Raw genomic sequence first — 144,179 nt, 5'->3', positions numbered from 1 at the left:
GAGATTATCAAGAATCTTTCTAGCAAGAACAGAGAGGAGGAGACCATGCAGCTGGACCTGAATGCCAGTACCTATGAAGAGGAGACAATTACAGATCACTATGTCTTACTAAATACCCTCGGCAAAGGGGCCTTTGCTGAGGTGAAGCTGGCTTGCCACCGCCTCACAAATATGAAAGTCGCAGTTAAAATCCTTGCGAATGGTGAGGAGAGTGACGGTAATAATAGGAAAGAACTGAACTTCATGAAAGAGTTGAACCACCCGTACATAATAAAGCTCTTCCACATCATTGACAGCAAAGACAATACCTATATGGTGTTGGAGTTTGCTGCACATGGCGATCTAGTCACGCTCATTGAGAAGGGTGGCCCTCTTCAGCAGACACAGGCCCAACACATCTTCTGCCAGATTGTGTGTGCAGTGCACTACTGCCACGATAATGACATCGCCCACAGGGACATCAAGCTTGATAACATCCTGCTTGATGGCAAAGGAAACATCAAACTGTGTGACTTTGGCATGGCCGTCAGAGTCAGCTCTGGGCAGAGATGCAAGGGATTCTGTGGCACTATTGAATACTGTGCTCCAGAGCTATTTTATGACACAGAGTATGATGCAAGGGCAGTTGACATCTGGAGCATGGCAGTGGTTTTATATGCAATGGTGACAGCGAGCTTCCCATTCAAAGCAAGAACCTATCCAGACATGAAGGAGAAGATGCTGAATCCCATATACTACATTCCTTACACACTCTCTCAAAACCGTTTGCTTGTGCACCTCATTGCGCACTTGTTCACTGTGAGCCCTGAGCAGAGGCCCACAATATATGACATTAGGCAGCACCAGTGGATCAGAGACAGGGAAGAATTTTGGAAACTCCCATCATCCTCAGAGTCATTCTGTAACAAACCAAATCCCAGCATTGTTCAGGCTATGTGGGGTATGGGCTACCATCCCAAGGCTATTAGTGATTGTCTTCGTGAGAAAAAATTCAATAACATCATGGCCACATACCTCATTTTAAACCATGGATCACCTCAGGACCACACTAAACCTATCACTAATTCCTTGCAGGCCTGTGTGGCTGTGTCATCAGCAGATCCTCTCATGTCCCTTCCTCCTGAGAGGAGAGTGAGTGAGCCTGCCCTTCCCACCCTCGCCCTGCTGGCTGAACTTCAGGGGCATGATGAGAAGTGTTCAAGCAAGCAGGGGAGCAGAAGCCTGAGCATGCCTGCCACCCTGTGCTGCCTGCTGGAGGAAGAAAATCCTCCCCACCCAGTACCCACAAGTCCTTCTGAGGTTACTCCTCTCCTGAGCAGAAGTCTGGCAGTAGGTAGCGTGGTTTGCAATGAGTGGTCCTCAAGAAGCCCAGTCTCTGAGTGCATTTCTTCTGCACAGTGTTTGTCCTGTGAGAAACCCCAGGAAGTGAGCACCCCAAAGAATAGCTCAGATGCTCAGAGTACACCCTCTGTAAGAAAGGAAAGGGATACAACTCAGGGTATGAGCACCACTGAAATTCATGTCACTCAGAGATCTTCCCTTCAGACAACATCCAAGAACAACTTAAGAGGTGTCCTTCCCAAAGATGTAAGTGCAGCCTCTGCCAGCAGTCTGTCCAAAGGCTGGAAAAGGGTTAAGAAGAGAATTGGGAATTGTGTGAGATTTCTGTGTTGCTGTCTGCCACTCTCAAGAAAAAGCTATGTTTCTCAGAAGAAAGAGGCACCACTGGAAGGAGAGAGCAGTGCAGGTGCACACACACAGCTAAATGGGGTGCCCAAGATGCACTTCAATGTTTATTAATCTATATGTTTTCTAATGTCCTTTGCGACCATCGTATGATAGTTAGGGTAGGTAAATTAGGAAATCTTATTTCAAAAGGAATGCTCCAAAACCCCACCACAACCTTTACCCTGAAATGTTTAAGCTAAAGTAGACAATAGTGTATGAGAAGTAGAGGCTTTAGAGGCAGTCAGAAGTAGTGTTATCTAAAGGAAGAAAGAATTGTAGAGCATCAGAGGCTTTGAGGGAAGAAAACTAAAAAGACCACGAAGAGTATAAGAAGAAGAGCCAACGGAAAACAGATGATCCAGAAGGATATACGAATCAAGAGTCTAAAGAATATATTTCAAAGTTCTTAAGACTGTGCCTTCCATAGGTCATTATCATCTTATGTACTGAGTCATTGTAGAAGATGAGGTTCCAGTTCTATTGACTGAGATAGCCAAATTGGGAGCAAATTGGGAGCCATGCAGGAAGTCCAGATGACAGAGTGTCGTGTACTCCAACAGAGAAGTCCAGCACCTACCACAGGCTTTTCCACAGACAACCATTATTAACAGGAGGTATGTCCAATGGCTGGCCTTCAATAGCATCATTCTCCGAGAGCAGCCCTGTGCCAAAATTCTCCCCAAAGATACTCTTGAATTAGAAGTCCCAATGTGCTGGTCTTCCATGACATACAATATCAATATTAATTCATCTGTCTTTCCCTTCAAGGTCAAGGCCAAGAGAGATTTTTTTTTCCACACTGGACAGAAGTGAGTCTCCTCCTCCCTCCCTTCCCCTCCCTATGTTGTGTTTGCAGACAGCCTCTTTTCACGGGAGACACACCCACTGCATGCTGGTTCAGTCTAACTGTTGGTGAAGGGGCCATTACTTATGGGGTGCTTGTCAGAACCATATTTGTCTCCTAACAGGAAAGTGACAGCAAGCAGAAAGGAAATGGTTACCACTATAGAAGGAATTCTGGAATGTTGCTCCAGTTTGCAAGGTGGGTATTGTTTGATTGTCCTGATCCTGGGGAACAGTGAACACACAACTCAGTCTGCAGTCTTGGAACTCCTTTTTGGTTAGATCCCACATCACGGGTCAGAGGGTCAGACCTAGACAGAATCTCGTGACTGTAGAATAGAAGCATTCTGCTAGGATCCTCTTGTGAAAGTTGCACTGGTGTTGTCATGGACACCCTCTGTGCAGAACCAATGATGTAATGAAGAGTATCCACTCAGAAGGGACTGAATACCAGGGCTTATCTGTGAGTCTTATGGCTGAAGGCAACCCTGAGACCACTAATTTTCATCCTGTTGTATTAGAGAGGTATCTGTGATGTGTTTTATCCTTGACACTGATCCACAGAAAGATAAGCGTGAGGCTGCCAGAGTCAACTGTTTTCAACTCCAGGGACATGGTCATTAAGCTCAAGATGCAGAGGAAACAAGGTAAGAGGACAGACAACAGAGTCATGGATTCAGAGTGATCTTGATATAAACTGGGGCAAGTAGCTCATCTTTCCCCTCTGCCCCTAGCTGTTACGGAAGAACAGTTTGTGTATAACGGGTGAACATCATCTTACCCCTGTATGGAAGAACAATCACTGCAACTGGCAAGATGCTTAGTCTGTACTGGGTTGAAGAACCATGAGAATAAGAGTACAAACCGTCTTGCAAGGAAAACCAGACTGGAGTGACAGGCCTTCTTGTTTATGTGGCCATACCTGCTCTGTATCAGTGGGTGATTACTAAGGCAAGTATCATTTGTGATATACTTTACTGAATGCAGTGCATGGGAAAGGAGACTTGGGTGCTGTAGCCAGGTCAGTGAAACCAAGGAGATACAACCAATGAGAATCATGGGATCCAGACTCACATGACAGACTCTCCACAAAGGCAAATCTCAGAATGATCAGTTGTGGTGTTTATTTTGACATTTGCCTTTGGACTAACGAGGACTTTCCCTGATACTAAAGCAAGTATCTATCTTTAGCATTTTATCTGAGAGAACAAAAGTCAGGTGAGTTCTAGACCCCCACTTCCATCACTTCCCTCCTTTACCACCTCCCTGTTGGATGAAGCAGGGGCAGGGTCCATGATTACCAGCCACTTGTAGGAGGAACTCCAGACGCTTCATCCCAAAGCTGTCCACAGGTGTCCTCCTCACAGAGCACAAGACTGAGTCCTTAGATGCTCTTCTGGACATGACATATTTGGTTGGCACAATGATTAAGTATACCCACCGGCCACTTGACACAGCTGTGATGAGCAGTTTGGTACAGGTGGCTCACATGGAGTTTCCCAAGTCAACTCCAGATGTCTTATTGGTCACCCTTTCTCTCCTATTATCTGCAGGTTCTTTGGGACATCATCTTTTGTGGAAGCTCATTTTCACCAAGTATGTATCCTGTCTAATGTAGACAAGAGGAAGTGAGATGAGGTGCAGGAAGCAGAGTGCCTATGTTAAGAAATGTTGGTGGGAAAATGCTTTTCCTCCTTTGTTTCCAGAGCCTGATTCCTGAAAAGTTGCAGGGCTGTAATGAGGAATTATTCCCTGCCTTCTGCTGTCCCTGACGCACCTTAATGATGTTGGCCTAGGGAATGTCACCTTGGACGACAATGAGCATTATATCTGCCTCTTTAGTCCCTGAATTTCATAAAGTAAACCTGCCATTATCTGCCAAGACCACAGATCGTGTGCCTGTGGATGTGGAACTCTCAGCCAGTTTTCTCATTGATCTGCAATATTCCGTCTCTTGTAGGTGCCTGGCCACATCCTGAATCATGTCCCCAAAGGATTCCTAACCTGAGGACTTGCACACTCAACACTGGTGTCAGCAATGAAAAAGGTCATCTCTGAGTTCAGGAAAACTCAGAAGTTCTACACAGCTTCAGGAGGACATTCTGTGCAGGGCAGTGAGACGGCTCACGTTCCAGCATCCAGCTACAGAACCTGCTCCAATTCTCATCAAGATCTGAGGATAACAGAAGGATCCCCTAGGAAAGCCATCCAATGTATGTTACCTTTAAATCTCCAGCATAGATTCATGCTGTGTGTTTTTGGATAGTGTAAAAATGTCACCTATGCCTCTCTTTTTTCAGAGATGACCTGGAAAACTACCTGAGCAGAGAAAGAACATGCCACTACAGAGCCTTGGGATACACGAGTGCATGTGTGCACAGCCTCTAAACTGGAGTTCCTGAAAAGGGCAGTGTCCTTGGACCTTCTCTCTCAGGCCACCAGTCACGTGATGATGGTGCACTTGATGTCAGTCACTTATACTGAGAAAATACACAAACAACAAATATCAAAGTACCAAAGTAGATTTCCGGCTGAATTTACACCAGTTGGCAAATAGAACATTTATTTTTTATCCAAAGAAATATAAACACTCAGAGACCCCTGTTTCTCCACTCTTGTCACTGTTGATAAGCTGACAGATCGTTTCTCAGATAGACTCGAAATTGAAAATCTGCTCCCCAAGCACCAAAACATCCAAACTGGGTCTAATCCTAAAAGTGATGGCAGAGGACAGGAGCGACCCATCCAGACCCTGCACTTCTGGTTCCAGCCCTTCACACAAAGTCTCAGAGATCCACAGAGTTGGACAAAGAAGAAACAGAGATGGAAACATGGATTCAAACACAAATCCCAGCAAGAGACCCACCTACATCGCATCAGCGGATTTTATCAGGCCACCTTTGGAAATCAAGGCAGAGAAAATGATCTGTCCAAAAAAGTCTGCAAATATGCAAAAGTAAACAATAAGGAACCAATTAGAAAACTGAACACAAATTCAATTACTACAGCTGACCCCCATGCAAACACTACAAAATTCACACAAGAGATGCAGAAGAGATCCACATAAGTTTCAGCCTCTTAAGGAAGAAGACAGAGACAGCACAGAAGATAAACTCTGGCCACATGAGCTTTAATGACATTAGCCAAGAAAATACAAAAGCTGAAGCATGGCTGAGGGAGACTGTATCGTAGGATATCTAGAGAAAGCCTGGACACTGTTGTCACAGCCCAGCAGACAACAAATACCTGTTCTATGACAAGATGATGGTTCAGTGCTATGCAGCAGGAAGGAGTGTCCAGGCTGACAACCAATGTGTACTGCTTACTACTCTTACACCCATGGGACCCTCAACGTTACTGCATGAAGATATGATAAGGAAGCAGAATGAAGACTCTCCAAAGCTGGGGGCTCATTCCCCCCTCTGACAGTCAACTATACTCTTGACTCTCAAACACCCCAGCCCAGAAGAAGAGGGATGCTGAGCATAGCACAGATGTAAGACTTGCTTGAGCTCATGAATCTCCATGCTGCTGCTGGAGGCCAGAGAGCCTAGCACTGCACACTCCCCAGCACTGTTCCACTCTCAATGCTAAATGTCAACCCATGCAGACCACACCACCCTTGCTGCCTCACAATGAATACGTGGAGCCAGGCTGTGCTGACAACCACATATATCCCAAAAGAGCTAGCTGTCAGACCCTGATGGGCATTCGCAGCCACCATCCACATATCCATTTAGCTATCATCCCTTACCTGACACTTTTCTTACCCGTACACTCATATATTGTCACCCATATACTTTACTATGGCAGTTCAGGATGTCCCTTCCCCCAATAACTCCCGCACCAGTAGTAGTAAAGATCCTACACAAATGTCCCCTCCCATATACTGGGCTAAACAGCATTGCTAGTAATTGACACTGCTTGACATTGCCTGCCTGCCACCATCTCAATGCATTGGGTGGTATTAGAACCAGCTTAATACCAGCTCTCAAACTGCCCTATGTGAATTCTTTCATATCTGGCCTTGCAGGACCCCAACCATGAAGCCCTAAACATACTGTATATCAAATTCAACTATAACATGCTCCCACCACACCTTCAAATCAGTTTTTAGTGCTACCAGACAAAAAGTGCACCCCCTTGTCACTTGGTCAGAGAGTTTCCTGCATAGTTTTCACATAGCATGAAGGTGATGATAACTTCCAATTCATTGTGGACTACAGGGTAGTTTAGTTTGCAGCAGTGAAAGCGGGGGGAATGGTTAGGAGTTCTTCAGGGACTGAAGTCAAGCAGCACATTTTGAACATGGAATGCAGAGAAGGCACATAAACAGGCTTTATATATAGCAGTGTGTGTAGGAGATATAGACCAACAGGGCCTGATACCTAGAAATTCAAGTGTATTCCATTCTCCCTTGCAAAATCCACACACAATTCTAGGTTTGTGTCAGCGGTAAGCTTCTGCTACCTGCAATACTACATATACTAATTTGTGAATCCCTGCTGCACACCACCATGCTTCCCAACACACACTGCTCAGTATGAGCCCAAGGGGATCATTCCCCACACTTGACACCAGTGAGCATACAGCAAGATCAGGCCAAGCTGTGTCTCTCTTGTTTTCATGAACTTTTGTTCCTATATCCTCTTCTGTCTTTCTCTCTGTCTCTGTCTCTCTGTCTGTCTCTGTCTCTCTCTTTCTCTCTCCTGCATGTGTTTGTGTGTCTAATTTGGATATTCAGGACTGGGGACCCAGCCGGCCTTTAATCTATTTGTCTGTGTGTGGATTTGGCTATAGGGGAGGCTATAACTAGCTGAATCTGGTATCTATCCATGTATATATATAAGGCTTTGCCTATGGAGGGGAAAGTGACAGGAACTGACAGCATGTCTGTCCACATCACTGCACTTACACGGACATTTTATTGTGTTAAGATTCCCCTGTGCCAACATTCTTACTAGGTAAAAGAACATACTACACACACAAACACAAAAAACATGCAAAATATGATATGCTATGATCAGTTCCTGCCTTTTTTTGCCTCTAAAGTCAAAGCTTCACACACACATACATGGATACAGATCAGATTAAGTTAGTTATATCCTCGGCTATATCCAAATCCAACACCCACACAAAGAGATTCAGGACCTGTTGTGTTCCCAATTCTGAAAAGCCAAGTTACACACACAAAAACATGTCAGTGAGAGAGAAAAAGAGGGGTGGGAGAGAAGAGGGGAGAGGAGGGGAGAAGAATAGAGAGGAGGACAGCGGATGGGAGGGGAGGAGAGGAGAGGGGAAGAGAGGGTTGGAGAGGAGAAGAGAGTGAAGGGGAGGAGAGGAGTGTGGAGGGGAAGGGAGGAGAGAAGAGAGGGGAGGGAAGGGGAAGGGAAGAGAGGGGATAAAAATGGAAGAAAAGTGGAGGAGAGGGGGGAAGTAAAAAGGAGAGAGGAGGAGAGAAGAGGGGAGGAGAGGGAAGGACAGGAGTGGAGAAAAAGGGGAGGAGAAGGGAAGAGAGGGGAGTAGAGGAGAAGAGAGATGAAGGGAGGAGAAAGGGGGAAATGTGAATAGAGGAGAGGGGAGGAGAGAAAGGTGAGGGAAGAAGGGAGAAGATTTGAGGAAAGGGAAGGATAGGAGAGGTGAGGAAAGGAGGGGGAAGGAGAGGAGGAGAGGGTTGATGGAGAAGAAGAGAAGAGATGAGAGTAGAAGAGAGGAGAGATGAGGGGAAGAGAGGGGAGGGGAGGAAAGGAGAGAGGAAGAAAAGAGAGGGAAGGAGAGGGGAGGTGAGGAGCAGGTAGTAGTGAAGAGGATAGATGGAGAAGAGAGGAGAGGGAATGAGAGGGGAGGAGATCGGAGGAGAGAGGATGGGAGGAGAGGAAAGGATAGGGCAGAAGAGTAGAGAAGGGGGAGGAGAGGAGGGAAACAAAAACCTTGGAACAAGAGAAAAAGATCTTGGTGTCAGGTACAGTAGGTATGCCCTCACCCATAGTCAAGCCCCACAGACACATGGCAAATCCTGATTACAGGTTCTACTACATTCACCATTTCCTTACAACTAATGTCTTCTACAAGGGCTAAGTGTCATCCCATGAAAGATCTGCCAACTCGTATGTCCACCACCACTCAATACATGATTTGGAACAAGATACTTCTCATAATCCCCTATTCTATAGCCACTGACACAGTAGACACATGGGTGGTGATAGGTAATGTGAGGTATTTCCTACATAAAAACTAAAGCACACATCAACACAATATATGCACCACAGACACAAACACATACACATGGAGACAGACACTTGTTATGCATGCACGCACACACACATGCCTGTAAACACCAGTACATATCAGATTCTTCATGTTAACCCCTCACAGAAAAATCTTGCATACACATCAATCTTACATAATTTAGTATGCTCTCTCTCTCCTCTCTCTCTCTCTCACTCCCTCTCTCCTCTCTCTCTCTCCTCTCTCTCTCTTCCACACACACACACACACACACACACACACAAACTTGCATGCATGCATACAAACACGCATACATCAATACACCAATTCATATCAAGTACTTCATGTTATCCCCTCACAGAGAAATCTTGCATACACATAAATCTTACATAAATTGGTAAGTGGCTATTCCTTCTAAGTATCTCCTACTCTACACTGAATGTCAGCTATGGCTGTATATAAGTTCCTGATAAGTACTCTCAAAACTAAAACCAAACTGAGGGCTGAAGCTGTGAGAATAAAGATAAACACTGGGCTAGATGTCATGGCCTTTATTTCTTCCTGCCATACATCCAAAGCCCCACATAGAGGAACTAAATCTCTTTCTCAATCTCTCTGTCTCTGTCTTTCTGTCTCTGTCTCCTCTCTCTCTCTCTCTCTCTCTCTCTCTCTCTCTCTCTCCTCCCTCTCTCTCTCCTCTCTCTCTCTCCTGAATGTGCTTGTGTGGGTAATTTGAATATTCATGATTGGGGACCCAGCCAGCCCTTAATCTATTTGTCTGTGTTTGGATTTGCCTATATGGGAGGTTATAACTAGCTGAATCTGCTATTTATCCATGTATATTTATATATAAGGCTTTGCCTATGGAGGGGAAAATGGCAGGAACTGACAGCATGTCCGTCCACATCACTGGACTTACACGGACATTTTAATGTGTTAAGATTCTCATGTGCCAACATAACTTACTAGGTAAAAGAACATACTACACTCAGAAACACATACAAAAGATGATGTTATCTGACAGTTCCTGCTTTTTTTGCCTCTAAAGGCAAAGCTTCACACACACACACATGAACACAGATCAGATTAAGTTAGTTATATCCTCTGCTACATCCAAATCCAACACACATGCAAAGAGATTCAGGATCTGTTGTTTTCCCAATTCTGAAGAGCCAAGTTACACACACAAACACATGTTGGAGAGAGGGGGGGGGGGGAGAGAGAGAGAGAGAGAGAGAGAGAGAGAGAGACAGAGACAGAGAGAGAGACAGAGAGGTGGGAGAGGAAAGGAGAGGAGTGGAGAGGGGAGGAGAGGGGAGGAGAGGAGAAGAGAAGGGAGAGGAGGGGAGGGAAGAGAGGAGAGCAGAGTACAGGAGAGAAGAGAAGAGGAGATGAGAGGGGACTGGAGGAGAGGAGAGAAGAGAAGAGAGGAAGAGATGGTATGAGAAGATAGGGGAGCTGAGGAGAAGGGAGGAAAGGATAGGGGAAGAGAGGAAAGTGGAATGGAGAGGAGAAAAGAGGAGAAGAAAGAAGAGGGGAGGGGAGGGAGAGGGTAGATGTAGAAAAGGAGAGGAGAGGGGAGAAGGGGTGAAAAGGAGAGGGGAGGAGAGGAGAGGGGATAGAGGGGAAGAGAGGAGTGGAGGAGAGGAGAGGGGAGTAGAAAGTAGGGGAGAAGAGGAGAGGGGGGAGAGGGGAAGAGAGAAGTGGAGGAAAGGAGAGGGGGGAGAGGGGAAGAGAGAAGTGGAGGAGAGGAGAGGGGAATAGAAAGGAGGGGAGAAGAGGAGAGGGGATAGAGGGGAAGAAAGGGGTGGAGGAGAGGAGAGGGGATAGAGGGGAAGAGAGGAGGGGAGAAGAGGAGAGGGGATAGAGGGGAAGAGAGGAGGGGAGAAGAGGAGAGGGAAAGAGAGGAGTGGAGGAGAGGGGATAGAGGGGAAGAGAGGAGTGGAGGGGAGGAAAGGGGAGTAGAAAGGAGGGGAGAAGAGGAGAGGGGATAGAGGGGAAGAGAGGAGGAGAGAAGAGGAGAGGGGATAGAGGGGAAGAGAGGAGTGGAGGGGAGGAGAGGGGAGTAGAAAAGAGGGGAGAAGAGGAGAGGGGGGAGAGGGGAAGAGAGGAGTGGAGGAGAGGAGAGGGGAGGAGAAAGGAGGGGAAAAGAAGAGAGGGGGGAGAGGGGAAGAGAGGAGTAGAGGAGAGGAGAGGGGAGTAGAAAGGAGGGGAGAAGAGGAGAGGGGGGAGAAAGGAGGAGAAAAGAAGAGAGATGGGAAACAAAAGAACCTTGAAACAATAGAAAAAGATCTTAGTGTCACACCCTGTAGGTAAGCCCTCACCCATAGTCAAGGCCCCCCAGACATACACTAGATCCTGATGTCAGGTTCTGCTACATTTACCATTTCCTTAAAACTAAAGTCTTCCACGCAGGCTAAGTGTCATGCCGTCCAAGATCTGCCAACTCGTATGTCCACCACCACCCAATACATGGTTTGGAACAAGATAATTCTCAGAGTCCCCTCTTCTATAGCCACTGACACAGTAGACAAATGGGTGGTGATAGGTAATGTGAGTTTTTTTTCCTATGTAACAACTAAAGCATACATCACCACAATAGATGCACCACAGATGTACACACACACACACACACACACACACACACACACAGAAACAGAGGCACTTGCATACATGTACGCACACACACATGCATGAAAACACCAGCATATCAGATTCTTCATGTTAACCCCTTACACAGAAATCTTGTATACACATTAATCTTACATAGTTTAGTATTCTCTCTCTCTCTCTCTCTCTCTCTCTCTCTCTCTCACACACACACACACATAAACACAAACACTTCTATGCATACAAATACACATACATGAATACACCAGTCCATATCAAGCACTTCATGATATCCCCTCACAGAGAAATCTTACATACACATAAGTCTTACAGAAATCAGTAAGTGGCTATTCTAAGTATCTCCTGCCCTACACTGAAAGTCAGCTATGGCTGAATATTAGTTCCTGAAAAGTGCACTCAAAAATACAACCAAGCTGAGGGTATAAAGCTCTAAGAATAAACACAGGGCTATATGCCATGGCCTCTTTGTTTCTTCCTGCCATACATCCAAAGCCCCACATATTGGAACTCAATCTCTCTCTCTCTCTCTCTCTCTCTCTCTCTCTCTCTCTCACCAGACACAACACATACACACAGACAGAAACACATAGAGACATACACATCCACACAGATCTCATTATCTCCTCCTGTGAGGTACCACTTCTCATAAACACAAATAACACACATAATCTGGAATCAAGACCAGCTAGGTTTTCCCTGCCTGCCTTATATAGAACTGTCTTACACACTTCAGTTCTCTAATCCTGTTAGGTACACTTTTCTTATAGTGAAAATTCAACATACACATACAAGTCTTTGTATCTAGTCCTAGGACATGACCCTTCCCTACAACCAAAGTCACACCTGATCACAACTAGGTGTTCCACCCTGCTTCATATCTCCATATTCATACAAGGCACATGTCTGGTTCTGTTATCTATCTATCGTCTTACAGGTAAATCTCCACCTACACACACACATGGTTTCATAGCAAGTCCTACATGGTTCACCCTCCCCTACATCCAAGTGACAGGTGCCCCCATGCATCACTTTACGTATATAAAAAGCTTATCATATGGAGATGTGTTCAGGTCCAGCTAGTGTCGGGTTAGCTACAGTACAATGCACATACATGAGCACACACACACACAGAGCATGTACATATAAGGTGTCTGATTTTGCAAATAGTCCTCCCATATAGCAGTACACTATATACATACATATAAACAAAGGCATACACACATACAGACACAAGCATACATACATCCACACAGATGGTTATGTGTCAGGGTATAATAGGTATCCCATTCCTTACAGCTAACGACCCACACTCAGGCTTATGTTTCCAGTCCTGCTAGCTTGCCCTATATCAATATCCCAAACCAAAGACAAAATTCTTACTACTTCACTTTCTCTCTCACACACACATGCACACACGCACACACACACACACACACACACACACACACAGACACACACACTCACACATACACATACCACAAGTCTAGGATTCATAGGCAAAGAATCACAAATATCTGCATGTCTATGTGTCTGGCTCTTTGAATCGATCGATTCATCCCTGCGTGTAAAGCTGCCTACAATGTGGCTACTTGTAATCTCTACTGGATTTAAACTCACCCACAGCTCCTACCTCAGCCCACAGCTTGATGAGAATTTTCAAATGTATCTTCCAAACTAACCAAAGTCCCACCAAGGTATTGAGATGCTGGTCTCCCTGTGTTCCCACTCCTATGCCACAGCCTGTTAAAAAATGTGGCTGTAATGGACTGAGCTCCCAAGGTCCCAATGAGGAGCAGAAGGAGAGAGAACATGAGCAAGGAAGTCAGGACCGCGAGGGGTGCGCCCACCCACTGAGATGATTGGACAGATCTATTGGGAGCTCACCAAGGCCAGCTGGACTGGGACTGAAAGATCATGGGATAAAACCAGACTCTCTGAATATGGTGGACAATGAGGGCTGCTGAGAAGCCAAGGACAATGGCACTGGGCTTTGATCCTACTGCATGTACTGGCTTTGTGGGAGCCTAGCCTGTTTGGATGCTCACCTTCCTAGACCTGGATAGAGAGGGGAGGAACTTGGACTGCCCACAGGGCAGGGAACCCTGACTGCTCTTTGGACTGGAGAGGGAGGGGGAAGGGAGTGGTGCGTGGGGAGTGGGGGGAGGGGAGGGGAGTGGGGTGTGGGGACTGGGGGAGGGGGAGGAAAAAGGGAGGCAGGGAGGAGGCAGAAACTTTTAATTCAAAAAAATAAAATGCTAAATGCTTCTAAAAAAAACATGGCTGTGTTAACAACTACCACATATGTCCACCCACACATCCAAAGCCCTACAAACACGTACATAGTTTGGATTCCGCTCCTACTAAATATCCCTACCACTATAGCAAAATCTTACTTACACATATAGATCAAATTATACAGCCACCCAAGGTAGCTTCTCCCATCTCTTCCTCAATGTTTAATACTCACAACTGAAGAATAGAAGCTAAGAACAGTCTATGCAAAGAACTTTCAGCATTTGTCTCTCTGGATCTGGACTCACTCATTATAATCTATTCCCAGTCTATGCAATTTCCTAGGAAGATGGCTCACTAACAAAAACATCAATATGTTGAGAGGCTTGCAAATTTGAAGTTGGTGACCAGTCACAGGACTCATTTTCTTGTTGAATCATGTGGGAAACTCCAACACCCTGGGTGACTTAACCCCTTCATATTGGTCTGAAGTAGTACAAGTCAGCTGAGCAATGCATGAAGAGCAAGACAGTAGCCAGATTTGTCTGTTTTCTGCCTCAGCTCCTGCTTGAGTTCATGCCCAAACTTGCCTACGTGACAGACATTAATCAGAACATATAAACTCTTTCCTCCACATATTGTTTTTGTCATGATGTCTATCAGCAATGGAAAACATAGTAGGTCAGTGTCCCAAGAGCATCCTCAATCTTAGGATTTTATTGCTGCCACCTCCTGAGTGCTAGGATAAAGGTATATACCACAACTCTACGTGAATAGCATTTCAAAGATGAGATGTCGGCCAAGCGATGGTGGCGCACGCCTTTAATCCCAGCACTCGGGAGGCAGAGGCAGGCGGATCTCTGTGAGTTCAAGACCAGCCTGGTCTACAGAGCTAGCTCCAAAGCCACAGAGAAACCCTGTCTCGAAAAACAACAACAACAACAACAAAAAAAACGATGAGATGTCATGGAGAAAGCAAATCAGTCTCTAAACAAACAGAATTCAATAATCAGAATATTATTAAGGAAGCAGATCAGAGAATGTATTTTCAAGAAGATAAAAGTGAGAGATTTTGGAGAAGGAGTATAGAAAACCAGAAATATGGCACTTGAAAAATAGAGGCCTAGGGGAGGAATTTGACTTTATTTTTCATATATGAAGAAGACCGGTTTTTTCTTTGCCATCAAGGCTAGGTGTCAATCCTTACTGAGAGAGGGTAAACAAGTTTCCTCCAGGGATAAGCTCTGACATGTTCATTCAGTCCCTAGACATATAGGTGCATAAAACAAAGCTATATGGACTCAATAGTTTAGAAATAAATGTGTTTATATATTGCACAAAACCGTACATATGCCTGCATGGAACTCATGTAAGAATATTTTAGGCAGGGTTATATGGGATAACTTGAGGTACAAAGAAAAGGAAGTAAATGGCAGGAGAGATTTAGATGAAGTCTCTATGTGTGTCCTTCTCAAAAAAAAACATGAAGTCTAACATCTTTAGAGAACTGGTTGCAGGTTCAGTAGGAATACTTAGGTCATAGAAAAACTACATCCAGCTCCCTGCTCAGCCTGCTAGGGCGCTGGGACCTAACCCAAACCGGGAGGACAAAGGGGTGGCTGGTAGCTCCTTTGTTCCCATAGCCTGCCTGCAGCGAGCAGGGTGGGCCCTTTGTTCACAAGCTAACCAAGTAGCACGGAGTTTCGATCTGGGTACCTAGTGAAACATCATTGTGGTGAGTGAGTGCTGCGGCAGCTGGGAACATACCTCAGCCCGCCCACACTTCCTGACCATACTACAGGGGCTATACTGCCCATACTGCCTCTCTTTTCCTATGGCATTCAGCTTACATCCAGATCCCCACACCCCCTGTCTCCCTCCCTCCCTCCCTTCTTTGGGGCATAGCGCCTCCCTGCTCAGCCTGCTAGGGCGCTGGGACCGAACCCAAACCGGGACGACAAAGGGGTGGCCGGTAGCTCCTTTGTTCCCATAGCCTGCCCTCAGGGAGCAGGGTGGGCCCTTTGTTCGCGAGCTAACCAAGCAGCGCGGAGTTTCGATCTGGGCACCGAGTGAAACATCATTGTGGAGAAACATCTCTGGGGAGTGACATCACTGGGAAGGTACATCAGTGGGCAAGAAGACCTGATCCTGTAAAAGAAGATCCAAAGGAGAGTATTGGGAGGAAGAGATGGGCAGACGCCAATGCAGGAATTCTCCCAGCAATCTGAAAAACAACACGAAACCACCAGAAGCCAGTGACCCCACAACAGGAGGACATGAACACCTTAATCAAGAAGAAGTAGAAAAAACTGACTTCATGAAAGTGATTGACACCCTTAAACAGCATATAAAAAATGCCCTTATAGAAATGGATGAGAAGTATAACAGAAAGTTCGAGGAATTGAGTAAATCAGTGAATGATACCCTAGGAAACCAAGGAAAAACAATCAAGCAGATAAAGGAAACAGTTCATGACTTGAAAACTGAAATGGAGGCAAAGAAGAAAACACAAACAGAGGGCCGGCTGGACATGGAAAATCTAGGTAAACGAATAGAGACTACAGAATCAAGTATAACCAGCAGAATACAAGAGATAGAAGAAAGAATCTCAGATTCTGAGGATAACATAGAGAAAATAAATGCTCTGATCAAAGAAAACAGCAAGTCCAACAAACTCTCATCACAAAACATTCAGGAAATATGGGACACAATAAAAAGACCAAACCTAAGAATAATTGGGGTAGAAGAAGGAGAAGAAGTGCAGCTCAACGGTACAGAAAATATACTTAATAAAATTATAGAAGAAAACTTTCCCAACCTGAAGACAGATGTACCTATGAAGGTTCAAGAAGCATACAGAACACCAAATAGGCTGGATCAAAAGAAAACATCCCCTCGCCATATAATAATCAAAACACAAAATATGCAGAATAAAGAAAGAATATTAAGAGCCGCAAAGTAAAAAGGCCAAGTTACTTATAAAGGTAAACCTATCAGACTTACACCTGACTTCTCTATGGAAACCATGAAAGCCAGAAGGTCCTGGAGAGATGTACTCCAAAAACGAAGAGAGAACGGATGCAAGCCCAGACTACTATATCCAGCCAAACTTTCATTCACTATAAATGGAGAAAACAAAATTTTCCAGGATAAAAACAAATTTAAACAATACGTAGCCACAAATCCAGCCTTACAGAAAATAATAGAAGGAAAATCACTAACCAAGGAGTCCAACAATGACCACAATAACTCAGACATCTAGAGACTCTTCACCAGCGCAAATCAAAGAAGGAAAACACACAAACCCTACTACTAAAAAAGTGACCGGAGTTAACAACCACTGGTCATTAATATCACTTAATATCAATGGGCTCAACTCACCTATAAAAAGGCACAGGCTAAGAGATTGGATAAGAAAACAGGATCCAACATTCTGCTGTCTACAAGAAACACACCTCAACCACAAAGACAGGCACCTACTCAGAGTAAAGGGCTGGGAAAAGGCTTATCAAGCAAATGGACCTAAGAAACAAGCAGGTGTGGCCATACTAATCTCTAACAAAGTTGACTTCAAACTTAAATCAATCAGAAGAGATGGAGAGGGACATTTTATACTCATAACAGGAACAATTCATCAGGAAGAAGTCTCAATCCTGAATATCTATGCCCCTAATATAAAAGCACCCACGTACGTAAAAGAAACATTACTAAAACTCAAGGCAGCAATCAAACCGCACACACTAATAGTAGGAGACTTCAACACTCCTCTCTCACCAATGGACAGGTCAATCAGACAGAAACCTAACAGAGAAATTAGAGAATTAATGGAGGTAATGAAGCAAATGGACTTAACAGACATCTATAGATTATTCCACCCAAAGAGGAAAGAATATACCTTCTTCTCGGCAGCTCATGGAACCTTCTCAAAAATTGACCACATACTTGGTAACAAAGCTAACTTACACAGTTACAAAAAAATATTAGTAACCACCTGTGTCTTATCAGATCACCATGGATTAAAGTTAGAATTCAACAATAATGCTACCCCCAGAAAGCCTATAAACTCATGGAAACAGTCAACTACTGAACCATACCTGGATTAAGGAAGAAATAAAGAAAGAAATTAAAGTCTTCCTTGAATTCAATGAAAATAAAGAAACAACATACTCGAACTTATGGGACACTATGAAAGCAGTCCTGAGAGGAAAGTTCATAGCACTAAGTGCCCACCTAAAGAAAACAGAGAAAGCACATATTGGAGACTTAACAGCCCACTTGAAAGCTCTAGAAAAAAAAGAGGCAGACTCACCTAGGAGGAGTAGAAGACTGGAAATAATCAAACTGAGGGCTGAAATCAACAAAATAGAAACACAGAAAACAATCCAAAGAATCAATGAAACAAAAAGCTGGTTCCTGGAGAAAATCAACAAGATTGATGAACCCCTATCCAAACTAATCAAACAGCAGAGAGAGAACACGCAAATTAATAAGATCAGAAATGAAAAGGGGGACATAACCACAGACACAGAGGAAATTCAGAGAGTCATTAGATCTTACTACAAAAGCCTGTATGCCACAAAACTGGAAAATGTAAAAGAAATGGACGCTTTTTTAGATAAATATCATTTACCAAAACTAAACCAGGACCAGGTGAACAATCTAAACAGACCTGTCAGTCGCAAAGAATTAGAAGCTGTTATCAAAAACCTCCCTACCAAAAAAAAGCCCAGGACCAGATGGTTTCAATGCAGAATTCTACCAGAACTTCAAAGAAGACCTAATACCTATACTCCTTAATGTATTCCACAATATAGAAACAGAAGGGTCATTACCAAACTCCTTTTATGAAGCCACAATTACTCTGATACCAAAACCACTCAAAGACTCAACCAGGAAAGAGAACTACAGGCCAATCTCACTCATGAATATCGACGCAAAAATCCTCAACAAAATACTGGCAAATCGAATCCAAGAACACATCCAAAAAATTATCCATTATGATCAAGTAGGCTTCATTCCTGAGATGCAGGGCTGGTTCAACATACGAAAATCTATCAATGTAATCCAGCATATAAATAAACTGAAAGAAAAAAAACATATGATCATTTCATTAGATGCTGGAAAAGCATTTGACAAAATTCAACATCCATTTATGTTAAAAGTCTTGGAGAGATTAGGGATACAAGGGTCATACCTAAATATAATAAAAGCTATATACAGCAAGCCGACAGCTAACATCAAATTAAACGGAGAGAAACTCAAAGCCATCCCACTTAAATCAGGAACACGGCAAGGCTGTCCACTCTCGCCATACCTCTTCAATATAGTGCTTGAAGTTCTAGCAATAGCAATAAGACAACATAATGGGATCAAGGGGATTCGAATTGGAAAGGAAGAAGTTAAACTTTCGTTATTTGCAGATGATATGATAGTGTACATAAGCGACCCCCAAAACTCCACCAAAGAACTTTTACAGCTGATAAACAGCTTTAGTAATGTGGCAGGATACAAGATCAACTCCAAAAAATCAGTCGCCCTCTTATACACAAAGGATATGGAAGCAGAGAGGGAAATCAGAGAAGCTTCACCATTCATGATAGCCACAAACAGCATAAAATATCTTGGGCTAAATCTAACCAAGGAAGTGAAAGATCTATTTGACAAGAACTTTAAGGCATTGAAGAAAGAAATTGAAGAGGATACCAAAAAATGAATGGACCTCCCTTGCTCTTGGATTGGGAGGATCAACATAGTAAAAATGGCAATTCTACCAAAGGCAATTTATAGATTCAACGCAATCCCCATCAAGATCCCATCAAAATTCTTCACAGATCTGGAGAGGACAATAATCAACTTTATATGGAAAAACAAAAAACCCAGGATAGCCAAAACAATCCTATACAATAAAGGATCTTCTGGAGGCATTACCATCCCTGACTTCAAACTCTATTACAGAGCTACAGTAATGAAAACAGTGTGGTACTGGCATAAAAACAGAGAAGTCGACCAATGGAATCGTATAGAAGACCCAGATTTTATCCCACAAACCTATGAACACCTCATTTTCGATAAAGGAGCTAAAAGTATACAATGGAAGAAAGAAAGCATCTTCAACAAATGGTGCTGGCACAACTGGATGTCAACCTGTAGAAGAATGAAAATAGACCCATATCTCTCACCGTGCACAAAACTCAAGTCCAAATGGATTAAAGACCTCAATATCAGCCCGAACACACTGAACCTGATAGAAGAGAAAGTGGGAAATACCCTACAACAGATGGGCACAGGAGATCGCTTCCTATGTATAACCCCAGAAGCACAGACATTAAGGGCAACATTGAATAAATGGGACCTACTAAAACTGAGAAGCTTCTGTAAAGCAAAGGACATAGTCACTAAGACACAAAGGCAAACTACTGACTGGGAGAAGATCTTCACCAACCCCGCAACAGACAAAGGTCTGATCTCCAAAATATATAGAGAACTCAAGAAACTAGACTTTAAAATGCTAATTAACCCAATTAAAAAATGGGGCACTGAACTGAACAGAGAATTCTCAACAGAAGAAGTTCAAATGGCCAAAAGACACTTAAGGTCGTGCTCAACTTCCTTAACGATCAGGGAAATGCAAATCAAAACAACTTTGAGATATCATCCTACACCTGTCAGAATGGCTAAAGTCAAAAACACCAACGATAACCTTTGCTGGAGAGGCTGTGGAGGAACGGGTACCCTCATCCATTGCTGGTGGGAATGCAATCTTGTGCAACCACTGTGGAAGTCAGTGTTTTGGTTTCTCAGGAAATTCGGGATCAACTTACCCCTGGACCCAGCAATACCACTCTTGGGAATATACCCAAGAGATGCTCTATCAAATGACAAAAGCATTTGTTCAACTATGTTCATAGCAGTATTATTTGTAATAGCCAGAACCTGGAAACAACCTAGATGCCCTTCAATGGAAGAATGGATGAAGAAAGTATGGAATATATACACGCTAGAGTACTACGCTGCGGTAAAAAACAATGACTTCTCGAATTTTGCATGCAAATGGATGGAAAGAGAAAACACTATCCTGAGTGAGGTGTCCCAGACCCAAAAAGATGAATATGGGATGTACTCACTCATAATTGGTTTCTAGCCATAAATAAGGACCACGGAGTCTACAATAGGTGAACCTAAAGAAGCTAAGTAAGAAGGTGAACCCAAGGAAAAACATATAGTTATCCTCTTGGCTAAGGGAAGTAGACCAAATTGCCGGGGAGAAAATGGGATCTTGGGGGTGGGGTGGGATGGGGGTAAGGGGAGATGGGGAGAGAAAAGGTAGAAGGGAAGGAGGGGGGACCTGGGGAAACAGGAGAATTGGGATAAAGGAAGGGTGGATAGGGGAGCACGGAACCACAATTCTTAGTTAAGGGAGCCACTTTAGGGTGGGCAAGAGACTTGACCCTAGAGGGGCTCCCAAGTGCCCAAGATGAGGTTCCCAGTTAGTTCCCTGGGCAGCTGAGGATTGGGAACGTAAAATGACCCTATCCTAGAGCAATACTGACGAATATCTTGCATATCATCATAGAATCTTCATCTGGTGATGGATGGAGATAGAGACAGAGACCCACACAAGAGCACTGGACTGAGCTCCCAAGGTCCCAAGGAGGAGCAGAAGGAGGGAGAACATGAGCAAAGAAGTCGGGACCACGAGGCGTGCATCCACCCACTGAGACAGTGGAGCTGATCTACTGAGAGCTCACCAAGGCCAGCTGGACTGTGACCGAAAAGGCATGGGATAAAACCGGACTCTCTGAACATGGCGAACAATGAGGGCTGATGAGAAGCCAAGGACAATGGCACGGGGTTTTGATCCTACTTAATGTGCTGGCTTTGTGGGAGCCTAGCCAGTTTGGATGTTTACCTTCCTAGATATGGACGGAGTGGGGAGGACCTAGGACTTACCACAGGGCAGGGAACCCGGACTGCTCATTGGACTGGAGAGGGAGGGGGAGAAGAGTGGGAGGAGGGGGAGAAGGGTAGGAGGAGGGGGAGGGAAATGGGAGGCTGGGAGGAGGTGGAAACTTGTTTTTTGTTTATGTTTTTTTTTCTTCTTTTCGCAATAAAAAAAAAAGAAAAGAAAAACTACATCCAGATATTTGAGATCTGCCTCCAAGTGACTGACAGTGTTTCCCAATGTTTGAGAAAATACATGAATGTAATACATTTTGGAACTTGCTATAACCAAGATACAGAGATTTTTGGATTAAAATGACCCATCAAAAAAGCAGTGCAAGGAATGAGGAAAGACTGAACAAAATAGTGTTTTTGATAGGTTATGTTTTGAATTGTTTTAATTTTAGGCTATTGATGACCAGTATTGGTATACTAGGCCAAGGCAAGCTGATGATGTACTTTCAATTTTACAAAGTTTTTACATATATTTAAGTGCTGACACTCAGGAAGAGAGGGACTTCAGGGAAACATCAGCACACATTCAAGTAGTGAAGCTGGAATTTCAAGTGAGTCTTGCTTTTAGTTTCAGAATCTTAGTTCTTCAAAGGCAGGACTCCTTGGGTCCTATTGATGGTCCATTTATGTGTGTGTACCTGTCGCAATAGAAAATTTAGTACCTAACAGGATATCAGTCTTAGCCATGTGTGAAGAGCTTTTTATATAAAGAAAGGGCTACCTAGCAATACCTTGCACCTCCTCTTGTATGTTCATGATCGCATGTGTTTCTGACAGTGTGAGCCTGTGTATTTTTCTGTGAATATGTGTGTTTGTGTGTAAATACATTTTTTTGTAAATTTTCTATTGCAACAGGTACACACACACTCACAGATACACAGATAATAGGCAACATGTACAAAGGACCCACCCTACTCCCACTAACTGTCAGAAACGCAAGGAATAAGCTCTTATTGTCAAAGGCCCCCATGCATTGCTGTGTGTCAATTCATCCTCAGTAAGACGTTCGCAAATGCAAAGGTCCATGTACAAATGCACGACTAGATGTTACATTATATTAGGTAGACTCTGCTACAGCAAAGGCTACACTTCACCCACGGATGATGTTATGTCATTTTAGGTGTACACAGTCTGTCAAAATGTGTAGAAATAAACACACACACACACACACAAGCAAGTATATGTAATGTCATTTCCTGGCTTTTTTCCCATCCATAGGCAAAGCTGCCCACACATATACATGGAAAGGGATCACATTCAGTTATCACCTCATCTTCAGGCAAATTCAAAAATAGACACACACACACAAATAGATGTGAGAGCCTACTGAGTTCCAAACCATGAATCGTCTAATAACACGCACACAAAAACACACAAGAGGAAGATACACACAGAGAGACACACAGACACATACACACAGAGAGAGAGGGGGGGGGGGAGGGAGGGAGGGAAGGAGGAAGGGAGAGAGAGCGAGAGCGAGAGAGAGCAAGAGCGAGAGCGAGAGAGAGAGAGAGAGAGAGAGAGAGGAGGTAGTAAGAAAATTGCACAAGACCAAGAAAGAGAGAAGTTGGCATTGGGTCCAGAAGGTGTCCACTCACTCAGAGTCAAAGCCCCATAGACACACACAAGACCATGATGCCAGGTACCACTATGTTTCCTATCACTTACAACCAAAGCCTTACAAGTAGGGCTAGGTGTCATGACTTAAAGGTCTTCAGAACCTTATAGCCACAACCACCACATGCATAGTTTGGTGCTAGGTACTGCTCAGAATCTCCTTTTCTATAGCAACTGACACACATACATGGGTGGTGATAGATCATGTGAAGTGCTTCCTCCATAACAACTGAAGCACCTATAAACACACACACACTTACCTGCATGCATGCACACACAGACACATGCACATAAATGCCCTAGTATGTATCATGTTCTGCCTGTTACCCCTTACAGACAAACTTACATAAACATAAATTGGTAGGTGGCAAGACTTTCAATGTATTTCCCCCTTACAATGAAAGTCACCTATGACTAAATGTCTCTTCCTCATAAGTTGCTTTGAATACACAACCAAACCTGTAGTATATAGCCCTGAAAATACATACAGGACTAGGTTCGGGGCCTGTTTTATTTCTGTCCTACATTAAAGGCCCACATATATGAATTCTCTCCCTCTCACTCTCCCTCTGCACCCCCCACACACACAAAGACATAAGCACAGGTACACACATAAACACATACAAATAAACACATACACACATCTAAATATTTTTTCTTAGCACAAAAATGAAGCAAGTTGAAAGGAGAGGATTACATACATGTTTTATGAGTGACATTCTTAAAAACAACACATGAAAACCAACAGTCTTAGAAAACTAGTTTCAAATTGAGCACTAATACTGAAGAAATGTACAAAATGCATCCAGGTTTGAAGACAAGTTCAGCAAGAGATTTACTATATTTCCTCCAAGTACTAGAAAACATACAAATTGTAGAATTTTAGAAGTTGCTACAACTGAGAAATAGAAATGTTGAGTTAAATTGTCCCATAACAAAATGAATGGAAGAAATGAGGAAAATAGTGGTTCAATAAGGTAATGTTTAGCATTACTTTAATTTTAGGCTATTTATGACCAGTGTTGGTATAATAAGCAATGACTAGTTAATTATGTAACTTTTGAGTTTACAAAGTATACGTTTTTACATAGACTGAAACACTGGTATTAAGGAATAAAGGAAGGAATCAAAAAGCTGTTCTTCCTTGTGTTCCCTCTCCTGTAACCACAGGCTCTTACACAAACATGGCGGTGCGAGCAACTATATCCTCCCACACATATGTCCTCCCACACATGCAAAGCCCTACAAATACATACATAGTCCAATTTCAGCTCCTACTAAATATCCCCGCCACTATATCAAAATCTCACTTACACATATAGATTAATTTATCCGTCCACCCCAGGTAGCTTTTCCCCTGTCTCTTCTTCCACGTTTTATACTCACATCTGAAGAATGGAAGCTAAGAACAGTCTATATAAAGAACTTTCAGCATTTGTCTTTCTGGATCTGGGCTCACTCACCCAATATAATCTATTCCTAATCCATGCATTTTCCTAGGAGCGTGGCTCACTAACAAAATACATTAATATGCTGAGCATCTGAAAGTAGGCTTGCGACTTTGCAGTTGGTGACCAGTCACAGGACTCATTTTCTTCTTGAATCATGTGGGGGAACTCCAACCCACTGTGGGTGAATTCACCCCTTCAAATTGGTCTGAAGTAATTAAGACAACTGAGCAAGACAGTAGCCATATTTGTCTATGTTTTCTGCCTCAGCTCCTGCTTGAGTTCGTGCCCAAACTTCCCTAAGTGACAGACATTGATCAGAACATATAAGCCAAATAAACTCTTTCTTCCCCACATTGGTTTTGTCATGATGTCTATCAGCAAGAGAACACATAGTAGGTCAGTATCCCAAGAGCACCCTCAATCTTAGGATCTCATTGCTGCCACCTCCTGAGTGCTGGGATAAAGGTATGTACTACAACACTAATTACGTGAATAGAATTTCAAATATGAGATGTCATGGAGAAAGTGAATCAGTTTCTAGACAAGTAAAATTTAAAGATCAGGATATTATTAAGGAATCTAATTAGAGAAAATATCTTCAAGAACATAGACATGAGAGATTTTGGAGAATGGGATATCAAAAACAAGAAATAAGGCACTTGGTGAACACAGGCCTGCGGGAGAAATTTGACGCTATTTTTCATTGATCAAGAAGTGACGTTTTCTTTTTGCCAACAAGGCCAGGTGTCAATCACTACTGAGAGAGGAACAACCAGTTTTCTTCCAGGACCAGCTCCCAGATAAGTCATTCAGTCCAGTGGTCCATGGGACAAAGCTAAATGGACTCAGCAGTTTAGAAATAAATGTATTCCTAGGTGTACACAAAACCATACACATACATGCATGGAACTCATGTAAAAATTCATATTTGGGGCAAGGATCCATGGGATAAACTGAGGCACAAGGGGAAAAGGAAGTGGCAGGAGAGATTTAGATGAAGTCTCTGTGTGTGTCCTTCTCAAAAACACATATAGTCTAACAGGTCATAAAAGAACTGGTTGCAGGTTGGGTAGGAATACTGAGGAAATAGAAAAATTGCATCCAGAAATTTGAGGACTCTTCTCCAAGTGATTGACAATGTTTTTCAAAGTTCAAGAAAATACACTAATGGGATAAATTTTGGAACTTACTACAACTGAGAGAAAAATATTTTTAGATTAACGTGACCCATCACAAAAGTAGTGCAAGGAATGAGGAATGTCCGTGAGGAAAATAGTAGTTTGATGGGTTTAATTTTGTTTTGTTTTAATTTTAGGCTATTGATGAGCAATGTAGTTATAATAAGCCATGACTAGTTGATGATGTACCTTTCAAGTTTACAAAGTAAAAGTTTTTACGTAGACCCAATACTGACATTCAGGAAGAGAGGGGCCATCTCTGTAAGGTCAGCAGATATTAGGGGCAATGATGCTGGATTTTTTAAGATAGCCTTTATTTTTGTTTCAGAATATTATTTCTTGAAAAATGGTAATTCTGAGGGACTGTAGATGGCCCATTTATGGGTGATTCCCAAGTCAACAGTGCAGAGATATTGCCTGAAAACCCATTCACTCAGGACAGACTAGAAACAGATCAAACACAAATCCAACCTTCAGAAATCAAGCCTTTTATCACAACTGAAAGGAGACACTGGAAGGGAAGAAGTATGGTTTGATATGGCCTATGGGACATGTCTCTGCAGAAAAGCCACAAACAAGCAAAGACTTCTGCATTAATCCTCTTCTCACAGGATCCCATTTGCAGTCTAGGTAAGAGCCAAAGAATTAGGGAATAGACACAAATCACATGACTTCAATCTTACCAATGAGGGCTTCCCAATTGGATACCCAACCTGATTGACTCAGTTCTGTTTATGTCAAGAATCAGGCCATACACAGGATACACAGTGAAGGCAGTTTATTAAGAGATAGTGTCTGTCCTGTGATATTGGAGACAGTGCTTTCACTACAAGGACACCAGTGGCACAGACAGTGCACAAGGACAATGCGTGAAGCTGTAAATTTGGGGGAGGTGTTTCTGATCTGTTCAAGCAACACCAGGTATAGCCTGATTGGTTGCTCTCTTCCTAGACTATTTTGCCTTCAATGAACTCCAAATTCTCTCTTTGTTTCCAAACCACTTTGGAGTTGGGACTAGGCAACCTGCACATCTTCCTACTACCTGAGGAATCAGGAGTCCAAGCTTACATACATATCCACCTGGGATTCTGTTCATCACTCTTGTCTAAAGATTCTGTGCTGGTTATGATAACTAAGCCCTTGGCCTGAATACTGTGGAACATCCCAGGAAGACTGTTGTCCTCCTATTTCATGTCCTCAGTGTCCTGTCTTAATGTTCCCTCAAAATTTACATTTTGAGACTGGCAAGTCACACATAATAAGATCGCTTGTAGCTGTTTTCTGGAAAATAATTAAATTTCATTATAGAGCTATGGCTTGTTTAACCTGTATTCTTTTCATATGTTTTATCTGTCAACTCTTATGTTAGAAATACCCTTCTCTTCCTCAGTAAATAACTGATCTTGAGCACGAACATGGCCTTCTTTATGTGTTTTGAACATGTTGGTAAAGTTCAGGTACTTTCAATAAAGATTGTGCTGTCTATGTCCATAAACAGTTGGCTTATAGCTTCTGTTTATTTTATATTTAGGATTATAAATATATGCTGAATTCATTTATTTTGTTGTGTGTGTATTTATCTGTTGGTGTCACAAAACACACATATGGAAAACTTGTGGGTGAAAGTCAGTGCTTTTTTTTTCCCAAATATTTGGAATGAAGGGAGGATAGCTCAAGTCAACATGTCAGGTCATAAGCTGCTTGAGGTTTTGTATAACATCTTGGAAAGTGTCTCCTTCCCCTTTATCTTATTGAGTGGTTGGACTAATATTAGTGTTAATTCTTTTTAAAAATGAGGTAGATTTCATACATGAATACATTCATACCAGTCTCTTTTGACATTTTACCATTGAAAGTCTTTTATACAATATATTTTTAACCATGTTTCTCTTTTCCAACTCCTTGCAGAACATCCTAACCTGTCTTCTCATCTAGTATGGTTTTCCTCTAGGGTGGGTTCACAGCCTAAACAACAGAATGCTAATAAATGGATTAATAGCTTGATGGCTAAAAGTGTTAAAGCAATTAACTGTGCTAATTGTCTTTTGTATCATGTTAAAGAAGTCTTTTGTTGCCTTCTTCCCCCTTTTGTATTAAGGTATAAAGCATATGGAAAATTAAACATGGGTAATTTCAGTATTCACTGAAACTCCCTCCCAATACTATCCTTTGATTTCTGTTTTATTATTTTATTTGTGACTTTGTCCTCTTCTCTATTTTCCTAATCCCCACGTCCCCTACCTGGTAAGTGGCATTTTTGTCAAAACTGGTCTCAGATACTAGATCAAACATCAAGTTACCTCAGGCAGAGGTTCAAGGGATTCTGCAGCACGATTGAATGTTGAGCTCCAATTCGCTGACACAGAGAATGATGCAAGGGCAGTTGACATCTGGAGCATGGCAGTGGTTTTATATGCAATGGTGACAGTCAGGTTCCCATTCAAAGCAAAGACCTATCCAGACATGAAGGAGGAAATGCTGGATATCAAGTACTACATTTCATACACACTCTCTCAAAACATTTTGCTTGTGGATCTCATTGTGATTGTCTACGTGAGAAAAAAAAAATCAATAATATCATGGCCACACACCTAATTTTAAACCAGGAGTCACCCCAGGAACTCATGAAATCTGCCACTAAGTCTTTGCAGGCCTGTGTTGCTGTGTCATCAGCAGGTGCTCTCACGTTCCTCCTAAGAGGAGAATGAGTGAGCCTGCCATTCCCACCTTTGTCCTGCTGGCTGAACATCAGAGGCATAATGAGAAGTGTTCAAGCAAGCAGGGGAGCAGAAGCCTGAGCATGCCTACCACCTTGTGCCGCCTGCTGAAGGAGAAAAACCTCCTCCCCCCCAGTACCCACGTGTGCTTCTGAGGTTACTCCTCTCCTGAGCAGAAGTCTGGCAGTAGGTAGCATGGTTTGCAATGAGTGGTCCTCAAGATGCCCAGTCTCTGAGTGCATTTCTTCTATAGAGTATTTGTCCTGCGAGGCACCTCAGGATATGAGCACCCCGAAGGTTAGCTCATACTCTAAGTACATCCATTGTGAGAAAAAAAAATTGCAGTGAGGCATCTCAGGATGTGTGGCCACAACTGGCACCCATGGAACTCAGAGATCTTCCCTTCAAGCAATATACAAGAATAACATGAAAGTTGTCTCTCCTAAAGTTGTAAATTCAGTCTCTGCCAGAAATTTGTCCAAAGGCTGGAAGAGGGTTAAGAAAGGAATTGGGAATTGTGTGAGAGTTCTATGTTGCTGCCTGCCACCCTCATGAGAAAGCCATGTTTCTCAGAAGGAAGTGACACCACTGGGAGGTAGAGAGCATTGCAGGTGCACACACACAGATAAGTGGGGTGCCCAAGATACACTTCTGTGCTTATTAATCTATATATTTTCTGAAGCTTTTTTGCAATGATGACATGATGGTTAGAGCTATGTAAATTAGCAAATCTAATTTCAAACAGTATACTCCACAGTACCACCACCACCACCATTAAAGTGCAACGCTTCAGCTGAAATTATACAGAAAAGGATAAGTGGCAGAGGCAGTAGAGGCAGACAGATACAGTGTTGACTAAAGGGAAAAAATATTATAGAGGATCAAAGGTTTTGAGAGAAGAAAACTCCAAAGGCTAGGAATGAGTGTGAGAATAGATAAACAACCTGAAAATGGACGGTCCAAAAGTATATATGAGTCAAGTCTCCGAACTAAATATTTCAAAATACTTAAGGTGGCAGTGTGTTTAAGAATGCAGTAGAAAAATCAAGACTAGGAGGTGGTAAGCCATCATGCATGACAGGCTTCTCCACATGAAACCATAGTTAATAGGAGATATTCCAATGGCTGGCCTTCCATAGCATTCTTCTCAGTGTTGAGTCTTGTGCCAAAATTCACCCCAAAGATGCCCATGGCTTAGAAGTCCTAAAGGAGCAGTATTCATGGACATACCACATCAAAACTCATCCTTCTGTCTTTCCCTTCAAGGTCAGGTCCAAGTGAGATATTTTCTCACACTGGACCAAGGTGAATCTCCTCCTCCCTCCCCACACATCCTTGCTGCTTTGTTTGCATGCTGCCTGTATCTATTTGTCTCTTTTCACGGGAGACACTCCCACCACATACTGACTCCGTCCAGCTGTTAATGAAGGGGTCCTTAATGTGGATTGCTTATAAGAATGTTATTTGTCTCCTAACAGGAAAGTCACAGCAAGCAGGACAAAAAAGGGTACCACTGTGAATGGAATACTCACATGCTGTTCGAGATAGCATGGTGGATATTGTTTGATTATTCTGGTGCTTGATTGTCCAAGACACGTGACTTAGTCTGTAGTCTTGGAATGATGTTTTGTTTATCAGGGGTCAGACCTACATTGACCCATGGGCCTGTAGATTTGAAGCATCCAGCAAAGATCCTCCTGTGAAAGTTTCATTGATGTTGTCATTGACACCCTCCATGCAGATCACTGCTCTCTGTAACGAAGAGTGGCCACTCAGAGGGGACAGAATGCCAGGGCTCATCTGTGGGTCTCACGGCTGAAGTAGCACTGAGATTGCTAAGTTTTATCCCATTGTCCAAGAGATGTTTCTGTGATCTGGTTTATCCTTGATATTGGTCCACATACAAATAAGAACGAGTCTGCCAAAGCCTCCCTTTTTTAATTCCAGGGAATGTGTTCAATGATTTCATGATGCAGAGGAGCAAAGGAAAAGTGAGAGACATCAGAGACATGGATTCAGAGTGGTCTTGAGACAACTTTGGGCAAGTGGCACATCTTTCCCCTCTTTCCCTCTGTCCGCTAGCTGTTATGGAGGAACTATTTTTGTAGAAGGGGTGATCATCTTCTTATACCTGTATGGAAGTCACTCTTCATCTTGCAAGATACTTCATCTGTTCTGGGTTGAGACATAAGAAGGATGTGGCACCCAGTCTTAAAAAGAAAAATAGCCAAGAACCACTGAACTTCTTGCTTACCGGTTCTCCATCAATGGGTGATTACTAAGGCAAGTATCATTTGTCATATACTTTCCTGAATCTAGTACCTGGGAAAAGGAGAAATTGTGTATTGTAGCCAGGTAAGTGGACCCCGGCAGAGACAACCCATGAGAAGCATTGACTCCAGACTCAGCTGATAGTCTCTACAAAGGCAACCCTCACTATGAACAGATGTGATGGTTACTTATGTTCATACTGATGTTTGCCTTTCGACTGATGGGGACTTTGGTTGCTTCTGTTACCAAACACATGTTGCTGCCTTTAGTCTTTTACCTGAAAGAACAGAAGCTAGCTGTCCCCACATCTGTCACCTCTCTCCTTCACTACCTGTTGCTGGATAAAGCAGGAGCAAGGGCAGTCAGTATCACCTACTTGTAGCATAATCTTCACAAGGATTATCCCAAAAAAGTCCACAGATGCTATCTTCACAGAGCACAAAGCTGAGTCCTTGATGTGCTCTTTTGTATATAACATGGTCTCCAAATGTTTGCCCTGTTTGAGTTCCTGTCCTAGCTTCCTTCAGTGATGAACAGTGCTGTGGAAGTGTAAGTCAGATAAACCCTTTTCTCCCTAACTTGTTTTTGTGCATGGTGTTTTATTACAGCAATATAATCCCAACCAAAACAAGAATTTGTGTCAGGAGTGTGGTATTTCTATGACAGACTTTACCATGTTTTGGGGAGGATTGTGGAAGAACTTTGAAACTTTGGGCCAGAAAAGCATTTGAGAATTCAATGTCTGGTGAGCTGTTCTGTGGGAACTTGGAAGGTAAGACTATTAAGAAAAATGCAAGCCAAATGATGGTAGCACACACCTTTAGCCCCGGCACTTGTGTGGAAGAGGCAGACGGATCTCTATGAGTTTGAGGTCAGCATGATCTACAGACTGAGTTCTAGGACAGCCAGGGCAACATAGAAAAACCCTGTCTCAAAAAGAAAAAGAAGAAGAAGGAGAAGGAAAAGGAGAAAGAGAAGAAGGAAAGAAAGAAAAAGAAAAAAGAAAAATGCCAAAAGGATGGAGGCCTGTTTTGTGAAGTTGCAGGGGAATGTTTGAGACTCACTCAAAGACTCTACTGGGGCCATGGCATATTTTGAGTTAAGAATCTGTGATTTATGGTTCTGGTTAGCTGTGGGTTGAAGAGTCAGTTGTGATTAAGAAGCTACCAGAACTATCAAAGTGAAACCTTTGCTTTGCTAAGATAATCAATGCTGGTTATAGCATAGACAGGACAGGAACTCAAACAGGGCAAACATCTGGAGACAGGAGTTGATGCAGAGGTCATAGAGGGGTGCTGCTTACTGGCTTGCTCCTCATGGCTTGCTCAGCTTGCTTTCTTATAGAACCCAAGACTGTAGCACAATTAATAAAAACCCAGAGACAGAAATTGGGGTTCAACCTGAAGGTTAGAAAAGCAAAACTGGCTCTTCTACCTCAGTCCAAAATGGAGATCCTGCCTACAGGAATCTCAGAAGGAGACTGTGTCTGAGAGCTGTCCTTCCATTTTACGTTCCTTTCTCATGCTGGGATTAAAGGTATGCACAACTGCTGCCTGGTTTCTATGGCAAAGCTAGAACTGAGAAATTATCTGTGATTAAGAAGAGCCCAGCATTGTTGTGGTAAAATCTTCTGGGAAGTATTTCCTTAGAGCACAGAAAAACTGTGTTCCAGAAGCCACCAAAATTGTTCCTCATGCTGGCAGCCAAACTTGGTAGTATAAGAGTTACCCAGAGAGTACTGGTTTTGAAAGCATGAAGGGATTATGGAGAGCAGCGGAGGCTCTGTGAAGAGAGAACAGGAGTGGCTACTGGTGAAAGGGCAGCCTAGTTACAACAAGACATCACAGGAGTATGGAGATGCCAGGATCATGGGATGACCACCATGAACAGCAGCAATGGTGGAGTGGAGTCAGCTTAGGAAACAATGTGTGTTGATGGAGCTGGAGAAGTGACCCAAGCCCCTTGGAGAAGCCTAGAGAATCATGAATGAATTCCAGACATTGGACATTGAGTTATTTCGACTTTTAGAGGTTTTTGCTTTGTTCAGATTATGATTGTTCCCTAGTTCCTCCCTCTTAAAGTTAAGAAGCATTTCATCTCGTTTTATTATACAGGAGCCCACAGTTGAACATTTTGAACTTTTAAAGATATTTTGGATTTTTAAAGAGATTGGATTTTAAAGCATTTGAATTTGTGAAGACAGTGGAACTTCTTTGGGTTGTAAAATGTTTTATATATTGATGTTTATACTAATGTATGATCTTCAGGGTGAATAAGAAAGGAAAGATTGTAGGTTAACAGTGATGTGTTTGTGTGCCAAGTTGGTAGAAGTTCAGTTGTGCTGGCTACTTTTATGTCAACTTGACACAAGCTAATGTAAGTCAAATAAACCCTTTCCTCCCCAAGATTTCTTTGGTCATGACGCTTCTTCACAGCAACAGTACCCCTCACTAGAACATTCTAGCTGCATTTTATCTTTCCTACGAATTATAATGAGTTCTATAATTTCACCTCTGAGTTAGACTTACTAAGTTATCAAATAAAAAAGCCCCAAAAAGTTTGATTTGCCTTATTAACATTCCAAAGAATCCCTATGTCCCCTAAGGAATATTCATAAGTACACTAAAGAGTGTGCTGACGTTTAGCTCAGAGAGCCCCATGGACAGGGATACCCACACTAAGACGTTCCACAGAATTTAATAGGGAAGAGTGCAGAGTTGCAAAAAGGTAACCCCGTGACCTGAAATTCATGTTCAGAGACTCTCCAAAAAGCAAAAACCAAAAGGAACTTGTGAACAGTTCTAGAAAATGAAAAAGGGGGGCATTTGTAGGCCTTTCTGGGTAGAGAGGTTGCGTTCCTTCCCCTGACCTCCGTGTGAATTGGCCAAGAGTTCTAAGAAAGGTTATGCAACTAAGAAATCACAAGGCTAGAGTGAAATGCAGACAAACTAGGTACTCTAGATGCTGAGGACTGTTGCTTCTACTTCATAGATCTTACAAAGGAAAATCAAGGGCTAAAAAAGGAAAGGAAAGTCTTCCTTTCATGATGTGCCTGCTATCAGCTGTGACAGGTGACAATCTCGGGAGTCACCACCAAAGTTTTCACATACGTTATCTCATTTTACATTAAATAATATCCACCTCTACAAAGAAAGGCAAGCATTGATATTCCTGTGTGCTGGATGATGAGTCCAAGTTCACAGGCTGTGCGGCCACTCTTTGAAGGACTCGAGAACTGGACTTTCAAACATAATTGCTTTCTGTGTTGGCATGGTCATACAAGAAGACTTCAAGAAAAGAAACCTTTAAAGCAGACAGGTGTGAGCCATATTTTAAAATCTACTTGTTTTCCATTCAGTTTTACTTATTTTAAAAGTTATATCAATGATACCAATACCACGTAAATGTATGTTTCTCATATAAAGTTCAAATCATATGAAAGCTGAAACCTACCTTTACTTACTCCTCAATATCCAGAATAAGAGTGTGGGTACTTTTGGAGATTGTTCTTCCAGAATTTCCATGATGATCTATGATCTACAGGTAAATGATCTGTATCTGTGAAAATAAGCATGCTCTACTGTAGGTCTCTGCCCCATCTCTATCATTTGCTGGATGAAGATTCTGTGGTGACATTTAACATAGTCATCAGTCTGACTACAGGGCAAGGCCAGTTCAGGCATTCTCTCATCCATTGCTTAGAATCTTAGCTGGGGTCATCCTTGTGTATTCCAGGGAATTTCTCTAGTGCCAGGTTTCTTGCTAGCCTCATAATGGCTCCCTCAATCAAAATATCTCTTTCTTACTCTCCTTCCTACTCTGTCCTTCCCCCATCTCAACTATCCTGTTCCCTCAAGTTCTTCTCTTCCTTCCCCTTCTCCCCTCTTCCTCGCTTTCTGCTCTCCCTTCTCCCCCCACCCCCATGCTCTCAATTTTGTCAGGAGAGCTTGTCTATTTCCCCTTTGATTAGGTTCCATAGGTCCTCCTGTCTGTTTTTATGTCAACACCAGGCTGTTTTCAGTAATGTAGCTCTGTAGTAAAGTTTGAAGTCAGGGATTGTAAAGCCTTCAGAAGTTCCTTTATAGTACAGGATTCTTTTGGCTATCATGGGTTTTTGCTTTTCCATTGAACCTTTAAACTTTTAAAGAACTCGGCGTCCCTGCCCCTGTTATAACTTATCTACTCGTGTATGCATAGTGCCATTCCGAAACCAATAGGAGAAATACAGCTTTATAAGGTCTGTGAGTCTACATTCCGAAACCAATAGGAGAAATACAGCTTTATAAGGTCTGTGAGTCTACATTCCGAAACCAATAGGAGAAATACAGCTTTATAAGGTCTGTGAGTCTAGACTGTTTTGTTGAGATTGAAACCTTAAGATTTGAAATGTTGACATACAGATAAACTTACTTCCTCAAGCAGTAGTTGTAAATCAGGAACTGTGCCTGTAATATAAAAATCTGTAATATAAAAAGCAAATAACATCCCATCAGAGCATACGACTCATTGCTTTTTGAAAAATCAAAATAAAACACACAGGTACAATCTCTCTCAGCACAATATTCTAATTGTCAGTGGTTTTTGTCATGCATGGCTCATGAGTCACATAGCACATGCTTTGTTAATCATTTACCTCTGGGGTAAAGTAGGAAGAAGAAAAAAACAAAACAAAAGCCCAGAGCATGGAAGTTAAGAAGCACAACTAAACCGCACAGCAAGTCCGGCTGTGATCTAAATCATGCTTTAACTCTGAAATCTTCCTTTTTTGTGTTAAAAAAGAAAGCCGGAGAGTATTTTGTGGGTGCCTTATGATATCTATTGTATTTTTATTTCTGTAATTAAAGTAAATCTATCCTCAATAGAATAAAGCTTTATTTGCAGAATAACATTTTTGATTTATTTTGTTTTGTTCTGTGGGGTTTATAGTATTTTTGTGGGGTTTATAGTTTTGTGGCTAGCCCTTTAACGAATTGGTGAGCATATGCATTTCAGAATTGGATGTTTCCTTCAGTTGTGTATTTAAAAAAAAACAGAAACAACATATTTATAAGAATATTAGACAAAGTCGGGCGATGGTGGCACACACCTTTAATCCCAGCACTCAGGAGGCAGAGGCAGGCGGATCTCTGTGAGTTCAAGACCAGTCTGGTCTACAGAGCTAGTTCCAGGACAGGCTCCAATGCCACAGAGAAACCCTGTCTTGAAAAGCCAAAAAAAAAGTAAATTAATAAATAAAGAATACTAGACAAATCTTTGTTGAATGAGTTGACGGAAGAATGAATGGCTCTTTTCATTATGCATTCCCACGTTGCTTCAGCCGCAGTCTGGTTTCCTGTGGGTCTGTACTTGGAGAGAATGGCTATGTGTATCGGTACCACGATCCTCACCTCACGCTCACATCCTCTGGGGAATTAAAAAGTTGTCACTGTGTTTTGTTTTCTTAACTTGAGCATTTTTAAAGATTATTTCATTTTGGGTTAGAGAAACAGCTCAACAGTTAAGAGCACTGACTGCTCTTCCAGAAGACCCGAATTCAATTCCCAGCACCCACATGGCAGCTCACAATTGTCTGTAACCCCAAGATCTGACACCCTCACACAGGCATACATTCAGACAAAACACCAACGCACAAAAAATGAAACTTTCAGAAAAGATTTTGTTTTATTTTATGTGTGTCTCTGTGTGCATGGGCACAGAAAAGGCAGAAGAGGGTAACAGATTCCCTGGAGTTGGGGTTATAGGTGGGTGTGATTCACCCAATGTGAGCGCTAGGAATCAAACTCCAGCCCTCTGGAAGAGCTGCAATTGCTCTTAATGGTTGAGCCATCTCTACAGTTCCTACCATTGTGCTTTTATTGGAAGATTTCAAGTGTGAGTGTAAGGCATTAGTTCAAAATAAAGTATATGGCATCAGGCTAGCCTTGTATTTTCTACAGGTGAAGGCAGATGAAAGGGAAAAAGAGAAGCAAGAGTGACAAGAAATGGAGCCATGTAACTTCTGAGAGGCAGGAGGAAGAAGGTGATAACCCTTGCCAGGTGCATTACGGAAAGGCAGGTGGTGGGATGAACCGAGGTGATGCGCTGTTTTCTTTTGTAGTGTGTGTGTGGGGGGGGGGGGCGGGATACGGAGGCTCCCTTGGGCTTGGCTCTAAAACCACCTGGCTCTTACAGGTAGCACAGGCCCACAAATGCCAGATGTTTGAGTCAATCATGCCTATTTTCCTTACATGAAAGAGGCCTGCTTGGGTAATTATTAAAATGCCATAGAATGTGTTGCATAATGCCTTGGCAGGTCAGAGAGAGCCATGTCCATCTGCCTACTAATGATGTGCGGGGATGAGGAGCTGCTCGACTCCTTTCCTTGCTGCCGAGGAATGGAAGGCATGCAAGACCCATAACCCACCAGCAAGGAACACATATCCTGAAAAAGATTCTACCAGGAAGTCTCAGATAAGGCAGAGAAGAAGGTAAGGAAGAGCTGCTTCGAAGCCTTTGCCTTGCTATGGCTAGGGAATAAGAAGGAAAGAAACACGTGCAGACACATGCAATTGGCTATCTTCAAATGTCTTTTGCTCTCTGTCAGCCTCTAGCCCAGTGCAAGCTGTCCTTGTCCAGTGGGGAGCAGCGAGCTTAATTCCCACAAATACGGACTGACATCTCCCCTCACCAATTACTCCGAAGTCAGGAGAAAGTCTAAAACGCTTTTTTTTTTTTCTTGCTTTACCTGGATGACAATGAGAAATCAACACCTACTTCAAGAGAGATTATGCTACCTAGCTGTGGGGACTGAATCAGCACCCAGTAAAAACATTCATTGAGTGCAAGGGAAAGAGCCCTTTAAAAAGCAGGCAAGAGTGGATGTGGTGGCCTTTAATCCTAGCAGAGGCAGGCAAATATTGGAGTTTGAAGCCAGCCTCATAAAGCAAGTTCCAGGATGGCCAGGGCTACACGGAGAAACCCCATCTCAAAAAACAAAAACAGTCAAAAAGAAACAAAGACAATGATGTTCATTAATAGAAATGATGTCAACCTTAAGAAATAAAACTGCAAATAAATAAATAAATAAATAAATAAATAAATCTGACCATTAACATATAAATACTTGAGCTACATTCTGTCAAGAAACAGGAAGGTATTTTAAATGTCATAATACACTTTAATATATCTGTTTATTTATCAAGATCTCCCAACTAAGCAATAGATTTGTTTCGTTTTGAACTTTGTTTGTTTGGTTAGTTGGTTTGATTTGGTTTTTTTGAGACATGGTTTCTCTGTGTAGCCCTGACTGTCCTGGAACTCGCTCTATAGACCAGGCTGGCCTCAATTCACAGAGATCTACCTGCCTCTTCCTCCCAAATGCTGGGATCAAAGGCGTGCGCCACCACTGCCCTGCAAACTATAGGTTCTTGATTCTCTTTTTGCATCAGCAGCCTGTACACAGATATCAGAGCGGTGTGAAACTAATGCCTTCCTGAATAGCAAATAGTTCAAAGTTCATACCCAATTTCTTATTCTGCATACTTCCAATTGAAACAATGGAAGAGAACTTGGGTTGTAGGTTTGCAATGGGGCTAAAAGGTACAAATGGACAGACTGTTCCCTGGGCAAGATTATCCAGTCAAATACACACATTACGATAGAAAATCCAGCCTGCGTTCTCACTTACCACAAGCCACAGTATCACTCCGTATGTAACCATAGAGAGCAGAACCTTCTTATAGCTCCCTACAGAAGCACTGTGCACAACAGAAACAATCCCGATTTAAATAATGACTTCGAATTATCTCTGACAGGTTACATCCTAAGAGCCAGACAACGTGCCCCACTGACCTGATTTCACAAGGTCTATTCTTGAACTAAGAACAAGGCTGGAGATTGTTTCCCAGGGATTCTCAACATAGGATGGGCTTATAAAATAAATACTTTTCAATTAAGAGAATGGTGTGAGGTGATAAGAGTGCCTCCGCTATAAAACAGGACTCCTCCGAAATTACAGCTGACCCTGACCAACCTCCTGCCAGTCACAACCCAGAGAATGTCCGCTGGGACAGCCTGTCCTCCAAGATATGTCTTGCCTAAAACAGACAATTCCAGGAAAGACAGATCACAGACCCACACAAGCCCCCTACGGTTGCAAGAACTTCCTCATTCCCAAGCCTCCTGCCTGCCTATGTAAAGGGCTCCAGCTAGCCTAACCCCTTTCAAGATACCCCTTCCCTCAGAAGAGTGTCTGTCCTTCCGTGTAAATGTTCAGTCTGTTGAGGTCAGATTCTAGTCTCTTTCTGCCTTCTGCCTTTTTAAATTGCCTCAGAAATCTAACAGAAGGGAGACTCAGTATTTCCCTGGCCCCAGGATGTAAGTTACAGAATCAGAGGCGCTCTAAAAACAAATAAAGACAAAATCAACCCTGGGAAGGCTTAACGAGAATTGACTCACTACTAGGCATTACCACCAGAGACCATCCGGTCCAATGATCTCCTGATTATATCTACGAATAAGACAAGCAGATTAAGTGACTTGAGGATGGCAAAGCTGAGCCTCGACTTCAGTTGTTTTTCTTTCAATCTACTAACCTATCATACACACACACACACAAACATATTAACCCATCATACACATACACAAACCTATCATACACACACAAAAACACACTAACCTATCATACACACGCACATACATACTAACCTATCATACACACATACATACTAACCTATCACACACAAACATACTAACCTATCATACACACACACATACATACTAACCTATCATACACACAAACTACTAACCTATCATACACACACACACACACACACACACCTGGCTGCCATTGCTACAACCCGGACCATCGAATGTGCACTGACTGTGGGAAAAGACTGAGACATAGAGACTTGGTCTCCATCCAAGGCCTCTTGCAATATGGAAAGCACAGGAAATGTAAGTACAAGGGGCTAAGCAATCCTAAGCAAGAGCTGGCGTTGCTCCGGAGGCTGGGACTCCGTTTCCTAAGTGGGAGTAGTGCTGTCCAGGTGAGCAGCAGGGATAGGGTGGGGCGCCTTCCTACGCACAGGCCGCAGGTTGGGGAAGGGCCAGGCCAGGTGACCGAGCAGGTCCTGCAGAGGCTGAAAGCGAGCCTAAAGCCCGGAACGTGAGCGAGCAACTTCCAAGGCCCCTCCGGGGATACAGCTGAATCAGCCTCTGGGCTCACGACCCAAATGTGTAAAGATGAGTGGGAGGAAGCCTCATTCCAGCTGGCATCCGGGAGCGTGGGAGCGAGGGGGAAAGCCATGGCGCCGGGAGCGAGGAGCGGCACCGAGGCCGAGACGGCGGTGACCCCGTGCGACCCCCACTTCAGGCGGAGACACCACCGAGCACGCTAACCCAGCGGCTTCGGGCCTTCCGGGGAGGTGCGCGCGGCCGGGGGCGGGGCCTCCCTCGGGCCCCGCCCACGCAGGGGTGCGTAACAATGGGGCGGGCCTCGGAACGGCGCTGCAGCGGCCGGGGGCCCTGCGGGGAGGCGGAGTCGCCTCGGCCGCAGCTGCTGCCCAGCTCGGGGATTTGAAAGATTATAAACTCCGGGCGGAGAGGGCGGCGGCGTCGGATGCGCGTGTGGCGGAAGCGCCGCCGGCATGAACTACCCGGGCCGCGGCGCCCCGCGGAGCCCCGAGCGTAACGGCCGCGGCGGCGGCGCCTGGGAGCTGGGCTCGGACGCGGCGGGCTCGTTCGGCGGCGGCGGCTGCTGCTTCGAGCACCAGCCGGGAGACGGGGTGCCGCTGGCGCTGCTGCACGCCGAGCCGCTGCACCTGGCGCCGGGCACCGACGACTTGAGCCACCTTGCCCTGGACTCGTGCCTCAGCGACGAGAACTACGACTTCAGCTCGGCCGAGTCGGGCTCATCGCTGCGCTACTACAGCGAGGGCGAGAGCGCTGGCGGCCGCAGCTCGTCTTCGCCTCCGCCGCCCCTGGTCGCCCCGAACTCGGGGGGCGGCGGGGCGGCCGGAGGGGGCCCCGGGGACAGAAAGCGCGCCCGGCCCGGCAACGCCGCAGCCCGGCACCGCTACGAGGTAGTGACGGAGCTGGGCCCGGAGGAGGTTCGCTGGTTCTACAAGGAGGACAAGAAGACCTGGAAGCCCTTCATCGGCTACGACTCTCTGCGCATCGAGCTCGCCTTCCGGACCCTGCTGCAGACTACGGGCGCCCGTACTCGGGCGGAGGGCCGCGATGGAGACCCGGTGTGCGGCCCGGCCTCCAGCTCCGGGGAGGAAGACGACGAGGACCGCGCCTGCGGCTTCTGCCCGCGCGCAGCGGGGCCCGAGCCCGAGATGGAGGAGCTGGTGACCATTGAGCCGGTGTGCGTGCGCGGAGGCCTCTACGAAGTGGACGTCACTCAAGGAGAGTGCTACCCGGTGTACTGGAACCGTAAGTGGCTGGCTAGGGGCGGGCCGGCTACTGCGCGCGCTGGACCGGGTTAGGGACTCGGTTGCCCCGCGATGTCTGCCTCCCTCTGGTCGGGTGAAGATGCAGATTATGCGTCGGCAGGTGAAGGGTAAAAGAGCAGATGGCAGCGCCCAAGCTGCCAAGGGGGTGGAGGGTCAGGAGGAGAGGATCCCGCCGGGGATGGCGCCTCCTGGGTGAGCCGAGGGCTGCTGCCATCCTCTGGAGGGGATCCAGGAGCGGATCCCCAATCCGGTAGCTTTAGTTTCTTGACCCTACCAGTGTCCACCTGGGTATCTGATTCGGTCTCGTTTCTCCTGAAGCACTGGTGATTTAAACAGTATGTCCTGTAGTGAGTGGGAAGGTTAAGAGTGCCTGCTTGAGAATCGACAGTTCAGAGACCCGGGAAGCAAAAAGCCCTGGCGGGAAAGGAGAGCAAGGGTGTGTTATTCCCCAGGGTTTGTTGGCAGAAGAGGAAAGAACGGCAGGCTTTGGGATGTGGGTCCATGCCTTCCGTGTGGAATGCTTGTGTATCTGTTAGGTCCTGTTTATATATTTTTACTTCTGCTTCTTAACCTGGGTTGTTTTCTCATCCGTTAAATGGGACTGTTGTAAAGGTCTGAACAGTGTTTAGACAAAACGGGTAGGTTTAAAATCAGAGTAAGGAGAAAGGCAATCCAGAAATATCTGCCTTAGCATGCAGTGCATATTCATGTAATGTATTATTAATAATATGATCACATATGATATATAATAATAGAGGTTGTTGTCCATCAATAATGTGTAACATACAGTATTAACTGTACATGATTTATTGAATTAGTGCCCTAATTCAAATATCCTTCCTGATCTTTAGGCCTTCCATATATTTTATTTTATTCTGACATATTAATAATGTGTATTGATGGCTTAGCTTCCTTTCAATGTATTTAGTGACTTCTGGGCAGAGTCCACCACCTTTATCTTTGTATTCATAAAACCTAGCGTGATAGGTACTCAGTGACTTATTACTGGTATTGAATGGCACCGGTGATTTTGATAATGCCAAAGCATGCGAACATTAAGTGCAAGTTACTAAGATGGCAAATTCAGCACATGCCAAATCAGGTAAGAGTAGCATAGCAGAATTTCTTGCTAGTCTTGATGACGATAAAGGTATTGGGTACTAGACCCTGTTATGTCACCCCTTGATTATAAGCTCACTGAGGATAAGGAGCCCTTGCTTTCGTTCATTCATTTGCATATTTACTTAGTTAGCGTAGTGTTCCTGTGCACATTATTAGGAAAACCTATCTTTCAGAGGCTTCCCATTTCTCTTTTTAGTGATCCAGACATTCACCGTGGCTCCTCCCTGCAAATAGAAGCTCAGAGCTTAGTGGACTCAGAAAGGATGAGAATACAGAGCTTCTTCCGAAGGGGAACTGGAAACTAGAAGCCCCATCTCACCCTTATCTTAGCCTGAATTATGCTTACGCGCTTCAGTGCCTTATTGTTCACAAAGCAATTGTGACAGTTGTCATTTCACTGACAGCAGGTTGCCATGGACTTTCGGCATTTGAGGAAGTAGCTAATGAACTTGACCAAGGTCACTCAGCTAGAAAGTGGTGCCACAATATGAGCATCTCTCTAATCAGGAGGGAACACTGACTGGACAGTCTCATCTGAGTCCAGAGGTTGACTTTAGTCAGGTGGAGGAAGCGAGGGTGTTAGGGAAAGGGCTTCCTCCCATTTGGGGCCAGCGTGAGGCCCAAGGACACACAGACCGGAAGCTGCACACCAGGTGAAGAAGTAGGCTTCACCTCTGGGGCTCAGACATCCAGTATGGGTTTGGATTTGACCACCCCAGAGGTGTAAGGCGTGTGAGTGGCTGAGTGGCACACTGAGTTTGGACTTTATCCTAAGAGTCACTAAAGGTGCTGTATCAGTTAGGTGTGGGTAGTGCCGGTTGGAGGAGAGAAAACAGCTCATCGTATGTTACATTGTTAATCAGTTGGGCAGTGGTGAAGACAGACAAAAGCCTGGAGGTCATGTGGACTTAGGCCTCTCCAGTTTTCTTTCCTATGGCAATTATTATTTGGCCAATTATGGCTTATAAATTACTTGTTGTAATTAGTATAGAAAAACAACTCTTTACTTTTCATTTTAGTATTTTCTGATCATCTCTTTACAGTATACAGCCCTGTGGGTGTTCATCTTACAGTCTAGAGTGAAAACGCAAAAGCAGTCTTCCCGGTGTCCTGTTAAGTTTCCACGTCGCAAAGTCCCCTGTAACTTTACTTGAATGGTTTCCTGAGCTTCTGTGTGTTATAATCATTTTCACACCTTTGGAGAGTTCATCCCCAGTATGTTGGCCTCATCCTTTCTTCAAATAATGGAGCTTAACAATACTGTCCAGCTCTTGGCCTTTGCCGTTGTTTGTTCCCTTATTTACCCTTGGGAAAATGAATGGTGGTAATGAAAGGTTTTTAAAAGAAAAAATTCAACAAGGTCCTCTTTAGTATGGTAGTATTGTCTATCTGTTGGCCATTTACGTTTCTGTGGCCTATTTTAACCCACTTTTTCTTGGCATTGGAGAGAATGAGCTAGCTCTGTCCAACAAAAGAAAGGTTCTTCTGAACTTTATTCACAGACAATATTTGAACCACTTGGGCATCTGTCAGTCAAACAGGAAAGAGCATTTGTCTTCTATAGATAGGACATCTACATAGATGGGGGGGACTAGCTGTAGGACATTTATTTCAGTTTATCATGTCTTTAGATGTTTTCATAACTGCATGTGGACACTGTAGATAAAAGCTGGTCATTGCTGAGTAAAGGCTAGGTGAACTCCCTTGTTCCTACAGTCACTTCTAAGCTGCTTGTTTTGAGAATTATCTGACATGTTAGAACGGTGCTTGGGCACACAGGACTAGATAGTAACTGCCAACTAACTGTACATGGATCTTAAGAAGCCGTTCACCCAACCAAGATTAATAATGTGACCTCTGAAAATTGTGTGCTCCAAGTGTCTTGTTGGCCTTGTCCTCTTCAGAGGTGACAAAATATTTGTAAAGAATATTGGCAAGAAAGTGACCAAAGAATTTAGTCACACGCAGGTGGGAAGACATCTGGAGCCAGGATGTTCCATGAGCTTAAAATAGTGTAACTGCTATTTCGTGACATTGATGTGTGTACAGTATACACTGGAGAGTGTATAATTTTTATTCACTGAGCAAATTGCTTAATTGGCCACATTTTTTTCTGTGACTGTGTGTTTTCCATAAACAGCTGCTAGCCACAGGTCCCTCACCCTCTGGCTCTAGTCACGGTGCTGGAGTTCTCAGCCGTTTACCCCGTCAAGTACTTTAGAAATTAGTCTGCTATCTTCAGGAATGTTAAAATGAAAGGGACATTACATTCCTGACAAAATAGGATTTTAAAAATTGGAGACTTTCCCTCAAATATGTACTTATTAATTTAGCATAAATGTAACCTATCCAAGCATGAATAGTAATCCTTTATGTGGCACAGTCGGTATCGTGAGAGAATGTAAAGAGTCCAAGGGGGTTCCAGGCACTTTTTCTTGTTCAGTTTCTATCTCCTAAACAGGATTGTAAGGGGTTTAGAGACCACCTATAATAGTAATATTATTAATACTAAAATGCCTATTTCTGAGAAAGTGCTGAAGAGTTTTCCCCAGTCACCCTTCCCAAATAGTTCAGATTAGAAAGAAGCCATGGGCACACATTTATAGACCCATCCCAGGCTGAGTTTGTTTCTAGTGCTTTGTAAGTCAATGAAGCAAGGCAGGATGCGGTTGGACCTGGCACTCCCCGATCACAGCCCATTTAAGACTTCTATTAGTCTTTGTTATTAGTTTTAAAAAAAAAATCTTGTTTTTATCATTTATTGGATTTACTGGGTTCACCTTGTTTCTGTATGGCTTGAATGTAATCGTGCATGTTATACCAGTGCTTTATCTAAATGTTGAGGATGAATCTTCGTCCTCTGCCAAGCCCTTCCTCTTTCTAAATGCCCTGCTTTATTATAAAAGACACTTTGTGCTCCTTCCTCTTCCAGAGTTGATTTCCTGGATCTTTTATTTCTCTATCAATGCCTGTGTTTTGTGTTTGGCTGAGGCCTTTTATGTCTGGAACCCTACAGCTGATCCCTTTTTGTAGAGAACAAGAAAAGACTGGATGTGCCGGCCAAGGCATCCTCTGAAAGTGATAGTTATTAAGGGGAGGGGAGGCGGAGGCATAGGGGAGGGAGGAAGACTGCAGGAATCCTGAGGCAGAGATTGCTGGCAGAAGAGGTTGGAAGTAGTGCTAAAAGCCGGGGGTAGGAAATCAGATCTAAGACCTTTATCTTTCCATGAGAGGATAGAGTTTAAACCTGTCATCAAGGAAAAGCAACAGCACTGATAAAAGGTAGAGCCAGACAGTCCTGGCTTTTTTTTTTTTTGTCATGGTACATTCCTAAAAAGGCAGAAGAGGGGACAGAATGTAATTATTATATGTAACCTGCATTTCTACTTTTAAAATATTTTTATTAGATTTACTCATTTCATGTGTGAGTGAGTATTTTGCCTGCAGGTATGTCTCTGAATCATGTCCGTGCTTGGTGCCCATAGACGTCAGAAGAAGGCGTCAGATTCCCCCTAGACCTGAAATTGCTGATGGGGTGACCCACTACGTGGGTGCTGGGTACCAAGCCCAGTTCTCTGGAAGAGCCATTGCTCTAGCCCCCCCTTGTACTCTTCTAGTATTGCATCTTTAGAGGGAAACTGTACCCGCAGAAAAAAAGTTAAATCACTGATGAATGGTCTATTGGGATGAAAAACACATACAGATGTTTCTAATATGGTAACATTAGGAGACAAGTGAAATTTAAGATAGGAAAAAGCTGGTATTGACTATGTCAGAGAACTTGGGACAAACAGAAGAAACAATACAATGGCAGCAGCAAATTTCTCTTTTATGCACTACTTTCCATTTCTATCAGATTGCCAAGAAGAATGAACTACATATACATTGTTTATCCTAACCTTGTTAAGATTAACAAGCTTAAGCTGCGTTGAGAAATCTTTATCATTGTTATTCTTCTATATTCAGATTAGCTCTTTTAAGTGACCAAAGGCCAACCCTTGGAAATTACATTTTATTGTTACTTCTTTATCCCAGAGATACCTGAGAATCCCAGAGAAATGTAAATTGCAGCGAAATGGCAGACGACATTTCTGAATGATTGTAAGCAAGCTCTTATGTGATTGATGTCATTCTTCCTGCTGTGCAAGTAGGAATCTGAGTTTCACGTCTCCCTTTGCTGTTTCATGGACCATTATTTCATATATTGATACAGACTCACCCTTGGCACGTTACACAGGACAGAGAACTAGATGGACTCTGCTAAAGCCTGAGGTTTCTGAGCCCTCTCCATGGAATGTGCTGCTCAGTGACTTCCGTGCACTGACGGCAGAACTGAAACAGGCCTCAGTCTCAGGATGAGGGTAGTTAGATGAGTCCCAGTATTGTGTCTTACATATTAAAAGTGGCCAACTTTCACTTCACATTTATTGACAGAATCCATTATTCTCATAGAATTGCTTTCGGCTAGGCCTAGCGTCGACCTGGTTTTCCTTCATACTTCTTCAGTAAAACCTGCATTTGTATGTGGAGTGTGTGCATGTGTGTGATGTGTGTGAGTGTGTGTGTGTAGGGCAGCCACCCGTGTTATCTTCCTGAATTGCTCAATACCTAATTTTAGACAGAAGTTTCTGTCTCACCACTTCCCAAATAACTGGCTCAGAGACTTAATATAAATTATAAATGCTTGACCAATAGCTCAGGCTTGTTACTAACTCTTACATTTTAAGTTAACCCATATTCCTTATTTACACTCTGCGGCGTGGCAGTATGTCCATCTCCTGCTCCTTCTGTGTCTGACTGGCAACTCTTCCTCCCAGCACTCTCCTAGTCTCGCTTTCCTGCCTAACATTCTTTTCAGCTATTGACCAGTCAGCTTCTTTAACCCATCACAGTGACATAAATTCACACAATTTAAAGGAATATTCCATAACACCTAATTTTTACATAATAATTTTATTCTTTGAGAATTTCATATATTATATACACTGTATTTTGGTCATATTCATCTTCTCTACATCCCAATGCCTTCCAGATACCCTCAGCATGTCCTTTTCCCAACTTCAGAGCCTGTTAGTGCCTCCCCTAAGCACATGGGTGAAGACCCTCCACTGGAGCATGGTCAACCTCCTAGTGGTCGCACTCCCAGAAGAAAAAGGACCCACTGTCCTAGCAGCCACGTATTACTGTTCCTTATTTTTTTTTAAAGATTTATTTATTATGTACACAACATAATGCCTCCATGTATGCCCACATGCCAGAGGATGGCGCCATTATAGATGGTTGTGAGCCACCATGTGGTTGCTGGGAATTGAACTCAGGACCTCTGGAAGAGCAGCCGGTGCTCTTAACCACTGAGCCATCTCTCAAGCCCCCTGTTTCTTATTTTTTTGAGACAAGGTTTCTCACTTATCCAGTACTTACCGGCTAGACTAGCTAGGCAGTAAGACCAGGGATCTGCCTGTCTCTTCCTCCCCAGTGCTGGGATTACAGGCATATGCTACTGTGTTCCACTTTGTATATGGGTGCAGGGATCTGAACTCAAATTCTTGTGTTTTCACTCAGGCAGGCATTTTACCAACTAAGCTATCCTGCCCCCCAAAATTTACACTTTAATATCCAGTATATTTAACTTTCCTCTAAGTTAGTTTATGATTTGGAAAACAAAGCCTTTGTTTTGATCGAAAAGATTACCCTTGGAAAGAGTCAACTTCAGAGTAAACCAGTTGGGCACCGAGCAATAAAGACAATAAATGTGACCTCTCAAATGTGTTTAGCAACACCTGCTAGACCCCTGGATAGTTGGCCATCCACTGTTGAAATAAGCCCTTGTTGTATACTTGGGCCTAAGTAAGACAAACATAATGTCCATCAATTAATGAATGGGGCTGAAGAGTTGTCTCAGCAGTTAAAAGCATTTACTGTTTTTGCAAAGGACCCAGGTTCAGTTCCTAGTGTACACATGGTAGCTCACAACCATCTCTAACTCATTTCCAGGGAATCTGATGGCCTCTTTTGGTTTCTGTATGCACCAGGCATGCACATGGTATGCGTACATACATACAGACAAAGCACTCATATGTAGAAAATAGTAAGACTTAATAAATTTATGAACAGATATTTGCCTTTCCTTTACTTTCTTGGTTCACAGCCAACCACTAGTACATTTTCTTATTTAAGATTAGTACAAGTCGCTCATGTTTTGCTCTTTGCCTTTCACTAGGGAAAAGAATGAGACACACTGTTGCAGTCATTGTCTCTGATGTACTGGGAATTAACCCTAGGGCCTCATACACGCCCTGTTACCCAGCTCTAGAGTATCTTTTTGGATATAGTCACAGGTGTGTGTGTGTGTGTGTTCATTCATTGTGTATGCACGCATGTGTTCATACATGTGGAGACAAGAGGACGTCTAGTGTCATTCCTCAGGCGCTGTCCACCTTGTTTTTTGAGACAGGATCACTCACTAGGACATGGAGGTGAGCTGGCTGGCCAAGTGAGCAGGGATTTGCCTGACTCCACACAAAGATCCATGAAAACTAAGTAAATAAAGCAGTAAACTGTATTGTCTATTGAACTTGTTTGGTGTGTAACCCTGCCTTGTGTATAGTGAATGTCCAACATCGTAAGGCAGGATGAACTTTTTGGAAGTTTGTCTGATCACCTGACAGGATTCCGTCTTAAAGAAAGACCTCCAGTTTAATCCAGGAAGATGCTAGGTCACATATACCAGTGGACCTAGCTTAGAACATTGGTTTTCAAATCTCCATCGCACTACAACTCTTGAGTTTCATTTCTAACATCTCCACCTCAGTTCTGACTGCCTTTTCTAGAGAAACAGCATTGTTTCTCTAGAGCCCCTGGAGCAAGTCTCTGTGACTGTAGGTAAGCTGCTCATCTCTGCCCTTTTTCTCCCATAGAATGAGAGCAGTGTTTCCGCCTCTTAGCACTGCAGTGGATGAGTGAAAACTCCCCATCTTCCTGCCATTCTCTCCCTCTAAATTTGTACACTACTTGACATTCTTGGCTTTCTTGATTGAGTCTCTTTCCTGATGTGACATTTTCTTTGCCAGTTGTTTTGATAATCACCCCTCAAGTAGACAGAGCCCTAGAGTCCCGGTAATTGTTGCCCGAACCTGAAAGAAGCTGTGGTTTTCACTTCACTGCCAGACCCCTGAAATTTCTGAGCTGTCTTGTCTCTCCCCCTCTTGGGCCTCAGAGAAGTGCTTCAGCTGGTCCCTTGCTCCCTGTGTGTCGGGTGGGGAGAGAGTTCTTATCCGTAGATAAAACCTGGATAGCTGACTCTGCCCCCAAACCCTGGCATGTCATCTCTACCACCTGCTGGGATTTTGAGAGAACATAAAACTTTAAGAAACCTGCCCAGTTGTCAGCTTGGGGGAAGCCAGTAGTAGTGCTGATTTTCTGCCATGTTGGAAAAGAAAAATGGCTCACACCGGTCCCTCTTACAGTGGAGCCCTCAGCCTAGAAACGTCGCAGGACTCCTTTAGTTGACATCTAGCCAAGCCAGCAGGCAATGACAGCAGTACCTAGCCTCTAGCAGACTATCTAACTTGAAATAGTCTTGACTCTATTCTTAAGAAGGGGTTGGACATCCCTTTATGATAAAGGCCTTGGAGAGGGCAGGGATACTAAACATAATAAAGGCAATATACAGCAAGCCAACAGCCAACATCAAACTAAATGGAGAGAAACTCCCAGCGATCCCACTGAAATCAGGAACAACACAAGGTTGTCCACTCTCTCCATATCTATTCAATATAGTTCTTGTGGCCCTAGCTAGAGCAATAAGACACCAAAAGAAGATCAAGGGGATACAAATTCGAAAAGAAGTCAAACTCTCACTGTTTGTTGATGATATGATAGTTTGCAAAAGTGATCCCAAAAATTCTACCAAGGAACTTGTACAACTCATAAACACTTTCAGTAATGTAGCAGGATACAAGATTAACTAAAAAAAAAAAAAAACAGTAGCTCTCCTGTACACAGATGATGAATGGGCTGAGAAAGAAATCAGAAACATCACTTTTCACAATAGCCACAATAGCATAAAATATCTCAGAGTAACTATAACCAAACAAGACTTGTATGACAAGAACTTTAAATCTTTGAATAAAGAAATTGAAGAAGACACCAGAAAATGGAAAGATCTGCCGTGCTCTTGGGTAGGTAGAATTAACATAGTAAAAATGGCAGTCCTACCAAAAGCAATCTACAGATTCAATGCAATGCCCATCAAAATTCAGGCAAAATTCTACACAGACCTCAAAAGAACAGTACTCAACTTCATATGGAAAAGCAAAAAACCCAGGATAGCCAAAACAATACTGTACAATAAAAGAACTTCTGGAGGCATCTCAATCCCTGACTTCAAACTCTACTACAGAGCTACAATACTGAAAACAGCCTGTTATTGGCATAAAAACAGACAGGAGGACCAATGGAATCAAATTGATGACCCAGATATTAATTTACACACCTTTGAACACCTGATTTTTGACAAAGAAGCAAAATATATCAAATGGAAAAAAAGAAAGCATATTCAATAAATGGTTCTAGTGTAACTGGATATCAACATGTAGAAGAATGAAAATAGATCCGTATCTATTATCATGCACAAAACTTAAGTCCAGATGGATCAAAGACCTCAACATAAAGCCAGTACACAAACCTCATAGAAGAGAAAGTGAGAAGTACACTTGAACGCATTGACACAGGAGACCGCTTCCTAAATATAACCCCAGTAACACAGACACTGAGAGAAACAATTATTAAATGGGCCCTCCTGAAACTGAGAAGCTTCCCTAAAGCAAAGGCCATGGTCAACAAGACAAAACAACAGCCTACAGAATGGGAAAAGATCTTCACCAACCCCACATCAGACAGAGGTCTGATCTCCAAAATATACAAAGAACTCAAGAAATTGGTCAGCAAAAGAGCACATAATACAATAAATTTAAAAAAAATGGGGTACAGACCTAAACAGAGAACTCTCAACAGGGGACTCTCAAATGGCTGAAATACACTTAAGGAAATGTTCAACATCCTTAGTCATCAGAGAAATGCAAATCAAAACAACTCTGAGATTCCATCTTACATCTGTAAGAATGGCCAAGATCAAAAACACTGATGGCAACTTATGCTGGAGAGGTTGTGGGGAAAAGGAAACACTTCTGCATTTCTGGTGGGAATGCAAGCTGGTACAAACCCTTTAAATGTCAGTGTGGTGATTTCTCAGAAAATTAGGAAACCACCTTCCTCAAGACCCAGTAATACCACTTTAATCGTGCCACAAGGACATGTGCTCAACTATGTTCATAGCATTATTGTTTGTCATAGCCAGAACCTGGAAACAGCCTAAATGCCCCATGAGTGAAGAATAGATAAGGAAAATGTGGTATATTTACACAATGGGAGTACTACACAGCAGAGAAAAATAACGACATCTTGAAATTTGTAGGCAGATGGATGGAGCTAGAAAACACCATTTTGAGTGAGGTAACCCAGTTACAGAAAGACAATTATCACATGTACTCACTCATAAGTGGTTTTTAAACTTAAAGCAAAGAAAGCCAGCCTACAAACCACAATCCCAGAGAACTTAGACAATAATGTGGACACTAAGAGAGGCTTACATAGATATAATCTACATGGAAAGTAGAAAGTAGAAAAAGACAAGATCTCCTGAGTAAATTGGGAGCATGGGAACCTTGGAAGAGGGTTAAAAGGGAGGGGAGAGGCAGTGAGGGGAGCAGAGAAAAATGTAGAGCTCAATAAAAATCATTAAAAACATCACAGAGAGCAGATCTTTGTTGTCAGATTTCTTTAGTTAAATCCTGACTTACTGTAGTTACTTGACTTTGAACAAGTTATGGTCTGTGGCCTAGTTTCTTCTATGTAAATGGGGGTCATTCCTGATTTACATTCAGATTTCAACTGAAACTTATGTAGAGTTCTTACATGGCCAAGTGTTAATTGCTATAGCTAAGCCAGACTGGTGTAACTGTTTTGACTTGGAAGCCTTGACTCCTGGAAGTTAAAAGTGATGTTGTTAGGCCTGTTTTCTTTGTGAGAAAGAGGTGTGGAAAAGCTGTTGCTCTACAAATCCACTTTAGCTTTAACTGGGCGACATTCACCAATATTTGGACACATACTATAAATATATTTTCCACGCACCCATCGTACACTTGTTTTCATCACCAGAAAGTTCAAGGGATCCCACCGAAGTATCAGATATCAAGCGCTTTTCCATAACCAGGTGAGATGAGGATGCGCATGTTGGGTTCTGGCTCCAGAACGGCGTCTTGTGTTAGACTAGTAGTTTGCAGTTGTTACTAGCATTGTTCATCAGTCATATCTGTCCTCCTGGTCCTCCTCCCATTGCTGGCTTTCAGCAGTTTGATTATATTGTACCTTGATGTGACTTTCTTTATATTTCATTTGCGTAGGATTTGTTGAGATTCTGGTGACTGGGTTTGTAGTGTTAATCTAATTAGTAAAACATTTGGGGGTTTTCTCCCAGATTCATTTGATTGTAATTATTCACTTTTACAGCTTGGCTTGGAGTCTAGTGTATTCTGTGTGTCACCAAACTCTGCATTCTGATTTACCTCACAAGGTCTCTGACTTCTCCTTTCCGTGCTTTTCCATGTGTTTCATTCTAGATGTTTCTGTGGTTACTTTCTATTGTCGGGTGCCTGTTTTGAGCATGAAGAAATTCACTGGTGTTCTTGTAATCTCTAATCAGCTATTGATTTCATTTTAGATGTTTTTCATGTATGATATATATTTCACTTCTACAGGTTGTCTAGACATTTTCTGTATCTTGTTTCCTTCTTCGTTGTGTTCATATTTTCTTCTACCTTCTTTTATCAAGGATATCTAATGGTTGTTTTAACATATTTTTCTACTACTTTAATCCCAGCACTTGGGAGGCAGAGGTAGGCGGATCTCTGTGAGTTCGAGACCAGCCTGGTCTACAAGAGCTAGTTCCAGGACAGGCTCCAAAACCACAGAGAAACCCTGTCTCGAAAAACCAAAAAAAAAAAAAAAACCAAAAAAAAAAAAACATATTTTTCTTCTAACCTTACCATCTTGTGTGAGGTGTGGGGAGCTGAGCTGGCTATCTTCTCTCTGGCAGGATTGTATTTGAACTTAGAGTACCCACTATATTAGGGCTCTGTAGGACTCTAGGATTCCATAGGACTCTATAGGACCTCTCAGTTTTGCTACCACACACAGATAAGTTACTGCACAGTTAGGTTGACCTGCTGGGGCTTTCCTTCTACCTTTTCTAGGTCAGAGCAGTTCGTAATATAAGAATAACTTGTCCCCATTACTGAGACAATGCCTGTGAGGACATTTGTCAAGATCCCTTGGATTTGGGGCTGGAGAGGTGGCTCAGTAGTTAAGAACACTTCGCACACTGTCTCAGCTCCTGTCTGTGATCCCAGCTCCAGTGCCTACTGTTTGTTTCTCTCCTGCCAGCACTGCACTCCAGCTACAACAGGCTCTTACTGTTCCTAGAGTATCAGGTCTAACCCAGGAGCTTTGCACTTAGATTCCTTTTGACCCGTTGTTCCTGGGCCATCTTGTCTTTGTATGAAAACGTTTGCCATGCTCAAGATGTCTGTGGGGATCACAGTCAGACCTCGATGTTAGCTGTAAAGCTCGCTTTCACAAGCGTCAGAGCAGAGCTGGAGAGGTGGCTCAGTTGTTAAGAGCACCAGCTGCTTTTCCAGAAGACCTGGATTCAAATCCTCACACCCACATGGCAGCTCACACCCACCTATACCTCCGGTTCCAAGGAATCTGATCCCCTTTCTGGCCTCAGTACTGAAGACACAAGTGTAGGTGTAGGCAAAATACCCATACACTAAAATTAAAAAATAAAACCCTTTTAAACTTTTAGGTCTTTATCTCCTGGCGTTTTAGAACATAAGCCACTCACACCCAGGTATGAGCTATGGGAATTGTCACACCTATGCATTTTCTAGGGCTCTTTTCTCCCACGTGTGCATAAATCAGTATTCTCTCCTGAGACCTCTTGAGATCTCTAGCACTGCTTTTCTCTGTAGCCCTCCCTCTGCACCCTAGGATTTCACCCTACAGATTTTAAACACAACTCAGCAAAATTGCTGGGACTTTTGGGATTGACTTCCCCACATCACGACCTGGGAACTCCCCCGGAACCAGCAGTGGGCAGTGGTAGAACTTGGCCCATGGTTGCTGTCCTCTTCCATCTGTCCATTATTGCTGGAAGCAGAGGTTTTGCTTCCAGATTAACAAGCTGTTTTGTCCTTTCTGTTTAATTTTTAAATTTAATTTTACTTTTTGGCTTTTTGAGACAAGGTTTCTTTTGTGTAGGCCTGTCTTTCCTGGCATATCTCTGTAGAGCAGGCTGGCCTTAAACTCAGAGATCCACCTGCCTCTGCCTTCCAAGTGCTGGGATTAAAAGTGTGCTCCACCATGCCCAGCTTTCTGTTTAAATTTTTGTTACACTTAATTCTCATTTTGTGTTTGTGCACAAATATGTTTGTGAAGGGGTGTGCATATGGAGGCCTCAGGACAATCTGAGGAAGCCAGTTCTTGCTTCTGCCATGTGGGTCCCAGGGATTGAACTCCAGTCCTGAGAAATGGTGGCAGATACCTTCACCTATTAACCATCTTACAGGCATCTGCTCTTTCCACTTTTTTTATTCTTCTTTCTATTTTTCTACATTTATGCGATAGGACGGAGATCTCTTAAATACTTTGTCTTTCTGCGGGGTGAATATTAGATTGAGCCGCAGTACCTCTTTAAGTAGGGGACAGATCAAGTGTCTACCACATTAGGATGGCTCTGTAGCCATTTTAGGGGCCATAGAGTATAAATGCTCATTAACTTATATATCAAAACAGTATGTAGTAGCCCTTTTATTGTGATAAAATACCTGATAAAATTTAATCAGTTGCTGCATTTAATTTCCTGTGCCCTCCAGTGGACTAAGTGTTCACAGCACTCTAAGAATTCATATACTGGCCGGGCGGTGGTGGCGCACGCCTTTAATCCCAGCACTCGGGAGGCAGAGGCAGGCGGATCTCTGTGAGTTCGAGGCCAGCCTGGTCTACAAGAGCTAGTTCCAGGACAGGAACCAAAAGCTACGGAGAAACCCTGTCTCGAAAATCAAAAAAAAAAAAAATTCATATACTGGAATCCTAACTTCCTAGGCGGTAGTATTGGTACATGGCAATGGGGGGTGAGGAGATAAGGTCGTGAGGTTAAAAAGTCCTTCTCAGTGAGATCTGTGTTTTTATAAAAAGAGCCTGAGAGAGCTTCTTGCCCCATCTGCTGTATGTGAGTGCAGCCAGCTATATCTGTGAAGCAGAAAGTGGGACCTCACCAGACTCTCTGAGTCTGCCAGTGTCTTCACCTTCAGCTTCCCAGTCTCCAGAACTGAAGGCTATTGGCGTGTGTAAGCTGCCCAGTTGATGGTATTCCACTACACCACTATAAGCTGATGGTATTCCACTACACCACTATAGTATACGGTGTTCCACTGCCGCAGTCTAAATGACTGAGACAGTTCTGTTACCTCCCCCACTTTTCTTTGTCTGTTTCCTACAAGTCCATTATAACAAAGGTGGGAAGGACCCGCCTTTTATTGGTATCACCAGAAAATAAGCCAGAATATTAGATTAACTCAGCAGTCTCAGTATGTCTACACTATCTCATCTTCAAGTCTCAGCGGACTTTGGGTCCTGGGCTGCCTTCCACACTTGTCCTGGCAGGAGGTATTCATTTTGGAAATTTGAAATGATAGAAGAATGGGGTTTTAATTATGCCAGATGCTGAAGACTCCAGGAAGATGATGGTCTGACTTAACTACTCCTAGAAGCTTCAGAAGATAGCTTATGAGTCAAAACAATGTAGTAATGTAGAGAGGGTCTGGAGTGAAGCAAAGTGACATTCTGATACCTTGCCACTGTGTTGTTGCAAGACAGCATCCGTCTCCAGCTCTGCCAAGTGTCTTTAGTGTCCTGCTTTCTGAGCACTGTGAGCTTCTGCGGCAGTATGCCCCAGTGCTCTGGATATGAGCTATAAGAGCCCCCTTTCTTTCTTTCTCTCTTCTGCTCCTTCTGTTGTAAAAAAAAAGACTAGCTTCTCTTGGTTTCTCTTCAGCTCATGGCTCAAGTTAAGATCCCTTTGCACCTCAGTTAGTTTAGCAGTGGCATTTGTTGCCTCCTCCTAAGTATGGTGCCTCCTTCGCACTGGGGGCTTTTCTTTCTATGGTTTCTAAAAGCCTGAATTACTGCAGTTCAACACTTACTATCTGTTGTCTCCAGATAAAAGGAGGGACTCATTACCCCTCTCTGACAAATAACTCCAGAGAAAAATAGGTGCTTGATTTGAGTCTTAAAGGTCCTCATGACAGGAATGACTTTTAAAACTTGGAGTCCTGGGAATGGTGGTGCTTTCAGAAGGGTGGAAGACAACTGGCTAGAGACCAGATTGGGGGGAGCTTTTTTCATGCTGAGTTTTATCTTGTGAAAATAAAACATTTGGCGGGTGTAAAATGGAGAAGCTGAAATTTGCATTTTAGATTGCCACTCTGGCAGGGGTGTGAAAGCAAAGCATAGATTGGGGTAGGAGCTCAGAATGAGGGGAGTCCCTTGGGTGTTAGCGCTGAGACAGCACTGGGAATGTTGGGGCAGGGCTGTAGGGTGGTAGAATGTGCAGTGGTGTGTTCATCACATGTGGGAGGGCGTGTGGACCAGCTTAGGCTCTCTGGTGTTTTCACTTGATGAGACTTGAATACGAAATGGTCCAACCCAGCCCCAGCCTGTGGTGGCCGAGAGAAGGAGTCTAGAGTTCAGTACCAGAGCATGCTGGAATTCGGGGTGCCAGGATCTGTAAACCAGTGGCCTCTGAAATGAGGTATGTTAACACTGCTTTGGGGGGGTCTTACAATGGAGATAGATTTTATTTAATTTCTATTTCATCCTTCCAATTTCATACCCTATAATTAATAAAGCATTTTATAACACTAGTATATATGCCTAATTTGTAAATATATATGTATGAAAGCATATTAAAAATCTTTTTTTAAAATCTTGGTGAGTAACCAAATGTGGAAATTTCTGGTTTAAACTGGTTGTGAGCCAGTGCTTACTTCTGAGCATTTTCTTTCATGCCCTATATCCCGAGCTCTTCTTTAAAGACATATACTGCTGGATGCTATCTCCAGAGATTGTTGTTTAGTAAGGGTTCTGAAAAACCTGTCTTTTAGTTCCAACTCAAGTGACTTCTGATATTTTGGACAGATTTGGAAACCACTTGTTAAAATTACAGAAAACAGCCGGGTGGTAGTGGTACACGCCTTTAATCCCAGCACTTGGGAGACAGAGACAAGTAGCTCTCTCTGAGTTCTGGTCTACAGAACAAGTTCCGGGACAGTCTCCAAAGCTACAGAGAATCCCTGTCTTGGAAAAAAAAATTACAGAAAACAGGTTTTGAATAGAAAGAGAACACGTGTTCAAATGATACTTTACTCATTCTAAAAAGTCCAGCTATGGTAACGCATACTCTTCTTATTTTAGTCAGCATTGTATCTGCATATACAATAATTGTGTTGTAAGTAGAATGCATGTTGTTGGTATAGAATTGATATTCTCCACTACTTTAAAATTGACACTGAAAGCTCAGGTGACTCTTTGAATGTTTTTATTCTATATTTTAGCACAATTTTTCCTTCTATATCTATGTACATTATATCAAACTTAATTTTTATGTTATCTAAGTGCATGGATATAGAATTTTCCTTAAGCATGTAAAATCCTGCATACATAAATCTACCAAAACAGTGAGCTCAGGAGGCTTAGTATATAGTGAGTTATGATATAAAGTCTATTCTCCAGATTCAAGGGGAAGAAATGCTAAGGACATCTAATGTCTGCCATCTACTAATTAAAACGTAAGGAACTATGAGTGCAATATGAATATGAATGCCTGATAAGATGGTATAGTAGAAACTTTAGGGGACTATTATGGGTTGAATTGTATCCCCCTACAACCCCACCATCCAGTCTTCAGGATGTATCGGTGAGATTGGTGAAGTGAGAATCGAGCTGATAGGGCAAACTCAATCTGCCCCAGGCAATTGTAACCTGCACTTACAAAGGAAAGACTGTGTAGACAAGGAGACAGTGAGCACCGACAAGCCAGACAGAAAGGCCAGTGAATGCATGACGCTTTGTGAGATCTCAAGCGTTAACACCTTATTTGGGGCACCTGACTCCAGTTACAACAAAACACACTTCCACTGATGCGTGTCTCTAGACTGTTGTATTTGTCAAGGCGGCTCTAACAAGCTGGGTGATAGTGAGGTGGGCGTGAGAGAGAGAAATGTGTGTGTGGCGCATCAGCCCCCATGGCTACAGAGTGTTTGGTCTAGGACGTGAGTCAAGGGCATGAGCGGTGAAAGTACCCCCATGATTTTTAATTTGTATTAACATGCAGTCCTTTTTTTCTACTCCTGCCTTTTGAAATCAGGGGTATATTAAGCTGTTGGAAATTTTCAGTACTCACTAAAATTCCCTCCTGATACTATCCTCTGTGTTCCTGCGTTTTATTTTTTTTGTTTGTTTGTTTGTTTGTGTCTTTGTATTCTCTACTGTACTTCTAAATTCCCAGGCTTCCACTCTGGAAGAAAGGTAATCTTGTCAAGGCTGCCCCTACACGTTACCAAAGCTTAAAACACACATTGATGCTCACACACTGATAGTGGGAGACGTCAGTACCCCACTCTCACTAATAGATGGGCCATCCAGACAACAACTAGACGGAGAAGTACTGGAGCTAACAGACCTCATGAATCAAATGAACCTAACAAATATTTACAAAACATTTCCCCCAAACACTAAAGAATATACCTTTTCGACCACACTTTATCATATTCTGTCACATTTCCACACCCATGCACGAGAGTCACTCATACGTTTGCGTAAATAGAATACAGCAGAAAATGGACCTTGAAATGATTTTCCATTCAAGAACAACCCACATACTTTTTTTGTGTTACACATCAGGACTTCTCTCCAAGCCAGCGGTTCTCAAGCTGTAGGTGGGTCCTGACCCGTTTAGGGGTCCAATGCCCTTTCACAGGGTTCACCTAAGCCCATCAGAAATATCAGACGTTTATATTACTGTTTGTACCAGTAGCAAAATTGCAGTTATGAAATAGCAACAAAATACATTTCTTGTTTGTATTTTGAGACAGCCTTTCTCTGTGTATCATTGGCTGTCCTAGAACTTACTCAGTAGACCAGGCTGGTCTCGAACTCACAGAGATCTGCCAGGCTCTGCCTCCCAAGTGCTGGGATTAAAGGCATGTGCCACCACACCAGGCAACAAAAATAATTTTATGGTTGAGGGTCACCACAACATGAGGAACTGTATTAAAGGGTTGCAGCATTAGGAAAGTTGAGAACCACTGCCTATTATTTGGGCAAGTGTTGTGTGATGTTTTACTCTTTTGGCTCTTTTGAGGGGCCTACCACTCAGCTCTCAAATTACACCCAGAGGCTTATTGTTAGTTATGAATGCCCAGCTCTAACTTGGCTTGTTTCTTGTCAGTTTTTCTTAACTTAAATTATTCCAGCTACCTTTTGCCTCTGGGCTTTTATCTTTCTCTATTTTTGTGTACCTTTCTTCTTTCTCTGTGGCTTGCTGTGTAGCTGCGTGGCTGGCCCCTGAAATCATCCTCTCCTTGTTCTCTTGCTCCTCTTCTTCCTTATTTCTCCTTCTATTTATTCTCTCTGCCTGCCAGCCCCTATCTATCCTTGCTCCTGCTTCGTTATTGGCCGTTCAGCTCTTTATTAGATCATCAGGTGTTTTAGACAGGCAGAGTAACACAGCTTCACAGAGCTAAACAAATGCAACATGAACAAAAGCAACACACCTTAAAATAATATTCCCCAACAGGCGAGTGTTATATTTCAGATAATGACTTAGCTTTCTGATGGACAGGTAGCAATGGTAAGTCTTAGTCACATTGTCACAAACAAAGAAGCAGTAATGTCGTTCAGATGCATGCTATAATATCTACTAACTTACTATTCTTTGGTCTCCTGTTAAAAGTCCATCATGCGACAGATGTGTCCAGGATTGCCACAGTAACTACTTTCTGGGGGAACATTTTCAAACAGCACACGCAGAATGGGTGTCTGTCCACCTCAGATGCTGCAGCTTCTAGTTTGGAAAGCCACTTAAACACATGGGTGTGTGGCTCTCTGAAATCAGTGATATGGCGGTTACCTTGTGACCAGGGGCAGAGGTGCTTTCTTATACAGAGGAAGCACAAGCAAGTGCCATGAAACGCATGTGCCATAGTGAGTATGTGGGACTCAGGCATCTCCTACAGTGTGGCTCCTGGGGTCAGCAGCACACACATCTGCCCACTACGCCATCTAGCTATCCCGTGTATTTATCCAGTCCTTTCTTGATAGGCTGTGGTGTTCGTTTGTTTGCTTGCTTTTTAGTTTTTACTCAACAGGCGAAGTACCTGATTTCCCGTAGCATTCTGTGCGTACTTAGTTTGGGTGGGTCATTCCCCGCCTCACTCACTCCGTCTCCTCCACCCGCGTCCCCAGGCCTGCACTTACACTCCTAGTGTGTTCTTTCCACTTTAATATCACAGGTGTTTTGCTGTCTTCCCACCACTCCCTCTAAACCCTGTGCCCATGGCCCCTTTCTAGGTTCCTGCTCTCTAACCATGCGTACCCGACACCGTGAAGTCAGGATCCCCCTGTGAGAGAACATGTAGTATCTGCCTTTCTTTGCCTGGTTTACCTTATTTTGTATATTTTCCAGTTCCATCCATTTTCCTGTCAATTTCATAATTTGCTTTACAGCTGATGAAATTGTGTGTATGTACCACATTTTCATTATCCATTTATCTCTTGATGTATATCTAGGCTGATTAATTTTCCTTGCTAATATGAACAGAGCACCAAGAAACATGGCGATGCAGATATCTCTGTAATAGAACATAGAATCCTCTTGAAATATGCCAGGAGTAGTATAGCTAGATCAAATGGCCCTACTTTTGGTTTTTGAAAACCTCTTTCCATAATGGCTGAACCAGTTTACACTCCCACTATGGTAAGAGTTCCTTTCCCTATATCCTCACCAATGTGTGTTTGTTTTTCTTTATGGGTCAGGCTGTGTTTTGCTATGCTTAGCTTTCTATTACAACAGTTTAGCACATTCCTGTAAATATGTTGTAGAAGTACAGTAGTTCCATGAAAATTACCAGTATTTTAGTCTTTGAGAAATATTTGAGCCAGATATGGTGCTACACACCTATATTCTAGCACTTGGGAGGGGGAGGCAGGAGAATCAGGGGTTCAGTGCCACCTATCTTCAGTTAGATAACAAGTTTGAGGCCAACTGGACAACTATGTAAGATGCTGTCTTTAAAAAAATTCTTTTTTGTAATTGTTTTTATTGGGCTATATATTTTTATCAACTCCCCTTCTTCCTCCTTCACCTTCTGTCCTCCCCACACCCCCAGTTTACTCAGGAGATCTTGTCTTTTTCTACTTCCCATGTCTCTCTTAGGGTCCTCTTTGTTGTCTAGGTTCTCTGGGATTGTGAATTATAGGCTGTTTTTTCTTTGCTTTCTGTCTAAAAGCCACTCATTAGTGAGTACATATGATATTTGTCTTTCTGGGTCTGGGTTATCTCACTCAATGTGATATTTTCTAGATACATCCATTTACCTGCAAATTTCAAGATGTCATTGTTTTTTTCTGCTGTGTAGTACTCCATTGTGTAAATGTATCACATATTCTTTATCCATTCGTAGGTCAAGGGGCATTTAGGTTGTTTGCAGGTTCTGGCTATGACAAACTGCTACTATGAACATAGTTGAGCACATGTTTTGTGGTATGATTGAGCATCCTTTGGATATATACCCTAAAGTGGCATTGCTGGGTCTTGAGGAAGATTGTTTCTTAATTTTCTAAGAAGTTGCCATACTAATTTCCAAAGCAGTTGTACCAGTTTGCACTCCCACCAACAATGGAGGAATGTTTCCCTTACCCCACATCCTTTCCAGCCTAAGCTGTCATCAGTGTTTTTGATCTTGGCCATTCCTACAGGTGTAAGATGGAATCTCAGAGTTGTCTTGATTTGCATTTCTCTGATGGCTAAGGATGTTGAACATTTCCTTAAGTGTCTTTCAGCCATTTTAGATTTCTCTGTTGAGAGTTCTCTGTTTTAAGTCTGTACCCCATTTTTTATTGAATTATTTGTTCTTTTGATGACCAATTTCTAGAGTTCTTTGTATATTTTGGAGATTAGTCCTCTGTCCTATGTGGGGTTGGTGAAGATCTTTTCCTATTCTGTGGCTGCTGTTTTGTCTTGTTGACTGTGTCCTTTGCTTTACAGAAGCTTTTCAGTTTCAGGAGGTTCCGTTTATTAATTGTTTCTCTCAATGCCTGTGCTACTGGGCTTATATTTAGGAAGTGGTCTCCTGTACCAATGCGTTCAAGTGTATTTCCCACTTTCTCTTCTGTGAGGTTCAGTGTGGTTGGTTTTATGTTGAGGTCTTTGATCCATTTGGACTTGAGTTTTGTGCATGGTGATAGATATGATTCTATTTTCATTCTTCTACATGTTAATATCCAGTTATGCCTGCACCATTTGTTAAATATGCTTTCTTTTTTCCATTTGATATGTTTTGCTTCTTTGTCAAAAATCAGGAGTTCTTAGGCTTGTGGATAGATATCCGGGTCTTTGATTTGGTTTTACTGAGTATTTTTGCATCAGTGTTCATGAGTAAGATTGGTCAGTATTTCTCTGTCTTAGTAACGTCTTTGTGTGGTTTGGGTATCAGGGTAATTGTAGTCTCATAAAAAGAGTTTGGCAGTGTTCCTTCTGTTTTGGTTGTGTGGAACAATTTGAGGAGTATTGGCATTAGTTTGAAAATCTTGAAGAATTCTACACTGAAACTATCTGGTCCTGGGCTTTTTATGATTGGGAGACTTTTGATGACTGTTTCTAGTGATATTTATCCAGAAAATTGTCCATTTCCTTTAAGTTTTCCAATTTTTTGGAGTACAGGTTTTTGAAGTATGACCTGATGATTCTCTGGATTTTCTCCATGTCTGTTGTTATATATCCCTTTTCATTTCTGATTTTGTTAATTTGGATACTCTCTTTGCCTTTTGGTTAGTTTGGATAAAGGTTTATCTATTTTGTTGATTTTTTTTCTCTAAGAACCAACATCTTTGTCTCATTGATTCTTTGTATTGTTTTCTTTGTTTCTATTTTGTTGATTTCAGCTCTCAATTTGATTACTTCCTGCCATCTTAGTTCTCTTGGGTGAGTTTGTTTCTTTTTGTTCTGTAGTTTTCAGGTGTTCTGTTAAATCACTAGTGTGAAATTTTTCCAGCTTCTTTATGTAGGCTTTTAGTGCTATGAACTTCCTCTTAACACTGCTTTCATTGTGTCCCATAAATTTGGGTATGTTGTGTGGTCATTTTTATTGAATTTTAGGAAGCCTTCAATTTCTTCCTTTATTTCTTCCTTGACCCATTGGTGGTTCAGGTGAGCTTTGTTGAATTTCCATGTGTTTGTGGGCTTTCTGGAATTGGTGTTGCTATTGCATTCTAATTTTAAGTCATGGTGAGCTGATAAGATACAGGAAGTTCTTCCAATTTTTTTTGTATCTGTTGAGGTTTGCTTTGTTACCAAGAATGTGGTCAATTTTGAGAAAATTCTGTGAGGTGCTGAGAAGAAGGTATATTCTTTTCTGTTTGGATAGAATGTTCTATAGATGTCTGTCAAGTCCATTTGAGTCATAACATCTGTTAGTTCCCTTATTTCTCTCTTAAGTTTCTGTCTGGCAGACCTGTTCAGTGGTGAGAGTGGGGTGTTGAAGTCTCCTACTATTAGTATGTGGGGTTTATTGTGTGATTTAAACTTTAGTAGTGTTTCTTTTACATATGTGGTACCCTTGTATTTTGGGGATAGATGGTCAATATTGAGATTTCCTCTTGATGGATTGTTCCTGTGACTAATATGAAATTCTTTTTTGTCTCTTTAGTTGATTTTAGTTTGAAGTCTGTTTTGTTAGATATTAAGTTAGCTACACCAGCTTGTTTCTTAGGTCCATTTGACTGGAATATTTTTTCCCCAATCCTTTACTCTGAGGCGATGTCTGTCTTTGAGGTTGAGGTGTGTTTCTTGTATGCAGCAGAGGATGTATTCTATTTTCATATCTAGGCTGTTAGCCTGATTCTTTTTTTAGGCAGTTGAGTCCATTTATATTAAAGGATATTAATCACCAGTGACTGCTAGTTCCTGATATTTTAGTTTCCATTGTTGGTGATGTTAATTTGTGTGTTTTTCCCATCTTTGGGATTTGCTGTTATGAGACCATCAATTGTCTGCGTTTTGTTGATGTAGCCAACTTCCTGGGGTTGTAGTTTTCCTTCTAGTATTTTGCGTAGTGCTGGGTTTGTGGTAAGGTATTGGTTAAATCTGATTCTGTCATGGAATATCTTGTTTTGTCTCCCTATGGTGTTTGAAAGTTTTGCTGGATATAGTAGTTTTACCTGGCATCCGTGGTCTCTTAATGTCTGCATAATGCTTGACTAGGAACTTCTGGCTTTCATTATTTCCATTGAGAAATCAAGTGTAATTATATAGGTCTGCCTTTTTATGTTACTTGGCCTTTTTCCTTTGCAGCTCTTAATAATTTTTTTTATTCTGTATGTTTAGTGTTTTGATTATTATGTGGTGAGGGGCTTTTTTTTTCCCCAGTCTGGTGTTCTGTAAGCTTCTTGTATCTTCATAGGCATATCTTTCTTAGGTTGGGAAAGTTTTCTATGATTTTGTTAAATATATTTTCTGTGCTTTTGAGTTGAACTTCTCCTTCCTCAATTCCTATTATTCTTAGGTTTGGTCTTTTCATGGTGTCCCATATTTCTTGGATATTTTGCGTTAAGCTTTTGTTAAATTTAATGTTTCTTTGGTTGATGAGTCTATTTACTCTTTTGTATCTTCAGAGCTTGAGATTCTGTCTTCTGTCTCTTGTATTCTGCTTTATGCTTGCATTTGTGGTTCCTGATTGATTTTCCATTTCCAGAATTCCCTTGGTTTGTGTTTTCCTTATTGTCTCTACTTTGGTTTTCACATCTTGAATTGTTTCTTTCATCTGTTTGATTGCTTTTCCTTGGTTTTCTTTAAGGGGTTTGTTGATTTCTTCAATTTTTTTGTCTTTTCCTCCATTTCTTTGAGGGAATTTTTTATTTCCTCTTTAAGGGCCTCACTCCTAAAGTTATGTTTTACGTCATTTTCTTCTGCTTTAACTTTATTGGTGTATTCAAGTCTTGCTGTTGTAGAGCCACTAGTTTTTGTTGTTGTCATGTTGCTCTTTGTGGTGTTGAGTGTCTTCTTACCTTGTCTACCCATCTTTTCCTCTGATTGCTGTAGTTGGGGCTGTGTCTCTGGTGATCATTCTTCCAGGTGCCAGATGGTTGCTCCTCATGTTGCAGTTGGGGTCTTAGTTTCAGTCACCCCAGAGGTCACCCCATGCTCCCAGAGGTTACTCTACAATCCCAGAGGTCATTCGGGCCTGGTCCTGTGAAGGTGACTAGCTCAGGCCTGCTTCTGCAGAGGTCACTGTCTTGGGCCCAGTCCCCTAGAGGTTCCTGACTCAGGCCTGCTCCCTCATACGTGATCCTAGTGAGGCTACTGGGTTGGGCCTGCTCCCATGAAGGATGCTGGTTTGAGCCTGTTCCCGCAGATATCCCTGGTTTGAGCCTGCTCTCATGGAGGTCTCTGGCTCTCATGGAGGTCTCTGGCTTCCTGTTCCCTTGGTAGTCATTCCCTTGTACCTGCTCCTGCAGAGGTCACTGGCTCCAAAGAGAGTTCTTAGTATCTGTACTGTTGACATTTTGAGCCCAATACTTCTTTGCTGGTGGCATGGAAAGGAAGGAGTTGGGTTGTATACGATTTTTAGAAACATCTTTGGCTCTGCCCGCTAAATTCGTTAGTAAAACATCCTGGAACCAAGTCATTAACAAATGGCTCCTTGGAGGACACACAGCCATCCCAAGCTTCAGCAATTCTTCTAGTGATCCATTCCTCACTTGGTAACTCACAGCATATATATAATTAAAGAGTAACTGTCTGATGTGTCTACATTATTCGTAACCAGTTTTGTGGTAGAAATAAAAGTGAACCAAGAATGTAGCTATGGATGTCTAATGTTTGATAATCCCTGACAAATACTTTTAAGCATTAAAATAATCCTATTTATGACTGGTTAGTGTCTCATCTGGTAAAAATGCCTGACACTAAGTTCAATTCCTGGAGCTCCGTATGGTGGAAGTGGAGAACTGGCTCTGACCTTGACCTATGGGGATGGATGGACGATGGATGGATGGAAGGAAGGATGGTAATATAGTCCCATGTTTTGAAACAAAGAAACAACAAAAAAGTACAAACTATATTGTGATACTATATAACTTTTTTAATGTTGCAATTGCATTTATATATAGAAAACTTAGCGTGTACATTTTTTTATTGAGAAAAGAAGAAAAAAAACATAAACAAAAAAACAAGTTTCCACCTCCTCCCAGCCTCCCATTTCCCTCCCCCTCCTCCCACCCTTCTCCCCCTCCTCCCATCCTTCTCCCCCTCCCCCCACTCCTCTCCCCCTCCCTCTCCAGTCCACAGAGCAGTCCTGGTTCCCTGCCATGTGGTAAGTCCTAGGTCCTCCCCGCTCCGTCCATATCTAGGAAGGTGAACATCCAAACTGGCTAGGCTTCCACAAAGCCAGCACATTAAGTAGGATCAAAACCCCGTGCCATTGTCCTTGGCGTCTCATCAGCCCTCATTGTTCGCCATGTTCAGAGAGTCCGGTTTTATCCCATGCTTTTTCGGTCACAGTCCAGCTAGCCTTGGTGAGCTCCCAGTAGATCAGCTCCACTGTCTCAGTGGGTGGGTACACGCCTCGTGGTCCCGACTTCTTTGCTCATGTTCTCCCTCCTTCTGCTCCTCATTGGGACCTTGGGAGTTCAGTCCAGTGCTCATGTGTGGGTCTCTGTCTCTATCTCTATCCATCACCAGATGAAGGTTCTATGCTGATATGCAAGATATTCGTCAGTATTGCTCTAGGATAGGGTCATTTCAGGTTCCCAATCCTCAGCTGCCCAAGGAACTAACTGGGAACCTCATCTTGGGCACTTGGGAGCCCCTCTAGGGTCAAATCTCTTGCCCACCCTAAAGTGGCTCCCTTAACTAAGAATTGTGGTTCCGTGCTCCCCTATCCACCCTTCCTTTATCCCAATTCTCCTGATTCCCCAAGTCACCCCTCCTTCCCTTCTACCTTTTCTCTCCCCATCTCCCCTTACCCCCATCCCACCCCACCCCCAAGATCCTAATTTTCTCCCCGGCAATTTGGTCTACTTCCCTTAGCCAAGAGGATAACTATATGTTTTTCCTTGGGTTCACCTTCTTACTTAGCTTCTTTAGGTTCACCTATTGTAGACTCCATGGCCCTTATTTATGGCTAGAAACCAATTATGAGCGAGTACATCCCATGTTCATCTTTTTGGGTCTGGGACACCTCACTCAGGATAGTGTTTTCTCTTTCTATCCATTTGCATGCAAAATTCGAGAGGTCATTGTTTTTTACCGCAGCGTAGTACTCTAGCGTGTATATATTCCATACTTTCTTCATCCATTCTTCCATTGAAGGGCATCTAGGTTGTTTCTAGGTTCTGGCTATTACAAATAATACTGCTATGAACATAGTTGAACAAATGCTTTTGTCATATGATAGAGCATCTCTTCGGTATATTCCCAGGAGTGGTATTGCTGGGTCCAGGGGTAAGTTGATCCCGAATTTCCTGAGAAACCGAAACACTGACTTCCAGTGGTTGCACAAGATTGCATTCCCACCAGCAATGGATGAGGGTACCCGTTCCTCCACAGCCTCTCCAGCAAAGGTTATCCTTGGTGTTTTTGACTTTAGCCATTCTGACACGTGTAAGATGATATCTCAAAGTTGTTTTGATTTGCATTTCCCTGATTGCTAAGGAAGTTGAGCACGACTTTAAGTGTCTTTTGGCCATTTGAACTTCCTCTGCTGAGAATTCTCTGTTCAGTTCAGTGCCCCATTGTTTAATTGGGTTAATTAGCATTTTAAAGTCTAGTTTCTTGAGTTCTCTAAATATTTTGGAGATCAGACCTTTGTCTGTTGTGGGGTTGGTGAAGATCTTCTCCCAGTCAGTAGGTTGCCTTTGTGTCTTAGTGACTATGTCCTTTGCTTTACAGAAGCTTCTCAGTCTCAGGAGGTCCCATTTATTCAATGTTGCCCTTAATGTCTGTGCTTCTGGGGTTATACATAGGAAGCGATCTCCTGTGCCCATCTCCTGTAGGATACTTCCCACTTTCCCTTCTATCAGGTTCAGTGTGTTCGGGCTGATATTGAGGTCTTTAATCCATTTGGACTTGAGTTTTGTGCACGGTGATAGATAAGGGTCTATTTTCATTCTTCTTCAGGATGACATCCAGTTGTGCCAGCACCATTTGTTGAAGATGCTTTCTTTCTTCCATTGTATACTTTTAGCTCCTTTATCGAAAATGAGGTGTTCATAGGTTTGTGGGATAAAATCCGGGTCTTCTATACGATTCCATTGGTCGACTTCTCTGTTTTTATGCCAGTACCACACTGTTTTCATTACTGTAGCTCTGTAATAGAGTTTGAAGTCAGGGATGGTAATGCCTCCAGAAGATCCTTTATTGTATAGGATTGTTTTGGCTATCCTGGGTTTTTTGTTTTTCCATATAAAGTTGATTATTGTCCTCTCCAGATCTGTGAAGAATTTTGATGGGATCTTGATGGGGATTGCATTGAATCTATAAATTGCCTTTGGTAGAATTCCATTTTTACTATGTTGATCCTCCCAATCCAAGAGCAAGGGAGGTCCATCCATTTTTTGGTATCCTCTTCAATTTCTTTCTTCAATGCCTTAAAGTTCTTGTCAAATAGATCTTTCACGTCCTTGGTTAGATTTACCCCAAGATATTTTATGCTGTTTTTGGCTATTGTGAATGGTGAAGCTTCTCTGATTTCCCTCTCTGCTTCCATATCCTTTGTGTATAAGAAGGCGACTGATTTTTTGGAGTTGATCTTGTATCCTGCCACATTACTAAAGCTGTTTATCAGCTGTAAAAGTTCTTTGGTGGAGTTTTGGGGGTCGCCTATGTACACTATCATATCATCTGCAAATAACGAAAGTTTAACTTCTTCCTTTCCAATTCGAATCCCCTTGATTCCATTATGTTGTCTTATTGCTATTGCTAGAACTTCAAGCACTATATTGAAGAGGTATGGCGAAAGTGGACAGCCTTGTCGTGTTCCTGAGTTAAGTGGGATGGCTTTGAGTTTCTCTCCGTTTAATTTGATGTTAGCTGTCGGCTTGCTGTATATAGCTTTTATTATATTTAGGTATGACCCTTGTATCCCTAATCTCTCCAAGACTTTTAACATAAATGGATGTTGAATTTTGTCAAATGCTTTTTCAGCATCTAATGAAATGATCATATGTTTTTTTTTCTTTCAGTTTATTTATATGCTGGATTACATTGATAGATTTTCGTATGTTGAACCAGCCCTGCATCTCAGGAATGAAGCCTACTTGATCATAATGGATAATTTTTCGGATGTGTTCTTGGATTCGATTTGCCAGTATTTTGTTGAGGATTTTTGCGTCGATATTCATGAGTGAGATTGGCCTGTAGTTCTCTTTCCTGGTTGAGTCTTTGAGTGGTTTTGGTATCAGAGTAATTGTGGCTTCATAAAAGGAGTTTGGTAATGACCCTTCTGTTTCTATATTGTGGAATACATTAAGGAGTATAGGTATTAGATCTTCTTGGAAGTTCTGGTAGAGTTCCGCATTGAAACCATCTGGTCCTGGGCTTTTTTTGGTAGGGAGGTTTTTGATAACCTCTTCTAATTCTTCGCGACTAACAGGTCATTTTAGATTGTTCACCAGGTCCTGATTTAACTTTGGTATATGATATTTATCTAAAAAAGTATCCATTTCCTTTACATTTTCCAATTTTGTGGCATATAGGCTTTTGTAGTAAGATCTAATGACTCTCTGAATTTCCTCTGTGTCTGTGGTTATGTCCCCCTTTTCATTTCTGATCTTATTAATTTGCAAATTCTCTCTCTGGCGTTTGATTAGCTTGGATAGTGGTTTGTCAATCTTGTTGATTTTCTCCAGGAACCAGCTTTTTGTTTCATTGATTCTTTGTATTGTTTTCTGTGTTTCTATTTTGTTGATTTCAGCCCTCAGTTTGATTATTTCCAGTCTTCTACTCCTCCTAGGTGAGTCTGCTTCTTTTTTTTCTAGAGCTTTCAGGTGGGCTGTTAAGTCTCCAATGTGAGCTTTCTCTATTTTCTTTAAGTGGGCACTTAGTGCTATGAACTTTCCTCTTAGGACTGTTTTCATAGTGTCCCATAAGTTTGAGTATGTTGTTTCTTTATTTTCATTGAATTCCAGGAAGACTTTAATTTCTTTCTTTATTTCTTCCTTAATCCAGGTATGGTTCAGTAGTTGACTGTTCAGTTTCCATGACTTTGTATGCTTTCTGGGGGTAGCATTATTGTTGAATTCTAACTTTAATCCATGGTGATCTGATAAGACACAGGTGGTTACTAATATTTTTTTGTAACTGTGGATGTTTGCTTTGTTACCGACTATGTGGTCGATTTTCGAGAAGGTTCCATGAGCTGCAGAGAAGAAGGTATATTCTTTCCTATTTGGATGGAATGTTCTATAGATGTCTGTTAAGTCCATTTGATTCATTACCTCCATTAATTCTCTTATTTCTCTGTTAGGTTTCTGTCTGATTGACCTGTCCATTGATGAGAGAGGAGTGTTGAAGTCTCCTACTATTAGTGTGTGCGGTTTGATGGCTGCCTTGAATTTTAGCAATGTTTCTTTTATGTACGTGGGTGCTTTTATATTAGGGGCATAGATGTGCAGGATTGAGACTTCATCCTAATGAACTGTTCCTGTTATGAGTATAAAATGCCCCTCTCCATCTCTTCTGATTGATTTAAGTTTGAAGTCAACTTTGTTAGAGATCAGTATGGCCACACCTGCCTGTTTCTTAGGTCCATTTGCTTGATAAGCCTTTTCCCAGCCCTTTACTCTGAGTAGGTGCCTGTCTTTGTGGTTGAGGTGTGTTTCTTGTAAACAGCAGAATGTTGGATCCTGTTTTCTTATCCAATCTCTTAGCCTGTGCCTTTTTATAGGTGAGTTGAGTCCATTCACATTAAGTGATATTAATGACCAGTGGTTGTTAACTCCGGTCATTTTTTTTTAGTCGTAGAGTTTGTGTGTTTCCCTTCTTTGTTTTGTGTTGGTGAAGGGTCTCTAGATGTCTGAGTTATTGTGGTCATTGTTGGACTCCTTGGTTAGTGATTTTCCTTCTATTACTTTCTGTAAGGCTGGATTTGTGGCTGCGTATTGTTTAAATTTGTTTTTATCCTGGAAAATTTTATTTTCTCCATTTATAGTGAATGAAAGCTTGGCTGGGTATAGTAATCTGGGCTTGCACCCATGGTCTCTCAGTTTCTGCAGTACATCTATCCAGGACCTTCTGGCTTTCATGGTTTCCATGGAGAAGTCAGGTGTAAGTCTGATAGGTTTACCTTTATAAGTAATTTGGCCTTTTTCCTTTGCAGCTCTTAATATTCTTTCCTTATTCTGTATGCTTTGTGTTTTGATAATTATATGGCGAGGGGATGTTTTTTTTTGATCCAGCCTATTCGGTGTTCTGTATGCTTCTTGCACCTTCATAGGTATATCTTTCTTTAGGTTAGGAAAGTTTTCTTCTATAATTTTATTAAATATATTTTCTGGACCATTGAGCTGCCCTTCTTCTCCTTCTTCTACTCCTATTATTCTTAGGTTTGGTCTTTTTATTGTGTCCCATATTTCCTGAATGTTTTGTGATGAGAGTTTGTTGGACTTGCTGTTTTCTTTGATCAGTGTGTTTATTTTCTCTATGGTATCTTCAGAATCCGAGAGTCTTTCTTCTATCTCTTGTATTCTGCTGGTTATGCTTGTTTCTGTAGTCTCTATTCGTTTACCTAGATTTTCCATGTCCAGCCGGCCCTCTGTTTGTGTTTTCTTCTTTGCCTCCATTTCAGTTTTCAGGTCTTGAACTGTTTCCATTATCTGTTTGATTGTTTTTCCTTGGTTTTCTAGGGTATCATTCACTGATTTATTCAATTCTTCAAACTTTCTGTTATATTTCTCATCCATTTCTATAAGGGCATTTTTTACATGCTGTTTAAGGGTGTCAATCACTTTCATGAAGTCAATCTTTTCTCCTTCTTCTTGATTAAGGGGTTCTTGTCCTCCCGTTGTGAGGTCGCTTGTTTCTGGTGGCTTCATGTTGCTTTTCAGCTTGTTGGGCGAATTCTTGCCTTGACGTCGGCCCATCTCTTCCTCCAAATGCTCCCTATGGATCTTCTTTTACCTGATCAGGTCTCCTTGCCTACCCAACGCTGGCTCTCCCCAATGTTGGCTCTCCTGGCGCCGAGAGATCAGGCCTCCGTGCTGGTTGGGCAGCTTGCAAACAAAGCACCTACCCCGCTTGGTGCAGGCAGGCCACAGAAACAAAGGAACTGCTGCCCGCCCGGGAGCCCCGAGTACTCGGACCCAGCGCCCAGATAGGCTGGGCTGGGCGATGCCACGCGCCAAAAGAGAGCAGTAGGGCCGAAGTTGGGAGGGCTCTGGACGGAGGCTGGGTGGGCCAGGAAGAAAGAGGCAGCACCCAGGGAGTAGAGGCCCTGCAAAGAGCCCAAGAAGGACAGGGGGCCAAGAAACCCCCGAGCTCCCCGTCCCAGGCTGGCGCCGTGGGCCAGAAACTCACCCCAATGCTGGGTCTCCTGGCGCCGAAAGATCAGGCTGGTTGGGCAGCTCGCAAACAAAGCGCCTACCCTGCTTGGTGCAGGCAGGCCACAGAAACAAAGGAACTGCTGCCCGCCCGGGAGCCCCGAGTACTCGGACCCAGCGCCCAGATAGGCTGGGCTGGGCGATGCCACGCGCCACAGCAGTGTACATTTAACCCAGTTTAGTGGTGAGTTCTTTGGCCTTTGCCTTTTCCAGGTTGGCAATGTGAGCCACAGATTTAGGACCCAAGATGTTACTTCCCCAGTGGCAGTGGATCTCATCGTATCTGTCGCTGTAATTGGTACTAATAGCTTCCACCAGCTTAGCCAGGGCACCCGTCTTCCAGGTTAACTGTGTGAAGGCAACATTGGTACATGGCTTCCTGTGGACCAGCCACCCCAGCCTGGCCTTTCCCTTGATGATCCATGTTTTCGTTAGGGCTTCTGATGCTGTGAAGAGACACCATAACCACACATGTTTTCTTATAAAGAAAAAAAATTAATTGGGGTACTTGCTTACAGTTCAAAGGTTCAGTCCATTATCATTATCATGGTGGGGCATGGCAGCGTGAAGGCAGACTTGGTGCTGGAGAATTCTATATCCTGATCCAAAGGGAACAGGAAGTGAACTGAGACACTGGCAGTATCCTGAGCACAGGAAACGTTAAAGCCCACCCCCACAGTGACACACTTCCTCTAACAAGGCCATACCCTCTCCAACAAAGCCACTCCCTATTGAGGTTATGGGGGCCAGTTACATTCAAATTACCACAATGCAGTAGGAGCCCTCCATCTTTCCAACAGGACAGGCAGGACGATCACCAGCTCAGTGGGGTCTACATCACTGGCAGTCACAATCAGCTGAGCCTTGTTGTTCTCCACTAAGGTAGTGAGTGATTGTATTGACACTGCTCGAAGGACAGGTGGTCTCTTAGTTGGGACGGCTCCTCTGCCAGCAGCTTTCTTAACACAGGCCAGCAACCTTTGCTGCTTCTCTTGCTTTGTCTTAGGCCTGTACTTGTGAGCAAGATTAAGCAGCTGTTTGCTGATCTAGGGCCTGAGAGAACTGGTTAATGGCAGGAGGTACTTTGAACAGCTTAATGTGACAGAGCCATTTGACTTGACAAAGCGTGTGATATAGTGGTGTATGTATTATTTGTGTTTTAATAAATAAAGCATGCCTGAAGAGCAGAGAACAAAGCAGCCATACTAATCAGCCATACAGGCCAGAGGGTGGTAGCACACACTAATCCGAGCCACCCTGGACTACACAAGATTTAATCTGTCTAAAAGAGAAACAGAACTCAGGCAAAGTTGATCCCAGCCCTGTGGAGGTGGAGACTGGAGCACTATAGCTAGGCAGAAGGAGGAATATAAGGGGGAAGAGACAGGAACTCTTAAGATCGTAGGGTGTGAAGTGTTGGGTATAGAATCATCAGGAAATGTGGAGACAGAATCTTGTCCATTTTCAATCTGAGGTAGAGGTAAGAGCCAGTGGCTGGCTGCTTTACCTTTCTGATCTTCAGGTTGAACCCCAATATCTGTCTCTGGCTTTTTATTATTTGTGCTACAGTTTGAGTTCTCTTTTGGACTAGACGTCCTGCCCAATACCGAAGTTCTTAGGCGTTTTCTCAAAGGATTCACCACCGTTTTTGGCTTCCCGTTTTTTCATGATGGCCGGGCTGGGGCCACCTTCTTTTCCTTTGGGCATCTTGCTTGGCTGGAGGAGAGAGAAAACCGTGTGTGTGTGTGTGTGTGTATTTGGCTAAACTAATCTATAGTACTGTAAATTGGGGTGTGTTTCCCTCAGTGAGGACTGAAGGGTTCTACCTGAGTGGTAGGAGGGAACCTTCTAGAATACCCCTCTGTCTGGGCATTAAATTGTAAATTACTGTGCATGTGATTGAGCATCTTTCTGGATGCATGCTATGATGGTGCAGCTTTCTGCATGCATGATATTTTTTAATGAGTAGTTCACCCTCCGAAATTCTCCCATTCTTATCCTTAGAAAGTAGTCTTACAGGTTTTTGGGTTTTTTTGTTTTCTGAGTCAAAGAATGAGTATCAGAAACTAATGTGATTAATGGCACTGCAGCACACACCAGCCAATCAGACAGACTCAGAACTGAGAGGAACCCAGTCTGCCACTGGGACAACACTAATGCCTCCCTCAGCAACATTTAGCATGTGCTATTGAAGTAGGGCTTCTTGTTAGTTCCTTTTTCAAACGTCTGAGATACAGGTGGGCATAGCACTTATATCCCAAGATCCCAGAGAAGCAAGGAAGGCTAATTCAGACTGTACACAAGATGAACCAGGTGTGTTGGCACAAACCTGTAACCCCAGCACTTAAAAGATAGAGGCAGGACTATCAGAAATTTATGGGCATTCTCAGCTACAAAATGAATTTTAGACCAACCTAATATCCTAGAAGCCCCTGTCTCAAAAAGCACCCTCTAAAAAAATTTAAAAATAAGTGAAAAAATTATTAGAACAAAAGCAAAGTATATATGAAATGTTGTAAAGAAACCATTTACTTTAGATTTGCTTTGCGTGAATAGTTTTGGGGGGTTTTTGTTTGTTTGTTTGTTTGTTTGTTTTGTTTTGTTTTTGAGACAGGGTTTCTCTGTGTAGCCCTGGCTGTTCTGGAACTCACTCTGTAGACCAGACTGAGCTCAAACTCAGAAATTATCTACTTTCTCCTACCTCCCGAGTGCTAGCATTAAAGTCGTGTACCACCATACCTGGCTTCTAAATATTAATTTAAAGGAATATAGTCAAGATAAACAGTGACAGGTGTGTATAACATTAATCCAGTAGAGTCATAGAGAAGGGAAGGGCTCATGAAGAGGAAAAGCTAGAAGTTAACTAGATGAAAACGGGTAAGAACATTGTACGTCCATATGTAACATCCCAGGAACAGCATACATAAATTATACTCAGATACACCCTCCCAACACCCCCCCCACACACACACACAACGTATGTGGAAGTGCCCATATGATGCAGAAAGTACAGGAACCATAGGCACTCTCTTCTGCATCCCAAAGCCTACTCAGAAGTTGTATGAATACATACATGAAGTATATGAAGAGGCAGTCAAAGGGAAAGTGATTAGGAACTTAACTGAGAAACAGTACAGAGCCATAAGAGAATTTGAGTATTGAAATAAAACAATTTTGGTCAACTGTAAAAGATGGATTGGATTTCTATAGAGAAAGGAGTAGCTGGAGGATTCCATGTGTGCAGGAATACATGTACTTAATGCACGCACATGCTGACAACTAAGCATAAGAGGTGTGAGACTGTTAACGGACTTGACACTAGTCATTCTAGGTTTCAGTAGGGGCCTCTGAAGCTAAACAAACAAGAACCAAGACATCCTGGTGAGTAAGAGGTGATTTGAGGTCAAATGTGTTTTTTTATTATGGTCATTGGTGGTGGCTAAGTGGGTCGATAGCCATGTGCACACATCCAGAGGCTGGCATGGCTCTGTCACTCTCCTTCTTCCTCTGAGATAGCTAGCTGACCAGCAATCCCTTGGAGTATGCCTCCCCCCCCCCCCCAGTATTGGGGTTTCTTGCACCTGGAACCACACCTGGCTTTTATATGGTTGCTTGTTCATGGAGCTTTCTTCTCAGCCCAATTGGCGCATGATTTTTGAGAGACAGGAAGCACACATAGCGTTGAGCTGTAGTTGTAAAAGGATGTAGGAAGAGGCATCTTGGGTGACCCACCCAAAGCTGGTGCTGTTCCATTCACTGTGCTGAGCAACACAGGTGGAAGGAACAGATTTGTGTGGTGTAGTGTTTTGTTTTTCCCCTGAAGTCAAAGTGTTGGGTGGTTATTTCATGACTCAACACAACTCAAGAGCCTGTGTTTTGGAGAGAGAGGGCTAAGCAGGTGCCTTTCCTCTCTGGAAAGCTGCACCATGTAGTTGAAAATAGCTCAAGTGAAGATAGTAGACAGACTTCTGTTGGAATCTTGGTTCTCATGTTACCAGCTCTATGTGTTGGAACAGGTGATGTGTTTTCTCTAAGACCCAGCTGTGCTTTGGAAGAAGGAGAAACAATTAAGATTACAGTTAAGATTAAATGAGATAAACTGCTTGATCTGGAAGGTAGTAACAGCTCTCTAAACCTAAATTGCCAGGAAGGGCCACACACACAGAGCTCACACCTTTAGCAAGACAGACAGTAGTATGCATCTTTAATTACTTTTATATAAAGGAAGCAAATTACAGCAGTTCCTATCACTGCTGCAAACCCGTGAGTGCACAGAGTGGGCACACAAAGGCCTACGGCACTGAAGAAAGGGGAGGATAAAGTGGTTAGCACAAAGCCCACACAGAGTGATCCGCAGATCCCAGTGTGGGTAGGAAACCCTCAAAAGGTGCCAGCTCTAAATGGAAAGCTGTAGGCAGTGACTGACTGCTGAGAGGGTTGAATCCATCTCCAGCCAAACCCCTGAGAGGTTATCCAGTCCCAAGTGGTCAGCCCTGAACATCTGTACATACGAGCATCACTAAATAAACTCGCAAATGGTGTGTGTGTGTGTGTGTGTGTGTGTGTGTGTGTGTGTTTGTGTGTAACAGTGATAAATGGGTCATAAATTTGAGAGGAGTTGAACAGGGAAAGGATGTGGTTGAAATGAAAATGTAATACTCATGTATGAAAATGCCAGACAATAATATAAATAAAAATAAGTTTGACTACTTAAAGCATCAAAGAAAATTATCCATGTAGAGAAAAGTAGGCTTAGTAAAGAAGGAAGAGAAGGAGGAAGCTGAGGATGGCGGGGTGTGGGGGTAGACCATGGGGAAAGGGAAAGGGCAAAGAGAGCCACTTAAGGCATATATTCCAAAGCTAAGACAATAGACACGGGAAGAAATGCAGCAAGATTTTATTGAACTTGGGAAAGAAGTTTGTGTTCTTTGATTTTTGTCAGCTTGAACAACCTTATACATATTGGGGAAATGCTTCCATCTGCCTAGGTTGTAGACAAATCTCTAAGGCATTTTCTTTATTAATGATTGATGTGGTTAGGCCCAGTCCACTGTGGGCAGTGCACCAGGTAGGTGCCCCTGGCTTGTTTAAGAAAGCAAGCTGAGCAAGGCAGGAAGCACTGTTACTCCATGGTTTTGTTCCAGTTCCTGCCTTGAATTCCTACCCAGAGTTCCCTTCACAACGAACTGTAAACTGTAAGATGAAATAAACCCTTTCTTCCCCAAGCTGCTTCTGATCATAGTGTTTAATCACAGCATAGGAACCTTAAGACAAAGTTGAAGGAAAGATAATATAAGCTGTCCAAGGGAGAATAAATTCAAAACCTAATAAGAGCCTTTGGTGAAAAGGAAAATAATCAAGGTTGTGAAAGTAGGATGCAAAAGCAAGGAAGGGGAACTTTAAAAGTGGCCAACCATGGAAGAGCCAGAACAGCTCTGAGTCAGCGTGTTGGGTGATGTTAGACTTTAAAGATAGTTGTTTCTGTCTGGACCTGTAAGGGGGGCAGAAGTCACTAATAAAGTTAGAGCCGTGTTCAAGATACATGCTGTTATGGTTTAAACCATAAAGTAAAATGCTGTTGGTCCCCGAGTGGCTGCAGCAGGCAACAGATCCTGAGACCACACTACAGGTCTCCCCCGAGGCAGCAGGCAGCGGGTCCTGAGAGCAGCCAGTCTCAGGCAGGGACAGCGCAGTTCCCCAAGTGGCTGCAGTGGGCCACGAGGGGCAGCGAGTCCCAGGTAGGGAGCCACGTGGTGGGTGAGAGACCTCGGTGGGGCAGCCAGTCCCATGAGGAGAGACAAACAGATGGGCACACCACGAGACCACACTGCAGGTCTCTGAAAGCAGCTGGGCCTGGGCAGGGAGCCACCCGGCAGGCGCGAGACAGAGACATGGATAGGCATGCCATGCAGAGTGAAGTTGGATATTTATTTGGTGAGTTATGGAGGGGAAAGGGAGCACAGAGAGAGAGAAACAGAGGGGGAAAGGGAAGAAGGGAAAGACAGAAGCTGCCTCTGAGAGAGGGGAGAGGGGAGGAGAAGGGGAGAGGAGTTGGAAAAGGAAGGGACTCAGGCTGGAAGCTGAAGATCAGCTTGCCTTGGAGGATGGGGGAGGGAGTGGGCATGGCTTGTCTCTTAAAAGGACAGAGCAGACCATTACACATGCAATACAGCAGCACTTTCAGAGCCTGAGCTGGCTAACCTGCCCTTCCAGCATCAGGTGGACAGATTGGAAGGTGTGTAACACACAATTCTATTTTAATGTATATCCATGAATAAAACGTAAGTTTCCAACACTTTTATTCCAGACAAAGAGAAAATAATAATAACCTATTGCGTATGTAGTAAGTGGGACTCATAAATACTATTTAAAATAGACTGACCACGTGGTAAAAATTTTAAGTAAGCAAAAAAGATTTACAATAATATACGCACAGGTAACTACTTGAATGAGAAACATGCTTTCCTAGTCTTCCTAATTCAGAGAGTGGAAATACTATGCAAGGAAAGTTTGAAGAATAAAGATGCTAATTACAGAAGAACAAGAAGTTGAGTTTGGATATATTAATCATATTGGTGGACATTGTCTTATTCAAAAGAAAACTTCACACAACTTTTTCTGCAAAACCCAGTTCAGTGCTGTATTTGAGGCATATGTAGAACACAGTGATTCAAAAGATGTGCAGCTACCACAGCTTGATGGAGAGAAGTCTGGCTTCAGCCTCAGTATCAAAAGTACAATTCAGACCTCCCACCTCACCCCCCAGTAACATAACAGCACACACGCAGGGCTTGGGAAGCTCTGTTCGCAGTGTGTGCTCTAACACAGTATCGCATTGTGCGGAATCTCTGGAGAGTATTAGAAGACGCACATATGGGAGCCAGGGTAGTGGGATTCCAACACTCCAAAGCCTTTCCTGGGCCAACCAGGGCTACGCTGGGAGATCTTCTAACAGAAACTTTAAATACATCATAGTACAAGTCTGATAGAAGGAAACACATGAGATCATCTGACATATTTCCTGCCCAGCCCAGAATCAGCCGTTTTGTTCAGGTGTCTTGATCTCTGGGAGAGCAGATGCTGTGGGACCCTCTCAGCCCAGAATCAGCCGTTTTGTTCAGGTGTCTTGATCTCTGGGAGAGCGGGTGCTGTGGGATCCTCTCAGCTCAGGGTACAGCCTCTCACATGCACTTGGTTTGTGTCTTTTTTTTTTAAGAGAGAAGGCCCTCTGTAGTTAACGATGATATTCCTAATTGAAATTTGTAATTACAATTTTTTTCTTTTATATCTATAGCCCATTTGTGTCAAAGTTCTAAGTCCCGATTTTCAGGGTCAAAGGAGACTCCAATTCCCCAAACTCTAAGAGGCAGTCCAGATATCTAGAAATAAACTCAGCCTGGACTATGGCAGGAAGGCTTTCTAAAGGCAGTTAGATAAGCCAGCATTCCTCAGGAACTTGTGAAGCCAGTTCTCATCTGCCAAAAGGAGCCGTGTACCTTTCCCCACTGCAACTCTCATAAAGAAAACTGCTAATTAGGAGGGCTTACAGTTTCAGACGTTCAATCCACATGATGGCCGGCGTCCAGATAGTGCTGACTGCATCTTGGTACGCAGGCAACAGAAAGTCAACTGAGACACTGTATCCTGAGCAAAGGAAACCTCAAAGCCTACCCCCACAGTGACACATTGCCTCCAACAAGGCTATACCCAATTCAATAAAGCCAAACTCAAACCTCCTAATAGTGCCGTTCCCAATGAGATTATGGGGGCCAATTACACTCAGACTACCTCAAAGGCTTACAATAAGGCCTTTAACCTCCAAATTTGGGTTGTTTAGTACCTCAAATATATAGATAGTTGCTCATCTATCTTCCAAATGGTAAAGCAGCTTAGGTAATGTGTAGAATAATTTAGTCTTGATATCTGTAAGAAAAAACTCCAACCAGATGTGGTGTTTCATACTTACCATACCTAGCACTTGGAGCAGAGGCCAGAAAGTGGCTGCAGGCATGAAGCCAGCCTAGTCTACTCAGTGAGTTCCAGGCCAGCCAAAGCTCCAGAGTGAGACCCTGCCTGAAAGAAACAGGAAAATTACACCCTGACTTGAAATTTGGATTTATTTTTACTTGAAATGATTGTATTGGTCATTAAAGCCTGGAGAATAACAATAGTAAAACATAATAAAATTGTAGCTAAGTCTCCTTTTGGGAGGTTGATCTTGTGATGTCTCTTTTCAGAAGCTGATAAAATACCAGTAATGCGTGGACAGTGGTTTATTGATGGAACTTGGCAGCCTCTAGAAGAAGAAGAAAGTAATTTAATTGAACAAGAACATCTCAATTGTTTTAGAGGTCAGCAGATGCAAGAAAACTTTGATATAGAAGTATCAAAACCCCTAGATGGAAAAGACGGTAAGATGACCAATTTAATACGTTCTGTAGAAGTAAGTAATCTTTCAGTAGTTGGTAAGTTCGGTAATAGTAACTTAAGAGGGATTAGAATTTACTAAATTTGACAGTTTTTGAGGTGCTGGGGGACCAGGCCTTATGCATGCTAGACACAAGTTCTACCCTGTGTCTAAAATTTGGTTTGTTTGTTTTTTTTATTTATTTATTTATTAAAGATTTCTGTCTCTTCCCAGCCACCGCCTCCCATTTCCCTCCCCCTCCCCTAATTAAGTCCCCCCACCCTCAGCCCGAAAAGCAATCAGGGTTCCCTGTCCTGTGGGAAGTCCAAGGAACCCCCCACCTCCATCCAGGTCTAGTAAGTTGAGCATCCAAACTGCCTAGGCTCCCTAAAATTTGGTTTTTAAAACACGTTACTATTCTGGAATTTAAAGTTTCTGTGAATATTTGGGTTATTTTACTTAATGCATATGTTTTAATTGCATGATACTAACAAACTTTTTAATATTGGCACAAAATGTTTATATTATACTCCAAGGTAGTCATTTGGGGCATTTGAGTTATCACTGAAAATAGAACTTATTAAAAAAATCCTTCTGTTAATATAAAAAAGCACTTTCGTTAGTATTTTAATGTTGATTCTTTTCCTGGATTTTAAGTCAGCCTTGCTTTTGTGTGTATTTTAACACTCTCTGGAAGATAATACCAGTTTTTAATTTAAAACAGTATTCTTACATTTCCTTACTCAGAAAGTAAATATGTTTCAACAATTAGATGTTATAGAATATCCAAGATTGCCATGTTTTCAGTATGTGTCTGAATCTTGAATAAACCTTAAAATATGTGGTAAAGTTAAAAACCCTTCTATTATTCCATTTAATGCAGGCAGTGGGATCAACTATTCTGGTGAGTACAACGCCCAGGTAGCTTAGAATACGTAGATACTCAAGAGTGTGTCTTTTTCTTGCTTGCCTCTGTTTGGGAGGCTTTTGGCAAGCCCTGCTGAACCTAGTGAATTGAAGTTAACCTGGAGTGATCATTTCCCTTTCCCTGTAAACTTGAAAGCCAAGCAGCCCAGTATTGATGAGGTAATTCACAGAATATAGCTCTTCACTGTTTTCAGACCTTGTATCCCAGTTTCTTCTCTTTTGGCCCATTGTTTCCCTCTCTGCTTCTGTTCTTTATTGTCTGTCATCTCGCTGAACACACAGAGATGCACACATCGGTCACAAGGAAAGAAGCTAACGCTGCCTTAGCTCTTGTGTCTACTCAGTTAAGTCTGGCTAACTAAAGAAACATGATTTCCACATAAATTACCAATGAAATCCGTCATTTATATGATACTTTGCAATTTGCAGGTACCATACTCTTGAGTCATTTTATTAATCTGTAGATTCAAGTATATCCTTGTTTTGCTGTCAGAGTTAGGCTGAAGATTTCACCCATCAGTGTAGACAAAGCAGGGCTCTCTAAGAGCTGCAGCTGCCGATGCCTGCAGGTAATACTTCAATAACTAGAAATAGTGCAGCAAGAATTGAAAATTTACCTGAGATTGGAGTTAAGGAATGAAATCTCTCACCACTACTGCCAGAGTCATCACAAGCCCACTTCACAGTGTATGAATGGCAGAACCGTTGTCATAACAGTTACATTGCTATTGGACAAAGTGGAGCTTGGGAACTGTTTTCCTCTTTAAGTCTTCTACCTCAGAAATAGCAATTCGCATAGCAAACAGTTTTTGTCTCCCCCTTTCCTTACTGTTAGGTTAGTGCTTAAAAGCTCCAGGGCTGGGAAGAATGGGGGGTATGCAGATTAGAAGGGAGCTGTCTCCTTCTGCCCAGAGTTAGTCAGCAGCTGTCATCCACATCTCACCTGTTTAGAATCGTATTCACAGTGAAATTAACTTTCACGTGAATTCTCTATTCTGCTCTCTTCCTAAATATTAAATGTAACAAATACTTCAGTCTTCTGCAAAGTGCCCAAACTTAATATACCTAAGAACACAGTTTATTCTGGGCAGTGGTAGTGCATGCCTTTAATCCCAGCACTTGGGAGGAGTTCCAGGACAGCTGGGTCTACACAGAGAAACCCTGTCTGGGGGGAAGAAAGTGTATTTGTATGAGTAGGTTTTTCGGTGGGTACTAGTGTAACAATATTGTTTAATGTATTTAAGCATCCACATGAAGTTCTAATTAGAAATAACATGTTAGTTCACACCTTTAATCCCAACCCTCATGAGTTCAAAGCCAGCCTGATAGCAAGTTCTAGGACAATTGGGGCTACATCAAAGGGGGGGGGAATGTATTGCATTTTTTAAAAATTTTTAAAATGATTTCTTGAAGTTCATTAGAAGAAATTTTTATGTATGTATGTATTAATTTTTTTGTTTTTGTCTTGTTTTTTGAGACAGGGTGCCTCTGTGTAGCCCTGACTGTCCTGGAACTCACTTTGTAGACTAGGCTGTTCTTGAACTCAGAGATCCACCAGCCTCTGCCTCCCCACCAAGTGCTGGGATTAAAGCCATGCGCCACCACCACCTGGCTACAAGTTATGTTTTTGTTTTTTGATACAGGGTTTCTTTGGTACATAGCCTTGGCTCTCCTCGAACTAGCTCTGTAGACCAGGCAGGCCTGGAACTAAGAGAGAACCACCTGCCTCTGCCTCTGCCTCCTGAGTGCTGTGGGGTTAAAGGTGTGTGCCACCGCTGCCCTGCTCTGCAAAGCTTTTATTTTTGTTACTGATTTTTTTTTTGAGATGGTGTCATGTAGTCCAGTGCATAACAGAATAATCTCTTAACCTCTACCCCCCGTGTGCTAAGATTACAGGCATCCATCACCACTCAACTTTGTGTTGAGGATGCTGGCTGTCTTGTGGTATATAAAGATTTATCATATTGTTCAATAATTTTCAGTCCTTTCATCTATTTTTTGGTATTATGATAAATATATACTTGAGGTTAAAATGACACTTGACTTTGAACATCATGGGAAATTTGATAGTATATTTTACAGCTGGTATTATAAAAACATCATTTACCCTCCAGAAAGCCATCATTTACGGAAAAATACCTCAAACTTAAAACATTTAACAAAAAATATGTATGCCTTCAGATTATTTCATCTTTCTAAACTTCTGAAATTTTCTGTTTCTCTCTTTGGGGGATGAAAAAATACCTTTTTCACCTAAATATTTTCATGTGTGATTATAAAGCTTTGACTCTTCCCTTGTCAAGATTGTTGTTAATGCCTCCCAGTTCTGCTGGGCACTTTTGTGGGAGTTTCCAGGATATCTTAGAGAAGAGAGAGCCCGCAGAATAGTTACCAGACTGAGTGCAAGGCAGCCCAGTGGAATAAAGTTCATGGAGTTATTAACAGGCTGTCAAGTCTCATCTAATAAATACAAATGTTTAAAAATTCTAGAAGCCGGAATTCGTTCGTATTCTAGGGACTTCCAAGGAAACCAAGTTCTTACCTTCAGGAGCTCTAAACTAAGTAATAGACTGCTCCTCACTGTTCTGACCATGTCTGTTCAGTGTAGCTCTTGCCACAAATGAACTATGTGTGGTTAAGTTTTTACCTTCTTTAGATTCTTCATACTAATTTCAAAATGAACATTGAACTAGATTGATGGAAGTCTGATGTAACTATGCAAATAAAGATAACCCACTTTGTAACTTAGATCCTTGAAACTGAATTCTTTAAGAACTGAAATGAAAAAGCTCTTCTACTTCATCTAACAACTAGGGGAGTAAAAGTACCTGGATGTGTGTACCACTTGTGTGCAGGAGCCCAGCAGGGACAGAAAAGGTTGCCATTTGGGTGCTGGGAACCAAACCCAGGTCCTCTGCAAGAGCAGTAAGTGCTCTTAACCACTGGGCCTTCTGTCCAATCCCAAGGCTAGGAAAATTTTATCTAATACAGTGATACATTTGAGCCTATCCATTTACTTAAGATGACTAATATAATACAGTTGTGCCTTCAAATTAGTAATTCTTGCCAGGGGGTGGTGGCGCACGCCTTTAATCCCAGCATTTAGGAGGCACAGGCAGGTGGATCTCTGTGAGTTTGAGGCCAGCCTGGTCTGCAGGGCGAGTTCTAGGGCTGCACTAAGCTACTGAGACAGGCTACTCTGTCTCAGAAAGAAAAAAAGGAGGGAGGGAGGGAGAGAGATTGTGTAAACACATTTAGTGCTGAATAGTTGTTGTGTTCCCTTATAGTTTATCCAAGCATATGCAGTCGTTTTTAGAAGTTAACTTAAATGCATTAATATTGTGCATCACTCTGGCCACAAAATGCACAACCTCAAATTTTGCAGTAAAAGGGCATAAGACAAACTGAAACTGAGGGCTGTTTTCCCACACAACAAATAAGATGGCCCTGCTTTGTTCAGACTGTCACAGGCAGGGGAGACTGAGGAGACCCAACAGCACAGTAAAATCTGGTGTTCTAGATGGGGGTCCATGAGTTTGAGAATAGCCTGATCTACATAGCATGTGCCAGGACATCCAGGGCTACATAGTGAGACCCTCTCTCAGAAGAGAGAGGGGTGAATGGGAGCGTTCTGGCCCGTTAACCACCTTTCTCCTCTGCCTTTGGTGACTGAGGATTCCCATCTTCTAGTTTGGGGTTATGATTTTTTGATTTAACTTTTTTTTATTAATTTGTTTAATTTACCTGAGGTCCAAGAAAGAATGCTAGAGTTTACTTGTAGTTATCAAGTTTGAGATGCGCAGGGCCACCTGCTTTCCCTGAGAGAAAGAATTTTCCAGATCAGTACTAGGCATCTGGGACCCTGATTGCTTGGAAAGGAAACTCAGCAAAGGATCATTTGAGGCAGCCTGGGCAAGTGCTATGTAGGAAAGAGTAAATACTAACTTTCCAGACAGTTAGTTTTCATAGAGGGAAGAGTTGTTGTGTGTCTCTCTTGTAGGAATTATTATCCTGTCCACTTTTTGAATTCAGAGTTACATGATGAAGAAAGGTTCTTTGAGAGATTAATTAGTAAGGAAATGATTCTAAATAATTTAAAACTTTAGTCTTTTTTCATTACTGAACAAGACTGATATGTGGACGTCTTACTAATGCTATCAGCTTCTACAGCCGCACCGTCAGCTGCGCTGTGAGTGTGTGCACACTTTTGTAATAGTGCACAGGAGTCACTAACTGAATGCTAACAAGAAGTCATGCCTGTAATTCTGTGTCAGCGGTTAAAAAGAGCTAAGCTCCCTGGTCAATGGTTTTGAAGTGAAAATACAGTGTCATGGTCAAGAGCCGCAGCCATTTAATTACATGAAATGTTTCCATAAGCGCAGTTTTCTGTTGGCAGTGAAGAGCTTTGTAATGTGTTTATCTTCATAGCGCTGAGAATTCATCGTTGGGTCTGACCAGCTTTCTGAAAGTGCTCACTTGATGTCATAATGTCCCAGTGTGTCCTGAATGTGGGATTTGGTGCAGGTTCATTTCACCACTGGACTTAAAAAATCTAGTCGTTGTTTCTTAGAAGTTTCTGTTGGTCTGACCCCTTACCAGTGCTAGCAGCTTTTTATGTGGTTTAACATCTTTGCTGGCCTAGTTGTATCTCTCTGCTCCTGAGTGACTGACCAGAAGGCACACGAGAGAACAGCAGACAGGAAGAAGCCAGCTTCCATGTCTGTTTCTTCTATGTCAGAGGCATTTATAGGTCTGCTGTCACCCAGCTTTCAGCCCTAGGTTTTTAAAAATTATTTATTTGTATTTTATGTCCATTGGTGTTTTGCCTCGTGTATGCCTGTGTGAGGGTGCCAGATCTTGGAGTTACAGACAGTTGTGAGCTGCCATGTGGGTGCCAGGAATTGAATCCAGGTCCTCTGGAAGAGCAGTCAGTGCCCTTAACCACTGAGCCATCTCTCCAGCCCCCAGCTAGCTTATAATTTTAAAACCATCTACTTGCATGTAGATGTAGTAATTTAATGTGTAGGTGTAGTTGTTAATGCCTTGTAAAAGTTTCCCAGAAACCCTTACCGCATAAATATTTGTATATACTTCAATTGTATATATGAGAGAAATTAAAGATTTTTTTTTAATTTGAGCAGTATTTAACCTTTGAATGTCAAATTCATGCAGAAGGCAGTAAGTTGAAAATTGAATGTATTAAAATATAAATTTTAGCTAAACCATAAAAATTTTGTAATTAACTGAAGTAGTAAACTGATTTATAAGATTCAGTTTCAAGTATACTAAACAATTACTTAACTGTAAGGAGTGTTATCTGCAATATATAGCTAGCAAATTCAACAAGGAGCATGCTGGCTTTAAGGTCATCTTCTGATTTGTCAGATACCAAGTCTGTGCCTGACTTTTCTGTGTTGTCTGCTTGATGCCTGTCACAGCATATGTTTTTCTAATGAGATTATTTTTATTTTATTAATCTTTCCAAAAGGGATAGTTGAAATCGGAGCCTCCAGTATGGTTTTCTTCAAAAAAATTTTCACTGTCTTTGTAACAACTTTCTCAGTTGTGAAAGGAGGCCTTGCTCTGAAACGATCTTGAAGCCATCATGCCTAAGTCTGGAGAGCATTCAGTGGAGTGTATGCTGTGGTGCCTCAGGCGAGCTAAATGAGCTCTTTAAAATATGGTTGTATCCTCAAACTGTGTATCACCTCTTGACTATGTCATCACAAAGCTGGTGAAGTCCATAACCTTAGTATCAGAAATATAGAGCTTATAAATCTCTTAGCATTCGAAAATGCCATGCATTTCTTGTAACTACGCAAAAGAATTAAACGATGATCGTGTGATTGTCTGTCACTGATAAATATTTGCCTTTGTTCCTTTCAATAAAAGTAGAGCATATATTTGACAGACAGTAAGCTAATTTTTGTTTTACCGATTTTTAACTAGAAATTATATTTTTAAAAACATTCAGAAAAATATTTGTCAAATACAGTTTTTAAAAGTTAAGACTAAAAGGAAAAGGCAATAGAAAAACTCACTTAAATGTACTTTGAAGCTCAGTGTTTTTGCTTTCTTAGTTGTCTACCACCTCCCTCCCTTCTCCCTCCCTTCTCTGTTCAAATGGAGAGGATATAAGGAGAGCGCAGATGCCACAGGTCTTAAGCGAAAGCGTTCCCAAGGTACAGTAACTGCAGTTCTGCTCTCTGTAGCTTACGCCCAGCTCTAGCTCAGTTGGCTTAAAGCTTAGAAGTACTAGTTTTTGTTTTTAAATGTGTCTGTTGCGCTATTTGCCGTAGTTTTACATTATTATACATCTATATGAAAACTGCATTCCATTAAGATGTTTGAATATTAAGATGTTCCACTTTAAGAAAACATATAAACAATTTGCAGAGGGACAGTTTGGCGAGATTTATACTTCTCTCTAAATATTTGATCATAAAGTTTCAATCTTTTTAACATATGTAGCTCAAAACTATATTAAGAATAATTTGTTTTGTAAATGGTTAGTAAGCTCTTGCAGAAGTTATTAAACCATTTTAATTTATGAAAAGCTTTTTTATTTAAAAGTCTGCACCTGTGGTTGTGTTCTGTGTAACTAAAGTTGTTGGTGTGAGTTGTGTTAATTGAATCTTTTAGTCCTGTGAGAAACACACTCACACAACACACAGGTCAATGACATATTCTGAGAGCTAGTAAAGTAGAATTGGTTTTCATAAAATTTTAAGTTATTTGTAATGTAAGAAGTGGATTTTCTTATAGTATGCCATGTCTTCCCATGGGGAACATGCTACTTCAGCATGTCTTACAGTCTTGACCAGGATCCGCCTGCCTCTGCCTCCCAAGTGCTGGGATTAAAGGCGTGCACCACCACCACCTGGCTAGAACTGAATTTGGGGTCATATATAGCTCATCTTTAGGTAGGACAGGGGCACCCTGCCAATCACTACCTTTTGAGCAAATCAACCTCTTTTTTTTTTTGTTTTCATTGAGTGAATATCTTGATGTTTTTAGTAAAATTAACAAAAGGGATGGAACTTAAGTTTCTGTGCCTGAGCTATTGAAAACGTTTAAATAGGCGTATACCCCCAGAAAGAGGAGCCATGCTCCTGGGGATATAGCTTGATGATCAAGAACCATATCACCTTCATACAAGAGGTTAATACTATAAAGTGTCGCCAGTCCTCTGCTGTTCCTCATAGCATTGTTGAGCATTTATAAATTCTATACATTACTCATGTGACATAAATGTTTTTAATGAACTTTTTTCTTCTGAACTAAAAGTATATGGTGTCTGAGTTAGCTACTACTGGTTCAGAAACTGAGTATTAGAGTATTCACACACAAAAAAAACTGTCTTGGAGAACTTGAAATTCCTCTTTTGTGCGGCAGCTGTTCATAGTTTCAAACTGAGTCGGAATCATGTGGATTGGCACAGCATGGATGAAGTGTATCTCTACAGCGACGCAACAACATCCAAAATTGCAAGAACCGTTACCCAAAAACTGGGATTTTCTAAAGGTAATTGTTACATGGTACTGTGACATATCAAAATTTTGGGAGTCAAAAGTAGATAATTCATATTCTGTTTTTATATGTTTTAAGTAGAAATTAAATTCAGTGACAAGAACCCTGTTAAATGAAACTTTTATTAAGGTGTATGTATTCATGCCTCAGCTCATAATTATGAATTAGAATCCTAATAAGGATGTGAAAACCGTCTGCCTTGAGACAGTGAAACTTGAGCATGACAGTCGGTACATAGCATAAAGGAAGAGGAGGCTGGAATCAGTGGGGCTTGTGACTGGAATTGTTGGGCAGAAGCCATGTTGTCATGGATTCAGTTTCAGTGGAGGAGGGAATGGTGGTTGTGAGAAAAACAATACAACTCTTTGTGTAGACTTGCTAAAGGAATTGTTTCTTGCCTTTTACAGTTTAAAGTAGTTTTCAATTTTTGTTTTGGTTTGAGGATTTTTAGTTGTTTTGTTTGTTTGTTTTGTATTTTTTCAAGATGGAGTTTCTGTATGTGTAACCAGCTCTGGCTGTCCTGGAACTCCTGTAGACCAGGCTGGCCTCGAACACAAAGAGATCTGTCTGCCTCTACCTCCCAAGTTCTGGGATTAAAGGTGTGTGCCACCACTGCCAGACTAAAGTAGTTCAACTAAAATAAAATAGAAGGGTTAGCTACATGGCTATGTAGAGAAAAGGCACTTGCCACCTAAGTGTGATGACCTGAGTTCAAATTCTCAGAAGCCATAAAAGCTCAATGCATAGTGCACAGCTACAATCCTAGACACTTAGTGCGCAGCTGCCATCCTAGATGCTTAGTGCGCAGCTGCAATCCTAGACACTTGTGTGCAGCTGCAATCCTGGACACTTAGTGTGCAGCTGCAGTCCTAGACACTTAGTGTGCAGCTGCAGTCCTAGATGCTTAGTGTGCAGCTGCAGTCCTAGATGCTTAGTGTGCATATAAAAATCCCAGCACTGCTCCAGGGAGGCAGGGCCCAGGCTGAATCCTGGGAAGCTGAGAGCAAGAGGCTGCTTTGTGGAAAGAGAGCACTGAACACCTGAGGCTGTCCCCTTAACCTTGCACATGCCTCCCACATACTGCCCCCTTTTCCTGTCTATCATGGGCGCGCGTGCACCCGCACGCACCTACCCACCCACACAAATATTTTTTCTGAAAAGAGCGTTAAGAGAAGATAGAGCATTCTCAATAAGTTTGAAAATTCATTTTTAAGGCTAAGATGTTATTATTCATTCTTTTATTTGCTGTAAACATATCTGAATATTTTTGTTTATAGTTAGTTGTATTTTGTGGGGTACCTTTTTATATCTAATTGAATACGTGTACTTTTTGACTAGTAAGCTCTCTGACTATTTTTTCTCTGGGTGTATCCTTGGCTATCTTTGAACTCACTCTGTAGACCAGGCTGGCCTTATACTCACAGAGATCCTCCTGCCTCTACCTCCTGAGTGCTAGAATTAAAGGAGTGTGCCACCATACCTGGTGTGCATTTTTAATATAGATGTTATTTATTTTTCTACGTTGTTTATCCTTTTGTTTCCCTAATGATTTCTGGCTTTTGTATTGTATTCACTTCTTTTTATGTCATCAGTCAATGTATATTATCTTACAAACTTTATTTTCTCTTTCCACCCAATGAAATATTTTCTTACATTCTTACCATTACTACTTTCTTTTTTTAAACATATTTTTCAAATACAATTTCCCAAGTCCTAAACTTAAGGCCATAATTTTGCTACAGCCTCCAGTAGTGGGACCAGACTTCATAGAGGTTACGTAGAAGAAGCCACGCTAGAAGACAAGCCCTCACAGACTTCTCATATCGTGTTTGTCGTGCATGGCATTGGACAGAAGATGGACCAAGGAAGAATTATAAAAAACACAGCCATGTGAGTTCTTTGCAGACAGTCCCAGCTTCTGCCCAAGGCATAAGCAGGTCTCTTATAATAATCAGTGCCGACTCTTGTAATAATCAGTGATGTTTCTGGATGAAACCAAAACAGTGACTGTATCCTGATGAGATGTGACTTTCCCTCCTTAATTGACATCATTAATTTAAGAGTTGACAGCAGGAAACGAGCTAGTTTTTAAGTTTGTTCCTTGCTCTCTGAGCCTCAGAAATTGAGAATCTTCAAAGTTGTCCAACTTTGAGAAGATTAAGAATTGTTTAAACTGACAGTTTTCAATGTAATCTGCACACTAATAGCTCCCAGAGGAAACAACTCTAGATTGTACACAGAAGTCAGTGGATACTTAACATACAAGACAGATTATTTATCTCCTTATTGTTAGATACTCAGCTCTATTCTAGAAACTCTTTAGGAACTTCTTGGGATATGTGTATGGCGAGCTGTGTGTTTCAACAGTTGAGTGCTGTGTTCAAGGTCCAGCAGAGCTCATGAGGCCCAGGATGCTGATGCAGTAAGAACAAGTCCGTTACTGTGGAAAGCACAGTCTGCCAGTAAAATTCGCCATCCGTGAAGTAAACGTTTAGCTCTAGGAATTCGATCCTCCATGACCTGCACGTGCCGTTGTTGAGCTTGCTACACTGTAAGGTCATCATGCCCACAGAGGGGAAAGTGAAAGTGCAACCCAGGTTGTATTGTTGCTGGAGACTGGCAGGCAGCCTTCATTCTCCGGTCCCTTTGTTTCTCCTATAGGCGTCTCATTGCTCTAGTTCTGACTTTGTTTTATGATGAGTCATATGACTTGGCATGATAATTATGTCCTGATGCATCCTTTCTTAGATATCAAGGACCATGAGAATGGTTTGTGTGGCATATCCTCTGTGAGATCATTAGTAAACAGACGTTTAATTTCTTCAGGTACAAGAAAGGCAAAACTTAGTACAAAAAGGTGGCATCCTGTGGAGTCTTCCCGGACTCGCTGACACCTTACAGGAGCTGTGCAGTAGAAAGGCCATGTGGGTGACACCACATGGATGCAATTCGTGAACAGACTGTAGGAGACTGTACAAGAAAGAGGGACCTAATGTCTGCAGTGAATGGAGCATAATGGAGCATACAGTATTTGGAGCATAAATAGAAAATGTTTTAATGTTACTATGAATTAGTTTTATAGTCAGTGGGAAAATGAGGCCAATGAACTACATATTTGCCAAAATTTAAAAATTACTTGATTATAATACTTTATTATTGAATAGACGTTATTTTAGAAAATCTGCTGTTCGGAGATAAGATGGCTGGGGATGTAGCTCAGTGGTAGAGCATTTACTTCATGTGTGCAAGGTGTAACTCAAGCATGTGGAAGCCTGGACTGAGGGTTTATGTGAGAAATAAAATGGTGTGGTGTCTGGGATTTGCTTTAGACTGTGAAAGGAAGGCCCTCCTGGGGAGGGACAGCAGAAGGGGAGCGTTCACAGTGAACTCTGAGTGTCTTCATTAGGTTGTGCTCCTCAGAATCCTATTGGGGTGGCAGAATTCATGTAACTGGCTAAAGGAAAGCTGTAAGTGCATTAATACCTTAATTTTCAAAGTAAAAGATTGAAAATTGCATTAGAAAGAAGAGGTAAAGGGGGCAGAAAGATTGCAAGAGCTGGGGGACTAGGAAGTCTTCTGCAAGACAGTGTCTTCTAGCTATGACAGGGCAACTGTGCACGTGAAGCCTCATCAGTGTGACGACCTGAACAGGACCTCAACAGTGGGACCACTAGCCATGCCGGCATGGATGAGGAGAACCTGTTGGGGCCATCGCTAGATAAAGAGCTACAGGCACTACTCAGAGAGAGAAAAAATTAGTAACCCTCAGGATGAACCCCCAATTGGTTATCCAGTACCATGTGGTCATACCTAAAATTACATACATGTAAGCAGCACTATAAACAGACTCAGCAGGTTGTATTTATATATTTATTCATCTGTATGTATGTGTGTAACAATAATTGGCAAAAAAGAGGCCATTAATTGAGAGGGAGTAGGAGAGGTGAGTACAGGGATATGAGAGGAACTGGAGGGAGAAGAAGGGGGAAGGAAATGATGCGATTATATATTAATTAAAAATAAAACTTTTTAAAAGGAGATGAAATGAGATAGTTCATGACTGGACGCATGATGTGTGGAGATGAACAAAAGCACGGATGTATTCATTATGTTCTTGCATCCCTGAAGAACTGTGTCATTTAGAATGTAATGTAAGTGGGAGCATCTGAAGTCCTGAGTGACAAATAGGAAAATACCTGAGTATAACCAGCGTAGTGTCGCCATCAGTGGGATACAGCTGGACAGAGCTGCCAGGAAATGGAGGTATTACAGTGAGAGATATTTACACCATGTAAAGACATTCATGAAGTTATTCTCAAAAATTTTTCTTACATTTATTTACTTTTTAGGATGAGAGAGGCTGCAAGAAAAATAGAAGAAAAACATTTTTCCAACCATGCGACACATGTTGAGTTCCTGCCTGTTGAGTGGCGGTCAAAGCTTACTCTTGATGGAGGTATATTCTGTTTGGAAATGGAATGATTTTAGCCAATGATAAACCTTTACTAGAGTAAATACATGGTTTTAGAAATATTTTTATTAAGAACAAAATCTTGGTCATGTTCAGCAGCATATGTCTTTAATCCCAGCCCTCAGGGGTGGGGAGTGGGGGATAAAGCAGGTGGAGCTCTGGCTGATACAGCAAGTTCCAGACCAGGAGCACACACATGAAATCTGTTTTAAAATTGTCTGAGTATATTCACTTTTTGTTCCTGATTATTCAAGAACATACTTGAGGGAAAAAACTGATTTTTTAAAAATTGACAAAACTGACTTGTGTCTGGACTGCCATGTGGACTTCACAGATAGCATGTTTGTGTGTGTCCTTTGTGATCTGGAGGTAGAAGGAGGAGATCTAGGTCTGTGTAACAGTAACGCCCACCTTCGTCACTGTGGCACACTGCCCCGGGTGCAGCCACAGAGTCTTCCATGGCTGTGTTATTGTCTCCTGGTTAGCAACGTCAACTAGAGCACTGCACTCCAAAGTGGCATCAGGAATTGTAATGTGCTTTTACAAAGTAAATACGTCATAGTTAGGGTTTCTATTGCTGTGAAGAGACACCACGACCACAGCAACTCTTATAAAGGAAAAACATTTATTTGGGGTATCTTACAGTTTCAGAGGTTTAATTCATTATCATCATGGTGAGGATATGATAAATGTGAGGTCCAGAGAGATGATCCTTCCCTTCCTCACTCGCTGTTATAATGTTGCTGCTGTCGGTGTTGTGCCTTTGTTACATATGTCTTCTGGAAAGTGGCAGAGTGTCCTACAGCTTGACTTGCAGGCAACAGGAGGTGAAACCCAAGACTGGGTGGTACCTTGAGCATATAGGAGACCTCAAAGCCCACCCAAACAGTGACACTCTTCTCCAGCAAGACCACACCTCCCTTTGGGGGACGTTTTCTTTCAAACCACAAAGTAGCTCAATAAATGCTAGTGACCAAGGAAGATGTCTCAGCAGTTATGGTGCATATGTAAGGTTCCATATTTGCTGTGAGAGAATGCTCTTGTACATTATAGAGATTTGTCACTCCTATTAGTTTAATAAAACGCTGGTTGGCCAGTAGCAGGCAAAACGTATAGGTGGGGGTGATCAGACTAGGAGAATTCTGGGAAGAGAAAAGGCAGAGTCAGTCACCTGCCAGATGCAGAAGAAGCAAGATGTGAATGCCTTACTGAGAAAAGGTACCAAGCCACGTGGCTAAACATAGACAAGAATTATGGGTGAACTTAAGTCATAAGAGCTAGTTAATAATAAGCCTGAGCAGTAGGCCAAACAGTTTATGATTAATATAAGCCTCTGTGTGTTTAGTTGGGATTGAATGGCTGTAGGACTGGGAGGAACAGGAATTTCCGTCTACACATACAGTAACACTATGGGTTTTTCTGGCTCGCCCAGGTAAATGTCAGGAATGTAGACAACAGGATGAATTAACATTTCCTAAACCCCTGAGCCTGCAGTTCTGGCTAAGTTCACATTGTCATGATACTTGTTTGTTTTTGAAACAATCTCACCTTTGTAGTCCAGATGGCCTTGAACTCACAGTCCTGCCTTAGCCTCCTGAGCCCTAGGATTCTGAGAATCACCTACTGATGATTCAGTCCCAAATAAACAGACAGAGGTTTTGATAGTTTTGAAGGTATTAAGATAACTGAAAGAAGCCAACCAGAAAGATCTCATGTTTTATGCTTCTGTTCATTTAAGTAGAAAAAGCAAAACTATAGTCACAAAGAACAAACCAGTGACTGTCAGAATTTAAGGGAGGGAAGAGAACTATTTAAGTCAGAACAGCTCTGTGTCCTCATCACAGCCTTTGTTATATAAAACTGTGCAAGTATTAATATTCACCACCAGCTTTACTCTATAAATTTCAGAGTAAAAGCATGGTATAACAAGTATCAGTGTAGTCATTGGTGGTGAAAGAGTAAAAAGAAACTAAGGTGTCCATGGACACACTGTCTTTGTAGTACAATAACATGAAAAGGGAATGCTAGGCATAAGAAATGTAAAGCACCAGTTCTGATTTACAGGTCCCCTGCTGTCTGCTCAGATTGCATAAAACTACACAGAAAAATAGAACTGATCATCTTCTCAAAGTCATGATGTAGAGGACTTATGTGCAAAATAATTGCTTTTCTATAGACCAGCAACAGACAACATAAAAAATACAAGATTCCAAGAAATAGCTCAAATACAACTTTATTTAAAAAATGTATAACTAGTATATTTAGGCTTTAAAGTATAAGAACTATTAAAATAGAGGAAAACTTAAATGCAAAGCTGATTCAGATTAAATGAGTGAATGAATATTCTAGAGATGCTAACTCCCAAACCGATCTGTAGATATTCACAGAACTTGGTGAACTGACTGTAAAATGGTTGTAGGACAGAGGGCCCAGAGTAGCCAAGAACCGAGACAGAGAGTCATGTCTTCCTCAGCTGCTGGAGCCATTTAACTTCTGTGATTTAAACACTTTATTGTTGGGACGAAGCCGGGCCGATAAACCGGTGCAGCCCAGCATGTGTGTGCCTCACCCGTCTGTGCTGATTTGGAACCTAAGCCACGACCAAGCAGCCATGAAAGGATTGTACTCTGAATGTGCTTGGAACCTGGTAATCCTGTGGGGGAGTTGGTTAAAATGACGTCTGCTTTATATATCAGTAAACCAAAGGCTTAACATGAAAGCCAATGCTTTAGGAAATATTTGGGAGACTAGTTGAGAGTAGAGAGGGAATCCTAGTCTTTATCATGGTGCCTTTCAGTCCTTACTACACTGTACTAAAGTACAGAGTAAGTACGAATTAAATAATGTGAGCCAGTGCAGTGGCTTGTCCTTGGATGAAGTCCTAAGGCTCTGCCCTCCTGTGGTTCAGTGTTGTCATTGCTTCTCTGGTCTCCAGTAGTTCCAGTAGGACAGATAAATATGAAGCGTGGGAAAAGTCTTATTTATTCCTGGTTTGTTGTTAGCCATGCCCAAGTGTGCCAGATGGGCATAATTTGGGCCAGGGTAAATAGGGCCAAAAATTTGTTAATAACCTTCATCCTCTAACATTCCTTTTCTGTTGTTGTTGTTGTCTTTTACTTTTTGTTTTGTTTTATCTTGGATATTTTGCAAGGAAGAAAGATCCCCATTAATGTTTATTACTTAAATATTAAGTTACCTTCAGAAATGTGATTTTTCCCTGGAACCTTCTGTAAGTTTGATTTCGGTTTTGTTTTGTTTGTAGACACTGTTGATTCCATTACTCCCGACAAAGTGCGAGGCCTGAGGGACATGCTGAACAGTAGTGCGATGGACATAATGTACTATACTAGCCCGCTTTATAGGGACGAGGTAAGTACCAGGACTGTTTTGGCATGTTAGGTGTTTTGTATAGTAACATCGGCCTTTTAATAGTGAATGTGGTCAGCTTAGGCCAAGTCTTCCCAGCGTTTCCCAGAGAGCAACCACTCGGTGCTCCTTAAAAACACAGAGGAGGCAGAGCTACAAAGAGAGACCTTGTCTCAAAACAAGGAGAGAGGTCCGTGGTGGTTCACACTGCAAACCCAACACTCAGGAGCCTAAGACAGAAAGATGGCCATGAGTTCAAGACCCCTGTGAGCCACACAGTGAAGCCCTATCTCAAAAAAAAGGTAGAATAATAAAAATAGCGTAATTATAAAGTGTATAGAGACTAGGAGTGAAGGTATTCTGAGCTCATGATTTATAAAATATGCTTATAGGTATTTTATATATGTATATAAATATGTATACGCAGATGTCTGTGTTTGCATGCATACATTTCCCAGCAGTGTTTACTGAAATAGCCAGAAACCAAGGATTCCCCTTATCGCACTGAGCCCACAACACCGAGATATTTGTAGTGCCTTATTCCCCATAAAGAAAATTTACAATTCCTTGTGGATATAGCTGATTCAGAGGCCCAAACAATTTGTGACAGAAACTACAGAAATGTTCAAAAGAATAATGGCAGGTCCCAAGGATAGGAGCTAGAGAACCATTGCAGTCGGCTGAACCTGAGCCTGTCTGGGACCAGAGTGCTTCACCACAGGAATTAGTACTTCAACATGGGATACAGTAATGGCAATGCAGTTCACTTTAGGATTGTAAGTCATTTTTAAAACTTTCATTTGTATTGATGAAAAATTGACTGGATAGTGACTAGGTCGCTTGCTTTTAGTAGAACGGTAAAGCTGACTGGAGCTGCACAGTCGTTTTACAGTAGGCATGGCGGTGCTGAGTGTAAGCTGGACATCCTCATCAGTGAATGTGAATTGAGGGCAGTGTTGCTTAGGAGCAGGCTATTGTGTGCATCCCCGCAAACTGCTCCCTGATCCACAAAAGAGGAACAGTAATTATACACAGGAGAAATCGGGCAGCATCTATCCTGGGTTTCCCAAGGGACAGGTGGACAGTGTGAGCCTTTGAATATGGTACCCAGTGGAAGATGCAGCATCCCCTGTGCAGCATCCTAATATTGAGGAAATACCTGAGAAACACAGACAAGGTGTGGGCAGGGCTGTATTCTTTTCTGTTGTCAGTGTCATAAAAGACAGTAATTACAGGAACTATTGCCGATTACAGGGGTGAAGAGATCTGATAAATACTCTATCCCACTTCCTGTTGTCCTGCAGTAGATGAGGAAGCTGCAGGAATGGATGACAAAGTTGGGTTGTGGTGGTAGATTAGATAAAATATTTCCAGGTAATGCCATGGGGCATGAATAATCACAGTAGAAATGTTCCTAGCATCAGGAAATGTAATGAGATAAAAGATGACAGTGTGTATACTATATCCCTCAAGTAATTGCCAGAGATATTGGGAAGGTGTGTGACTGCATAATTACAGAAGCAGAGAGAGTAACTAACACAAGTGTGGTCAACGCTAACAAAAGGAGAATCTGAGGGAGGGGAATGTGCTTCTGAGTGCAAGTGCCTGTGGGGTCCAGGAAAGGGCGTTGGCTCCCTCTGAGCGGGCCTTAACGGCTCTGAGCACCCTACGTGAGTGCTGAGAACTGACCTCAGGGGTTCCTAAGAGCAGTGTGCTCTAACAACCCCCAAGCCAGCTCCACCACAGACATTTGATTTTTTTGTACTAATTTTACTTTGTAACATTTTATATTTTCAAATAAAAAGTTGAGGAAACAAAATATTCAAGTTAAGGGGAAAAACAGTTTTCGAGGTCCATCCCCTAGAGGTTGTGATTCACTTGGTCTGAAATGAAGCCTGTGTTTATATTTTAAATTAGCAGTTCTCCTAGGTACTACCATCAGGGAATTCTGGGTAGTGCTTCTTAAAGCATTATGAAGAAAAAAGGAGTGTATAGTAAGCGGTGTTTCTTGCTCACTCGCTCGCTTGTTTACAGTCTGTAAATTAGATGTGGTGCAGCAGTTAAGAGCACTTGCTGCTCCTCGCTGGACCCTGGTTCGGTTCCCAGCACCCACATGGTGGTTCACAACCATTGTGACTTCAGTTCCAGGGAATCCTAACCCCCTCTTCTGACATCCTCCAGGCACATTTGATACACAGACATGTATGCAGATAAATCATTCATAAAAAATAAGGTAATCAGAATAAGCTGCAATCCCTCACAAAGACAGTAAAATTATCAGTGACTAGGAGGAGGAGCATGGTCATGTCCTGTGGTGAAGACCTTTGAGGCAGTAGCAGAGCTGCCTCAAAAGAATGGACCCTCCCTTCAACATGGAAACAAGAGTGGACGCTAAGCCACCACCAGCCAGGGTTAGAGGGACAAGGCTGTGTGTCAGCTCTTCCTCCTCAGGCCAGGGCCTCACCTTCTGAGGATTGCGTTTTTAAAATACGTGAGAATTGGGTGCTTTTATGCCAGTGTGCTGAAGTACTTCTGTGTTTCCCTAGTATAAACCTTAGAACCAAGACCTTCAAGAGTAAACAGTAGTAGAGATGAGTCAGTGTCTTACTGCCCAAGATACACAACATCCTGGATTCAATCCCAAGCAAAACACTCCTGTGCCCTTTCTCTAGCTGCTGCTTGGATTGTAAGGAAGGAATTTTATATATATATATATATATATATATATATATATATATATATATCTTACGGATTTTTAATACTGTAAGAGCTCACTCCAGAGATTACAGCTCCCTTGATGAACAGCACACAGAGTGACATTGCATGGTGTACTCTTTAGTCCTGGAGTTTTGCCTATAGCCCAAGTCTTAAAAGGCTTTTATATTCATTTTTCCTTGAACTGGTAGTTCCTAATGTAGCATTCTCAAGCTAGCACCACCAGCATTTTCCAGGAATGTGTTACAAATGCAGATTCCCAGGGTCTCCAGTGCCTCTGAGTCGGGAACTCAGAGCCAGAGCCCACCAGTCCACTTGTAGCAGTCTGCCCAGGAGATCCTGATCCATGTGAGAATTGGAGGACAATTGCCACTGGAACATGGGGCGCTTTTCCTCTCTCTGTTCATGGCCAGAATGTATTGCATCAGACAGATCACATAGTTTCAATAGCTCAGATTAGCCTCTGTTTTAGTGAGCTCTAAGATGTCAACAGAAGATGCCAGGGCTTCATGCATACATCACAGAGCCCACCGTCAAAGTACAAGAGTGAGAGCTAGTTTATGCCATCAGATGTAGGATACCCAGTAGCAGCTGATGGAGTTTGGTTGTCTCTTGATAGAACATGATTTTAAAATAAAGCTCTGTAAGAACAAATATGTCAGAGAAACCGCTGGCTTGTTAACTAGTGAGGTAAAATGAATAAAAACTGAAAATTTATAATAAAGTAGAAGAAACAGTAAGGAGAGAGAACTGTGCTAAACTTCAGGGTTTGAGACGGTTTGAGAGACAAAGTAATCTTCTTTGTGGGTTTGGGGAAGGTGCTTATTTCGGCAGCTTCCCAAAGATGAAGCAGTGAGCTGCTTCACGTCAGTGGGCCTATTGGTTGAGCTCAGTCACTGAAGTCATCTTCATTTTTCTCTGTCAACAGCACGGTGAGATGTAAACTATGGAGGTCTCTGTGACTTCATGCAGCAGCCTCTTACTACATAGTCTATCTTCAGGATATCTGTTATAAACTTACATTCCTCTAAAAATGTTACTACGACTAGAGCCCACTCACTGAAAATTTAGAATTGATAGACAGTAAGTTACTTTGAAGTAGAAATTTCCAGGGGCTTTGGAGATCTTATTAGAATCCAAAAAGAAATTTTTCCTATTTGTGGGACAGCTGGCTAGTGTAATTTACTGAACGCCTACAAAAGGATGGATCCTGATGAGAATCTCCGCCTAGGGAGATGAAACTCCGGTGATGAGACAGTTTGTCGCATGTATACAGACCTGCATTTCTGTATTTTTTAAAGCACCTGAGTAATTTAATAACCTGTTTATATTTCAGCAATCATGTTTGTTTTTCTTAATGTGTTTGCATTTAGAAATAAAGTTTATAGCCCTCAATGAAAAATCTAATATGATTGTATTTTCTTATTTCAAACAGCTAGTTAAAGGCCTTCAGCAAGAGCTGAATCGATTATATTCCCTTTTCTGTTCTCGGAATCCAGACTTTGAAGAAAAAGGGGGTAAAGTCTCAATAGTATCCCATTCCTTGGGGTGTGTAATTACTTATGATATCATGACGGGCTGGAATCCAGTTCGACTCTATGAGCAGCTGCTACAGAAAGAAGAAGAGCTGCCTGATGAACGGTGGATGAGCTACGAAGAGCGGCATCTTCTTGATGAACTCTATATAACGAAGCGACGGTAAACATCCCTAGGTTTTTGAAAGTGTTGGAAACGCCCTACCGGAATTGCTGATGTTCTTAAGAAAATGCCTTGGATCTGGAGAAATGGCTCTGTGGTTAAGAGCACAGGCTGATCTCTCAGAGGACCAGAGTTGAGTTCCCAGCACCCACATCGGGCTGCTCACAACTCCTGTAACTCCAGCTCCAGGAAATCCAGTTCCTCTTCTGTGCTCACACGCATGCATAGAACAAACACAATTATAGTAATAAAAAAAGCTTTATGCTTTGTTCAAGGTATAGATTATTAGATAACATACCTAACCAACCTATAGGTTATTAATTTTTATACTTTTATTACATGCATTTTTCCACAAAATAATTTCCTCTTCCTCCATCTTTGCTCAGTTTGTTCCCAGTCTGCAGTGTGTAATCATTTGTTTTGCTGGTCTGTACCTTTATTCTGAAAGTAGTATTAAAACTTTGTTACTCTTGGCCAATTATTTTACATGTTATCTCTTAACAATTATATAGTATATAATTATAAGCAGATTTAATGACCCTCTTAGCATCCTTTAACTCTTTGCTGATTATTATCTTAGGTGACACTTGCGTTCACCATCTTCCTCCTCTAACTGATACAAGTTTACAATGGAAGACACTGATTCTGATAGTTTAGCATTTTATACAAACAACTGGGTTAACTGACAAAATTTTTACTCAGAAAGCATTGGCTTTGTTTTACTTTTAGAGTAGTTGTCTCAGGATTTGACTTATTAGGTGCTGAAGACATAAATATTATGATAACAAAATGATTATTAGTCTCGGAAGAAAATGATGTTTAACAGGTGGTGGTGGCACACACCTTCATTCCAGCCTCAAGAAGCAGAGGCAGGTAGATTTCTGAGTTTGAAACCAGACTGGCCTTTAAAGCTAGCTCCAGGACATCCAGGGTTACCCAGAGAAACCCTGTCTCAAATAAACATAAAAGAAAATAAGTTTGGCAATCCTCAGAGCAGCGTTCATGATGTGTAAATCCAGTGAAACTCTGAGTGGACAGGAATTTGGTCCTCAGCCCCGTTGTCAGACCTCACAGTCACCTGCTGCACCAGCCCCAGGAGACCCGGCGCCCTCTTCTGGCTAGTGCAGGCTCTCCATTCACATCCATCAACATGTGCACACTCGTGATTCAAAATGAATCACAGAACACTTACACCTTCTTTAAAAAATGTAATCATGGTGGCACAAGCTTGTAATCCTAGCAGTTAGGAAGTCGAGCTAGGAGGATCAAGATTTCAAAGTTAGCCCAGGCAACATGATAACTAAGTCCAGGATAACTAAGAAAATACTTACATATATTAATGAGTAAGTCTGTCTGAGAAAGTGAGTCGTAGCTTTCTTGAGAAAAAAATGTAAGCAAATGTATTAGATGTGAGCAAAGCCGCAGAGTAATAAAACAGGCAGGCAACTCGGGTGTCCTTAGCCAAGGGGAGTCAAACGTGGCTTCTCGGGTGCTCAACAAATAATGACTGTTTTAGAAATTAAAGTAGGTGGGGGCAATGCAGTGAAAACACCTATAAAATTCATTACTAAATATCGATAGGGAAAAGACATTTTTTAGAAAAGATTGAAGAAAAGAGTATAAAATACAATTTTTAAAGCAAGGCATGTAGAGAGAGAGAGAAGCGGGGATAGGTAGGTGGATAGTTATGTATATACAAGTGTGGTAAGAGGGCCTTTGCAGGCCCTGAGCAGTACAGCAGGAATTGATTAAACATTGTCATAGAAGGGGCGAGTGTGAGAGCCATCGGGGCTTCATAAAGTAGTAGTGATGGTTTGTTGTGAAACTGTAAATGTATGTGTGTGCTCTCATGCTGCCTCCTAGGCTGAGGGAAATAGAAGAACGGCTGCACGGACTGAAGACGTCGTCCATAACACAAACACCTGCCTTAAAATTTAAGGTAAGGGAAGAGATCAGCCTCTCATCGTCTTGATACTTTTTGGACATTTGAGTATGGTGTCATGAAAATTTAGTTAAATGAAGGCTTCGTCGTGGTTGGTTGTATACTGTGTGCTTGGACACTTGCTCCAAAGAACAGCATGGGCGAGATGGTTCTGCCTGGGACCTGGCAATACCTAGGTGCCCTTAGCAATGTGCAGAGCAGCAGTGCACTGGAGAAGGGGCTTTCCTTCTGTCTGGGAGGCTTTAGGAGGATGAACACTTGTTCTTTAGCTCGGTTTACATTTGGCCAAGTTGAAAGAGAAAATAAAAGCAAGGAGAGGAAAAGTTGAGACAGATGTGTGGTGACGTTTACTATTTAGAAGGAACAAAATGTATAGTCCACAGCAAGAAGGAAATAAAAGGAAGTGGGCAGGCGGAAGTTCAGGGTAGGAAGTTGGGTGCTTCAGTTTATGAAGTCTAGAACAAAGCCCAAGACAAGGCTGCCAGGTTCCATTTGACTGGCATTGTCAGGACTTGGCAAAGGGCTGTGAGAAGAGGAACTGCCATCTGCTTGAGAGGGCAGAGTGAAGCTAGGTTCTAGATGAGTTAAAACGGTGCCCTAGTGAAGTCTAAGACATCAGTGCTGCTCCTGCTCTGGGAAGTGTTCTCTCCTGGAGTAGTAAAGAGAAGGTGTGTGGACCTCTGCATGACCCCTGCATGCGCGGTCCACGTCGTCTCACGGAGGAGCTTAGCGTGCATCCTCAAGTGTGGGGTGACTCTGTGACTGGCACAGTTCTTTAGCTGGTTTTTTTGTGAATGTGGGTGAATGCCTATATGAATATGTATAAACCACGTGCGTGCCTGGTGCCTGAAGATGCCGTAAGAGGATGCCAGATCCCTGTACTGGATCCCCCACAAGTTTCTCTGTTAACATACACCGTTTCAAAACCAGGTTGTTGAGCTGGGTGGCAGAGTGCTTGGCCGGCAGGAACAAGGCACTAGGTTCAATCCCTAGCCCTGTGGGGGTACGGGGTGGTGAAATGATAAAGTTGAAACATCCATTTAAAGAATATGGTCTCTGGAATTATCTTAATCTAGAATTTAAATACCAGCACTGCCATACATAATTAATGCTAAATGTATAAATGTATCTGGTAGATAAAACTATTTTTTACTAAAGAATTGCCTAGAACACATTAAGTATATTATGATCTTAGATTCAGTACCACATGAGTAGAACCTGTACATATAATTGGGTTTCTTCTGATGCAAGTCATGCATAGCTTAATAAAGACTCCTCATCGTTATTTAGAGGGAAACATAGAAATTGAGAATTTAAGAAGAGTATCAAACCTGGCGAGTTTTACTTGGGACTTAAGGGGTCAGGAGGAAACAAACATTTTTCTATGCGGATAACCAGCAGATAGATTGACCTTGAGGCTGCTGATGTCCATCCTGTTGCACTTGACCAGGAGAAGAGGAGCCGTGACAAGCTTTGGTGTGCAGTGTGGACAATGAGCCTTGCTCTGGCTGTGATTTTTGTATCTAGTTAGTACTATTAGCCAAGGCGTGTGATCTTTCTGAACTCAGCTGGTTACTCATCTCTGAACAAGGAAGTTCCTTTTTGTCTTCAGAATTCTTTGATGGGGGTTGGTGAGATGACTCAGCAGGGAAAGAGGCTTGCTCTGCATGCAAGCCTGGTGACCTGAATTCAATCCCTGTAACCCTCATAAAGGTAGAAGGAAAGAATCAGCTTTACAGAATTGTCCGCTGACCTCCACATGTGTGCCATGGTACACACATGCCCCCACATACATATCATACATGTCCACACATGTTATTTTAGTGTTTTTCATTATTTAACAGTCACAACAGACTGAGAAAACAGTACCTTTGTATTTGTCAGACTGCAGCCATCATGAACAAAATTATATGGAAGAGGTGACTTACCAAATGGTTATGAAGTGACTGGGCATTTTGCACAGAATGTCATAGCTTCCTCTTGTCACCTGTTTTTTATATTGGGTGGCTGGTATGTGTGTGTGCGCATGCCAGTATGTATGTGGCTGGTTCATGCACTTGACTCTGCAGGGTTAGTGTGTGTGTGTGTGTGTGTGTGTGTGTGTGTGTGTGTGTGTGTGTATGTGTGTGGTATGCTTGAATATGCAACGCAGGTGCCTGGCCTGTGTACAGAGGGGTCAGAGGACAAAGTTTTCCTCTATCACTCTGCCTTTTTGCTTTGGTATAGAATCTTTCGCTGAACGAGAAACTTTCCATTCTGACGAGGTGGCTGGCTTGCAGAGTTTCAGAATCCTTTTATCTGCCCCACAATCTTGGGGTGACAGGATGCATAAGCCGCACTCAGCTTCTTTACATGAATGCTAGGTCCTCATGCTTGAAGAGTAAGTGCTGTTACCCACTGAGCCATCCTCCGCCCCAATCCTTGATTGTGCTTTTTGAGACAGAAACTCATCTAGTAGCCCAGGCTAATCTCAACATTACCCTGTAGCTCAGGCTGACCTCAAACTCTGGTGAGTCCTGGGATTTTCTGTCTCTGTTAGACCTCTTTTCTCTCTCTATCTATAAGAGAACTGGTTTGCATCAGCTGTTTGCACTGCTTTTCCTTGGGCTGGGCAGCTTGGCGATAGCATGTGCGAGGCTCCAGGTTCAGAAGCATGAAGGTGCCATTTCAGAACATTCCTTCAAAATAAATCTTCAGTTGTGTTTTTTTTCTCTAAAAATAGAAGTCCTCCTGTCATCTTTTTGGAAAGAGTTACAGGCGCATAGAATTGGAGGCCGAAACCCTGTTGCAGGATGGTCGGATAAGGGTATGAGGACCAGAATCTGCCCTGGATTCTGGTTCTTTCACTCTCCCTTGTAGAGTTCCCCTTCCTCCTGCTGACTATACGTAGGTCTGTGTCCAGCTCTCGGGGTTCTGAGCACATCCTTGGCAAGCGGGGTGACTGTCTTGGCCTCACGCGCCGTCACTACAGTCGTGTCGATTGATGGCGGAAGATAGATTTCTATACCCCTGCTCTAACTTTTCAGCCACACATTACAGACATCTCAAACTTACCTGTGAACAAAAATAAGATTTGGGGACAGTTTCCTCTGACAGTGGAACTGCATTGTTGTGTCTCTGACCCATTCTGTATCGTCTCCATGCAAGCATCCCCACTTGATCCTCGAATGTTGCCATTATGTATGACAGCGGGGCCTGCCCTGCTTGAGATTATTTCTTGCCTCATTCCTTTCAAGAACTTTTTTTTTCAAATCAGTAGTTTTTCAGTTTCCTGGTGCATCCACACACACTGCTACCAGGTTACGCTTCCCAGAATATGGGCTAAGTGCTGTTCCTCACAGCCTAAAATATAAATGAAGCCTATCTTCCTGGGATAGTCAGAGATCTGAGTGTTATCATCCCAAGTAGATTCACACACACGCACGCTTTTGTTTCAGTCTTACCTGTGCCTTTTCTCAAAAATCATCCAGTACCTCTTTCTCTCTACTTATTCCAAATGAGTAACAGTCTAGTGGGTCATTCTTCCAGCCTGGATACCCCAGTCTCAACTGTAGATCCTTACTCTCTTGGACTGGCCACTGCATACCCTGCCCCCTGCAAAGGCCTCAGAGCTGGGGGCTCCATTCTTCCATGGCATTCCCCCCCACTCGATCATCTTGGGGGCAGTGGCTCCACCCCGCTGCTGGTCCCGACCGTCACAGCACCTGGCGTAGAGGCAGCCTCGTGTCACCCTGTCCAGGAACTAGAAGTGCAACAACACGCTTCCCCTCACCTCCCTCCTTGTCTCAGCTTTAACTTCCGCTATATTTTAAAATAATGAAAACCCCACTGGAAGTAAATTATCATAAAATCATTAATGGCTGGTATGTAATTAACAAGTAATGTAAACAAAGCTTACTTAAAACATATATACTTAGATTTAATTTTATTGTTTGTATTTTATTATTCTGTTGAAAATAACACTTCATCGTTGTTTCAATTCAGGATGGCTCTTTTCATTTTAGGTTGAGAATTTCTTCTGTATGGGATCCCCACTAGCAGTTTTTTTGGCATTGCGTGGCATCAGACCAGGAAATACTGGAAGTCAAGATCACATTTTACCTCGAGAGATTTGTAACCGCTTACTAAATATTTTTCATCCTACAGACCCAGTGGTGAGTTTCACTGTGAGCTTCCTAGATCCCTAACTGTTCTCTGTGAGCAGCAACCTTGGCAGGGGCCGTGAGCTAACAGGAGATTCATTTCTGACTCAAAAAGGTTGTGTTTTTAACACTGTGTTGGTTCATTCAGAGTTCATGAAATAAAGTGTTAGAGAGGAGCTCCTTTTATAACACCTATCAGGGACTGGAAAGACGGCTCAGTTGTCAGGAGCACTTGGTGCTCTTGCCTAGGACCTGGGTTTGATTCCCAGTACCCACCTCAGGTGACTCACTACCTTCTGTGAATCCAGCTTCAGCGGAGCCCCCTTCTGGCCTCCATGGGCACTGCACACTTCCTTATGGTACACATACACATAACTCTTAAGTAAATATAAAAAAAATACTTTTCTGCTTTAAGTGCTGTTTTTCTGAAACATCGTATAAAATTGAGATGAGTCTGACAGATCCCCTTCAAAGCATGAAAGGTAATATGCACTAGTTGAGTCAAAGTATAAAATGCTCAGTTTTTTTTCAATTTTTTTATTATATTTGTTCTTTTAAATGTTTTTAAAGGTAAACACTGAGATCTTCCATGCTGTTATAAATAGACAAGTATTTTCAGACTGGAGTAGCTCTGCATTAAAGTGCTTGCTTAGTTTGCAGGGGAGGGGAAATGGGGGGGGGGGGGACATGACACACTACCTGGTTCAATTTCCCACTACACAGTGCAGAAATTTCCTTACATCTCGTTAGGGAAAACAGTCAGTATAACACACACAGAAACACTATTTTAAACAATTATCTGAAATTAGCATTTCTTATAATTGTGTGAACTCTTTTTGAAAACTGATTACCTAGCGCCAAATAAACATTGGCTGACGGACTATTGAATTTTAGAAAGACCCATGTGTTTAAACTTCTAACTGCCATGTCTAAGAGAAAACTCCCAACTGAAATGGAAGAGCTGAAAATAAGCTTCCACTAGGACGGCGGCCTAAATCTGTTAGAGGCTTGGATACAGAGCACTGTCGAGGCGGTCACTGAGACCAGCATGTCTGTGTGTTCAGGTGTTTTTCTGCACACATGAATTCTGTTTTCTTTGTACATCTTAAATTAGGCTTCTCTGTGTTTGGTTCTGGGATTTGAACCTAGAGCTTCACGTGTCCTAAGCGTGCATACAAGCTGCATTGTTTTCCCTAATACTTTCTTTAATGCTTCGGGTGGACCTTTGCTGGGCAGGTTTTGCAGGCATCCTCTTTTCCTCCTATGAGATGGCTCTGAGATCGTGTAACCAAACGGATGGCAGACCACTAATGACAGTTAGTGATGGAAGTGGGCGTCTGTGCTGCACCTACAGCGGGTGACTGACTTGTTGCTATAGAAGGCAGCCTTGGGTTGGCTTCCAAGTTAGGTGCTTTCTTATTGGAGTCAGGTGTTTGCAATCAAGTATAACAAAAGATCTAAATATTAAAGACTAATCTTATTTACTACGTTTTGGGCTATCATCCACCACTTCAGCTTTGTGAGTCTGGCATAAATCTTGTTAGATTATATCAGAATGTGGTAAAAAAAATAAATAAAAAAACCTTAGTCCTTTTCACTGAAAATGATTTAATAGATACCATTAGTCAAAACTAACTCCAGTTTTTTTGTAGTCTCATGAGTAGGAATATGTAATTAGACAACCACATATATTAGCAGGGAGAAATATGGAAGTATATTTTAAAGCCACTTTTTAAATTCTTGCTCTAAGATTTACTTACTCAGCCGAGCTTTAGGAATAAGTATTTTACTAAAGTCCAGACATTTTGCATTAATGTTGTATTTCTCTGAATTTTTAAATGTCTAGGCCTACAGGCTAGAGCCGCTAATTCTGAAGCACTACAGCAACATTTCCCCGGTCCAGATCCACTGGTACAACACCTCAAATCCTCTACCTTATGAACACATGAAGCCAAACTTCCTCAACCCAGCAAAAGAACCTACCTCAGTCTCAGAGAGTGAAAGCATTGCAAATATCCCGAGCCCCGTGACCTCCCCGGTCATGTCACGGCGCCACTATGGAGAATCTATAACTAACATTGGCAAAGCAAGCATATTGGGTAATTTCTCTTGCTTCTTATCTATGAGTGTAAGCACTTAAGTTGGGGGTGGTTGGAAATCTGCTGTTAGAAAATTTCCATCTGTCCAGGCTTCCCTGCTGACTGAAGCAGAAGCTGTGGTGTCCTCCAGTTACATTAAGAACAAGAAACAGCATTCTGTCAGTCATCGTAGTCTTGGCCCTGTGACTTACTGAGGGATCCTGAGAAATGTTTTTATTGCTTCACTTCCTCTTCTGCGTTCTGGTGGAATCTCCCCATCAGGATGTTTATGTCTTCTGAAAGTCAAGTCAATTAGTGCTTTAGCTTCCTAGACCAACAGGGGTATTTCATCTCCCTTTGAGTAACTGCTTGTGGCAGCACAGAAATTGGACATGCCAATAGCATACCCCTTGAATTTGTTGGTTTTGGCCCAGTGTCCTTTGTGTAAATGCCACAAGATGGCAGTATAAGTAGGCCTTACCCACCAAACTTGCTTACTATTTGACTTCATGCTCAAAGGTTATTAATGGCTTTTTATAGCATAAATTTAGTAAGACATATACCTCTTAATAATAGGTATATGCCCCCATGTCAACAACATGGGTCTTTTATTTGAAGCTTTAATTTTGCCAAATACTTCCATAGCAATGAACATCTGGATAAAATATCTTGGTTGTGTGTTTGTATATCTGTATTCCTAGAATTTATACAGCTTTTCTTCTTTTAACCATCATTCTTGTTTTAAAACCTACAGTAGAAATTGGAATATTTTTTAGGTCACCACCCTGGAGAAAAATGCCAGTTGGCTATAGTTTTGGGTGGTGCCCTTCAGTGCACTGTGGGGTGAGTCAGCAGAGTGACTGCCCTATTCTGTGACATACAGGGGCTGCTAGCATTGGAAAGGGGCTTGGAGGAATGTTGTTCTCGAGATTCGGACGTTCTTCAACATCACAGCCATCTGAGACATCTAAAGACACAGTGGAAGATGAGAAGAAGCCTGTCGCTTCACCTGCTACTACCACCGTGGCGACACAGACCCTGCCACACAGCAGCTCCGGCTTCCTCGACTCTGCATGTTAGTTCCTGTGGTTCTCCTCCAGTTTGTGTGCTTACCTCTGTAGCTTAGGAGGGGCGGGAGGGCAGGAATACCGGCGGTCTGCATTCAGGTCTGTAGTTTAGGAGGGGAGGGGAGGGCAGGAATACCGGCGGTCTGCATTCAGGTCTGAAAAGAATACTTTTTAGGCAAGTATAGTTTTAGTGTCTGCAGTGACAAGTTACTACATCATTTTAACCAGGGCTCTCCATCACAAGACAGTCTGTGGGGTAAGTGCCCCTAGCTTTTACAATGTATATTTTTACTACAATTACCAAGGTTTAAATTTCCCATTAATATTATAGACGTGTCCTGTATCTGGCCTTGAGAGTTCTGAAACACTGCTGTCCTGCAGCTAAACACACACACATCCAACTTTATGAGACCTCCAGAGCAGAGGCCTGTTACTGTGTCTTCTGTTCCTGCCCTGGTTACCTGGTATACAAAGGGATTTCTATGAGTAGATACATGTAGCAGTAAGATGAACTTTATTTTTTTTTTTTAATCTTACATAGCTGTGAAACACTAATCCATCAGCGAACGTTATTTTTAAGTGTCTAGTAGTAGTACTAGCACTTTGGTTATTCCCACTGGTGATAAGGACAGACAAGTTCTTACATAGCTGCTCCCTTTCTGCAGCTAGCAAGAGAAAATGACTGCTTCGGTCATCGGTACAGACTCCATTGCAGTTACTGATAGCATTGTGTTCTTGCTGTGTCTGCCTCCCTGAATTTTGAAGTGACCAGCAACCAGAACAAGTCAGGGTGGCATCCTAGAGACTGCATGGTTCCTCCACACTCAGCCTCCCCAGGGTGGATTAGCATTAGGTCTGAGCATTCCTAATTGGGCCAATGGCATTTTTCATTCCTTTCGAGTGCTAAATTTATATTTGTGAGTTGTTGGAACCATGTATAGACTATTCTTTTTAGACTTTGATATCTGTATGAAACTCATGTTCCTGATTTCTTACACTGAGTTCATTCATTTTGACCTGGAAACATGACTGTAAATATGTAAGCGTTAGGGACATGCAGAAATCAAAACTGCTAGCTTCTGAAAGAATTCTGTTAGGTTGTATTAAGAAGCTGCAGTTCTCCATAGTCTTGCTACCGCAAGCTACCGGTGATGGTGATGAACAAGAGGGGGGCCAGACTCTCCCAGCAACACCGGAGATCCCAGAAAAAGGAGTAAGCACATAGAGAATCTGAGCAAAGAAGATGTTTTCATTTTGTGTACATAATAGCGAACATGTCTCATGGTAGCAGAGCGACAGCTCTTCCTACCCAGCAGTCGCTAGGTGCTCAGCTGGACAGATCACTGCACGCATTCCCTCAAACCTAGGCCCTAGTGTGTGCTGTGCATGCAGCCTGCAGTCCTGCTGAGCTACACCCATGCCGTGTTGTATCATGTTTCCATGTAAATGCTTAGCAGTTCTCATGTTAAATTCCAACCTTAGTCTGTACCAGCTCTGAGATCATCTTGAGTCTTCTGTAGTCATCTCTCAATAGAGATAGGACTATTAAAATAATTAAAATCAGGCCTATGGCGATACGGTTCTGTCTTAAGTCACTTGGACTTTGTCTCCGTAACTCTTTGACTTGCCTCAGTAGTGTACCCTTCTGTGTAGTCCTGACTTTTATGTCATAATTGCTATCTTGCAATCCTGAAACTTTGTCCCTTAAATCTTTCTGGAATTTGGCTGTTGTGATTAGGTGACTGAGTTTCCTTCCTCCCTTCCTCCTCACACTGATTGTCTCAGCTCTTCAGGATAACCTCTGTTCTGACGCCACTGTCTTTGAGTCTCGTTACTGAGGGTGAGGAGGACACAGACTGAACTCGTGACCAAGTTTTCTGTCTGAAGAGTAAGTGTGTCAGTTGACCGTCTTTATTTTCTCATCAAGTTGACACATCTTACTAGCGAGCTTCACTTCTGAAAAGACCAGCTCATTTTAAAGCGTCTTATGGTTTCATTTCTTGTGTCCCTGTGTTTATAGCATGTTAAAGGAAAGGATCTGTACTTGTAGGGTTTTTCGTTTGTTTTGTCGCCCTCCGGGTTACAACCTGAACTAGCACTAAGTTTGAGGAGTATGGAGCTATCAGCAGATCTGACATTGACTGGAGATTGAGCTGTGCTTATGTATTCCATGAAGGAGCTCCTCCCAGAGACCTAGGGTGTGCTGCTTTGTGTGTGTGCTAGGCTCATCAGCTCTAACATTTTGGCCAGTGCAACACTGAAGGCCATTTTTAACCATCAGCCTTGCCTTTACAGCATCTTGTTTGTTTTTTTTCACAGATTTCAGACTTCAAGAATCGTTCTTTTATCTCCCACAACTTCTTTTTCCGGAAAATGTAATGCAGAGTAAAGATGATAGCCTCGGTATGGTATATGTCAGGGGTGGTGCTCCGCACACTGTGAAAATGGTCTGCTTTAGAGATCAGCTCAGTGAGAACTGGGCTAGCCTCTGGGAGAGCAGCCGCAGTGCTGTCACTGCGGACTCTATGTGCATTTTCTCATCTTCACTTCAGTGTTGAGAAATACAGCACGCCTACAAAAGAGGACTTCAGAGACAGGAGGACGGCATTAGGCCCCTGTCTGTCTTCTTTATTGTCCTCGAGACCGCAGACATTCCACTCTTCTTTTCATGTCGATATAAAAAGGTTCCCTGGTACAAAGAACTGCATTGCTCCTGGTTGCCCCACAGCTCATCCTAATACAAGCACAGATGGCCTCCGCCAGGCTGGATCATCTTAAACACAGCAATACTGATGCAGACGCGTTCTCAGTCTCCCTTTCCAGCACTCCCAATCTGCCGCTAAGGACTGGTCTTACAGCTTACAGTTCCTTTGCTGACCAATTCTTGCTCTTCTGTAGTTTCTCTCTCTTTCATCTTTTTCTTACTAATACTGAATTTTTATCTTTGATGTTCAGGGTTTTCTTTTGTTATTTTATCCACCTTTAATTTTTCAATTATCAAAATCCATATTACTTGATACTCAAAGAGTATAACATACTGGGTCCTTTTTGGCCTCCAGAGCAGAGTTTGTATTGACCTAACTCAGTGAACTCCCTCAAGAAGTCACCTAAGTATCCCCAGCCACTAGTCATATAGCCTAACACCTCCCCCAAAATAAATAAATAAATAATTTAATTGGGCTGGAGAAATAGCTCAGTCAGAAAAATCCTTGCAAGAGAAACTGAGTTCAAGCCTCAAAGCCCACTCTTTAAAAGCCGGGCATGGTGGTATATGTTTGTACCTGCAGTTCTGAGTGGGCAGAGATGACTGAATCCCTGGCCCTCACTGGCCTGCCAGCCTGGCCTAGTTAACACGCTCTAAGCCGATGAGAGATGCTCTCCGAAGAAGCAAACAAAAAAGGCCAGCACTTAAGGAAGGACGCCCAAAGTTGTCACTCGGCCTGGATGTACACAGACACACACACACACACACCTACGTTCAACTGCAGCTGCTCTCTCGGCTTTATTCTCTCCACCTGCTCAGGAACAAGGTTCGGTTTGTTTTGAACAGATTTTACATTTAGGTATTTGAAGCATAGAAAAAGAAGAAAAGGTAATTTTCCTTTTTCCTTTCCCCATGATCCCAGAAAGTTAGAAAAACTAGGAGAGTCCATCTCCTGTGTTGTCCTAACAAGTCTCGGTGTGACAGAATTGAGACAGCAGGGCCACCTGCGCGTCCGAACCTGTTTTGGCCAAGAGCATATTGTACAGCATTATAAAGTGGTACTGCCATGGAGCTCCTCTTTCCCTTGGAGATTCTGTATAAAAGGAAGTGAGGAAAACAACCCAGACCCACTCCATTTCATCCCTGATCTTCCCTGGTCTTTGCACAAAGCCAGCAAGGTGTACAGGAACTGCACTGAGGACCAAAGGAAGTTGAGACAGAGCACATTTGTGAAGGAAAGCTGGCTGCCTAATTTGCATTTTGATTGCTCTAACCCAAGCCCAGAGATAAGCAGAAAAGCACAGATGGGGCCAGTCTAGGTAACATCATAGCTGATGTTTGCAGAGGTGACAAGGATGACAAGGGCCATAATAAATAGATAACACTTTATGAAAGCAGCGTTTTAGGACAGTGGTAGCACATTAAGAATTAATTTCAGGCTGGGTGGTGGTGGTGCACACCTTTAATTCAAGCACTCAGGAGGCAGAGGCAGGCGGATCTCTGAGAGTTCGAGGCCAGCCTGGTCTACAGAGCAAGGTTCAGGATAGCCAGGGCTATACAGAGAAATCTTGTCACAAAAACAAACACAAAAAGAATTAATTTCAGGACTTTAAAATCAAAGTGGAGCCAAGTAATTCCTAATGCAAGAAAAATGAGCCTTTGATTTGAAAGCATTGTGCAGAGTTTTGGACTAGGCAGGAGCATTTGAGGTTGAGTCCTCCCAGATCACACACTTGCCGCTTTTCTGTCTTTGTGACCCACTTCATCTTGACTCCTCGTATCATGTTTGAGAATTCAGTTTTCTCATCTTCATATTCTGGTCTGGTGTGGGTGACTGTGCTTACAAATCTCGTGAAGGCCTATGGAGTACAAAATTAAAGGATTTGGGGCATTCTTAACTAAATCCATATGGATTTCAGCTATTTCTGACTTATTATGAATTAATTTTAATTAAGTGAAAAATTTGGGTTAAAAGAACTTTGTGAAAGTTCTGTGTGGGTGTTTTCTGCAAGTGTGTATAGCCTGGAAGGCATTCCACCTCTGAGGTCCTTTACGTTAGCCCGTTAGGAGAGCCTGGGGCTCTTCAGTTTTTTTCCAGTTTTGCGAGTACAGTTTAACTTTTCCCACCACAGTGGGTTCATTTGAGTACTTGAATATCACAGCACAGGCTAGACCCCACTAAATGCCATAGTCTGAACTGTTTGGCAGCTGCCTCTAAGGAATCCAGCCTACAGGGGCAGGACACTGGAGCTGTGAAATAATAGTAGTTAACTTTAAAAGACATCTCAATGGTTGCCGTGGAGTGTTTCCCCACAGAAACGTGTGTTCTGTGGAGCCTCCCTGTTTCTCCGGGGATGCAAGGTCTTCAAGGAAGGGAGGTAGAAATAGTCCTCCAACTCCAGAAGAATGCCATGGTAGCAAGTGAGTGTGTTTGTCTGTTTCCTCATTATTCCTTGCTGACCTGGACAGTGGAGCAGAACCCCAGTAGAACCCTGACCGCTTTGACTCTTACTACCTCATGATTTAGAGTAGAGGGTGACAATTTAGAAATTGTTTCCACCCAGCCGTCCCCAGCCTTCCTCAGACACTTGGTAATCTTACCTAACTCTTGTCTTTTCAGTGGAGCTGGAGCACAGGATTGACTTTGAACTCCGAGAAGGCCTTGTGGAGAGCCGCTACTGGTCAGCCGTCACGTCGCACACTGCCTACTGGTCATCCTTGGACGTTGCTCTTTTTCTTTTAACATTCATGTACAAGCACGAGCGTGGTAACGACACAAAGCCCAGCCTGGATCCAATCTGAACTCTTGAAGGATATGAATGGCCCAATACTTTTTTTTTTCTGTTAAAATGTGTCAAGATATGGAGAGTTAAAGGTTCCAGTTTTTTTTTAGGGCAAGAAATACTTTAATTTAAAAGCACTTTATTTTCAAAAGAGAACAAAAACACATTTTCAGTTCTAAAGAAATTATTTACTGTTTCTGTAATTTTGATTGTGAGTCTAGCAAAGCCCCTGCAGAGAATCAGCAGGCGTGGAAGTGTGGAGGGCTCAGGTGTGGGGAAAGCAGCCATCTTTCCATCGCAGCCCAGCTCTCCAGAAGGAGTCTGATACAGTGTATTGACCTACAGATGTTGTGACTCTAAGGTGGTCAGAGTTGAGTACATTCTGTGTGAAGACCACAGGGTGGCATCATGGGGTTTGATTTTGTGAAGGTTTCCATGTCCACAGTTACTTTGAAAGAAGAATATAACAAATTTAAAATGTTCTAAATTTAACTTGTTTTTTAAAAAACAACTAATGCTAAAAAGCAATATTTGAACTACTGTACTTATAATTTATTACCTCTAGTTATTTCAGCATATGAAACATTACATTTTTAATGTTTCTTTTGAGCCACATTTATTTTGTATCATGTTGAGGCCCTTTCTTCTCAATCCACCTCTGTCCCTTTAGATGACCAGATGATGCTGTGGCATACTTCCAGGTTTTGGGGGCTTTTGTTTGTTTTTGTTTTGTTTTTCATTAAAAACATGGTTTTACACAGTACTAGTTCAATTTTTTTTTCTTATTTTATGATGTCACATGTACCTCAGAGAAAGCTGAGAGTTTCAACACAGGGACTCCACGTTGGGTACACTGCATTGGCTCTGTTAAGAAAACACCTTTGGGCTAGAGCGTATGATGACTTGAAATATGTAAAACCTGTGTGCCAAGGAGCTAACACGTCAAGGGATATAATTCCACCATCATTAATATTTAGCGCTCTAAAGAAAACATGGAGACTTGGGCATAGGAAGCGACAGGTTTCCACAGTGCTTTTCATCTGGTGTGCATTCTGTGCTGTGTGTAGATGATCCCTGAGGTAAGTAACACATGTTACTAAGTCGCATGTTTACATACTGAGGCACCAGTGTTTGAAGTGCCTTGCATTAGGTTGCACCGCAAATTGAGAGAGTTTGCATGAAAGGCAGACAGACCATCTCCTTTTCTGTGCTACACGTGACCCTGAACAGTCTGCAGATGTGAGTGAGCTGGAGAATAACAGCCCAGCGTCACCTACAGATAGGTTCTAGACTCACTGAAGGCGGCAGTAGCTGTTCTCGCTATGGCCAACACTTGCCTCTGGGTAGCTCTCCCTAGACTCCACACAAGGTGCTGTCTTTTCCTCCTGTGTAAGGCAGGGATTTGTAGCTGCAGGGAACAGAGCCAGTCAGCCCACATCTGCCCTGCTCTTTCCTCTGTAGCGTGGCAGAGCCCGCGACTTTCTGTGGCTGTTACTCCTCGCCCTTAGTGCTATCGGCTCATTGTTCAGCATGCAGCACTTATTTCTAGTGTTTAAGGATGTCGGCGCCACGTGACCAAGAGGCTTTTGATGACTGTCAGGAGAGCTGGGGCGTCGTCTTTTGAGTTTGGAGGTTGCTATGAACTCAGGTCATTTTCATTGCCTATTTATTTAGCAGGTCTCATCTAATTCTCAGGAATGCCGAACCCGTTTCTTCTGACCGTTGTTAAAGGTGGGTGAGCGCATCAAGTGTCAATGAAAGGAGTAAGGCTTTTCCTCACATCTCAGAGTTGTTGGGTTTCACTGCTGGAGTTTATGTAACTCCGGGAGAGAGCAGGGCTCAAACCACGCCTTCAGTAAAGAACAGATGTTCTGCATCTCTGGACAGCTGTTTCCGGTTCATCATTTCATCAATATTGATGCCGATTTTGGTTTTATAGTTCTTGTCTTTCCATGTCTGCATGTAATCATGGGATATGTTGGTGTATACTAAAGAAATATACCAAGTATGTGTAATTCTGACTTGATTTAGAAGCTAAGTCAATTATCAAGTAACAGTTCACAGTTTTACTCCAGCAAGTACTAAACTGGCCCCTAAAAGTCCTGATTTTGATACTAATTAAAATTCTATTCTCTACCCTGTGTTCATGCTGAGTCTCTTGAGTATTGATCACACCAACTTTAACTCAATTAGGTTGGATAAGGGGACTGTTTGGAGTTAAATCCTATTTTTCCTTTAAAATTGGCCTTCCTAAGGCTTTTTACTCATAGCTTTAGCAGTGATTGCACTTTTCTTATAATCCAGTTTTAACTGCATTTTAGAATATAATTGCAAAATATGCTGGCTTTCCAAGCCTTGAGAATCTTGACTTTAATCTCTATCAGGAAGTTAGCTTTGGGGCTGAAGAGATGGCTCAGTGGGTAAGAGCACTGGCTGCTCCCCTGGAGAACTTAGTCCAACTCGGAGCATGCACATGGCAGCTCCCAGCTGTCTGTAACTCCAGTTGCAGGGATCCAGCAACATCACACAGACATACGTGCAGGCAAACACCGGTGCACACAAAGTAAAAATAAATCGTCTTTTTTAATTTAAAAAAGGTTAGCTTTTGTGCTTGCTTCAAAGGCCTCAGACCCAGAAACCCTCGTCAGTCTCTTTCTCATTGACAAAACCACCCTTATCCGTAAAGCATTTAACTCCACCGCCAAACGGTGTGGGAGTGTGCCTCTGTAATCCTAACACATGGGAAGCTGAGGCAGAGTGGTTGCTATGAGTTTGAGGTTAGCCTGGGCTAAAGGCGGGGTAGAGGTGTAACTCAGTGTACTGGGTTTTACCCCATCGGCACACAAACCCAGAGCACACTTGGGAGGTAGAGGTGAGGACGATCCTGTTTCGGTCATCCTCTGCTACACGGGGAGTCTGAAGCAAGCCTGAGCTGCTCTACACAAACCAGTGCCATGGCAAAGAAATGGTGAGCCAATGGGATGCCTGCGAAGCCTAATGGCCTGAGTTCAGTTCCCAGAACCCATAGGACACTAATGTCCTAGTCTGTACATGCCCTCGCACATGCATACACACTTGAAATGTTTAAAATGAGTGCCGCGTCAGCTGCTACGACACTGTCACTACTGCAGTGACGCCTAAGCCCCTGGAGTGGCGTCAGACCAAGCAGCTGTTACTGGCACGCCTGTTGAAGATAAGCAGTTGGCCCTCCTCACCAGTTCTAATGAATAAGACATTTCAAAACTTGAAAAACTGACCAAAAGATCTTTAAAATATTTTTGAATCTTAACCATATTTATGGAAATAGGCCAAAGAATGATGAGATGTTAATAATCAAGCTAAGAAAGGTATTATACTAATAGCAATTGAAAAAAAAAACACACCAAACTGAGTATGGATTAGTTGTGATTTGCTTGTTCCTGTTTTGTATCTCATGTCCCTGCTCTGTTGCCATTCTGACCCCTGGCTTCTGCCAGGAACCGGTTGGGACTCAGGCTGAACTTGAACCATGAAACTCACATAAGAGAACACAGCCCCTAAGAAAAACCTTGGTATTGTGACGGCAGCGACCTGAGTGTGTACATGTTGTCTTGATTCTCAGTGGAGATTTTCAAAGAACTCTCAAGTTTCACAGTTTACCTACAATTTGTAAAAATTACTTTGGATTTTGTTTTATGTCTACAAGTGTTTTGCCTGCAAAACCACTATGTGTGTGCCTGGTGCCAGCAGAGATCAGAAGAGGGTGCTGAGTCCCCTGGAATTGTGAGCCACCAGGTAAGTGCTGGAACCTGAAGCCAGGTCCTCTGTTAACCATTCTGCCTCCTCTCCAGCATCCCCACCCCCAGACTGTATAGATTTGAGTCACCTGGTCCAACCCTGTCAGTTTCACACACAGCAGCAGATGTCATGAAGAGCAGAGACTGCAAGCATGACAGGAGACACTGCAGTGCCCAGCGAGACAGGGAAGTGGTGGGGTCTCCAAGGAAAGATTCATCGAGTGCTGAAGCCAGAGCAGTTATAAAGATCAGTTTTCCAAAGCATGGGCTGTGAGTGTCATACCAGAAAATAAGTGAGAAGTGACAAATTCAAAAGTTTCTTCAAGCCTGGATGGTGACAGCTGCCGTTAGTCACAGCTCTAGGAAAGCAGAGGCAGGTGAAGGCTGCAAACATGGCTGACACCGCTTGCTCCTGTAGCTGGGGAAGTACTGGTCACAAGTGATTCCTTCATCCTATAGCTTCACCCTCACCTGGAACCTTTATCTTACAAGCAGTGTTTCCATCCTGCGCAAGGAGTAGAACCTCCTGTCCTGTCCTATTTTGTACCATGTAACCGCCTCGGCGGGTTACTCAGTCTAGGGGTGTAACCCGCCTGGCTGATCCGTTATTTTAGGGTCCCGGAGAGGTGCTCTCCATGGGCTGAGAGAGAAGAAGGAGACCATGCTAGGTTTGTCAGAGCCTCTGTTTATTAGAGACAGGGTTACAGCTTATATAGGATAAGGAGTTTGGCTTGGGATGGGGGTGGGGGCATGGAATCTTGCCGTGTGGTCCACGGTCACATAGGCCAGGAGTTCACAGGTTGACACACCTAGTTTTCTAGATAGTTTGGAGTGTGGGGCGGGTTCCGCTAACAGCTCTCTATTAACATCTAATTGGGTGTAGGGTAGGCTCTGTCAATAGAACAATTCTCAGTATAATTGGGGGTGTGGGGTTCTCTGCAGACTCCCCAGGGCGATGGTTCCTATAATAATTTGGGGGGGAAACAGCTCCTGACAGTACCAGTGTGCCTGTTTCAAAAGCAAAACACTGACAGTGTGTTAGGTAGTTACACTGGCTTGGCTTGCCTTGGCTTTGGTTCTGAGTACACGTCTCTGCCCCCATTGTTTGTGATCCTGTCACTGTGAGCAGCTTCTACACAGCATTACCTAGGAGGTAACAGCTCAGGGAAGAGCCAGCTGTGCTACCTCAGCCTAAACACACTGTGTTCAGTATGAAATCTTTCCAGAACTTAGATCCTACAATGGTTTGGTCCTCTAACATGCATTTTCTTCATATAATGTTCTTTGTATATGTGTGTGTAGATTACTAATACACTCAGTTTCTCACTTACATAGAAGCCTCTAAGGACTCTACAAATTTTAAATTAGAAGTTGTCAAGAGGAACCGTGGCAGGCTTGATGACTGTGTGGGTAAAGGCCTTTTCTGCCACCCTGACTACCTGAGTTGTACTGCTCAGAACACATGTGAAGGAGGGCACTGACCTTTGATTTTCATGCTCGAGCTGTAGCTTGTCACGTGTGTGAACGCATACCCACACACTCATGCACCAAGTTTAAAAATGTGGCGGAAAAAGGAACCAGAATTCTTTGTATAAATAATTATTTTATAAATAATCATGTTTTACTTTCCTCTCAGAAGCTCTATACATTTAGGTTGCAATTTATCTGAGATTTGTTGAGTTTGCAACATATTATCTACGAATACAGAAGGCAGCTCCCAAGATGCAAAGACACAGTACAGTCATGTTTGCAAAAAGTATTCTCCATTGTGCTGGTTGATTTTTGTCCACTTAGTACAGGCTAAAGTCATTGGGAAGAGGGGACCTCAGTTGAGACAATGCCTCCATCTGATTGGTTGAGATGGGCTGGAAAATCATGAAATGTATGCTGCTGTTTTCCTGAAATTGGAGATGCTGTCAGGACGCACATGCCTTTGTCTAGCCTGTTTTAATAGTTTCTTTTTGCTCGTGGTCTTACCTCACCTGTCTTTAACTTCTCATGTTTTGGGCACCTAGTAGAGCCCATAGTATCTCCATCATAGTGGGAATAACAGGAGCGTGATAAGCAACCCCAGCACACCATCTCTGCTCTGTGCTCGGGAGAGTCATGACTTTGGCAACATTCTCCATCTTGAGCAAACCCGTGAACCATCAGGTTGAACAGCTGTCTCCTTCACAGCTCATCTTTATCCTTTTACTAGCCAGACTGGGCGGTCTTGTCTTTGCCTCAATGGTTAAATATTTCATATGCCTTTGATTTACTTAGAACTTGCTCCTGGGTTTTTACTTTTGGCCTTTGTCCTCCTTTTTGGTTGCACTAAACAAGGGAAGCATTCATCACTCCATACTGTCCAGATTCTTGTGTAGTGTTCAAGTTTAGAACATAGGGCCTTTTGTTGCAGAGGGGGAAAAATGAGCTAAAGAATGTTCTTAAGCATGTCTACCACATTGCTGCAGAAAGTTTTTAAAAACTTTCAATTAGCCGTTCGGTGCATGTGTCCCTGAGAAAGTATTGCTGAAGCAAGAAGATGAATACAATAATTGTTTTGAAATTTTTTAAATTGTCATCCAAAAAATCCCTCATTAGTGTGCCAGCACATACTTGAGTCCTAAGAAGTCCAGTAACTAAGGCAGGCTCTCAGCTCTTCCATGGTAACTGAACCAGGTCATGGAGGAAGGTACCCAGTTTACAAAGTTTTGTCTGAATTTTATGAAGTGGCCATTTGCCAGAGAAAACTTTTCAGCCCATTGGCTTGTTAATGATAAAGATCCCCGGCAGGAACTCCAGCATGTCCAGGTATACAACTGGACACTCCCCTCCCCCCCAGAGATCTTCTTCCTCCTCCTACTTTCTTGCCAAAACCTCCAACCCAGTAGAGAGCTGACAGCTGCAGTGTGTCTGAAGATTACCATCCCAAAGCCTTTGGACACACAGTGGAAGCAGTGTCACATTCAAGAAGTCACTAACCCAAGCACTGTGCTCAGCAAATTTCCAGACTGCAAAACCAAGAACAGAATATCCGGGAAGAGAGCCAAAACCTTGGATGCCATTGTGCAATGTTGAGGCCAGCTGACAAGAACTCTGGAGTATTGACTGAACTCATAATGGGGCTACAACCCATCACGTATGAAATGACTGCAGATGGCTTGTGTGTGACTAGCTTTTTCTTTCAGTAGGAAGTTTTAACCCTTGGTGGATTTTTTAATTTGCATAAAATCTACTTTTACAATATTACCAAATAGGCATAAAACTGAAGTAGGATTTTCTGTGGTATTTTAAGTTAACATTAGCCCTCTCTGCCATGATTAGTTCCTAGAAGATACTGAATAATAAAGCATTATTATAATCATAAAGATATGACTCAAAAGATACAAAGAAGAAACTGGAAGCTTTTGTTGCTAAGTCTTAGCCAGTGATTATCTGCCTGAATTATTAGTGGGATGCTGTCCCAATAAAAATAGATCAATTGGTTTGAACTCAAGCTCTTCTTCAAATCATAGTTTTATAAAGATAAACAAGAGGCTGGAGAGATTACTCAGCAGTTAAGAACATTGATTCTACCTCCAGAGGACCTAGGTTTAATTCCCAGCACCCACACGGTTGCTTACAACCATGTGTAACTCCAGTCCCAGAGGATCCAGTCCCCTCTTTTGGCTCCTAGGGGTACAAGACACTCATGTGGTACACAGTCATACATGCAGGAAAATGACCAAACAAAATAAGAAAAGTCAGGAAACCAGGGTGTCTTTGCCCTCTGACCCAGAAATTCTATTTTCTATAAAGTTCAAATATTCTCAGATCCTTCAGCTATTCCCCTCCATGCAAAGTGACCAGTGTAGAAAGTAAAATTTTTGGTGCTCACAATTTAAACCAATGTAAATATCTATTAATTAGCATTAGATAAGTGGTCAGTCAGTAATCCAGCACTCAGTAGGCAGAGGCAGACAGATCTCTGAGTTCGAGGCCAGCCAGGTCTATAGAACAAGTTTCAGAGCAGTTAAGGCTTCAGAGAAACCCTATCTCCAAAAAACAAAAACAAAAAAAGTGATGGTACTTAATTCATTAAGTCAGATAATTATAGTGTGCCACTTAAAAGGGGGGGGCAGTCCTCTCCATACCCCTCAGGATAATCACTAAACCACGTGTTTATACAGAAAACTGAAATATGCAAGAGCATATACAGATTTCATAACATTTTTAGAATATATGCCATTTGTTGGAAAGAGGGGAGGTAGTAAAAAATACCCTAGATTGATTAAAGGTGAAATTAATTCTCCAAATTGTGAGGTGATGGCTGGAAATAAGCACCAGCTAAGCTTCTCTGAGGGAGAGCTACAAAGACTCAACTTAATTCTTTCAGAGAATTTGAAAGGAGAAGGTGATCGAGCTGGCATCTGGGTTGTATCTTCCTGCACTCAAGCCGCCCTCCCCCCCACAGCCTTATCAATACCATTGAGCACACATCCTGCTGAAGCACAAAAGTGGGTGGTCCTCTCCCCCAACAGGGAACTTCCAGAGGTTTAAGCTAACCCAGTCACCAAGTCTTCATCGGTAAATTGGGCTTTGTCATTTCTCTTTTAGTGGGATGACATCTCTCCAGCCCTTCAGCACCTGGACTCCGGCAGTCCTCTTACCTCCCAAGCATCTAAACATCACAGCACGTGCACCGCACTTAACGTAAAACCTGCAGTCTACCTCTGTCAAAGGCCTTCCTAAGTTCTTTCCCTAACGAACGTGAGCATTTACTCGTTATACGCTTCCAATGCTTTTGTTTAGCTCATCTATGAAATCCCTTTGTTGTCCTCTCCATCTCTTGGTCTATGTTCTTTTTGTTGGGATAGAGAATGAAAGAGATGCTTATTTTGATCATTCTGTTGCTGGTCAAACCTTGGTTTTATTGACCAGCCTCTGGGTCACCAAAAGTCAGGCATAGATTATAGTGTCCCCTATAGAGGTAACACAATGGGAATCTAGCCTAGTTCTCTGTACCAAGAAGATACTTTGGAACACTGGAAGCATCACCAAAGGAGTAGGTATCAACAGATCTTACTACAATATCCTGTTTCCTTAGTGTCCCCATGTTCCTAACCACCTTGATGGCCTTGATGTTGCAAAGCAGTCAGTTCCATCCTTTGTTGAACCAATTCCATTGCCCTCCTAGGTGATGGAGAGGGAAAAGTTCTGAGAAAGCCGAGCTTCCTTCCTCCATCCATGCGAACGAACCTCACCTTTACAGCCCACAGCTCCTCTAGCCTCAGACTGCAGATACATGTCACAGGAGAATGGCTTAGCCCCATTCACTTGCCACAACAAAAACAAGAGACAAAAGTTGGTCTGGTTAATACACACTCAGTAGTCAGACCCTGGCTGCAGAGTTACTGTTCCGCCCTCGTTAGCTTGAATAGATGCTCTTGTTTAAGTCCAAATCCTGCCAGGACTCAAGCCCAGATTGGATTTCCCAGGGAGCGTCTTGGTTATTGGTGCACTGCCAAGGAGCGTTAAAGGTTAGAGGCCTCCCTTTGCCTACAGCATTCCCCAGTTCTTGATGCTGGTGGACTCCGAGAGTTTAAGTACCTTAGAGAGTTTGGTTTCTTATAAATGCAAAATATCCTTCATTTCTGGTCACATTCCACATAGAAGAGAGAGGAAAGAGTCATAGGAGACATGTACGCAAACTGTCCAAAAGATAAGTTGTCATCTGTGATGGGTAGAGCATGTTCCTGGCACGTGTGTAGCTTTGGGTTCAGTCTTCAGCACCATAGAAGAAAAAGGGAAAACAAAGCAAAACCCAGGTCTTCCCACTAGCCAGAGGAAACACCTCTCACCTTTTCAGCCAATGGTTGACATACGTGGGATTGAACCCAGGACTTTACACACACGCTAGGTGAGTGCTCTCCTGCTGAGCCACATCCCCAATCTTCTCCCCCTAACCTTTTGTTTCATTTTGAGACAGCCTCGCCTCTTTCCGTGCCCTCCATCATAGCTGGATTGTTACATGAGACCCAAACCACTTTGTTGCTTTTTTTTTAATTAAAAATTTTTTCATCCAATATATCCTGATTAGAGTTTCCCCTCCAACTCAGCTCCTTTCCAACTCCTTTCCTATCAAAATCTGCATGCTTTCTCTCTCATTAGAAAAGAAATAGGCATCTAAAACAGAAAAAAAAAAAGTATAGGACAAAAAATACTGAAGAAAAAGAGCCAAAGAGAAAGTATATTAACCTCAGAGACACACATGTTCCTGGAATCTCATAGATACAGAGACACACGTGTTCTAGGAATTTCATAGACACGGAGACACACATGCTCCCGGAATCTCATAGACATAGAGACACACGTGTTCTAGGAATCTCATAGACACAGAGACATACATGTTCTAGGAATCTCATAGACACAGAGACATACATGTTCTAGGAATCTCATAAGACACAGAGACACACATGTTGAGGAATCTCATCAAATTGTAAAACCAGATGCCAGAATATACACACAAAGGGCCTGTTAGGTTAAAAAAAAAAAAAAGTTCGTGTGGTGGTACATGCCTCAGGTCTCATCACTCGGGAGGCAGAGGCAGGCAGATCTCTGAGTTTGAGGACAGTCTGGTCTCCAAAGCAAGTTCCAGGATAACCAGAGCTACACAGAGAAACCCTGTCTCAAAAAAAAAAAATTGTAAGACAAATGTACCAGGCTTTTTTCTTTTGAGCCACCAACAGCTCCCAAATCATGACACAGAGACTTGTTTTTTGAATGCTCAGCCTAACCTAGGCTCATTTCTGGCTAGTATTTTAAATTAACCTGTTTCTCTTTACCTTTTGCCTCGGGATATCTTCTATATATTTTCTTCTGTATATCTTACCCTCACTGCTTCTCATGTCTAGCTGGCTGGGGCTGCCTGGCTTCTGACCCCCATTTCTCTTTTTTCTCCAGCCTAGATTTCTCCTCCTATTTATTCTCTGTGCTCACCAGCCCCACTTATTCCTTCTCCTGCCTAGCTATTGGCCATTCAGCTTTTTATTAGACCAAGTGCCTTAGGCAGGCAAGGTGAAACATTACACATCCTTACATCATTAAATAAATACAGCATAAACAAATGTAATATACCTCTGAAGACGTGTTACATTTGTTTATTCTGTAGAATCTTGCTATTGCCTGGTTAAAATATTCCATGACAAAGTACCTACAAAGATGCCATTGAGTTCATATTGTGTTGGCCATGGGGCTTTCCCTCAAGGCTGATTCATATCCCCAGTGAGACTCCATTGAAGAAAACTAAGCAGGTGGCTATCAGCTGGAAAGAGCTTCTGGGTTAGGGATATAGGGATGGGGCTCGTGTCCACTTTTCTCAGCACTGGGGCCCCATCTGGTGCAGACCTATGCAGGTCCTGTGCATTCATATGTGCATCAGTTGTACTGTGTTTAGAAGACCTTGTTTCCTTGATGTCCTCCATCCCCTCCTGCTCCTTGCCTAGTTTATGCTGCTTCCACAGGATTCCCTGATCCCTTGAAGATTAGATTTGATAGACATCCCATTTAGGGTTGAGTGTCCCGAGAAGTTCTCTTTATAAGGTTAAGTCTATCGCTTTGGGGATAATTGCTATTAATTTCTCCCAAAAATTAACACAAGCTCTTTGCCCTGGTTCATTGTCTTCCCATAACTTTTTTTATTTCATCAGTAGTGAAAGGCACTATAATCTCTGCTGGGTCTATACCTGCTAATTGATTAAGTCTCAATTTACCTTTTATAACTAATTTAGAGACTTTTTTACATAAATTTTTAATTTTTTACTTGGTTTATGTGCTAAAAGGATCCATTTTAAGATAATATCATCCCTCTGCATTAAAATTCCTGTGGGAGAAATTTTGGAAGGCAATATGACTAGAATACAATTAAGATTTGGATTTACCCTATCCACATGTGCCTCCCGTAATTTTTCCTCAACAATTGTCAATTCCTTTTTTGCTTCCATTTTCTAGATTTTTTTTAACAACAAATACAGGAGAATTCCAAGGGCTGGTAGATTTTTCAATAGAATATCTAGTTGTTCTTGTACCAGCTGTTCTAAAGCCTGGGACTATTTAAGTATCACCATCTAAAGTTTTGTTTAAATGAATTATTAGATCAGGTGTTATCCCAACAGCCAGTCATAGACTGGAAATATTTCCTACCAATCTTTAAAAGTCATTGAGAGTTTGCAACCAGTCTCTCCTAATTTGTGCCTTTTGTGTTCTAATTTTTTGTAAACCTATTCTGTAACCTAGGTAATAAACAGAATCTCCTCTTTTAATCTTTTCAGGAGCAATTTATAACCCCCATTTAGGCAAAACTAACTTTATTCTTTAAACATTCTTTCTAAAGTATCTACATTTGAGTCAGATAACAAAATGTCATCCATGTAATGGTAGATTATAGCCTTAGGCAATTGCTTGCCTATTATTTCCAATGACGGATTTACAAAGTATTGTCACAGAGTGGGACTATTAAGCATTCCCTGTGGGAGGATGGTTCATTGATACCTCCTAGTAGGCTGAGAATTATTATAAGTAGACACTGTGAAGGCAAATTTTTCTCTATCCTTTTCTTGTAAAAGTATTAGTGAAGAAACAATCCTTTAAATCAATAACTATGAGAGGCCATCCCTTTGGTAACAGAGAAGGCAGAGGAATTCCAGATTGTAGAGGGCCCATAGGTTGAATAACCTTGTTGATAGCTCTAAGATCTGTCACAATTTTCCATTTTCTAGATTTTTTTTAACAACAAATACAGGAGAATTCCAAGAGCTGGTAGATTTTTCAATAGAATATCTAGTTGTTCTTATACCAGCTGTTCTAAAGCTTGCAACTTTTTTTCTGTTAAAGGCCATTGTTTAATGGTTTCTCAGCTAACCATTTTTAAAGGCAGGGTTGTTAGTACCTCTGAAAGTTTGTCAATTTTTTTGTGTTCTTGTACAGCCTGAATGGCTGGTGACTTTTGACTATAATATCTTTTAATGTCTTCCCCAGAAACATAAGTTTTTGGGACTGCAGGAATGTTAATCTGGGTATTCCTTTGCTGCAATAGGTCACAACCCTACAAATTTACTGCAATATTAGCTACATATGGTCTCAGCCTCCCTCTCTGTCCTTTTGCCCCTAAGTATTTGAGCCATCTTGTGCTTTGTTTCACTTGAGATAGGGTTCCAATTCCTAGGAACTAAACATCTACCTCTTGAAGAGGCCAATTTTGATGCCAAGATTCTGGGGTAATGATGCTTACATCCACACCCATGTCTAATAAGCCTTCTATACAGATGGCATTTACATACACTCTTAGCTTTGGTCTTTGATCGTTTGTAGAAGTCTGCCAGCATATACATTTCTTATGTCCTACTGGAGTGCTTGATCTATCCTTCACATTTATTCCATCATCCAGACCAGTATGATTTTTTTACAGTAGGCATTGGATTTTTTAATTTCCCTGGAGAGACGCGTTCTCCACAGTAACTGGGAATGATTGGACCACGTTCCTCATAAGGGCCTGCGAGAGTTCCCCCCCCCCAAGGAGTTTCCCAATGGTATCGGGTTGCCTTGTCTGTCTTTTGTTGATCTGCATTCATTAGTTCAGTGTCAGCCTTTGCCACACCTCCTTCATGTACCTGAAGCCTGACTCCTCCTATTCCTGCCATTCTCAGAGAAGACATTATTCCTAGGAATTCCTTGTCTATAATCCCTTCTCAGAGTCCTGCTCTACAACAATTAAAACATTTGTTATTTTGATGTCTCCTCATACCATTGAAAATTGCTTCTCCTACCCACACTTCCATATAGTCAAGTGTCTCAACATTCATTGTATGCAAGATCCAATCATCCACTGGTGCTGATCTGACCTTTTAAAAACCCAAGGATCTTTTTGCCTTCCAAGTTGGCATTCTCAAAAGCCAAAAATTCAATTAGTACAAATCTAGCTTCAGGGTCTGTTACCCCTATTTGTACAGCCTTAGTTAATCTTTGTAAAAAGTCACTAAAAGGTTCTCTCTGACCCTGTTTAACCCTAAAATGTAATTCAACTCTCTTTCCTGTTTCTGAATCCTGTCCCAAGCCTTTAAAGCTGCTGTGATACATAGGGACAAGGTGTGGTCATCATAAAGAGCTTGATCCATTTTCTAGGACTGCTGAGATTAACTGAATTCAGTCTTGTGGCATTGCTTTGTTACTTGAAGCCCATGTTTTAACCATTTTCCTAACAAAGGACAAATGTATTCCATAAGCTACAATTGCTTGTTTAATTTCCTTTAGACCAGTCATACATATGGACTCCCATGTATATTCTTTGACTACCGTAGGGTATTTGGTGCCAGATGCTCTTTCTGATGATATCACTGGAAAAGCAGGTATAACTCTGGGCAAGTTATCCCAGAGTTTGGTATGTACTGATGAGGCTACATTTTGTCTTTGTACCATTTGTCCCTGGTCATCAAATTTGATAAATTCCTCAATCTTTTCAAATCTTTTTACCACTGCCTTTTGCAGAGTCTAGATCTTATGTCCAGTGTTCTGCTCTAATGCCCTCACTGAGGATTGCAAGGTGTGAAGTCTGTCCAGTAGAGATAATGTCTCATCCTTAGACATAATCTTCATAGCATGCATATTACCTTCCTGGAGAGACATTCTATCAGTCAATCTATCATAACCCTTCAACAGAGTCCAATTAATACATTCAACAGTGTGAATTCTCTCAGACAATGTCTCAGCACCCTCTGTCATTGACTGGGTTTTGTTTGTCAAATTGGCTATATCCTTCTCCAGAGTGCTGAATTTCCCTTTTAGTTGATAATTATCTATCTGTAAAGACTGTATCATTTCTAAAAATGTCTCATTCTTGGCCCTATTATCAAATCATGTTTTTAAGGAGGAAAATATGAAGGGCAAAGCTAATCCCCAGAATCAAATAGAGGGATGTAGGAGGGAAATCATATAAATCTTGCATAACATCGTACAGGGTATAAGTAAAAAGGCTATTGAAATCTTGGATGGTTAAATTGTCTGTAATCTTGCCTTTTTAAATTATAAATTTATAATTTTTATTTTAAATTAGAAATCTTACCTGTCATTGAGTTTGAGCTGGAGTAGTAGGTGCAATAACCATTACCTGCCAGTAGGTGTCGTGGCACACTTGTAGTCACATGGCCGGTTTGAATCTGAATTGTAGCCTTAAGTGCTGAAACATATGCTCAGATTAAAAACAGTTATTTAGTGTAAATCACAGACTCTGTGCTCTGCGGAAGTCCCTGATTGGTCAGCAGCCACACAAGCACAAATGTCGAACAGGGACAACCAGGGAAGCCTGCGTCCCACCTGAGCGTCCATGAGCACCAAAAAACTGGACCTGGAAGCCTGCTGAGATGTTTAATGAAAAAATATGAAGTACCATATCTAGTGGCTACTCAGGGCCACTGCGCAGGAATTCTATACCCAAATGAATGGCGTGGAGCCTGACAGCGGCTGGCTAGAGCCACTGGAGAACCAAGCCCCACAAATCTGGTACCAACTGTAGAAGCTAACTCGATTCGGAAATAACCAGACTAGCTTAAAGGTAAACAATTATATTTTTATTTATTATAAGGGTGTTATGGTTTTGGTCCCTTTAAGAGACAAGCCACACCCATTCCCCTCCCCATCCGCTAAGGCAGGCTGATCTTCAGCTTCCAGCCTGAGCTTGCTCTCTTTTCCATCTTCCTCTTGGAGAGGCAGCTTCGCTTCTGCCTCTCTCCCCACTTCTCTGCCTCCCCCCTTCTCTGTCCCTTTCTCCTCTTCTCTCTCTCTCTCTCTCTCTCTCTCTCTCTGTCCCCCCTTCACCCTTCCTCCTCCATAACTCCCTGAATAAACATTCAACCTCACCCTGCATGTCGTGTCTATCCATGTCTCTGTCTTCTGCCCGCCCGCCATGTGTCTCCCTGCCTGGGACCAGCCATTGCTCGGGGACCAGCAGCCGTCTCTGCCTGGGGCCCACTGCCTGTTGCCACATGGCCCGCCACCACTGCTCTGGGACCGGCAGTCATTTCTGCCTGGGACTGGCTGCTCCCAGGGCCCGCTACCTGCCACCACATGGCCCACCGCCACCATTTGGGACCTACAACATTTCTGCTGCCTACTGCCACGGGGATCTTGCAGCATTTTTAAAAAAGAACAACAAAGGGGAAAACTCACAAAACCAGAATGAGAAGTCCAAGTTCACCTGTACAGCGAGGGAACCACAGAGAGAGTGCATCTGGGCCGGTTTTTTTTCCTCTGGGTCCCAGAAAGCCACACCCTAACTTGGTCCCACCTCTCAAAGATAATTGGTTAACAAGGCTTCCCCATCAGATGTCATTACAAGTAATTGTGTTGCCATGTTCCTTTAGCAGAACATGTATTTGGCTTTCCCACAGGTCCATAGCCTATTGAGTCTCAGGTTTTTGGCCACTTAAGCAGTATCAAATATGGATCTCATGGAGTGGGCCTTAAATCCAATCAGATAGTGGTTGGTTAGCTCCACAAGATTGTGCCACTGTTGCCCAGCACATCTTGCAGGTAGATCACCAGCGAGATCAAATGGTTTGAAGCTAGGTCGGTGCTTACCTTTCCAGTACTATGAACACTAATCAGTCCATAGGGGTGAAGGCTCTAGGTAGAAACCAACTTGACCTCTCCATGCTCAGTGAGGTGCATCACCACTCCACTTTCTTGATAGATTTTTTATAACATCCTTTTATGATCTAGCCAGTACCATATAACCCATAATGTTAGCTGATATGTAATAAGTGGGTTTATAACCTTAGCCCTCTAGGCTTATAACATTTAATTCTCAAGAATCTCTTCAGCAGCAGTTAGCACATCTTGGTGGTACCACACATCTCGGTGTTTTCCTGGACTCTCCCGTTAATCAAGGAATCAGCAAGGAAGGGTTTAGAGGGCCACTCTACACCCCTTGTCTCCAGATAGAAGTAAGCTGTTGCTTGAAGATGCGCCTCATGGGGGCTGGAGAGATGACTCAGCAGTTGGGAGCACTAACTGCTCTTCCAGAGGACTCGGGTTCAATTCCCAGCACCTACATGGCAGCTCACAACTGTCTGTAACTCTAGTTCCAACACCCTCTTATAGACATACATACAGGCAAAACACCAATAAAATAAAAATAAAAAGATGAACCTTGCTGGGCCTTCTACTTCATCTGCTTCCTCTGGGACATGTGGTCTGGAACCCTGTGCTCCCTCCTGTGGTTAGTTTTAAAGTGAACTTGCCACAAGTTAGAGTCACCTGAGTGACTGGCCAGTGAAGACCTACTCTGTGAGTAAGCAGCATCTTCTAGTTACGGTCCAGGTGAAAGGGCATGGCCAAAGAAGGCTTACTTGCTTATGGCTCACTCCACCTCCCTCTTGTTGAAGACTTGACTCCTTTGCTGGTATCAGAACCAGCATTTCTGGGTTTCCATCATGGGCCAAGGACCAGCAGCTCCCCAGGAGCTTTGCAGGTTTTAGTCACCAGATTGGGATGGCCTTGTAGACTGAGCAACCACAGGATAGTCAGCCTCTCCAATGAGAGACAGCTTCTGTGGGACTACTCTGACTGCTGAGGCACCCAGCCTTGAGAATCAAGCAACTACGGGCTTCTGAGTCTCATTCAGGACTCGGTTGCCGTGGCTATTTTAAAGTAAGCAAACTTACAGTATTGAAGGGGGCTATAGAGATGGCTCCCAGGTTAAGGGCACTGACTGATCTTCCAAGGGACCCAGGTTTGGTTTCCAGAAACTGTGGTGGCTCCTATCCATCTGTAACTCCAGCCCAGCAGCTCCGACGCTCTTGCCTCTGCAGCACCAGGCAAGTGCACGATGCAGACCAAACGCCATACACATGAAGTAAAAATATAGGCAAAAAAGTTAAAAAATAAATTCTTTGAAATATGTGTGTGCCCGCACGCATGAGTGCGCACCTGTGCACGTGCACCGGTGGTTCCGTTCCTCTAGAGAACCCTGACTAATTCGCTGCCAATCAGCTCAGGCCGTCTGAGCTTGTGTGGTTCCATTGTTCCTGCCCACAAGTTCTCAGTCACTCTGGCTTTGGGAACAATCCAGTCCTTCAATTGCTTCTTCCCCTAAAGTCCTTTTTATTTTAAGATTTATTTATTTATTTATTACATATACAGTGTTCTGCCTATATGTTGCCTGCACCCCAGAAGAGGGCACCAGATCTCATTACAGATGGTTGTGAGCCACCATGTGGTTGCTGGGAATTGAACTCAGGACCTTTGGAAGAGTAGCCAGTGCTCTTAATGTCTGAGCCATCTTTCCAGCCCCTGCTAAAGTCCTTTTTATGTCTAGAGTTTGTATATCCCACTTGCCCTGAGGATAGTATAAAGAACAACATTTCAATGAGTGTCTTCAGAGTGTTTGCAAGCCAAAAATAAAATGAGTTTCATGGTCAGACTCAATTCATGAGTGAATACCAAGAGAAGAAAAGCCCAAGTTATTAAACTCCCCACCGCTGTAGCATCAGTTAGGGGTAACGGTAATGGATTCGCCCACTTTCCATTGCGGTAACTAAATGTCTGAGCTGAGATAATACATAAAGAAACAAGATTATCTAATTCATAATTTTGAAAGTTCAAGAGCATGGTGCCAAGACCTGCCCAGCTCTGGTGATGATCTCCTGGGCTGTTCACACTGTAGATAGCATCATGGGGGGATTGAATACAAAATTTGGAGCCAGGCTATGGAGAGGCCTGGTCTGCGCAGATCTCTCTTGGGAGACCTAACCAGGACTTCTTTCAAAGGAACTATATGTGTCTCTTCTCGGGAGTCCTGTCCTGAAGGTGGACACTAAAAAGATCCCACACCAGCTCAGAATTGCATATAATAAAGGGTTATTTATTTAGGAGTAGACTCACGATCACAGTCCTTTGCACGAACAGGGAACAGGAACTGAATCCAGCAGCCGGAAGAGAGAGAGCACATGCTTTACATTGGCTTTTATAGCATAGATACCAAGTGGGCTGGTATCTCAAAGGCTACTGGCTGAAGGAGCTCCTACAGCAAATGTCCTGAGTAATTTAATCACCTCCTACTAGACGTTTTTGTTTGTTTTTTTTTGTTTTGTTTTTGAGACAGGGTTTCTCAGTGTAGCCCTGGTTGTCCTCACTCTGTAGACCAGGCTGGCCTCAGACTCACAGAGATCCACCTGCCCTTGCCTCCCGAGTGCTGGGATTGAAGGCGTGCGCAACCACCCGGCCTAGAACTTACTTTTTAAAGGTCCCACCATTTGTAAATACTACACTAAGAACCAACCGTCCGATGCTGAGCCTTGGGGAGATGAGTCACATACAATACACTGCAGGCAAGCTTATAAATGGTAGGGAAAGGCCAAAGAAATCTAGCGTGGGCTGTCCGGTTGGGGTGTTTGATCCCTATTGTCCTCCAGAGACGCAGCAGCCATCTATGTAGTAACTCCTGAACAGTGAGCAATACCAGTTTTAATATGGAGGTGAATAGGTGCTATTCATCGTCCATAGGAGTGCCAGCTGAAATGAAGAATCTAAAGGACTTTCAGATTGTGCCCAGCAGAACGACAGACCCAGAGGCGTTCTGGAATCAGTAGAAGTGACATACATTTTCCCTGGGTATGGCTCACACCTGCAGTCTCAGTGCTCAAGGAGCTAAGGCTCAAAGACCAACAGACGTTCACAACCGTCCTGGGCTACATTTTGAGCTCCGCACTAGCCTGTGTGAAAGTCTATCTCAACACAAACTCAAAAAAGAAATTTAGACAGAGAGACGGTGTTCAGCGAGGAGAAGGAAGAGCCTGTAACCACACCCTGGATAGTCACCCGTCAGAACCTATCGTTAGAGGATGGGCGATGGTGGTATTTCCTCACTGATGCCGACGTCCCTTCTCCATCATCCACTCAGAGATCTGGCTCTCAGTCTGCTCCTGTCATCAGCCTCCCAGACATCCCCCGGCCTCTGGTTGCCTCTTCTGCCTCTCTAGTTTTCTCAAAGCGAAAGATCATATTGAGAAAGAGCCCAAAGAATCTAAGAGAGATGTAGACACCTTGGCAAATATTGAAGGAGACCCACCCTACTTATAAAGCACACTGAGTACATGTTGACTCCCTTTAAATGTGAATGCAGACAAGTATTGTGAGTCAGGGTCCAGTGGAGTCGAAGAGAAAGCAAGCTGGGAGGGCACCTGTCGTTAGAGTGCTAGCCCAGCACACAGGGGACCCTGGTGTGACTCACCAGCGCTTCACAGACAGAATGGCATAGTAGTGCATGCCTGTAATCCTACCAGACAGGAGGCCGAGGCAGGAGGATCAGAAGCTCAAGTTCTTCCTTGGTTATCTAGGAAGTCTGAGGCAAGCCTAGGTTTCGTGAAACTCTGTCTCAATCAGTAAAACCTCAGAAGTCAATTACTGTAAGCCTGCTGTGTCATTGGGAGTCAAGGTGTCGCTGGACTAGGGTCTGTGGAATGGCAAGGAATCACGAATGAATTTATGGCTCTCAGATCGGTGCAAACTGACAGATTTGGTTTCCCTCTGAATCGAGTCTCTCTCCTTTCCTTAGCAACCTGCTTATCGTGCTGGAGGGAGAGGAGGCGAAGACCAGCACCTTCCACCCTCCACTCTCGCATGAAGGAGGGACCCAGCTACTGGTGGGAAAAGACTTGCTCCTCCCCAGTGATGGGCACAGCTCTACACTCAATGGCAATCCAACCCCATGTGCATGTGAGACCCAGAGGGACAAGGGGGGCATCTTTTAAGATTTCACCATCTTGGGCAGGTTTTAAATCAAGATTAGTCTGCCTCAGGCAACAGAACGTTTTCAGATTTGTTCTCAGAGCAGAGAAACAAAAGCCCCTTCCCGTCACATGGTATGCAACAGACACAGCACAGAAAGATAAGCAGGTAAGGGTCAGGGAACTAGAAAGGCAGGATGGGAGAGAAGAGGGCTGAGGATGCTGAGGTGGCCTGACAGAGTCACAGAGGAGTCCTCTGAGTAGCTATGCCTGTGAAGATCCTCTAGCTGATGTACAAATGAGGGGTTCTAAGGTGAACTGAGATCAACCGACCCCGTCAGTTAAGGAGATACTGTCCCACAGAAGTGGGAGAACCATCTGGGGAGGATGTTGGAGTCTGTGGGAGTGGGGATCTCCTTATAATGTTCCAGTTTCCTAGTGTCCTTGAGTATTATCTCTGCAGATATGCGGAAACCAGCAGAGGAGGCTCTGCAGACAGCAGTATCAAATGACAGCCTTCAAGTTGCTTTTGTGTCTGTCTGCAAATGCTCAATTTGCTAGACAAGGGTTATTGATTTTCATTCTTTTCGTCTTGCCTTCAAAGAATTCCATAGCTGCTTCTCTGGAATAGTGCCAGAAGTCTGGCTCACCAAGCTGGCCGCTGTTTTAGATCTTCCTCTTTATATCAGAAGATTTACAATCAGGACAGCCATTTCACATTTTCTCCACCCAGGGCCTCCGCAGTTTAACACTGAAAAGTTATAGGAAACACTCCACACGAGAATTAGGGTGTCCCTTAAGGCCAGAGCTAAATGTGAGCCAATTCACCATGGGACAAAGAACTCTGCCCTCACTCCTTCATATACTAGATATGGCTTTTTAGATGGGGGAGCTAGATGCCCTGGCTATCTGTTTCTTCATTTGAAGGCACCCTCTGTGGGAGCAAAAGGAATTTGTCCTACACTGTTGAAAGGCTTGGATTGCAATAAGCTGACTAAGCGTGCAGTGGTGGCCCACACCTTTAGTCCCAGCACTCAGGGAGGCAAAGGCTGGGTGGGGTCTCTGTGAATCTGAGGCCAGTCTGGTCTATAAAGAGAGTTCCAGGACAACCAGGGATACACAGAGAAGCCCTGTCTCAAAAAGAATGGCTCAAGGCTAAGAGTTGGGATTCCAGCATCCATAGAAAAGCTAAATGTGGTATCAAACATGCCTAGAACCCAGCACTGAATGGGCAGAGATGGGAGGGCTAGTGGGGCTTGCTGTCTGCCAACTGAGCCAAAACAAGGTCAGTTCCAGGTTCAGAAAGAGAGCTTAAGGCCTCAGTGTATGTAGCCTTGGGTTGAGCATCAATCCTTTTCTCAGACTTAGCCTGAGAATCTCAAACAAAACTTAACTTGTTCACAGGGGAGATCCTCTGCCTTTCTGTGCCTTTCCCTGTGGGTGGAAATCCTACCTGGCACCCTTCAGGAACCACCCGGTAATAAGTTAGTAACCCACAAAGTCAGTAACATACAGGGCTTTGTAAAGACAATCCGACTCTCTTTAGCAATCCCCAAACATATTGCTCAAGTGTGTCCATCCCCTCCCCCACTCTCTTCTGGGTGCCTCTTTCTCCTAACCTTCATGCTTAAGCCTATATTAAAATATCTTTAATAAAATCTCCAGCTCTCCTTTGTAAACTGACTAATCCTCACGTTGTTTTCAGCATCAAAACAGTGGACCCTGATTTCACATCAGTCTAGATCCCCAAAACTCTGGGAGAGGGGCAGGAGAGATGGTTCAGTGGTTAGAAGTACTTACTGCACTTCCAGAGGTCCTGAGTTCAGTTCCCAGAAACTACACAGTGGCTCATAACCATCTAGAATGGAATCTGATGCCATTTTCTTGCATAAAGGTATACATGCAGATAGAGCGTTCATATGTGTGGGAGAATGGTCTGTATTCTGTCAATTATATTTTAAATAAATGCTGATTGGCCAGTAGCCAGGCAGGAAGTAGAGGCAGGACAACCAGACAGGAAGTAGAGGCAGGTCAATGAGAACAAAATTCTGGGAAGAGGAAAGCCCATTCCTCTGCAGTCCTGACCCAGCCCCAGAAGAAGTAAGATGTGACTGCCTCGCTGAAAAAAGGTACCAAGCCATGTGGTTAGCATAGATAAGAATAATTGGCTAATATAAGTTGTAAGAGTTAATAAGAAGCCTGTGCTAATGGGCCAATCACTTTTGTAACTAATGTAGACCTCTGTGTGATTTCTTTGGGACTTAATAATTGCAGGAACTGGGCAGGACAGAAAACTCAGACAACACACACATACACACACACACATATGATAAATCTTTAAAAAAAAAAAACTCTGGGCGAACACCATAGGCTGCTGCAAGTGGTGGGAGCTGTTTCTGTGACCTCACAGCTGACAGTTCTACCTCCCTCAACCCTGTCTGTGGGTGCACAGGTCACTGGCTGGCCACCTAACACCTGACACTTGTGCCCTCTTGCTAGAGGGCACCAGAGAAAGTGTGCTCTCTGATCATGTAGCCAAGCTTCTGAACATAGAACAGGAAGGAGGGAGAATTTCGTTTCATTTTGCTCTGTTGGCGGACTAAGAGGAACACCCTATTGAGAACCATGTCTTTTCCAGGCTGTGAGTCAACTCAGGAGACAGGATGGCAAGACCTCCCCTCTGCCAGCAGAGTTGCTGCACCCCGTAAAGGTTTCCTCCTGACAAACCAAATTTAGAGGGGCTGGAGAGATGGCTCAGCAGTTAAAGCTAGTACCACCCCTCAGAGGACCTGTTTGATTCCCACCACCATATTAGGTGGCTCAAGACTGCCTGTAATTCCAGCCCCAGGGGATCTTGGATTCTGTAGTACTCACACTCACGTGCATGCACACACACACACACGCTTGCACGAAGTCTAAATTTAGAAAGGGGAAAATAGAGACTTTTTTGGTTTTGGGAGACAGGGTCTCTGATGTTTCTCTGCCATCTTAGTGACTGCACATGAATCTACTGATATTTTCGGTATCATCTGCAGCCCCGTGACTCCTCAGTCAGTGCTCTGACTCAGTCAGTGCTCCACTGGCCACTCAGGCCTCATCCTGGCAGGGCTTCCAGCCTGAGGCCCCGGCTCTGCTATGGCCAAGTTGTGTAGCTTTAAATAAAGTCTCTATTATTCTATTTATCAATAAGACCTGAAGGTCAAAGGATCGGGTAAAGAAAATGCTAGCTCAAAGAAGCTGAGTAGCAACTAATTGACCTTGCTTTTTTTTCTTTTCTTTTCTTCTTTCTTTTTTTTTTTTTTTTTTTTTTTTTTGTATTTCAGACAGGGTTTTTCTGTGTATCTCGGGCTGTCCTGGAACTCGCTTTGTAGACCAGGTTGGCCTTGAACTCAAGAGCTCCGCCTACTTCTGCCTCCCAAGTGCTGAGATTAAAGGCATGCACCACCACTCCCAGCACCCTTTATAAATCAGCAGTGTGATCACCTGAAAGGAGATGAAAAGAAAACCACATAATCACAAAGCTAGTAAGTAAACTGAAGGTCAGAGTAGAAATGATAGAAACTTTATTTCCTAACAGAGTGAAATCTTAAAGCAACCCCAGTAAAAGTTAACTTAAAAGGGAAAAAAAGCTGACAGATTAGAGAAAGTGTAGAGGAAAGCAAACTGTGCCTTTTTGGTGTCAGTAATGTTCTGAGCTGATGAATTTGAGGGAGAGCAAAAGAGCAAACCCAGCAGAACACACCTGTGCATGGGGACTTTCTGTGTCCTCCCACGGCAGAACACACCTGTGCATGGGGACTTTCTGTGTCCTCCCACTGCAGAAAGAGAAGAACAGACCCAAATCTCCGAAAATCTCATGAATAAAACGTCACCAACTGAGGCTGGAGAGAGGACTCAGAGGCTAGGAGCGCATTTGCTCTTGTGGAGAACCCAAGTTCCATCTCAGCACCCATGTCAGGAGGCTCCAGGGTATCTTAGGGCCTCTGTGGCACCTGCAATCACACCTGCACACCTGCAAACAAACACACACTTAACAAAGTAACACAAATAACTCTGTTTTAAAAAGAAAACTCACCAACTAAAACATATGAGACAAAACTCACCCTTGTTTACTGTGTTGCCCAACCCATGGCCAGCTTTTTCCACACTCCACTCTGCTAAAATAGCCGGTTTTTATTTAACCATGGAATCAAAACCTGGTTTCCCAAGTTTCTCATTCTTCTGAGTGCCTCCTATGTAAGGCACACAGGTTCTTATTTATTTAGTATACAGCATTCTGTCTGCATGGATGTCTGTGCGCCAGAAGAGGGCACCAGATCTCATTACAAATGGTTGTGAGCCACCATGTTTTGCTGGGAATTGAACTCAGGACCTTTGGAAGAGCAGCCAGTGCTCTTAACCTCTGAGCCATCTCTCCAGCCCCAGGCACACAGGTTCTGAACCTGGGTTGTTTCACCCTTATTCATCTGTCTTCTGTTCAAGTAAATATCTGCCCCAGTTAAGAACTGTGAAGGCCTGGAAAACATTCTGCCAGATATTGTGCTACAAGGGGATATGGTCCATCCCCTAGCAAGTCACGTGAGGGAAATCTGGTCTATACTACAGTGTTGAGTGGGACCTTTAAGATGGTGCTGGGGGGTGGGGCAGGAGAAATGGTTCAGAGGTTAAGAGCATTGGCTACTCTTCCAGAGGTCCTGAGTTCAATCCCCAGCAACCACATGGTGACTCACAACCATCTACTATGAGACCTGACATGCTCCTCTGGCATAAAATCGTGCTTGCAGATAAAGCACTCATAAATAAAACAAATAAATTTTTTGAAAGAAGGTGCTTATGGAGGGGTCCTTCATGAATGACCTGCCCTCAGAAATAGTTAAGATAATTCTTATGGGACCACTCAGCTTGTTCTGAGAATAAAGTGGTGTATTAGTCAAGTCAGGCTTGTCTAAAGGGTCAGAACTGACTGGTTATTAGAGTGGCTTACAGGCTGGGGTCTGGGTAGTCCAACAATGGCTGTCTCCTGCAGAATGACTAAGAATCCTGTAGTTACTCGGTCCATGAGACAGCATGACTCAGCAGCTCTTGAGCTGGGTTCCGAGGGTTCCTGGAGAGCCACCGTTCTTCAGTCTAAGATGGAGTCCTGAAGAAGTGGGAAGCTACTACTTGGGATGGAATGCCTCAGCAACAGGATAGATGAACAGGGAGTGAAGGCCAGCAGGCAAAAGCAAAACCTCCCACGTCCTTTCATGTGGGTTGCCCCCAGAAGGTGTGGCCCGGATTTAGGGGAAGGCATTTCCATCCCACATGATCCGATGAAGAAGATCCTTCACAGGTGTATCCAGCTGTTTGGGCTTTAGTTGATTTCAGAAGTGCTCAAGTTGACAACCAAGATCAGCCATCACAGGTGGTTAAGCCATAAAAAGAGAGAGGGCTGGCGGTCCCTCCCCTTGCTCTAGCCTTCGGTCTTGCCTAGCAGCCTCTTCCCACTTGTGTCCCCAGCTTAGTAACTCTCTGCCCTGAGTCAAGGCCGCCACCACACCCTTGACCTTCCAGACCCTTGAGCTAATATAAACCCTTTTTCCCTAAGTTACTACTCACCCTCGGGTGCTTTGGTTTTTATTGTGGAATGGAAACGGACCAACCTCATCCCCGGAACAGAGGCAGGAGAAGCCACAGAAATAAAGAACACACTGTCTGACAGCTGTGGTGCACATCTGTAACCCCAGCACTCAAGGTGCTGCTGGGGCGAGAACAGCGTGAAGTCAGACCAGCCTGTGCTTTACAAGCAAGACCGTATCTAAAGAGTACCCCCCCCCCAAGTAGCATGCTCACTGTGACCTGGAAGCAGGAAGACTATGAATTTAAGACCAACCTAGACGTCATAATGAGAACTTGTCTCAAAAAAAAAAAATGTTAAGGGCAGACAAAATGGTTCAGTGGGTAAAGGAGCTGACCACACCACCCTGGTGATGTGAGTTCAAATTCTGGACTCACATAAAAGGTAAGAGAGAACTGATAATATACAGATGCTGTCCTGATCTCCTCATGCATCTCAAGGCACACATGCTCATACATATACATATGTGCGCACGCGCACACACACACACAATAAGTAACAATTTTTAAAGTCACTGAAGTACATTCAATGTTGAGACGTATCTTGGTATAGCTGCTGGAATTCAAAAGAAGGAAAAGAATTCAGACTCTTGGGAGGATCAAATTGTCAGAGCTCAATGGCAGAAGACAGTGGAGAGATGCCGGTGGGACCACCCTGGGGTAGTTTATGAACGTTAAGGTTTGAGAGACATGCATAACAGACCTCCAACTGTAACTTGACACAAGCTAGAGTCATCTGGGAAGAGGGAACCACAGCTGAGAAAATGCTGCCATGTATTAGCCTGTAAGCAGGTTTCTGGGGTATTTTGTTG

The 144,179-nt window shown here is 42.8% G+C and overlaps 2 protein-coding genes across 6 annotated transcripts in view; both read left to right on the top strand.

The window, feature by feature from the left end:
* Positions 1-4,629, top strand: part of LOC121434928 (sperm motility kinase X-like) — a 4,632-nt gene extending 3 nt beyond the window's left edge. The window contains exons 1-4 of the mRNA XM_041633910.1: positions 1-1,587; positions 2,697-2,770; positions 3,136-3,218; positions 4,532-4,629. The exon at positions 1-1,587 is cut by the window's left edge and continues 3 nt beyond it. Coding sequence (XP_041489844.1) covers positions 1-1,587; positions 2,697-2,770; positions 3,136-3,218; positions 4,532-4,629 — 1,842 coding nt within the window. The remainder of the gene's footprint in view (positions 1,588-2,696; positions 2,771-3,135; positions 3,219-4,531) is intronic.
* A 35,584-nt stretch (positions 4,630-40,213) lies between these two features.
* Positions 40,214-119,369, top strand: Ddhd1 (DDHD domain containing 1). 5 transcript variants are annotated; one of them, XR_005972536.1, is made up of 15 exons: positions 40,214-41,268; positions 81,641-81,814; positions 82,694-82,714; positions 90,133-90,261; positions 92,010-92,157; positions 94,617-94,723; positions 98,001-98,107; positions 102,255-102,517; positions 104,381-104,456; positions 108,464-108,613; positions 110,448-110,700; positions 111,563-111,754; positions 113,532-113,634; positions 114,066-114,149; positions 117,071-117,125. XR_005972536.1 is itself a non-coding variant. In XM_041634096.1 (14 exons), the coding sequence occupies exons 1-14, from the start codon at positions 40,479-40,481 to the stop codon at positions 117,250-117,252; spliced, it is 2,676 nt and encodes an 891-aa protein (XP_041490030.1). In that variant the 5' UTR covers positions 40,215-40,478; the 3' UTR covers positions 117,253-119,369. The 5 variants fall into 5 exon arrangements, 4 of the variants coding, with proteins under 4 accessions (XP_041490030.1, XP_041490031.1, XP_041490032.1 ...); XM_041634096.1 differs by lacking the exon at positions 113,532-113,634 and having other exon boundaries at positions 40,215-41,268; positions 117,071-119,369; XM_041634097.1 differs by lacking the exons at positions 82,694-82,714; positions 113,532-113,634 and having other exon boundaries at positions 40,217-41,268; positions 117,071-119,369.
* Positions 119,370-144,179: the final 24,810 nt, after the last annotated feature.

This window comes from Microtus oregoni, unplaced genomic scaffold, assembly GCF_018167655.1.
Source record: "Microtus oregoni isolate MIOR12 unplaced genomic scaffold, Mior012 000045F_ref0000178, whole genome shotgun sequence".
NCBI lineage: Eukaryota > Metazoa > Chordata > Mammalia > Rodentia > Cricetidae > Microtus > Microtus oregoni.
The sequence above is the reverse complement of the archived record's forward strand: the minus strand, read 5'-3'. Positions and strand labels throughout refer to the sequence as shown.

Bases quoted from the DNA above. Each gene is read 5' to 3' on its own strand.
- Ddhd1 (XM_041634096.1), top strand. From the start codon at position 40,479: ATGAACTACCCGGGCCGCGGCGCCCCGCGGAGCCCCGAGCGTAACGGC. The intron at 98,108-102,254 runs GTAAGTACCAGG...TATTTCAAACAG, and splicing joins GCCCGCTTTATAGGGACGAG to CTAGTTAAAGGCCTTCAGCA. The intron at 114,150-117,070 runs GTATGGTATATG...TTGTCTTTTCAG, and splicing joins GAGTAAAGATGATAGCCTCG to TGGAGCTGGAGCACAGGATT.